Source organism: Molothrus aeneus, chromosome 8, assembly GCF_037042795.1.
Source record: "Molothrus aeneus isolate 106 chromosome 8, BPBGC_Maene_1.0, whole genome shotgun sequence".
Lineage (NCBI taxonomy): Eukaryota > Metazoa > Chordata > Aves > Passeriformes > Icteridae > Molothrus > Molothrus aeneus.
Genome location: NC_089653.1, coordinates 31,442,688 through 31,586,866, shown reverse-complemented (window position 1 = coordinate 31,586,866; position 144,179 = coordinate 31,442,688). Strand labels below are relative to the sequence as shown.

Sequence of the window (144,179 nt, the reverse complement as noted above, 5' to 3'; positions counted from 1 at the left end):
ACAGCACTTTACAATTTCTTTTTATGTACATAATGAGTGAAGTGAGGAGATGGGCAGGTTTTCTTCTTGGTGTGACAGAGCACTAAGGCTATTCCTGTAAACACCTAGAAAGCACAGCACAAACCCAAACTGCAGCTGAAAGTGCTGTGCCCCAGCCTGGTGAGAAGTGTTTGCTCCTCACCACTCACGTTTCCTGCACAACTCCCAACTCCTGGACAGGGATTTTCATAGTTTATGGACAAAGTAACCTGAAACTCAGGCCTGGGGAGGTGATGGAGAAGCTGCTCCTTGCCAAGCCACCCTGCTCTGTGCTGCACAAACAATGAAGCCATCCATGAGCTGCTCAAACGAGTTCCACAAGTGACATTCCCGGGAATCTCAACTGCCTTTGGCTCTCCAGGGGCTGCCACCAGGTCCCTGCTGCCAGCCCTCTGCAGCCACCAGCCTCTGAGGGCAGCTTGTTGCAAGAACTGAGCTCCATAAAAAGGCCATGAGCTTTTTCCATTCTGCTGCCTCAGTTCTGGGTCGAGCCGGGAAGAGGATCGACATAAAACTGCTTCCAAATTCTGCTTATGACAGGCATGACTGAAATAGTTTGCAAAGGAAAATACCTCACAGTTTAACAAGCAGTTGCTTACCAACAGCTGCAGCGAGCACACTGAATTCTGCCCCAAGACCACGGGGTTCAGTCTGTTATTAGTGTGTCACAAGAGAAAGACACTGCCCATCAAGTGTCCTCAGGCTCTTGAGTTTCACAATTTCACTTTTAAGGCCTCTACTTAGCCTTGAAAAGAGATTTTCCAAGTCACTGTTGGAAGGCAGGTATGCAAATAACAAGTTTCAGGCAAAGCTGGACCCGCAGTATTCATTACATATCAGTGAATGAATGAGAAATAACTTCATAAACCGGTTTAATTTCTTCTTAAACACAGCAGGTCTGACTCTATGTGAGAAGCCTTCGAGCCAAGGCAGAAATTTAAGATACACACAGGGACACAACTTGGCACACGTGGACACAGAGACAGTGAGTGCTGGGTGCTCTGCTGGGTCTGTTTGCTGCTCTCCTCCTGACATCCCTGAGATGCAAGCCTTAAACCCCCAATTTCACAGCAAAGTCATAAAACACTCTGATACTGGTGCTGGAGACAGAAGGCAGCTCCGGGTCTTGGCATTTACTCCCTGTCCATGTTTTTCCAATCAGGAGAGCTGGATGAGGCTCCCTTTGAACACTCAACAAGAGCTCCAAGTTTACTCCAAGGAAAACCAATAAGCATTTCATACTCTGCCATCTCCCAGCCCCAAACATTTGGCTGCTTTTAATGAGATAAGAGCAAGATTTGTGGATCCTGCTCTTACTCCAGAAATCTCTGGAAAATGGCACCAACAACCACAAGGCAGGACTGAGCTCTCAGTGCTCTGATCACCACCCACTGTTTTGTTTTCATCAGGACACAAGATGTTCTCACTGGGTACAGCAAGGCTGACAAACAAAATTCTTCATATTTCATACTTGGCTTTCTAATACTTTGGAGCAAAGAGTCAAATTTTTAAGCCTCAGTTTACCCATACATAAGAAAAAATATTAATCAATCCCAGAAAAATATTGAGAGAATTTGCTATTTCTGTTAAGCTCTTATACTGCAATTCTTTGGACAGGAAAAAGATCTAGCAGCACCTACATCAGTTACAAAATCATTCATTCAAACACATTGTATCTCCTTAATTTTGATCCATCTTATTAATTCCTTCATAATAATAATCTTCTCACAGTTCAGTTTGCAACTTAACTCTTACATTAACCATATTCACTGAAATAAACCCAGTGTCTAGAAAATCCAACAATAACCTGTTACAGTGACTCTGTGTCCCTTTGGTATTTCTGTTCTTTAAAAGTATTTCCATGATTACTGGGACTCCTGTCAATGATTCAGCAGAGAAGGAGGTAAGAAGTTATTTCTCATGTAAGAAATCAACATTACAGATATCACTAACTAAAACTAAACTTGTTTAGGGAACACCTCAGACCTGCTGCATAAGATACAAACAAAGCATTAAAAACAAACAAACCCCTCTTTTTTTTTCCCTCCTGCACTACTACTTATGAACTTATTTAAAACCCATTTAAATGTCAACAGTATTTCAGGAAAAATATGAGATTCTAAGATTAAAATGGAAATTGTGGCTTTATTTCCCAAGAAATTAAGGGAACATCCATCCTCACAGGACAAGTCCATGCACCAGCAGCAGCTTAAAAGCTCAGACACAGCAATGACTGAGGGTCACTTTTGCTAGTCACTGTGCTTAGATTTAGCCAAGGTTTTACTTTTTCCACCTAAAAACGCACTCACAATCAAAAGTTCAAGTTTTGGGCAATACACTGCCTTTTGTAAACCCAACAAAAGACCTACTTATGCATTTAAATATGAGATTTTGGAAAAATCTCTCAAATTCCATACTCTGAAGAAGAAATGCCTTAAGAGACTCAGACCAGCACTTTGTACTTAGGCTCAGCCTGGGCCAGGCTGAGCCCTGCTAAGCAGGAGCTGTGCAAACACAGTAATGAAGGTATCCAAGAAATGAACTGGCATGTGATAATTAAAAGCAAATAAAAACCCTGTCACACAGGGGGAACACGAGTTTGATGCCCAGTGCATGGCAGCAGAACTACACTTGTGGAAAAAAGGCACTGTCACCAAGAGACCAGAACTGGCTCCTGGGGGAATTATTCCATATTTCCATGCTGTTCCCCTGAGCAGGACTCGAGGAATCAGCAGAACAGGTCTGGGTGCTGGGTGCCTGGAGCACGCAGGGAGGGTGGGGCAGCCCCTGAGTCACAGCTGTCCCCAAGGGAGGGACATGCCACCACCCTGGCTGGCCACAGGACACGCGGCGGCCCAGCTGCGGGCACACGGCTGCGGTCCCAGAAACGGGAGAGTCCCTGCCCTTCCAGCACAACCCCAACAGCACCAGGAAGGCAAACAGGAGCTGGTTCTGGAGACATGAAGTGATTTTTCCAAGGCTCGCTGAAGGCAACCTCCACCTGTGGAAAGCAGCCCAGCTGTGCAGCAGCTGGCAGCGCCCGCAGGTAACTCCAGTGTTCTGCTGGAGCTGTCAGGGAGCCTGCACCGGCATTCCCAAAAAGTGCATTTTTCTGGCACTCCTTGTGGAAACCCTGACAAGATAGAGGAGTTATCTTGGCAGGGGATGGGGTTTAGTCACACATTACCTGAGGGTCTGCACTTCCTCTCTCACCCAGCCCTCCTTGCTTAAAAAAAAACCCCTAATTTCTGTAACATGTGCGCCCAGATTGATCACTGATTTGATTAGTTGCAGCAATAAAATAGAATTTTTTTTTCAGCGTTCTACATTACTGTGGTCGCATTAAAGCTCAGGGTGAGTTACTACATTAAACAAACACAACTATATTAGATCCCAGTACTTAAAGGCACTGAAACATGTGCTACAGCACTACTTCCTTCACAAACTAAGAGAGGGACAGCAGAAAGCCACATAAAAGTGTCAGAAGCATAAATCACGCCTGCACAGGATGAATAAGCATATTTGCTGTGATAACTGTCAACCATTAAAAAAAGCCCATCGCGTCACCACGAGCAGCTTTTAGAGCTCGGAAGGGCTCGGGAAGGGCTCTGGGTCACATCCTGATGTCACTGGAGCAGGATCGCAAAGTTCCCAAATCCCCAAAGTTCCCAGGCAGCAAACCTGAAGCAGAAGTTCCTCAGTGCAAACAACACACACAGTCTCCTCCTCACTCCAGCAGAAACCCCAAACCCAGCCAGAAACCAGGGCAGGAGTCACAAAACCACTGAGGTTTATTTTTTTTGGGGGGGGAGGGGGAAGGAGAGTTAATCCTGACCCAGAGCTGGAGGCAGCGCAGTGGGAGCGGGAGAAACAGCGTTCAAAAAAACTCAAAAAAAAAAAAAAAAAAAGAAAAAAAAGGGGGGGAAGTAACTTCAACTTTCCCACTCACAAGTGTCTACTTACCAACGCCAGGAAACAAGCAGCAGCGCTCCTGCCCGCGGTCATCCTCGCCGTGAGCGCAGCCCCGCGGCGCAGCCCCTCACACGGCCCCCGCCGCCCCGCGCTCCCCGCATCGCGGCCGGGCACTGCCGAGCCCCGCTGCCTCCGCTGCTCCGGGAGCCCACAAAGGCCGAGCAATGCGAGCCCGGAGCTGCTGCCGCTGCTGCTGCTGCTGCTGGCAGGCTCCTCCCATGAGGCTCCCCGAGGAAAGGCCGGAGCGGCCGCGCTGCCGCGCCCGGGTCCTCCCCCGCCGGGCCCGGGGCAGCGCAGCCCGCCCGGCCCGCGGGGCTCCGCGACAAAGCGGCAAAAACACCGAGCTAAACACCTCACACCGCGCTGGCTTCTTTTTTATGGAGGGGTTTTTTTCCCCCCCCCCTCTCCTCGGTTTTACGGTGGAATTTCGGAGTTTCCATCCGCTGGAGGGGAGGGGATGTGGGGAGATTAAATTACGGTGTTTGTAACGCTTAAAGCGCGCACACACAGCTCCCAAGGCTTTAAAAGTCGCTCAAGAAGAGCCTGGTGTAATTCATGGTGTTTGGCAACTTTTTTTTTTTTTTATTTTAAAGTTTCAGTTGTTTTGCCCAACTTAAGAACTTTTAAAAATGTTTTCAGGATGCAGACGTAAAACTTTTAACAACTTTCGCTGAAGCATTATGTGTTTATAGCTGAGCAGGTAACATTTTTAAAAATCCAAACCAAACCATTTTTAATCCTGGCTTAATTGTTGGGTTAGATTCCAGCCCCTAAAGTCACCCAGGTTTTCTCCTAGGTTTTTTTTTTTTTTACCTGCCTTCTTTATAGGTTAATCTCCTTTTTCTGTATCTTCTTTCTCATGGATTTCTTTTCCTGCCTTCTTATAACTTCCTTTACCTGCTTTCTTATGAATTTCTCTTTTTTTTCCATAGATTTTTACCTGTTTTCTTACAGGTTTCTTTACCCAGAAGAAAATTAAGCAGTTTAATTAGTTGCCTGCCCTTATTAATCTCTTGGTTTTCCTATGGGTTTATAACAACACAAAATAAGGGCTTTACAGGTAATTAAGTCTGCATGGGGATACACCAAATTGCATATACGAGCTGCCAGCACCCAAGGAATTAATTGTCTCTCCCCAGAGAGATTATTATCATGTTTATAACACATAAGCTTTATGATATCTCTCCCACAGCAAGAGAGTTGGTAGATTGGGCATTTGGTAAGCAATGGAGATATTCTGGATAAAATCTGGGGTTACAGAGACTCGGTTTAGCTGAGTTAGTTTCCCAGCTGACTCCATGTCTCCGAACTCCTCAGCTGTGGTGCCAGCCACATCTTGGGTGACAAAACTAACACTTCCTCCTCAGAGCTCAGTCCAGCCCCTAGCAGGACTCTGCATCTCTTTTTAATATTAAGGTACAGTAATGGTAAGTCCTCGTGGACTTCTCAAAGCACCAATTCAGACCTGGGCTGCAGGGGGGAAAATATTAGCCAATTTTTAATTTTTTAACTCTTTTAAAAGAATCCAATGGTTTCTACTTCTAGCCCTTGTCTGACCTTTTATAAGCAAAAAGAGGCAGCAGATTTTTGTTCAGGTGAGTTTTGTGTTAGAGGAGAACTTTCCATGTAGTCTGAAAGGAGAAGACAGAGATTTCCCCTCCACGTGTTTATTGCTGCTTTTAACAATTCAGGTACCTGAACAGGAAATAGAACACAATACCAAATGATCCCCAGACACCAAATCAGACACTGTAATGGGTTAAAATGCTGAAGGACATGTAGAGAGCCAGCACCATCTGGGCTGCAGGGCATGGCTTTTCATGGGGCAAACACTGTGCATGGTGTGGGGAGCCAGCAGCACCCACTCTGACAACAAGAATTAAGATGAGCCTCAGAGTTAAAACCTTCTGGAGAGAGCATCTCTATCATATCCTCCTTCCCAAACAGTAGGAAACCAGCCATGGAAAAATTTAGGGTGATTTTTGATACAGGTACAAGGATCCAGTCCCTCTCTCATTTTGGGGGAAATTAACCTTTTTTTTGCCATCTGGAAGCCATTTCACAAATAGCTTCTGCAGGTATAACTGCCCTGGTGAGGGGGGGGGGGAGGGAGGAAAACCCTGGAAAGAGGATGATTCATTAAAATAAATCTTTATTTTCTTTGCGAGCAGCAGTCTGGCACAAAGCCATGGCCACAGACAAGCCATGTTCCTGCTAACAGAACCAATCCCAGCATTTTTAGAATAAATGCTCATTTTTCACAAACAGCATGCCTCTACCTGTTTATTCCTTAGCCTCTGCTGTGCCAAAACCCTTTGACCTACAGTGAAGCAATTTCAAGGCGCCTTTGTCACAGAAACATTTGCAATTGTCTCCCAGTGCCCTCTGCTATTTAAAGGTGGGAGCCTGAAAGGCTGAAACTTCAGAACAGCGTGCTCAGGTGTGCCTGGGCTACCTGAACTTGGGGAGTACAGAGGGAACCAGCTGAAAAGCAGCAGGGAGATAAGAGATAAGCTCCCAGCAGACAAGGACAGGGCAGGGGTGGCTGGGGCAGACCAAAGAGCTGCCAAGGAAAGCCTTGCAAAGGTTTCTCTGGGGGTCAGAGCTGGACCAGAGCAGCTGGTGAGAGGGACTGGGAGCAGGAGAGATCTCATCTGTGCCAGAATCCAAACCCTTCCCTGGCTCACAGGGAACCACAAGGAAAAGTCCAGAAAGCATCAGGATGGGACATAGCAGGGGGGGACACTTACAAATGTAAATTGTGGAATCACAGAATGGGTTGGGCTGGAAGGGACATTTACAGGAACCACTCCCTGCCATGGCAGGGACACCTTCCATTATCCCAGGGAGCTCCAAGCCCTGTCCAGCCTGGCCTTGGGCACTTCCAGGGGTCCAGGGGCAGCCACAGCTGCTCTGGAAAATCTGTTCCAGGCTCTTACCACCCTTTCAGGGAAGAATTTCTTCCCTATATCCAATCTAGCCCTCTTTCATTTTAAAGCCATTCTCCCTTGGCCTATCACGACATGGCCTTGCAAAAAATGTATATGTGATTTTAAATTGCTCTTTATGAGAACTTGGTGCCCATTTTAACACCCTTCTGCAACAAATCCATATAAATGTACTTCAGTTTTAGAATAAAACAGGAGTTTCTTGTTTGCATTTCCTGCCCAGAGGTTCACAGCCATTCACTCTGCAAAACCACCGACCCAATTAACTGCAGAGAACCTGCCTGAGATACCAAGGTGTTTGTCTGTGACAAACACTTGAACTTTATATTTCCACTTCTTTCCACACACAAATTGCCCACAACCATCATTTGTGGTGGCTGAAAATTAGGTTGTGCATTTCCCAGCAATTTGTAGTGGACAGGCTTTAGGATGGCTGTCTCTTAAATTCCCAGATTTTCACATTAATCCAAAGGAGAGTTCAGTGTTAACCCATTACATCTTGGAGGATGAAAGTGATGGGAAGCTGCCATTTTGCACATTTCCAATTAAGTGAGGCTGGTTTTTAGAAAACCCCGGGCTAGACTCAAAGCCTCACAAATTCCAATGATAACTTCTCTGGCAAATCAAGTTTATTTGGAGTTTCTACCAGAAGATTTGGAGAATGGTAGATGTAATATAAGTTTCATGTACCATCACAACATTCAAAAAAAAAAAAAAAGAGAAGATGTGGAAAATTGTGGAGACTTTTAAATATACAGCAAAACTATCTTTTGAGTGTTTAATGACATTGTTAGGAAGGGGAAATGGAATTTTTAAGTGTCTATTTATTTTTTTCCATAGTTGTTAGTAACTGAGCAATGTATTCATGCTTTTGCTTCCATTCCAGGAAACAAATCCAATCTTCTCTGTCTGCTGCAGAGTTATTCTTAGCTGGCTTTGATATTTCTATCAGCTAGGAGAGCATAACAATGTTATCATGGTTACAAATTCCAAAGATTTTACATAAGCTCTTGAGTGCCTTAAAAAAAAAAATTTAAAAGGCTTTATTGATTATACTGTTTGTGTTTCAATAGGCCAAAGCAGCTAGGAAAAACAGTCTGGAGAAGAATTTTGAAAAGGCAGTTTGATGAGTTTCATGGAGCACATGCTCCATGTTTTTCAGAGCACCATGGACAAAGAGAAGCCAAGAGGGACAAGCTGGAGAGGGGCAAACACCAGGCCAATGAATCACTTAAATCCTACTTGCCTACACAGAGCCTGTCTTCCTAATTTGATTTTTTTATCTGTTGAAACAACTGGACACCCCTCTTATTGAAGCAGAGCAGGACAACTGTGGTTGTGTATATGTGTGTGTATATATATATATATATATTTATTTATATTCTATATATATTTATTTATATATATGTGTATATATATATATTATATATAATATATAAATACATAAATATATAAATATATATAAATATTATATATAAATATATAATATATATATATTATTTATATATATATATTTATATATATGTATATATACATATAGATATATACACACATATATATATATGGTTCTGTATGTGTATAGTGCTTGTAGGATGGTCTGGGTGGGAAAGGATGGCAGGGCAGAATTGAGAATTGTCCCTGGCTGAGCTGTGCCAGAGGCTCAGGGCCAAGTCCTGTGCTGGGATCACTCCAGTGGAGCAGAGATTTTGGGCCAGGATTTACCCCCTTGCAGGGCAGGCTGCAGCCTCTCCCACAGCTGTCTGGAAAGGAATGTACCAGGAGGGAAAGCAAGTCAATTAGTGAAATTAAATTGGAAACAACCCTGTGCAGTCCTGGGGCACTTTTGGACAGCTGGTTATTTCACTGAGGATGGTGGATACCAAACAGGGGAAGGGGAAGGGCTGAACAAAGAGCAGGTGCCAGCACATTTCAGCAAGGAGAAGGAGGTTGCCATCACATTCTGGGGCTGGTCCTTCCCCACAGCACAGAATGGTGGCAATCAGCATTTCCCAGGGACCTTAGAATCCAGAGCCATCACACCTTTGAATGCAGCAATCAACATTTCTGCACTTATTACTGCAATTTGAAAGGGAGAACAACTTCTAGGCCAAAGAGAATACAAGAATTAACCTGTGAGGTGAGTGTAGATGAACAGGCCCAAACAGATCCATACAACATTTTTTTTTTATTTTTCCAGGGTACCCAGATGTTGGAATTGGAACAACTAAAAAATCCCCTCTCGTTTTTAGCAATGCATCTGTGGATTTCCACACACCTGGACCAGTATAAGATAGGCTCCAAAAAATCAACATAAAAGACAGGAGGGGAAAAATAGAAAGAAAAGGGTAATGCAAAAACTATGGAGTTCTAGCTCTTCATCCCTGTGTCTGTAATTCTGTTTTCAGAGATGCCCTCCATGGGGTTCAAAGCTGGGTCTAATCCTATTTTGCATATTCTATTAGACAGAGGGACCATGGAAGAAGCTCCATGGTATATCCAATTTTCCAAGAAGCCAGAAGATATTGTGTTGGAACAGAGAGAACAGGGGATCTGTAAGATGCAGACATGATTTTGAGAAAACAGGCAGATTACTTGGAAGAAGCAAGGTTGAAAAATACATCTGGGGAAATCTAATTAGGAGGGGAAAAAAAGGTAATCAAAGTAATTTTTCACTTCCTAGAAATGGGAGATGTCTGTTGGTAAGAGCAAAGTTATCTTAATTTTTACTCTTCTGTGAATAGAAAAATACCAAACTTAAATATCTCAGACTTCACACGGATGAAATTCCCACAGAACTGCCCATCCTGTTAATTCAGTTCAGGACTGCAGGCATCTCCAAAGGCACAACTGTACTGACAGCTGCACCTACTAAGGATGACAATGACAGTAAGAAGGGAGGAAAATAAAGAGAAAGAATTCAGATACAAAGGAAGAAGGGCAGGGGAGATAAGTAATCTGATTAATTTTGTGCATTTCATTTATGTGTAAGTCACCTCCAGCTACTTTTCCCTTTGCTTTGTGAGCCTGAGATGCTACACACCTGAATCAATTTTGAAGTTAAAAATAAGGAAATAAAGAGCTGCATAATCAGTGTTTTGACAAGATTCCTTTTAACTCCAAACTCTTGTTTTCAGAGGCTAACAAAGCAAAGTCTTAGTGCTCTAAACCCACTTTCCTGATCTGAAAAGCAGTTCTACATTCCCCATCTCATCCAGCAAGACTGTTAAAATATTTAATAGTGTATTTGTCATGCAGACAAAAAAAAAGACCAAGTCATATTTACTAAGGAGTGAACATTCTTTTTGGAGTTCTTGAACCTGCCAATTTTTGATGGCAAGAACAAAGAATGAAGCAAATCCAAAAGTATGTCTGGACCAACTTTAGAGATCTTGTCTGACCTATGCAGAGGACATAAGGAATGTTTTTCAAGTAGTTTTGCTGACTCCAGCTGCTGCCATGTCCTTCCCAAAAAACCAAAATTGTTGTGATTGGTAAGTGATGGGAGTCAGTGCAGCAGAACTCTGCATTCCCTCAGAGCATGGGTGCCACTGCTTGCAGTGTGCCCACAGCTCCCTGTGCTCCTTCCTGACTGCACTCCCAGCCCAGCTGAGCCCCTGAGCATCTCTGGGAGCCTGGAGCACCAGAGGCTTGCGAACAAACCCAGAGCTCTGCCAAACCAGCACATCAGCCTCTGTGCTCTCTGCACCTGCACATCTGGGCATGGCTTCACAGCCTCCCCTCTAAAATCTCCCTCAGAGCTTTTTACAACAGACAGTGGCAGCCTCTATGTGCCAGCTACTTCAATTACATCAGCTTATCAAAAATCCATCCCACCTCTAAACACCCCTACAATTTTGCCATCGTTTCCAATTTTATTCCACGCTCTGCCCAACATCTGTCACAGTCCACGGTGCAAACAGGGGCATTTCAGGGACTTAAGGACTCAATCCATAAAAGAAAGATGCATGGGTTACATTACACAAATGTAGGTTACATTACACATATGTGGGTATCAATTGCAAAAGGAGAAAAAACAAACCAAGAAAACCAACTCAAGTCCTGATCTTCCTTTCCAAGTAATCCTCAGACAGAAAAGTGAAGCAAATGGATGCCCAGTAAGTAGGAATAGTGGCCTTTTGATGCCCAAATGTGGCCATTAGGAATACAGGTTTTCTGTTATTGACTTGGTAAAGAGAGTTAAAAACATCAGAACAAGTTGGTTGTTGGTTTTGTTTTTTTTTAAGTCTTTTTCAGTGCAGATAGGTTTGCCAAAATCCAACCCTTCCCTGCTTCTGCTACTGGCACAGCTGTAGTTCCACGAGGAAGTGTGGCTTCAGCCACAATCTCCTTTCCAAAAAATGACTGTCCTTTGTTGTGCAGATTTGCAGGGAAGTGATTGTGCTGTACTGCTGCCTGCAGACATAAGGGCTCCCCTCATCAGCTGCCCCCCTAAAGGTGGCGGGGACGGGAATCTCTGCAGGCTGTGCTTGAATTCACTGCTCACCTCAAGGCCAGCCTCCTCCCAGGGCATAGCCACAAAGGGAAGAAATTCCTCTCTTTCCTCTCCGGGAAGAAATCCCAACAAGAATCTAAGAGTCAGATCACACAACTTCACCCCCTTATGCACAATTCAGTGGGATTTCAATATGAGGGATCTTGTAAGAGAGGGATTATACAGAATTGGTGGAAGGGGAAGAAAACAAAGCTGAAATAATTCAGAACCCTCTCCTTCTCATTAAGAAGGTTCTAAATGGTTCTCAGAACCATTTCCTGCCCCTAAACACAATTTACTTCTTACTGATATTTATTTTGAGAGCTGGGGAGGAATCTTTTTCTCTGGAGTTCTTTATATCTGGTCCTTATCCTCACAGCCAGCTCTTAAGAAAGGTGCACCTCATTTGGCATGGCTGTAGTAGTTTATCCTCTGTAAGGATGACAGGGCAATAAACCACTGCAAAGCACTCAAGGCTTTGTGGCTGACATGCACAGCATATATGGAATACACCTTGAAATTTAATGATACAAACAAACCCAGTTTTAATCTCAGAGGAAAACTGGATTGGTCAGTGTATTGGACCTGATGAAGACAGACCTGCCAGCTCAGCTATTGCTGTCTGCTACTTTTTTTTTTTTTTTTTTTTTTTTTTTTGGTGATATAAACTCATATTGCTCTAAAAAAGAGCCTGACCAGAGCCAGAGCGGAGGCTCCTCTGGCCCCCTGAGAGTCCCCAGTGTTTCAGCCTTTTGGACAGCCACAGGCCAAAATGAGCAGCTGCCTGTTGATGCAAACCCTCCTCACGCTGGAAAAACAGGTGATAATGAATTCTTGAAGCATATGAAGCATTAAGCAACTACTCCATGAACTGTCAGCAGCTGTTTCAAGAGCCCTGCCCTGCCTGCCACAGGTATTTATTTAAAGTATGGTACCCACCCTGATATGAAACACATGCACAGACTTATGCTCTGCCCTGAGTCCCTTATGGCTCCTGAGCCAGCCCCTGCCAGCAGGGGAATCTGTTTGGGAATTTCAAAGCTACCCACTGTGAAGGGAAGCAAACAAAAAAAGGAAGGACCTCGGGAGAAATAACAGGGTCTAATTTCCTTGTCATTTTATAGACAGATCCTTCAAGAGAAAGTCATATGGCTGTCCTGGTTTCCAACACTTCTAATATTTTTCCAATATACATTCTGCTCACACAATTAGATGACATTCAGCCTCCATCCCAGCAGGCAGAACTCCCCCACATCCTCACCACAACTGAGCCACTTCAGGAATTTTCACTTACAATATGGTTCTATCACCTCAGCCTTGAAGGAATGTGGCACTGGGACATTTTCCCTCATTGGTCAGTGAGTGCCATCTATGTTTTTGGGATTACTTAGAAAGATTCCACCTCTGCAGACCATTCACTGGCATTGTCTGATATAGTTTAGCTTTTCCCTGTGCCCTGTGCTCTGCTGCTGTCTCAGCCATTGTTGCCTCCTCAGATACAGAAAAGAGAGGGACAGCGTGCAAGGAAGCTCTGAGGTTACAGAGGAAGCAGTGACATGACTAGATAAAGGGAAATCACCTGTTCTAAGATCCTAATTATCATGAATTAACTGCACATCAAACTAGGAATCCAAACAGCAAAGTAGAAGCTCATTAAAAAAGGAAAAAAAAAGCCTTAACTTTATTAAAGCAGTTACTGCTAGGTTTGGAAAATAAAAATAAATAAAACCAAAAAAGCAAGGCTCCATAAGTCCCAGCTCAGAAGAATTCACATCTGAAACCACTCCATGTCATTAGAAACACTGAATAACACGGTGATCAAAGGCACTGTCAGTGCAATTATTCTGTACAGGAGGATAAGAGGGAGGCCCAGACAACTAACTGTGAGTAATTGGGTTACTCCTTAGGCTTGTTTTTAAACACTGCACTACACCATGTGAATGCTGCAGGTCTCATTCAACTGGGTCACCAAAACTGAGGCAAAAGTCTTCTAACTTAAGGCTAGGAAGTGCAATTTGTATGCCTAACTTCAGGTGATGAGGTGAGAACACTGGGAAGCAAACCCACACAAGTAAGGACAGGAATTTGGCCCAGCAGATGGAACAGCTCAGAACTCTGCTCCTCAGCTTTCAGGACCTCTCTGTCCTTACAAATATGTTTTGGTTTTTTCCCCCCACATAATTCACATTTAGAAGCAACATATATTTAAGATAAAGTTAAGAACAGAGTAAGTGACATGCCCTCCCAAAGTGCCCAGACAACGGGCACCTGCCTGGAAAATTGCAGCCCTCTCCAGCCCTGGGCTCCTGCCAAGCATTTCACGTAGTAATTCAAAGTAAATACCTTTCAGTGGGTAATCCTGCCACAGCCATATCTTGAGGTTCACTGAGGTCAAGGCTCTTAGGCTCAGTTAATGCCAGTGGTGATAGCTTTCCTTTGGCATCCTCGAGGGAGATTTCATGTTCTGAATTCATCTTGCTTGGCTCATTTTCAGCAACAACAACACCTGCACATGCAGAATGCTCGCCCTGCTCCATCGCAGGGAGGGCTGGAGAGTGATTTCTGTACAGGTGTGCCTCCTGCTCCTCAGTGCTGGAGTTTATAGCTAGGTTTCCCTCAGCAGTGACTAACATCCTTGCAGTACCAGTTTCAGGGATGTCTCCACTTTTTTCATTACCTGTCCTTGCTGAGCTTAACACTGTGTCACTGCTCTCTTTCACCTCTCCCTCAGTCATGCTGCCAGACTCTAGTTTACAGGCAGTTTGCAAGCAATCATCCTGGCTTACTTCAGTTTTTAAGTAATCTATTAACCCATGCATGGTCACGTTCTTTTCTTGCTGTGCATCTTGAGAATCCCCCGATGTTTCCAAGCAGTTCCTATTTACTGCTTCGTCCTCTATCAACTGCACGTCACTCTGAGACCTAATGTCATGCACACAATTGCTGTGAATGTTTTCCTCCTGATTTTCCTCAGGTGACACCCTGAAACTGTCTGGCAGTTCTTCATGGCTGTAAGATCCTCCTGGGACGAGCGTTGGAGCTGCCATGTCAGAGCTGCTCTTGGCAACCTCTGCATCACCGTACTCACTTCTCCCCTGTTCATTTGGCTTAGGATCCTGGCACTGTGCAGCAGGAAGACTTACATCCTCTTCAGAGGGAGCTGGTTGTGCATTGCACTCTGTAATTAAGTTATTTCCCTCTGTGGCAGCAGCATCTTCTACGTCCCTGCCCTGCCCATTGCCTGCAGAGATAACAGCTCCGGTGGGTTGCTGCTGGCTCTCGGAACACGCAGGGAAGTTCTCAGCTGCTGCTGCTGCTGCCCCATCAAATGAAGCTGGTCCTTGCTTCTTTATCTCTAAGCTTATTAGTGATTCAGGATCAACGCCACCAGCACACACACCCTCCTCTCTTTCCATCTCACTGCTCTCAGTGGGTTTGCCTGGCTTTCGCAGATTTTCCCGGGCTTGTTCGGCAGATGGAGCGCCATCCAAGCCAGGGACCACTTCTGAACAGCCAGAGGGCTGCCTGCTTTCCTCAGGGTCCTGGAGACTTGCTGGTGGCAGCTCTGCCCCTGTGTTTTCTTGTTGCAGAGGTTTGCCCTGCACAGCTTTGCAGGAAATCTCAGTAGCTAAAGACAGCTCTTGCCCCTCTGCTTCTGAGGTGCCCTTGGGAGCTCCTTCGCCCACCTTGTTTGGTTCTGAAAAGTTCTCAGCACCACGGAGTTCTGCTGTGTCCTTGGCCACTGGGCTCTGCTTGAAGCCTGCATGGTTTTCAGTCAAAAGCTGGGGTAATTCAGCACTCAGTGTGCTGTGGACAGTTTTCTTAAAAATCTGGCTGATGTGCTCCCTGAAGTCTGGGATGCTGGAGCCAATGTCCAGAGCGCTGCAAGTCAGAGCCTCATGCTCCCTTCCAGAGTTCTCTGCAGACTGCTCAGAAACACTGATGTCTGCCCTGGTTATGTTATTATTCTCTTTTGAAAGCTCTTCCATTTTTTCTGAATTCCCAGGTTTCTTTAAGATCTTACCGTACTTGTCATCTACGCAGAGATTGGTTGCAATTTCCTCATTACAGCCTCCTCGTGATGATGAAAGGCTCAGCAGCTTCCCCTCTGTAGTAGGGAGTGCTAACAGAGACTCTGCTGAACTGTCACTTTGCTGTTCTTTGAAGTTTAGCTCACTTTTTGTTTTGTTGGATTTAATTGCAGAGATCTCTTTCTTCAGCTCCTCAGAATTGAAGTGTGATAAGTTTCCAGTTCTCTGCCCTACATTCAAAGTCTCTGACAGGGCAAACATTTTGTTTCCATCACCCTGAAAACTTTGGTCTGGACACTCTTTTTCCCTCACACACATATTCCCTCCAGAGCTGTTTTCTGAGTTTGCTGCTTTATCTGTGCTTACCCTGGGTGAGAGACCTAAGGGTGCTGACACCTGAGGACCTGGGGGACCCTGCAAATTAGAGTTGCCTTCTGAGCTGTTTTGGGATGTTGCAACTTCCAGCTCATTATTTAGTGATTCCCCCCTAGTACCCTTGTCCTCGTTGATTCCAGGCTGCTGGCTGGGATGGCTGAGTGCAGAAATTGCAAAATCTGCTTTACAATAACCAGGCTGCTCTGTTGCATTTTGAATGCAGCTGGATTTATGTGAGTTAGCAGTGGGAATGTCCTCCCTGTGTGCCTGTAGTGGTGAAGGAGATCCTTGTGCCCCTGGACTTGCATCAGGCTTTATATTGCTTGTTTCTGGGGCAGAAGCACTGTCCTCACAACTCATCTCCGTGTTTCCATCTTTCTGGACGATTCCATCAGCAGTCAGAATATTTTCTGAGTTTTTTGCCATTAATGGCATTTTCCTTTGCATTTCTGGATGAGATATTTGGGGATCATTTTTCTCAGAATTATCAGAACTATGTGCTATTTCTGTATCTCTTGGCAAAGCCTGTGATGTGTTAGTGGCACTTGCTGAATCCTGTGTCCCTGGAAGAGCATTTACAGCAGCAGCAGCAGCAGCAGCAGCAGCAGCAGCAGCAGCACAGCTTTCAGCAGCATTATCCTCTCTCCTGCACACGCTGCCTGGCTGCTCATTCTTTTCAAGTTCTTTACAAAACGTGTCTCTCTGACATGCTGCTTCATGCTGCCTCGCTGAGATCAAAGAATTATCACCCTGCTTGGGCTTGCTGGAGTTGTGCTTACTGCAGCACTTCTCTCCTGCCTGGAGATGGGTTTTGTTTTGCTCCTTGCAATCTTGCAAATTAAGCGCGGTCACACCAGGAGCGTTGTGCCCGTGTTTGCTCACGTCCTCAGCTCTGCTGTCATCCCTGTCCTGCTCCTTTGGCCTGTCAGAGCCACTCTGGGGCAGTGCTGGACCTGGCACAGGAGATTGCCTGTCAGGGCTGTTTGAAATGTCCGGAGGTATTACCAATATGTTGCTGTGACTGTCTTGGTCTGGCCGCTCGGGTTGTGGTGCCCTTCCCTTGTTCTGCTGATCATCTGCTCTGCTGGCAGCTGGCAGCCTGCCCTGGTGCTCCTGCTGTTCAGGTTCTGTGTTTGAGCTCCAGGCGCTGTCACCAGCAGCAGACAGTGACTGCTCTGCTTGGGGAGGAGCTGTTGGAGCACCCTCATTTTCCTGCCCCTCTGGGACACTGCCCTCCAGGACCCCTGGAGAGCTGCTCGTGTCCCTCTCAGAGGGGCAGCTGTTTGCAGTGACGTGGCTGTCACCCCTTTCCTCCATGTGAACTTGGGGATCAGTAAGTCCTGAAGTGCTGACTGCAGTTTTGGGGGGTTCTGAACCAGCCACCTGTGTATTTCTGTGACTTTCTGCAGCCACTTGCTCCAGCTGAGCTTGCACATCCAATTTACATCTACTTTTCTGAGCCAAATCTTCATCCCCCACAGAACTTTTCACTGCAGTTTGGAGCTTCCCTTGTTGAACACCCTCATTTTGGTTTCCATCCCCAGCACTGCTGTGTGCAGCTGCAGGTTCCTGCTCTGGATCTCTGTGAGGTGCCTTGCTGATGTGACTCTTCTGTTCTTTGGTTTCCTGTGAGGCCTCCTTGGTTTGTCCCATGGTCCCTGCCAACTCATTTAAGGCCTGGAGATTGAGTTTTAATTCAGGCATTTTTGCACTTTCTCCTGACTTGCTGGAGCTCTCAGGCTTTTCTTGACTCTCAGTTTTGTGTTCAGATTCCAGCACAGCTTCTCTAGCAAAAGCCTTTTCCCAGGACTCATCCTGCTTACTCTGCTTGATATGATTGTTCCCAGGGTGGAGGAGCAGTGAACTGTGTGCACCATCTAAACAAACCTTTTCAGTCCTGTCACAGCCTGACTGGTCCCAAGTTTTGCCTTCTGCCTCAGTGTTAAAGCAATCAAAACTCCCTGGGCATTCCTCCCTTGCCAACTGTGGGGAAGCCACGAGTTTGTCCTGCAGGCCATCTGGAGCAGCTGTTCTCTCTTTGCTCATTTCTTGTTCAGGTTCACAACCATGAGGCTTGGAATCCCCTTTGGGCAATTTAAAGTTACTGTCCAAATTCAGAGGCTTTTCCCCACCTTTTCCCCCCAGGTCACCTGTTGAAGTGTTTTCACAAAGACTGAATTTTTCAGGATCGTGTTCAAACTGTGTGTTTTCCATGTCCTGGTGGTGGCTACTAACAGAGCTCAAGAGTTGTTTTCCTGCCCCACTTGAGCCCTCAGGTAATTCACTTGTTTCTGACACTTGTGCATCCTCTGTTCTGTTTCCATTTTTTCTTCCTGTTACATCCACCCCTGTTTCTTTTTGATACAGCTCTGTGGATCTGCTCAAAGAAGTACTTAATGCATACTCTTCCAGTAATAATCTTCTATCTACCACTGAATTTTCCTTGGTGGGGCTGATAATGCTTTCTGTTTCAGAAAGTGTGGTGCTTTCTCTAGACACATCATCAGCTTTTATAATTTCATTGCTATTGGCTTTTTTTGGGCTTTCAGTTGTGACAGCTGATTTTTCTTCTTCCTCTCTCTCAAATGATAAAGGCACACTGAACTGCTCAGCACTAACAAGCTCATCCTCCTTTTGAAGCTCTCTTTGAAAAAGGGGTTTGTTTTTTTCAGAGGCTGTTTTCACTGCTTCACTCCTCACTGGATCTTGAGAGCCATTTCCAGGCACATATTCCCTCGAAGGCTCTTCAGGCTTTGGTACCAGGAAGAGATTTGGAGGGCTAGAAGGCAACTCTGACATTAAAGTACAAGGTTCTGATTGCTCCCTTTTGCTTCCAGATAGAGCTGGATTTGCCTCATTCCCTCTAGCTGTTGTTTCAGCCCCCATCTGTAGATTACAGATCTCACTGAAGCCCTGGGCATTCACAATTGCTCCAAATTTTTCACCGTCTGAGCTTCCTGTTGCTGGCTGATTTGGGATTAAGGTTTCCTTTTTCATTAGCAGCCCCTCTCCACCATCTGTGTTCTGTCTACCTTGCTGCATTACTGCCTGCAGCTGACCTACTTCCCAAACTCCTCGCTGCTGCTGCTGCTCGGCCTCCTGAGCAGTAAAATCATCTCCTGCTGCTTCACCCCAGGGAAACGTGCTGCCCTGTGGCTCCCTCCTGCCACCCAGCTGCTCATCCTGCTGGAGCGATCCCGATTCACCCAAACTCACTGCTGTGGCTCCTTGCACTGCTGCGAGTGCAGGGCTGGGCTCCTGTGGCATTCTGGGCTCGTTCTGGCTGCTTTGGGTGCAGGAGGCAGCAGTATTGTCCACATGTGCTGATGCCTCTTCTTTGTCCTGCCCTGCACCTGGTGATGGCTGTGCTCTGTGGCAGTCTGATGAGGTGTGTGGTTTGTCACTGCTGCCTGTGACAGGTCCTTTGGCACGGTCTGTGGCAGGCGGGATTCTCTCCCTTGCTTCAGCAGAGTGCTTTAAGAAATCAGAGTCTGTTTGTCCTCCTTGCTCTTGCAAGGCAGTGCTCTGTCCTGTCCCCTCTGGAGACCCCAGGCTGGAATTTAGGCTGGAATTTGGGCTGGAGAGCTCTTCAGCACTGTGGCTACTGATGCTGCCAACAATGGAAACATTTATTTGTTTCATATCAATAAAGAAGCAAAGAAATAAGAAGAAAAGAATAAAAACCAGTTTGTGGCACTGATGTTTCAAAGCCATGCAGTGCATGCACTGAGAAGCTGATAATCTGCTTTCAGCAGTTAAACCAGCAGATGAACAGTGATTTAAATGCTCATTACTCTGTGAAGAATGTTCCCAGGGTTACCTGAGAGCCACCATGCTCATGGCATGCATTTTAACCACTCCGAAATCTCAGATGAGTGTGGGGAGATGGGACACACATCTGACAGACTAAAGGAGCAACAGGGGAAAAACAGGAAAAAAATAACACTGGGAAAACCCACAGCACCTCAAAGAAAGGCTTTTTGTTTCTGCTTCTAAGAGACTGCTTTGGCAGAGCTACACAGTAAGTGCTGTTATCTGGCTGTACTCGAGTGTGTAGCAGAAGATTAAGAAGAGCCCATCTGCTGAATGTTTTCTCCAACTAATCAGCACAGTTGATTCTCACCAAAAGGTCAGAGGCTCACCCTGCCCAGTGTGGGATGCTGCTGTGCCACCATCCACACCCCAATGATGAGCTCATTTCATTGCAGTGTTTGATTTCAGTGCATCCAAGCTGTAACCCTTGGTGTGATCTCTCTCTCCACCCATTAAAGATATGATAGAAAGAACAGAACCAGAGATGACTAACTGCAAGAAGGAGAAGTTATTTTAAGTATTTTTCACTGTGTGGGCCTCAGTTTTTTCCACACTGAGGTTTGTAGGCCATGAAATGGGTTAACCTTGTTCTCTCACTCACCTTCCATGCCTGGGCAGGGGAATATGGAGAGAAACATCTGTTTCAGACTGGATGTAGGATTGCAAGGGCATTCCCAGAAGAGCAAGGGGCAGTGTTTACTTGACATGAAAGAATGAATCCCAAGCAAGGCAGGACACAGAAAACACACTGCCAGGCACTGGGTGGTCAGTGCAGAGCTGCACAAGGAGAAGTGGCTCAGAGCTTTGCCACAGCTTAGCAGTGACAGGTTACATTTCAGAAATTCCAAGTCCCCTTTAGATTGGAGCTAGAGAAGATGCTTAAAACACCTCCTGTACAGCCAGGCATGGATTGGATTTTAAGTAATCTCCAGAAATCTGAGAAGCCTCTCTCTGCTTCTCTGCCCAAGTTTAACACACAAAATACTTGATGGAGAAGTGACCAACTCTGGGGTCCCTGCAGATTACATTTGTGTTTATGCAAGCACAGCACCCTGGGCTATGCTGCCATGCACAAAATGCACTTCCAGCTGGGGCCAAGCCTCCTCCTTATTCTGAGAACTGCCCAGCAAACAATTTCTTTAGGGACAGCTAAAGCTGAATATCATCAGTCTGTCTTAGGTGCTAAAAACCTCCTTCAGAGTCATTGCAGTGGAAAACAAAGTGGTCTTTAAAGAGCCATTGAAATTTACCTGTATTAAGGCTAAGCCTCAAATCTAAGGTAAAATATAACTTAAAATTCATATAGAGTTCAAACAAGCTTCAGCAGTGCTGGGCATGGGTTTGAACATTTAATTCATAGCACCAATACATTTTATTTAAATGTTCAGAAAACAATTTGTTCAGAGGAATTCTTCTCTCCCTAGCACACTGAAGACACTTATCTATATGAAACTTACTGACACTGGGAATACCAGAGATGGCAACAGAATATTTGGTGTCTGCTGGATCACTGACAGCACAGGGCATGACAGGGCATGAGCAAACAGCAGGGAGATGCCAGGAGGTTTTCCCCAAGCAAGGAATACACTTTATTATTGACACTAATTTTGCACTCGGGGAAGCTTAATTAGAAGAGGAGGGACAGAAACCACAACACTGAACTGGGGAGGGGGTGGAGAAGTGGGAGTCAATTGTTATTGAGGATTTTTGCTGTGTTGCAGGTCTATCTTCTTACTGACTAAACTGCTCATTAGCAGTTTTGTGCCCAGGGCTCTTCACCCTGGAAGCCAGCTCCTGTCAGAGATATGGTGATCAGGAGGAGAACAAAACTGGGTGGGGGTTGAGGGGGGAAAGCCCCTTTACCCTCTGTGAAACTGAGCACTGGAAGAAGCAGAAAACACCATCCACAGTTATAATTGCTCCTTATCATTTATCTTTAATCTCCAGTTCTTTATTTATCATTAATGCCATCTGTCAACAGAGCTGGTAAATGCACAGTAATAAATCTGGGATGGAAATGTTGGTAATGTTCACTATATAGAGCATTCATCATCATATATTTGCATTTTTCAGATTTCATCTGACTCAATTTTCTCTTAAGACTTTTACACACGACTTCTTTGTTACATTAGACTTCTGTTTGCAGCTATTAAATATGAAACAGTTCCAGACATGTCTGGAGTGGTTAAATATTCTTGATGATAATATCCAAACCCATGAACTGTCTACTGCCATACTGGTGTCAACTTTGTTAAGAGCCATACTAACAAACTTGTGACTTAGCAAGTTCAAGGGAGATGGCAATCCTATCAACTAAGTTCAGCATTATGAATCAATCAAAACAATTTTTCTGCTATTCCAAAATGCTGAAAAGTTGTTCATTTTACTGAGGAGCAGATGAAGGAATTGGGACAAGTTTGTAATTAATGTATGCTGAAGAGAATTAAAATGAGAGTGCTGGCACAGGCTGTGACAGTGAGTTGAACTATCACTGTTAGAGTGGAGAAGCACAGATTCATCATCTTGCTGCTGCAGCTCGCCCAATGTTTTATTCAGAACACAACAGAACTGAAAAGTCTGAGTTTTCATTCAGCAGGATTGGCCCAGGCTGACCTGTCTGGGATATCTCTGTTTATATTTCTCCCTCTGATGGAGCTAACAAGGAAAATCATTCAGGGAACACATCCTTCCTACATCTTCCTTTTCATTATTTGCAATCTTGCTTTTCTGTCTGCAAGGCATGCTGGGGTTAGACAAACATCTGTTGGGAATGCCTTAAGCACAGTTGATCCTGCTTTAGGGCAGAAGGATGGACTGGATGACCCCTTAAGGTCACACCTAGTCCCATTATCTTCCACTCTTTTTAAAGGGAATAACACTACTGGGAAATTACACCACATGCTGAGGATAATTCCCCTGAGTAAAACCCAATCTACATTAAATCAATAATTGCTTTCAGGGAACGTGTATTTTTAGACAACCCATTTAATACAATCAGCATAAAGCTATGGCCCTTAAAGTTGGTGTTTTTAAACACAGGGAAATAAAGTATGGTCTCTTTTGTGGGTAATCTGACCTAGCTCAATATTATTAAGGGGAAAATTCATTCTTATTTGAAACAAAACATGCAAATGACAAAGCATGGAAGAACATTCAAGTTCCTCATAGTTCATGTAGAGTTTAGGGCAGAAAAAGTCATTTTGCTGTGAATAATTGCTGCATGTGATGGATGATGTTAAGAAAAGAGAAAATGCAGTCATGCAAAGACATAGGTGCATCTGTAGCTTGAAATATGGGTGTCCCACTGCACTCAAGAGTTACCAAAGGGAACTTTTCCCTCAGCTTAGAAGTTAAGAATTTTCAATTTCATGGCCCTAACATACTGAGCATATGAATATTTTGCCTAAAATGTTTGTTTTGCATAAACAATTCTTGACAATTCACTCGTTTGGAAGCACATTGCAAACTTAGCAATTAATTTTTAATAGCTGCAGTTAACCTCTTCCACCCCCAGAAGATTTTGTGGCAAGTCTGAGTTTTCCTGGAGAAATTTAGGAGTCCTGCCCAGTTACTAAGCTGTTTATTAGGAGAGCACTGCCTGCTCTGTGTTTAGGGGGTGAAGCTATAAAGGATGTTAAGAAATCAATGACTTTTGGTGCACATCCCATAAATACTTCCAGATTAAGAGCCTTACCCAGTCTATCAACCATTAACACTTGAAGTCACAACTCCCATTCTTCTGTTTTGTCATCCACAGCAAAGACAAAGGGGTCAGGAGATAAAACCAGCAGCAGCCAGACAAAATCTCTGGCATTTAGCATTTGCTGTCTGAGTGGGAGTGTGTGTGGAAAGGGGGTTTACAGATGCCCAAATATGATAAATGTATTGGAAAAACAACAAGAAATGAAGAAATGAAGATACCAAGAAATGAAGATGCCAGAAAATTGTGGAGTGTGTGTGGAAAGTGGGTTTACAGATGCCCAAATATGATAAATGTACTGGATAAACAACAGGAAATGAAGATATCAAGAAACGAAGATACCAGAAAATTCTAGATAATTCAGAATTTCCATTTCTAGTTCCTCTTCTCCCGTTCTAAAACATGCAGTAGTTACTGAAAGGACAGGCAGCCCTCCCAACCCAGCCACACTGGTGAGGGAAAAGCATCAAGAGCCAAAGGCTGTGGATCCCAGAGGTCACCCACGGCTGCCATCCACGCTGATGTCACTGTGAGCCGCAGTGATTGTACTCCCAGGAGCCTGAAACCCGAGCATGAATTTAGAAAGCACCCAGGGGAACAAATGCACAGCCAGCTCTGCAACCACAGCACATGCAGAGCTGCCTCCCAAATGGTTCTGTTCTCTTCCCACTGACACATGAGAGATCAGTGCCTACATTTTGAGTTTACACATTTGGACACGGCGCTTGAGTTAAGGAATCCTGCATTTTAATCTGTCCCTAAGAGGTACTGAAAGTTAGTGAGGTATATGGAATTCATTTCCATATTCCCGTTCAAAAACAAAACAAAACAAGGCAAGTGACAGTTTTAGAGACGGAACAATTCACTTTTTGAACTTTTCAGTGTGAACAAGCACATGAGAAACCCATCATTGCTGAAGGGCTGCTAACAGCAGCCAGGCTCCCCCACCCTCCCTGTGCATCTAAGCTTTCAGGAAAAAGTAGGAAGCAGGAATAATGATCTATACAGTCCTCTGGGGAGCCATCCTCCCCTTCTCCCCCACCCCCAGTCACTTTTCACCTCCTTGTTCCCTACACAGAAGAAAAGGCAGGCCCTGCAGTGTTTTAAGTATGACCAAATGAAATTATTCTAACATGAAAGAGGTAAGCTGCTGCAGCCAGCAGGGCCAGGCCTCCCATTCCATTCCAGGAGTGGCTCCTGGTCTCCATCTGAGATATGTGGAGCTCCAGCAGGAAGCAGGGCACTGACAGAGTGTCCCACAGGATGTGTGGCAGCTTTGTCACCCCACAGTGGCTCTGCGGGTCCCACAGGATCTGTGCTCTGCACTCCGGCTGGGAGAGCAGCCAGGGTCATCCACAAAGAGTGCCGCACCCCCTGAACTGTTTCTGGGTGTGTTATCCTTTAAATTGATGAGTTATCTTTTAAATTGATGCATCTGCTTCTTGCTGAGCCTGCTGGAAGAAGAAAGTGCCTCTGGGGTAGGGCTGTCCAGCTCCCAGGCTGTGCACCAGGAGAAGGGCAGGGTTACACCTCTCACGGACACCACTGCAAAGCCTGAGCCTTCCTAACTGCCCTGGCATTTTTATTCCACGTGGAAACTTCACAGATTAATTGTGTACTAATTACTGATTCTGCGTATTAATTGCTGACGAGCTTATTTCCAGCACAAAGCACCAGCGAGTAACAGGTAAGGAAAAAAATCGGGCTGAAACAGTGATAAAGTTTGAGCCAGAGACATTTTGAGCTCCAAAAGACAAGGGTTTAAAAGCAGCCTGTGAGAATTTGTGGAGGACAGAAGAAAGGCACCCAGAGGAAAAGGAAACGTGGTAATTTTCCACGCAGAGATGCTCCGGCCCAGGGTGGCAGGTCCCACGCCCTGCAGGCTCTCGGAGTTCACTTCAGGGTGGAAAAGATGCGCTCAGAGCAGCACAGGGGAGCGAGTTAAAAATAAACAGCTGGAATGTGGAACTTCAAAGATTTTCCGTTCATTGTCTTTGTTTCTATTTTGGCAGGATGTAACTTAAAAGACACCCAGAACAGGCATGTGCCAGCGCTTTCAGGAGTGAGGCTAAAGAACAAGTAATTGCCTGAGCTCCCGCCCATTTGGTAAATTTCCTGAAACAAGAATCCTGTGAATCCTTTCAAGCTGACTCATCCATGTAACATTCATCTCCCACGAGTCAGAATTTTGCATGCTGCAGTGCAAAGCTGTTTTAGCCAGCTTGAATATAAACCTAAGTGTTCTAGGTACTCACATTTTGGAAAGGAACCCCTACAGAACTGCCCTTCTGCCATTTGTGAACAATACATTTTTAAAAATGCAAATTAGTTGCAGAATAGGATAAAGTTACCATGCTAATGTTAAAAAAAAATAATAATAAAAAGCAAGACTGCACTTGCTGCAGGCAAGCCACAAATGTTCCAAGCCCAAGGTAAAAGTCTCCACTCTTACAGAATCCGTGTGGATTCTGGTACAAATGCTGTCTGATATTGTGAAATTCCACAAACAACTCCAGTTTGCAGCAATGTTAGTTATGATAAATCTATGGTAAATATCAGCACTTAGCAGCACTCATCATTTCCTCTCTTTTTCCCCCTCTCCATAATCTGCATACTGATTAGAATAGCAGAAAATTACTGCTTTGCTGTAACAAATCAGAATGCATCATTCTTCTAGGTAGCTTCCTAATTTATAAAATAATTCTGTTTTCTTCAGTAGGACAGCATGGTTACTCACAAACAATACAGTGGTTATGCACAATACCATCAAGAGGAACTAAAACTAGAGGATACATGTGGTATTTGTTAACTGAAATAACAAACAAGCAAAATGCACATTAAAAATCTCACCCTGTCCAATTTTACATCATTATTCCAATATTTGATTTTTTTCCTAGCTACTGGGATTGACATCTATGGCTTCCCTCATTAGAGGCACTCAAAGACAGGAGAAATTCATCCAAGAAAAAGGTGTTGCATGTGTGGACCTGGTGCTCAACAGTGGAGTGATTAAGCCATGCATCTCCAGGAAAGAAGTGCAACCTTTCATCACTTTAAACTTCATGCCTAAATACCTTTATCACTGTAAATTGACTTAGCAGTCTTAGTCTTGCTGAGACTCCATTATTTTCAGTAGATAATTAAGATGTGCAAGTGGCAGTCAGAAGAAATAGAATTAATAGCAAAAATCCTCCTGTGTAAGAGCTCCACAGCACAGCCAAACTGTCCCTTCCAGAAAACAAGCTGCTCTTTTTTCATAAATCCTCTTAGATTATGTCATGTGTCTGAATTTCCCTGAAATGTCCCCAATGTGGTTAATGATGATCTTATTTAATACCTAAATTTGGACTTCAACTGCCAGAAACTGTTGCAAATATCAATAATTTTAAAACAGACTGGACTACAATGGAGTAGAATAGACTAGAATGGAATAGAATAGAATGGAATAGAATAGAATAGAATAGAATAGAATAGAATAGAATAGAATAGAATAGAATAGAATAGGATATTGGAAGGGACCCACTATGGTCCAGCTGCCTGAGCACTTCAGGGCTCACCAAGGGTTAAAACAAAGACTCTTCACTGTTGCTCTGTCTCAGATGAGAGTTTATTAGTGCAAGCAAAAAGCATGGAAAGGTTGGGTCAAGGGTTACTACAACAGCTGGAGCTTGGTTTACAGCTCTGCAGAAGGGCAAGAAAATCAGTTTGGTGATCAGTGAGCAGTCTGGTGGTGTGAGGTTATTTTGAGGAGTGCATCATCATCATCATCACCACCATCATCCATCAGGATGACAGATCTCCCCCCAGTTATCAACAGCATCAGGGCTCCAGTGTTTTTCCCAGGAGGAAATTTCATGTCTTACCTTGCAGGTCCTGCAGTGGATGGGGGTGAGCTCTCCTCAGCCAGTGGCACAGCAGCAGCAAGAGCATCTGAGGGCCCCTGACCTCCAGACTTTGCTGTGCTCTTTTTCTCAGGGCTCCTTTTGAAATTGTGGCCATTACCAGGAGGTTGGCCCGATTCTGAGTCTTGTGGAGTGTTCTAGAATGAAAAGAGAGAACAAATGAAATAGCTGCTGCTGTTTTGGGGAATACATAAGCTTAAGGAGTTTTGTTCTGCCCACAGACAGGCAACCTCTGTGGTGGATTTCCCTACTTTGATGGAACTTGCAGGTTCTAAAGCCATTTTTTTTTTCTTAACAGCAGAAAAACAGAAGGAAGTGGTTGGGCCAAAATTAAGTACTAGGAAAAGAAGAGGGAGAGAAGAATGCAACAATTGTTCTGAAGCAGCCACAGCCTTTACTGACCCAAGGAGGGTATCATCTTCTCTTCCTCCAAGCCTGGCAAATGCTTCCTTGCTGAGCAAGTTTAAAATGAGAAAGGATGGAAACAGGCTATAAACTTGGGCACTCATAATATTAGCAGCATATTTTGGAGTTAAGTTAGAGATAAAGCCAATGGCACTTGAATCCAAGTCCAGATTCCTTCCCTCCCACTTCAACAAAAGCTCAGAATGCCTCTGAATTGAAACAGAGGGCTTGATTCTTCACCAGGCTGCCCTTCTCTGATAACAGTGACAGGAAATGCTGTAGTTTCTCTAGTGACAGCTAGAAATGCTATTCCACAACTGTGGCTGTGCTGCATCACCTCTTCTCAAAGGGAAATAATTACCAGGGATCTCCATCCATGGAGATATGCCTTACATGAGTGGATTTTTTTTTTTTGTTTTGTTTTTATTGCAAATTATTGGTTTTGCTGCAGGGAGGAAGAGAGTCCTGGGCAAGCAGATTGTTACATCAGGTAGTGAGTGGCACCTTCCAAATGAATTTTTTTTTGGAAGAAATATCTTTAGAACATGAAGAAGAACTAGAAAAAGCTGTCCGGAACAGTAGCTGAGGATGTTCTTTGAGCATAGCAAAAGAACTGGAGTAATGGAAAGAAACAACCAAGTGAAAAGAAAAAAGTCTGAATGAAGGCCTTTATCAAATCCTCTGGCACATCAAGCAATAGTTAAAAAGAAGGAAAGCTGCTTCACTAAACCACCCTTAACATAAAGTCACTGTGGTTTTAATTCTTAATTCTAGCTGTGAGAAGCCTCAGGCACGCTTAACCTAAAGACACATAAGTGTATTTACTAATGGCAGAGCCACTGCAGGGCAACACCAGAGACTGAAAGCACATCACACAATGCCAGCTCATCTCTTGGGGTTTCCTTCCCCCCTTTTAATGTTTATTTTGTTCTCTCAGTAGTCAGTAAGTTGCAGAGAGCTGTTGTTGAGAGGATTACCCTGCTCTGTGTGAACATGGTGTGCTCCCACACAGCCGAGAGCTGCTGGAGCTCAGAGCCAGCAATGAGACACCCAGTGGACAAGCAAAGTGCATTGAGCAACTGAAAAGGTCAGGGCACGCTGAAAATACAAAAATACTGCCTTTATACTTAAGATAAATTTGATTAACTCTCATATCCTCTGCCTTCCCCTGGAGGAGCCCCTTCACTGTAGCTTTGCTCTCCTTTATCTCTGCACGTTCCTCTGGGAGAGACCAAGGGCTCTTGGTTTCATGATCATGAAGCACTTAGCCAGCATGTGCTGACATCTGGCATTCAGAATATTTATCTAAGTATATATGTTGGCTGCAAACCCAGAGTATATGGCAAAAAAATAATAAAACATCAAAAATTATACAAGGAAATTTGTTTTCTTCAGCCAGAGTGGAAAAAAACAGAGCTGAGTGAGCTTACAGGGCTCTGTTTTGATTTTGGCTTTTGTTTGCATGAGAAATCTGCTTGGAGAGTTTACTTCAGTGTGCAGAGAGAAAGAGCTATGAAAAAATGTGTTATTAAATGAATTACCAGGAAAAAAACCCCAATCAGTGGGTGGGTAAATTCCCACCCAGGCAGGTGAGGCAGCCACAGTGCCATGCTCTTAGTCCCTGTATCATGTCTCATCTTGAGAGGTACAGGTGGGTCAGATGCAAAGCTGGGACACAGACAAATGCCTCACAGCAGCAGCCAAGTTAAAAAAACATTTTCAGGCCCCTTGCAGACAGAAATGACCTCCTTTACTTTCCCAGCAGGGCAGGCAGGGTTGGGAGAACCACACAGAGAACCTCAAGAAATTAGTCCAATTTATTAAATTGTCCAGATGCCTCCAGCAGTTGGCAAGAGCAGTGAGAACTAATTATTCATTTTTTCCTCCTTTCTACTACTGCCACCTCAAATTTTCTCCAGCTGCTCCGGGTGCCAGGCAGGAGGAACACCTCACATCTCTCCTGACATGAAGAGATGCATGTTTTGTCTCCTTCTCTAAATTTAACATTTAACATTTTCCATAGATTGTTTGAGGTCAGGGGACTGGTGATTTTTTTTGTTTGGTTGATTGGTTTTGACTTTTTTTTTTGGTTTTAAATAACTTTGTGCTTTCAGGGCACTAATGTTTAAGAAGTTATAGTTCATCTCCAAATGATCCCCTCAGTGACTGACTTTGGCCACAGAAAATTCTGACTCTTGTTCTTGCAGTTTATTACCAAATTTAACAAGTATTAAAACAATCTTAGCAGCACAGGCCCTGTTAAAGCAGAGGAGTCTGAACTGTGGACACTTCATTTCTTTCTTTCTGTTGGATGTTTGAATGATCAAAAAGCTGCTCTAATACCTAGTAAGATAAAAGCACATACATAGGTTCAAAAGAAGCTCAAAAGAGTATTTTAGCCATAATCTAAAATAAATCTTAATGGAGATATTTACATGCAAAATGAACTACTAATATGCCAAGATATTGAAAATCTTCATATATTGGTTTTCTGCACTTAATGTATTCATGTAATCATACAAAAGAACGTGCTTTGTGAATCTAAGCCAGAGAACAGAAAAACATAATTCGATTTTTCGATTAAATTTTTTAAATTTAAGCTAGTTATGCAAATCAGGTGGTGAACTAGCTTTGCAAAGCAAGCTTTTAAATTTTTTAATTAACATGTGTGAAAACAATTATAACAACTGTGTTTTGTTCACAAGTACCATCAGACAGCTGCAGTTAAATAAATTACTTTTGAGTTCCAATACATGCAGCCTCTGAAGTGATTGATTACAGAAGCTTGCAGCTAAATTTGTTCTATATTTGTTCCAAGTGTAAAAGGATTCTCATTATAAAGAGTTACTTAACTGGAAGACTTAAATAATTATTATAAAAACCAGAACACAGAGGTTCTCAGCATTTTTAAGTCTCGGCTAATTAAAAAAACCCAACAACAGACCAACCAGCTTTGTCACAGAGAGCATACAAACAACAGGAGGAAAACTAAACAGCTCATACTTTTCTCCCCTTTAAGGCAGCACAATATTTAAATGAATACAAGTGATTCTCCTGAAATATACAATGTAATTTCCATTAAACCCTTCCAGAAGCACTGGAGTCTGCAAGAACGCAAAGTAAATCTACAGGATCACTTTATTCTCCCAATGACTTTGAACAGGATGCTAAAAAATAAAAAAAAAATAAAAAAAAAAAAAAAATTGAAAAAAGGAAGAGAACTCCATTAACACTGCAGCCAAAAGGATTATGTGCACTGCTGCACTGGAGTTATCACAGCAGAAAGAAATGCCTTTAATGCTGCCTGGGAGCCTGTGCAGAGCCCAGCTCCCAAACCCCAGCTCCCAGCAGCACCAGGCACTTCCTCACGTTCACAGCCCGAGGCTGGGGCTCCCCAGCCCAGCAGCACCCCCAGAGCACAGCCCAGCTCTGCCCCCAGCCCCTGCATTCCCACCCAGCCCTCAGAAAGGTGAGCTTGGCCTGGCTCCCCTTCCTCTTCCTCCTGCCCCTGCCACATTCCCCCACAGAGCTCATCCTTTTCCAGCGCTGCTGGGACCTGCCAGAGCCCTGAGGAGCTCAGAGTGATCCTTGAGGGGTTACATTGAATTTCCATTCCCTCCAGCTCCCTCTGGTTCCGTGGAGGGGAAGCTGGAGCAAGCCTTTACAAATCTCAGGCAATAAACCAGAAATTGCCTTTCCTTGTTCTCCATGCCTTCCATTACAAGCTGGGGGAGGGAGTTGTTTGAACAGGTTTTCTTTAAAAAACAGTCTGTCTGTTAGAGGTTGTTCACATGGTTGGGAAATCAGGGTTTTTAAATGGTTCTTGAAACTTTTGAAGACAGAAAAGGTTTTTTTGAAACCACCCTTTCACTCTTCTGGCTTTTGTTGTTCTGCAGGAACAGTAGCCAAGCTGTAAGTTAGAGTTTTAAAACTTCATATCTTTGGAGAGTCATTGTCTCTCCCTTGTTTGCAGAAGTGGTACCAAAATAAATAAGTAGATAGTGAGGGGATGTTGCTTTAACAGCTGGAACTTTGCATTAAAATCAGTGAACACTGGTCAGCAGAAACAGTGAGCCATCACAGAAGAGTAACAAATCACTGCCTAATACATTGAGCCAAGCTTGAGCTCCATGTGACACTTCAGATCTGAAGAATTACACTAAAGCTCAGTTTTATCACCTTGAAAGGGAGCTAAATGTGACTTTAGCAAACAACTTGGTGCATTGCTGCCCCTTTGTGAGAGTGGCTGGGCTACAGCAGCTTGCAGGGGATGCCTGTCATGACCTCTTCTGGCTTTTCTTCCCAAACACTGTGACTGCTCAATCAGTTGGATGTAATTATGACATGATCAGATAGGAAGAGCAGACTCCATCCTTGAGGGAGTCTCTGTACAGAATTTTGCAATTACAGTAGATTTTTTCCTTTAATCAGTAATGGTGTAATTTGCTGTTGCTTCTGGCGTGGTTTATTTGTCTCTCACGGGAGGAGAATTTTAAGTTCATACCTATTCTAATTAAAACCCTCAAAGGGGCAGGAATGCAAAAATTGGCACTGGCTTCTCATTTAATTTAATTTGCTTCTCACAGATACAAGAAGCAAAGTAAATTGTGATATGGTAACAATGGCATTTGAAAAATTCTTACAGCTTTTGATTGTAAGCACCCATGACCTTCTCTTAGAGATAAAGGGCTGCTTTTCCTCCTGAGAAACACCTACTGAAATGACTCTGGCTGAGAACACAAAAATAAACACTGCTGTGTGTAGGGGTGTGTGTGTATACTTATATATTCCAAGTCACCCTCTTATCCTTGATTTAGCTTTTTTCCCCAGAACACACAGCCACAGCAGGAACAATTCAAACCTTCAGGCTTCAGTGCTTGTGTTTATGACTATTCCAGTCCACTGAGGGCACCAAATTGTATTCTTTAGATTCTTGTACTGTCACCATGGGTGTCTTCTCAACCACCCGAGAATCCTTGCTGTGTTTGAGGAATATGCACAGAGTTAATGGAGCCTGGCTGAGTAACTCCTCCATGGCTCTCCTTAACTTCACCTTCCCACCTGCCTACTGTGATCTGTGGTCAGCAAGCAAAGGAAAATTTGGAGTTAGCTTTGTATCTTCACAGTCTGGCTGCAATTGTTTTCCTTTGTCCCTTTCCTGGTGTTTGGGGAGTGCCTGGATTATTTTCTTCAGGATGGCAGGGGCATGAGATACAGCAAGAAAGAGAGAATAAAGTTGATGAATTTGGGAAGAAAATCTTCATCCCCTAACTCGCAATTTTCAGTCAGTATAGTTTTAGCTAAAGCAGCTTTCTGCTGAGTGGTCCTTAGCAGCCTGGCAATAAATGACTTGAGAAGATGCTGTTGGATTTAATAAAGCACTATAGGAAAATAATCTCCAGGCTGAGTCCCAAACTCTGTTGTTCTTCCCAGCCAACAGTGTTTGCCTGCCTAGTCATTTCAGAGCTGTGGAAAATGCAGGTCCAACATTTTCACACTATTTTTTAAATGGAGAAATGTAGTAAATAATTACAGAGGAACTTTATGAATATAATGTATTTTTCCTTTTAATCTCTACCCATAAATTCACGTCCCTTTGAGAAATGATGATGGCTTTACAGTTGTGAAGGAAGCTTTAACCATTAATTCAGAAGAGAAGGACCAGTCTCCCAACCTCCTTTTCACTATACTTTCAAATTAAGAACTCTGCCACAACTTTGAATCTTCTTCTTTCATCCCCTCTCCCTCACTCACAGGAAAGATGTAAATAATAATGTGAATAATAATTATTCATTGCAGTGAGAAGTGTCCCAGAATTTGCTGCATTTGCATGAAAGGACATGTAATTCTCTGGGAAAAAAAAATGTTCTTTTTGAGTAAACTCAAAGAAATACTTGACATTATTCACCACGGAATATTGGGCCAGCAGTAATTACCACTGGAAGTAAGAATTAATTAATTGAAGTGGTGGCTGGAGGTCTGTCAGGACTATGTAGGCATCAGGAACAGACTGCAGCCAACTGACAGCAACATCCTGATATGCACTGGATGAAAAGGAAGGAAAAATGAAAGGGAATCATAATTCAGGGATTAAAAATTGTGAATCCCAGTGGACACAACAAACCCAGAGAAGAGCCCCTGTAGAGTAACAGAGAATCACATTGAAATGCTCCAGGCAAAATTACTGCGCAGAAAACTGGGGATGAGTTTTTGTTCCCAGCTGACCATGAACAATGGAATGTATACAGAAGTTACTGCACTGTTCAAAAAGTGTGTGAACACCCAGTTTGAGCTCAGAGGGGTTTGCCCAGTTCCCATCTGTGGGACTGGAGGCTGGATGCTGGGACAGAGCTGCTGCTGAGCCCAGCATCCCTTGCTGATCCCTGCAGCACCAGGGTCTGCAGGGAGATTCATTACCACAGCAATTAACCAGAGCCACCAGTTCAGAGGGACTGAAATCAGCTGGAAGATGGGAAAAGTAATAATGCAGAATATTAGCTGCAGGATGCTCAGCAGTCAGATTTGCTCCTAAGAAATAAGTGGGGAAATCTGAGCAGGATCACAGCAGGACAACTCCAGACAGCTCCAGACTCCTGAGAAGTTGTGGCCCCTCTGGCAAGTGTTGCCTGTCTTCCACATTTCACAGCAGAAAACAGGAACAAAAAGATAACCACACGTTAAGATCTATGTTTAAAGAGAAATGAACAATAATAGAGATGTGGAATAACCAGCTTTGTTTGCTTTTTTGCTTATTTCAGAAAACCAAGAGGAAGAAAGGATAAAGCAAAATATGTAGAAATAACTTATGTCTAACTGACTTTGAAATTCCCCCTTCAACTCTGGGGCAGGAGATGCATTACTAGAACTTCCATTCACCTTCAAAGCACATTTAAATTACTTGGTGACTTTTACTTTTCTGTAGTTGTGAGAAAGGCTGTGGAATATGACAGTTCTCCTTTTCAGAACTCTGAGTGGCAAGAATTAAAACCCTGAGTTAAAAGTATTCCATATTAGAAAATCCAGCCTATTCAAGCTTTACAAAATTTTATCCTCATCTCTCTAGTTATAAAGAACTCTTTCTATTTTTAATATCCTCCACCCACCTCTTTAAAGTAAGAGCAAAACTGCCCTGATAATGGCATTATTCTAGTGAAAATAAAGATAAAATACAGTCAGGGAAGTCAATAATAATCCTGTAACATGCAGTCACTTTGGGAGCTGTCCCTGAGCTCTGTGCACAGCCTCTGGAGCAGCATGGATGAGGCTGGGACACATCTGGGATCACTCTGCATCCCACAGACCATGTGCCTGACTGTGTCTGACATTTTAGGGAGCAGATTTGTTGGTCCTGCTCAGCTTGGTCTCATTTCTAAGTGTGGCTTTATGAGCTGCACCTGAGTCCAGACTATCCAGAGGTGCAGGGTTGAGGAAATGCAGTTACATCAACCTCTGTCAAAGTGAGGGTTTTCCTTTTATTAATATTATGATTTATTAAATCATGTGGATGATTTTTGGACGTTTGGCTGTCCAGAAAAGTCAAGGAAAAGGAGACAATGTCATTCCTCCACAACACCCAGGTTTTTTTGGGGGATTAAGAAAGATCTTTTTGATGGGCAGCACAACAGCTGAGACCTTGTACAGTTCCCTAAACTTCAGCACTTCCCACAGCTTCCCATCAAAGAACACATCCATTACTTCACCTGCATTTGTCCTGCTAAGGGACAAGCATCAAACTGGGTCAAAGTATCTGTTAATCCAGAATGTTTATTTGTCAATTTGAAGACCTTTCTCTTCATGTGGAGTTTCACAGTTTTTTTCAAGGAAAATGCATCATAGGAACAGTTTATATTTAATTCAGCAGAAGCCCAACAAGCTGTGCCACTGCAATACAGCAGGGCACAATCCTAAAATCTCTCAGCAGTTTGGATTTTGTGTGCTTTACAGCAAAACAGAACATGGTTAGTATCAGTATATGTGAAATCACTTTGTTAGACACACTGTTGGCCCCACCCTTGTTTTACCCAAGCATTTTCTTTGTTCATTGCCACTAAATTTAGCTGATATTCTCCTCAGAGGCTGGTCTCTACAAGACAGATTGGGTATTTACTTTTTCTCCAAGTGGCTACTACAATCTTCCTAGTAGCACATTTATTCCACAGATCTTCCCACTCATTAAATGAGTTCTAAACTTAGCACAGGCCCTCCCAGCTTTAATGCAAACCATGTGTGAGGCTTCCAAATGACTCACTGAGAGCATGAGCCATGCAGGGGTGTTCTCTGATAAGCACATAAATAAAAACAACTCAGACCAACTGGTTCTGAGCATAAGAACCACCCCAACTGAGCTATTTCAGTGGTGTTAGGGTTGGAAGGAAAGGCAGCCAGCAAAGGGGGTCAAGCACAGGCTGCTTCTCTAAAGCATTGATTGCTACCAAAGAAAAAAAGTTAAAAGAAACCAGATTTTTTTTTTACAACTTGCTGAAAACTTAAATGTATCTGCCTTGCAAATGTGCAGTCAGTGTCACAAAACCCAAAAGCCAGAAGCAGATGCAGAAGAAAAGGAGCAGCCAACATTTTGAATGCAAACCATGCAAACCAGGTTCATCATCCACTACCTGCTGTGCTCCTTGGCTTGGTGGTATAAGGATGGCTTTATTGATATTGGGGAGTTTCTGACTGAAAATCAAAATATTTAAGTTTTGTTGCTGCTTCTTGTTATCTCTCTGTTAATAGTGGTTTTTAAAATAATTTGGATTCTTAGCATATTTTGCTTTGCTTTGGAGGGCGTTGGGTTGTCTTTTGTTTTGGTTTTTACAGTCTGAAAAGGAGACCAGAAGCTTCCTTTCCTTTTAGAAGAGGTTTTTTACTACATTTCTTGATAAATTCAGTCATTTTAAAATAAAGTCTTCTCAGCCTCAGGATGACTCCTGAACAAATATGTTTGATTTCCAAAAGCTTCCTGAGTGCAAGCTGCACACTATGGAGAAGAAATTCTCATTACTTAGTTATAGAAATTAAGGCATTCCCCTCTTCCCAAACCTTGAGAAAAGCTGGGACCAAATCTTGGGCTAACAATAAAATGTGGCAGGAATGATCATGAACTATGGAAGATTTTTCTTCCAAAAATTATTTATTAAAAGATCTGTAATAGTTGTAATACTGATTGCCTTGAGAGGCCTCACTTTGCAATGCAGAAGGTGCAGCAGATCTGCTGATACCTGAAGTGGAAGCAAAATGAATCCTAATGCATTTTAGCAGCTACCACAACATATGGAAAAGGAGAGGATAAATACATACCAGAGTTTTAATTGTTTTAACTGTTATTAAGCTTGTATCAACACAGTAACTTCTAATGTAACAGTACACCAGGAGCCAGAGCATTTCACTGCCTTCCTTTTGAAAATCTAAAAACAAACCCCCAAACTGCACCATGCATTAGCAGCACACCCTGGGAGCACGGGTGCAAAGTCCTGGATGGGAGCACAGACAGTGCAAGGTCATTTCTGAGCCAGGAGCAGCTGCTGTGTGCCAGGGCTCTGAGGGCACCACAGGCACTGCCCAGCCCCCAGGGCCTGCCCTGAAATGGGGTCCCAGGACCCCATCTCAGCCTCCCCAGGGGCGCCATCCCCTGTGATGCCATAGGGCTCTGGTGCTGGCCCTGGGCCCTTCCCTCTGCTCAGGGATGTGCCTGATGCCTGGGCTGCCCAGCCCTGCTGACAGAAATAGTGTTCCTTTATTAGCACCTACATCCCATAAAAACCCTACACTATGTCAATTTGCTGATAATCAGGTGGCAATTCAATCACAGAAGCAGAGAAGAGATGCAGTGGTCACTTGTGGGTTCATGACTCCAGCTGTGAATCCCAGTCCTGAATTTGATGTTATTTTTTGAGGGTAAAATCTTCCCTAAATGTAAAGTGGGGAGGCAATATAAGGAAATATTTGCTGTGATTTTTTTCCCAGTAGTAACTCCTAAATGTCAGTACAACTCTACTGCCCAAACCGTGCCCTGATGCTTTGGAGCACTGTCATTGCCAAAGGGAAAAAACCACACCAAGTTGCTTTCAATTACCATTAATGATACTTAAATATGAGTGTAATGGGGAGCAGAAGATAAATATGGGGTAAGTGGCCCGTGGAAGCAGTTTCTGAAAGGTTTGCTCTAGGCTAGGAGGGGAGGAAAAACAATTTCCCTGTCACACTCACCTCATTCTCTGCACTGCTGTTCTCGTTGCCCATCTCAACTCTGATGTCCAGGATCACACAGCAATTAAAGAAAGATCACTGGAAGAAAAGAAAAAGCTCTTAATGTGCTGTAAAAAAAAAACCCCAAACCAAAATAAAACAAAAAAAAAAACCCTGGAAATTCTGAAGGGCTGCCATCTCAGCCACACAGCCAGCTGCCCCTCCTGACATTCAGCCTTACAATGATTCTAAGTCACAAACTGGGGGAAAAGAACTCTTAATGCTTTTATTTCCTCATGTCTCTCTGCTGTCTTCTGGAAAGACAGTCCTTGAAATTCAGCTTTGTTACTCTGGATTATCCCATGACATTTGAACATGCCAAAGAAAGACATTTTCCTTGCCAAAGTCACTTTGGGTGGACAGCCCATGGAAAACCTTGCTGTTTTAACTGCATTCAAACCATTTTTATTACTTGAAATTCCTGGACCAAAATGTCTTCTCACACTGTCAGAACCGTGGTGTTAAACCTGAATATCACTGTAACAAAGAAGTTTCAATCAAAGCACTCAGAGAAAGAGTAAATGGATATTTTTTCCTGAACACTGGCATCATTCCCTGCTTTTCTTAGGCATTATTCTGTTACAATGTTGTGTTCTAAACACCTTTCTTTAACTTAAGAGGATCTGCCTACCATAATTACTATTGGTTTTATACTAGTTCAGTTCTAATTATTTAATTTCAAAAAAATCTATGAGCAGTTCTAGAGTTAAGCGTCTCTCCCAGGCATCGTTGATTTCTATATTTCTTTTTAAAAGGATACTCAATAGTAAAAGTCCACACCAGAGATTCACTTACAGACATTCTAGTCCTAGACATTTTATTTGGGGGCTCATGCATTGAAATTCATTGTATTTATTGTATTACTGAATATTGTATCAATATTATTATTGAATAAGTGAAAATTACACATTATTACAGTCTCTTCAGGTTTTTTTTCCCAAAGAATTTGGGATTTCTCTGCAATGTGTGTCAAGAAAAACTCAATTAAACTTAGGCTGTAAAAGGGAGATTTCACTTTAAATGCCAAGGAAACCAACCTTTTAAGGAATGTTGTTAGCTTATTACTACAGTGCATTTTTTAAAACTTGAAATATTATTTTTCTTCACAGGAGGCTTGTGGAGATGGAAGTTTGGTGCTGTGCTCTTTAGCTGTGCTCTGTTTAAACTTGATTGTCTTCAGGGGATACAGCAGTGCTTGAACTTGCTCCTGTGGAAACCACTGGGGCCAGGATTGCACTTCCAGTGATTAATTAGCAGCGTGAGGTTTTATCTGCTGAGATGGCTGCCAAATCCTCTCCTGTTTCAAACAGTTTTAGAACTGTTTTAAAACAGTTCTGAGCTATGCTGAAAACTGGACATAACATTTACAAAATCACTGCTCCCCAAGTACGAAGTACTCCATCGTGGAGTAATGTACACACACAAATCTTCCCAGGCCCAGCCCAGTGAAGTTCCAACACAGCACATTAAGATTATAATATTTTAAGTGTGTATTGATATAATAAAGCGTTCTCACACTGTGAGAGCTGCTGACTAAGGTTTAAATGCACAGGAGGGAAAGAATAACTCCACTATAGCCATGTGCTTCCCCCAACAGCCAGCACAATTCCTCAAGAGTGAATATTGTGGCATTTCTGCTCCCCTGACCTGCTGAGCTTTTCTCTTCCCAGATCTTTTTCTGTCCCTACAGACATCATGTGAAAACACCTGAAAATTCAGATTGTGCCCTCACAAGCACTTTCAGTAACAACATAAACTGGGGAATGGATGAAATCTCCCAAATCCCCATGGAGTTTTTAGTTAATTGGGGTGGGGTCTTGTATATCAATTGTGCAAAATGCAGATTTTGCTCTTCAAGTTCTTCAACAGATTAGCCAATGTATGTCATAATGTTGTCCTATTTATTTTAAAGTAAATTCACTCCAGTGCATAATGTACTGTCAATATTTCTGCACCAGCTCAGCCATACTGACTGTTAAGGACAGCAGCTGCTAATAGAGGCCAAAGTTCTAATATTGAGTTGAAAGATAACAATACTTTTTTTACAGTTTTAAAATTAAAATGCACAGGAATCAAAGTAGAAAATGACAAGAGCACAGCAGAAGTGCCAGCTGTCAAAAATCTCCACTAACATGTCTTATCATATTGTCTACCCACTCTTTTCTTTCCCTAGAGCATGAAATTTCACAATTTTCACCCAATTCTCACATTACCATCTGCTTAATAATGAAGATAAGTGTCATAAATAGGAAATAAAGACATTATAGATTCTCCAATAATGAAACAAGCAATAATAATAATAAAGTGTGAATTACATTGCAGAGTGCTAAGATAATTTTTTAGATTACAGTGTTACTGTAATCCTTTTTACAAACATTATTTCTAAATCATTCAATGCACAAGCATTACTTAGGTTGCAAACTAGAAGTGCTTTATCATATGTATAGACTTTCAAATAAACATTACAAACATGCTAAAAATCCATCCATTAAATAAACATAGCTTAACCAAAAGATAATATTCATCATCTTTCTACAGGATCTTTCACAATTTACATGTCATTATTGAAATGATTTGAACGCTACATATCTCAGAAACAGCTCAGTGGTACCAAGTTGGTCTGTGCAGCCTGCAGAGACTTTTGAGCTGCACAACTCCAAAGTCATTTTCTGGCATGGCTTTTTGAGCTGAACAAGAGGAAGCAAAGAAGAGGATGTTTAACGTTGCACTTACATTCCGGGATTCATCTGGCACCTTTGGCTTCACTGACACTTTTAGAGCCTGTCTTCAAACCATTCCTTCCATCTTCACCTCACCAGTTTTCACCTGATTTTCCTCCTACTTCTCCTCAGACTCATGAAATGTAGGCTTTCTCTCCGGGACCCACCTTCATAACCTGCTCAACAACCAACTTGCCTCCACCCCAGGCGAGAGGGAAAACAAGTTACACCTCCTGAGCCCGGCCTCCCCCTGCTCCTGCCAGGCTGCTGAGCCTCTCTGCCTGCCAGAAACCCAGGTTTCCACAAAAGCAACCCCAGGGAACATCAATTTTGGGTCAAACATCTTTCACTTCTACCGTTTCTTGGCATGTGGTATAAGCAGTGCTTCTTGCAAAAAGTGGTTCAGTGAAACTGTGTCAATGACACACTGGAGTTATGTGTTGTTTTCAAGGGAAAATTAGCAATTGGGGGAAAGAAAAAAAAATCTATTCTGCATTTTGTGTCCAGGTTTGTTTATGTGTTTAAGCTCATCTTTCATTTTCTCATATTACCCTTGAAAGCTGTCAGAAATACCTGCTAGCAAATGTTGATGTGCCTGTTCAGGTTATGGTGAAATCATTTCCCATTTAATCATCCTGAAGGGTGGAGACGTGACAAAAACCCTTTGAAATGTGATGTTGCAAGAAGTACTGGTTTATGGGCGAGCTAATTGTTATTATTAACCCTGATTGTCCATTCCAGCAATGCTTCCACAAAACAAGAAATGCTTCCACAAAGGGCTGCTCAGAAACACAGCTGGTAACCAAAGACAAGAGTATTTCTCATTAGTGGCAACTCCAAGGGATTAACGAGTTTCTGTGAACACCAGTGGTGCTTTTTGGGGCCACAAACCAAAGGAATGGTGCACTGTGGGTTTATTGCACCTCCAAGAGTGTGAGGCAGCATTGCTGAATGCAGCATGGAGAAGTCATACCTGACATGGCTAAAGGGCAGGATTTCATAGGGCAGCAATATGTTGTCTGCTGACTTTTGTTGCACAAAATCTTGGTCTATAAATTCCTGACTTGGAAACATAAAGCTTGTTGTGAGCTGGAATGCACAGTTGCAAGATCAAGGGCTGAATGAATAGCCCTGCCTTTTAAATCTTTCTTTTTTTTATGAAGTTGGTGATTCAACATTCTCTGGTCTCCCCAGCCCAGATCAGAATCCAGTAAATCTGAAGTTCATAAATTCAAAATTTTAGTGTGTTCTTTCTTAAAACCCAAGAGGGGGGCATTGCACAATTGATTGTCTTATAGACAACAAATTATGCAATGTTTTCTGTTTAGGCTCTCTGCCATGAATTTAAGAGCAGGGATCTTGTGGGAGCTCAGGAAAGTACAAGCCTGGTAATACATCCTCACTTCTGCTAGCTGCATTACTTCCTCATCAAAACAAACTGAACTCACATTTGGGGCTATTCCATGTCTAAGCTAGGGCCAGAAAATGCCACAAAGTGAAAGTGAAGAAGCTGCCTTGCAAAACAATTGTCTGGCAGAAACTTTGGGGAAAAACAACCTTCAGTAATCTGTAGATGATGATTTCTGATTGTGTGTTTTTATCAACATGCATGCAAAGCAGAATCCCTCTGTTTGGCTGAGTTGTGTAAAGTTTGCAAAGCCACACAGGCAACTCCTGCACTGGTGCCAGAACTGTGAGCCCGGGGAAATGAGGGCAGTGACACCAACACAGCCACCTGTGCTCTGGCCTGTGAGCCCACAACAACCCTGACTGACAGCACTGCCACTGTAGCTTTGGGTCAGTTCCCTGACCCATTCTCATGTCCAAATTAGGATTCACTAATTCACTTCTACCCCAGCTGTCCCAAGCAGCCCTTCTTGACTGCAAGCTGTTCCCACCTCTGCAGAGGCTGATCTCCTGCTCTGCTCCAGTCTGAAGTGTAAACCACCAGCTCTGAGAGAATTCCCCATACTCTGATGTCTCTCTTTATTCTCTTTGAGTTTATGATGGAACTGGTGGGGGAAGAAGTACTCACATTGGGCTGCTTTGCTCTTGTTGCTGGAATTTCCCCTGTGGTTCCTCATCCACTCTTCATGCTCATCCAGGGAGAGATTGTCTTTTCTTGGTCAAAACAGGATTTAACACAGGAGGACTGGAAGACTTAAACTAGGGGAAAATACAGCTCAGACTTAAAGGTAAGCTTTGTAGTGGGTTAATAAGTTATTATTTCAGTAATATCCAAATAATTTGTCATGAGTGATCAAATTTAATCCCAGTACATACAGTATTGGGTACATCTACCAACCACATTACATAGCTATGTTAGTTTCTTGTATATTGAAGATATGCTACCTTAGGTATTTGTAGAAGACAATTTGGGTTGAGGTCATTTTACTTTATGGTACAAATACTGCCAATTTAAGACAAAATGTTTTATGTTCCTTACTTTCACATGATTGATGCTACATATAAAACATTGCAAAGTTCTGCTGAAGCACTGAGCATACTATTACACACCAGCTGTTCCCACAGGCAAGAGAAGAAAGGGAAGGTGTTCAGAATTTTACTCTTCTCCAGCCTTGATGTAATAGTGCAAAACCATTCCCAATTTCTGCATATTCCAACAATATCACAGAGATCTGCAAGAGCAACCACCCTACGACAGTCCTTTGTCTTGTGCTTTCTCACAAACTCTAGAAGAGCAAATATCAAGATCTGGGGGGGGGGAAACCATAGCCCACCATGAGAATTAATAAACAAGTAATGATTTTCAAGTGCACAACTTGATGGGGGGAGGAGGTTGCTTGGTAACACCAGCAGCTGGAGCTGCTGTAAAGCTGTGATGTCGCTTGGCAACGCTTGGAAAGCTGAGCTGGATTTTTGGGAGAGTTGTGAAATTGTGTTTTCGTGCCCTTCCCCCCAAAAAACCAGAGACTGCCTATGGAGATCACATCACTGAGCCCATGTAGGACTCAGATTCAGAGGACAGCAGAGGATGCAGCCCAGCCTTGGCTGATGTGCCCCACTTCATGTACAAGTGTGAAAGAAAAGAAGCAGGGATGCTGAGTGCCTGCCACTAAGACATGAAAGTATGTTTTAAAAAACAGGTTATGAAAGCTAATAATTATTCTTCCCATTTCTGGCTTATTTTCAATCAGGATGATTGAAACCTGATTCAACCTGGCCTCAAAAAATCCAATTGATGACATACTTCCATTGCTTCTAATCATCCCCATGTGGCACTTCAGGGCACTCCTGCATCTTTCAGATGTTTAAGTTATGTTTTATGGCACAAAAGTGCAGAAGAGGACACATATTTCTTTGGAGATTAATGGATTTGCCCAAGGTTAAAAAGCTGGCCAAGTGGCAGAACTAGGATGTCAGCACTGGCTTCCTCAGCATGCTGCAGTTACCAGACTCTGCTGGAATTTGAGTTAATGTTATTGGAACCTCCATCAGGAGGTGCCTTTCCTAAGGAAACATGGGGGTGCTAAATAATTTTGGTTTACTTTCCATCTAGTAATATTTACCCAGCTGAAAAAAGAAAGTCTATCATTTCAGCTCTTAACAGAACTTTCCTAATACTATATAGTTTCAAGCAATAATAAATAAAAGTGATTATGGGAATCTTAAGTGTGATTCTGTTGTATTCTACTTATCCCCTAACTGCCTCTCTGGAAAACATGGGTCTCAGATAATTTTGTGTTTTATCTGCAAGTCCCATGAGGATGTCATGGCCACCTCAGGGTGCCTAAAATGGTGCTCAGTGCCTACATCTGTGGATCTCAATAATCTTTCCCTTGTGCATTGAGCATTAAATGCTTTCAGGTCACGTACATTCCCTTCTGCTGCTCTGGTTGCAGATGTCAAAAGTACTGCATAGGGCTTAGTCCTTAAAGTGATGCCAAAAGTGTTTCATAAAATATATATGATCCAAATAAGAATATCCAAGTATTGGAATGTTTCTCTTTCCAAACCACATTTATACCAGCAGTTTTTCAGCAGATTCCATATGCAGCACTTCAGTCAGTGGGGAGGCTGTGGATGCAGACAAAACACAGCTCTGTGCACTCTCTCTCCATGCCCACATGCACATTCCAGCCATGGAGAGCTGCACACAGATTCCTATTTAAGTTTTGAACACCACCAGCTGATAGGGCTTGGGAGCTTTAGAGGAGGCTGACCTACATAACTCACCTGGTCAGTCTGTGCCTATCATTGTGCAGGACTGCGAGATATTTCCTTATTATTGCTGCTGGGCTTTTATAAACAGCTAATTATGATTTATTAACAATATCTCCCCAACACTTGCATTATGAGACATATATGACTGTATAAATCAGGTCCATAGCCAACCTGACAAGTTTTACATGTGTTTTTACACTCTAAATGCAAACAAGTCATTCAAAGTGAGGAATTTCTGTTCCTAAATCTCCCAGCTGAGAAGAACATGTCCTGTGACTTGGGGCAAAATTCTGGAAGTAGTGGTGGGAGGTCTGATGTGAGGGGAGGATTTTTAGAACCTGCTCTCTGCTTCTCAAACTGGTCTGCCTGCTCTGGTGTCCAGTCTCAGCACTGGGAATGGTGGGACACGACTCAGAGAGATAAAAATTCACATTATGTGCTGCAGAGGAAGAAACGAGGTGGAGATCAGTTGGTTTAACATGTCTAGAGGCACAGGATGAATAATTTCTTTCACAGAATTCACAGAATCTCTGGGTTGGAAGAAACCTCCAAGATCATGGAGTCCAGCCCAGCCCCAACAGCTCAACTGAACCCTGGCACCCAGTGCCACATCCAGGCTTTGTTAAACACACCCAGGGATGGGGACTCCAGCACCTCCCTGGGCAGCCATTCCAGAGCTTTATCACCCTTTCTGTGAAAAACTTTTTCCTGCTATCCAACCTGTATTTCCCTTGAGGCTGAGTGCTCTGGTTGTGTCAGTGCTGCTGGAGAAAGAGCCCAGCCCCAGCTGAGCACAGGCACCTTTCAGGAGCTGTGAGAGCGATGAGGGCAGCCCTGAGTCTCCTTTCCTCCAGGCTGAGCACCCCCAGCTCCCTCAGGGGCTCCTCACAGGGTTTGTGTTCCCAGCCCCTTCTTGCCTCTTTTCAGGTCCTTCCTCCTTCAAATTATTTTTCTTGCTTTCCCTTCTGAGTTTACCTTCTGTTTCTTCTGTTCATGCATTCCCTTTTTTCCCCTCCCTTTCTCCACGAGACTGAGTGGAAAGACAAGGCAGAGCAGAGTTGCCACAGGCACTGGTTTTCTGAGAGCTGATGGGAAGGCAGGGAAGAGGCAGATCAGGGGCAGGGGCTCCTTCCTGCTTGTTCTGCTTTAGCTCTGGGGTCTGAACCAGCTGCCAGCACCTGTCTCTCCCTACTGTGGATGGCAGCAGTATTCAATCTCCCACTTTCCTGGCCTGAGGTGTGTGTCAGGCTTGGCAGGTTGCAGCTGCTTTCTGGGCTTTGTGCTCACACACCCTCCATGCCCACACAAATATCCCAGGAGAGGAGAACTCTTCTCGGGCTCCTGGAAAGCCTCCAGCACTCAGACACTCTCCTCAGGATGTTTATTGGTTTTCTTTCTGCTGACACAACACAGGTACATAGCCACCTACCACACAGTCACACATATATACACATGCATATATGAAATATTCCATATATATAAATGCAGATATTTTGTGCAGATTATATCCTTAATCGTCAGTTAGAGGCCATGGAGCCTGAGGCTGTTTTTAATAATTTCATGATAGCCGTTTGATCACTGAGTGAGAATAAATTAGATAAAAACTCAGCTATTTAATGTTTTGCAGTTGTCAATACTCTTACTCCAGAAATGCTGTGTTTTGTCAGTAGTGAGAGCAGGCTGTGAAAATAAACCTCTCTGGAGAGCTGCACACCAAGACAAGTTGTTAATGGCCAGACAGGGGTTAGATTTCATATTCTAGTCCAAGCAAGTGTATTAGGTTTTTGCAGGACTAACTCTGGGAACTGAGTCACTGACCTCTGAAATTGAAGTCAAGATAGTGCTCATGAGTTGTTTACAAAGACTCCCGAGTTTGGATGAAAAAATATTTACTTTGAAACTAAATTTGTTGAGTTTCTTCAGTCTTCTGCACCTTGAAAAAGTTAGATTAAGTAAACACAACACCTAGGTGTACTCTGAGCATTTAGTTGGATTACTGTGCAAGTTCCTCACCAATTCACAAAGCAGGAGAATGCTGCTGACATTTTAGAAAAGCAGAAATTGAGGCACAGGGGAGTTGAGTGATCAGGCTGTTAATATGTTGTGTAATCCTGAGCTAGGCAGGAAAGCACAGCTGGTGTTCAGCCCTCAGAATCATGATACAGAATGAAGATGATTATTGGTTTGATGTGGCGTGACTGTTCTAAAAGAAGAGATTTTATTTGACTTTTATTTGATTTTATTTTATGGAATATTCCCTGGATTATGGACTTTTTTAAGTATGATCTAACCCTACACAAAAAGACTCCATCAGATTTCAAGGCTAATCAGGACCAAAATGTTTCCTCAGGTTTATTTGTAAGGTCATGAGAACAGTTTTGTGCAGAGTAACATCATCCATAAATTAAAAAAAAAAAAACCAAAACAAAACAACAACCCAGCATTAAGGCTAAAATAAATTTATGTGCTTTTTTCCAAAGGATAATAATTGCATACTAATAAGAATTCTTCCTTACAGACATTACAATAGTTTCATACCTGTTAACATGTTAAAAGTAATGTAATGAATTAATGTTTATGCTATAAACATAATTATATATAAATTATAAATTATGAACCTATTTTCCTATAAACCTATAAATTATAAACCTACTTTCCCCCGATTCCTTTGATTCAACTAAGCAGAATTGCAAAACAAGATTGAGAGGAGTCAGTTACAGCCAGTCTTCCATGTATTTATAATGCCCTGGTGACAACAAATGGTGCCTGAGCTGCATTATCCCCCTCCAGACCAGGTTTGATGTTTGCCTTTGTGGCTGTGGCTTTTTTAGAAGATGATCTAATGCTGTGCTGGTGGGAAGTGGTCCTGGTGATCCCTGGTGGTTGGTGGAGATAAAGTTACCTAAGCTGCTCACTGTTGTTACAGATGGCACAACTCTTCATCCTCCTGACAGACCTAAACCTAATCAGCTTCACCTAATGACAGATTTAAACTCTTATAACTTATTGCCTTCCCCCAGCTGGGTCTCCACTATTTATATTCATGTTCTCATTTTCCAGTCATTTTCCACAATATCCAGTTTCAGAAGTTCACTCTTAATTTACAGGTGTATTTTTTCATTGGCATTTCATCATCATTAAGGACTATGCCAGTTGCAGGCTTCACAGTACCTCAACTCAATCTCAGGTTTGGTTTGGGGAGGGTTCCCCGGAGACCAGGCTCACAAAATAGTTGTTATACATAATTATGCACTACACTGGCACTTTTAAGCAGGGATTATAACCTTGAATATATAAAAATTCTACTTTAAAGAGGAATCCATGACAGCATGCAGGCAACTAAGTATACCAGTCACCAGTACCAAAACATGGATATTAAGCATATTTCAAGCCAGTGGAATGAGCACAAAATAAGGCCTACAATTGTTTGTCCAGTTTAAAGTTCATGTGAATACAGATTTAGGTTTCTTCTAGTACCCAAATGTGAGTCTTTTGCCCTTGTTTGAGAAAACTCTTCAAGATTACTTGGTGAACTCCTATGCATCTGGAAAGGAGTAATATTCTTCTCTGAAAAGTCTGATAGCCCACAGATTGACTCTTCAAAACTCTTCATACATAAGAACAGAACTTGCCACAAAATGATAACATGAGACTGTACAATATATTAGTGCAAAGGGATCAAGTATAATTTTTGAAACTCTTGAAATCTTTTTGCCAGCAGAAATGGTTTAATAGTGCCACAATTGAAATCTTTGTTTTGGGCTGGTGAGTCTTCATGCAGGAACTAAATATTGCATATAAGGACAATTAAGAAATGTTAAGCCTTGTTTATTAGAATTCAAGAATATTTCCATGATCAATGCTCCTGACACATTTCACCCCTTGGTGTGAGCATTGTGTGATTTAAGAGTCTACCAAAGAAACTGCAAAAAAAGCCCCCACTTTATGTAGGCCGTGAATTTAAACCTCCTGCCCCTTGCATCATGCGGAGATTTTCATATGGGTTCAATAAAACTGTGCAATGCTCCAAAAGTGTGGCTAAAATCAGGTCTTTCTCATCAAGAAAGTGGTTAAGTGTAATTTTCAGTTTACAGTTGCAAGTTGCATGGAAACTGTGAGTAACAGCAAAAAGTAAAAAGTAGGCATGCAGCTGGGCACAAGAGATTCTAATAATGACTGTATTTTCAATAGTGTCAATATGCTGCAGATATAAAACACAGACACAGAAAAACAGACAACAGATCCCACTGCTGTTAGAACTGACAGCTTTGCATAATGGAACACACACATCCCCCTGAAGTGCTGGAGAATAAAAACACACATTAAAATATGGGCAGATGAGGTCAAAACCTGCAGATTTATGAAGCTGTGCTGTGAAAACTGGGATTTTGATACTCATGAACAGCTTCTTTGTCCCCCCCTTCCCTTACTGCAGCAGTCGTGTTTCTGCCTTCAACAAGGAGTTGCTTATGATGTCAGTTTGTCAACATCAAAAATCGTTGGTGCTTCAAAAGATCTAGGAGGATCCTCTCTGCCTTTTTTGGAGAGTTTGTGAAAATCTGACAGTGAACCCTCAGTGCACAGAAATGGTGCTGTTTGGCTGACACTTCACAGAATCACAGAAAACAGAGCTGAGGAACAAATCCTTCCCTATTTTACATCTCCCCAAAAGAGGTATTTTTTACACATTTTGGGAATGGGACAAAATGTTCTGAAATAATATTTACCAAAGAATTCCTTTGTCTCAGTTTGTCAGTTCCTCAGATCTATTCTGCAGAAACATCTATAGTGTTGGTTCACTGATAAAGTTTTCTGGTTTATTTCATTGTTTCTAGGGAGATTATCTCATCATCCTGCTTTCTTACTCACAATTCTGCTGCTCATGTTCCCTTCTAAAATATTCCTGTAGAAAATATGACAGCTGTTCATATCAAAACAAAAATATTAGCACTATATTAATCACAGTATGTTTTGGTAGCAGGAAAAAACTGTTTTCATCCAGTCAGGTTGCCATGAACCAGCAAATCTTTTCTGATTACTTATACTCAGAAAAGCAGATTTCATCTAGGTAATAAAATAAATCATTCTTACCTTATATTTATGCACAGACCCATTAAAGTCCTACCAAGTTCCCTGCAGCACACTACTGTTTACACATGAAGCAAATAAATAAATATCTGAATCCATTTGCAGGGACTCAGAGCTGGCTGAAGCTTGGGTTTGACCAAGAATAAAGAGGGCTGGTTGGATCTTATGCTTGCTGGGAAAGCAGGGAAGTAAATGACTCTGTCAAGTCCTAACTAGCATTTAATGACAAATTTAATTTGGCAAGAAGATATAGTTCAGTATTTTGTCAAGCTTGCTGAGGCTTGTATATTCTGTATATGGATCTTGACCAACTGCTGTATTTTCATAGGATCCTGCATTAAAGAACTTCTAATGAAAACATACAAAACTACAATCAAACTGCGTTTCACCATGCGATTTTTAGTACTTAGAAAAGGATTATGTCAAGAAAAAGAGAAACTATAATCTCTGATGGCTCAGCTCTTATCCTGGCTGTCAGAAGTGCAGCTCTTCAAACCATTAGTTTCTGCAATTAAATGTGGAATCAATTAACTGCACTTAAGCCATCCATTTAGCATTAAGCCTAGATCATAGAAGTAGGGTAAAATGTTACTCTTTTCAGACTTGTTATGGACTTTACTGATAAAACTCCAACTATAATGTAACTCAGGTCAGCTCAGATTGGCTTTTCCCCAGACTGGGTTGCTTCCCACAGCAATGCTGTCACAATGTTACAATGCTGGATGAAAACACTCACTAGGAAATTCATGCATGTGCAAAGTGCCCTCTGATCTCCTTAGGCCAGGACACCCAAGCCTGTCATTGTCACAGGACTCTGCCTTAGAGATGGGAAAATGACTGGATGTGATGCAGATGCAGATGGAGATGTCATGTTACTTAGAACTAAGCCTAAGATCATCCACCTATAGGACCATCTGCCTTTTCTGGTCAACTACCATCATTTTTCCTGTCCAAAATCCTTATAAAATAAGATTTATACGTTCTAAGTATTAGCATTGAATTAAAATTTGAATCTACAAGGAAAACATTTTGACATGAAGGGATGCATTTTTTTAACTCCTACATGTATATTGGAGGATTCTAATCCATCTTTTGGGCTGTGTAAAGGGAAAAAAGTCTGCTCCTAAGTTATTAGCAGCTTGATCTTGAATAGTTGAATCACGAGGACAAAATTCAAGCTATAAACACTCTATTTTTAAGGTAAGATCAGATTTTGTGGAAAATACCTGCTTTATAATACAGACAGAAGCATGCCTGCCATTGTCATCCTTTGCCTGTCAATAAGATTGTTAGTTTTGCCTGAAGATAAACCCATTTTTTAAAGCTTGGAAAACAGTTTCCAAAACATTATGATAATATAAACCCTGCTCAGTAATAAAATTCTGAAATAACTGAAGTGGCCACAGACTTACCCATTGACAACAGATTTCAATGTCATGTCATCAACGTTAAAAACAGTAACAATTAAATTTTTGCTCATCTTATTTTGATTTAATTGGTTCTCCTTAGTGGGTAAGACTGAAACTGACTTCAACTACCTGAAGATCTATAAGTTTTGGGTCACCAGAGGCAATATTGTACCTACAGCTGCTCAGTGTTGTGTTTTACAGCCTGAAACAAACTCTGCTATGCATGAAAGACAAAACATCGTAGACAGTTCCCACTTAAGAACATCATCAAACATCTGCATAATCTGTCTAGTGAGCAGCCAGCTCATTTCATCCTTGAAATTCTGCATGAGAAACACACATTCTTGTTGTTACATGGCAACTTCAAAACAACAAGCAATCCTTTTTGACACAAACCCTCAGAACTGTTTCTGCAAAAAAGAAGAACAAGTGGAAGAGAGCCACATTTAACAAATCCAGCATTTGCAAATAGTTATGACAGTCTGTAATGTTGTAACTTGTTTTTAAAACAGCTATTTTAGGACATGCACATTTAATGATCAGTCTCTTGGTCTTAGAGAGATACTGACTAAACAAGACATCATCCTGTAGACACACTATATAGGGTATGGGATTGTAAAACGAGTTATACAAGAGATCATGAAACTATAGAACCTCAAAGGAGACACTCTTTTTTTCTGGTACAGAGAAAAAAAAATTCTTTTACTTGTCAGACACTCCCTTTGCCTTTTTGTAATGTCTAAAACATAATTAGTAAACTGTTTTGAGTCTAGACATTTTTAAATTTAAAGAACTAATAAAAAATTACTTACCCAATTTTCCTCTAGACTAAAAATGAAAATGCACAGCTCTGTCCCTGATTTTTATAACCTTCTGCACTCCTTCCCTCCTGGCTGGTGTGTGGATCCCCTTTCTCCCTGGATCACATGAAAGTGTTCTATTAATGTGAATTGGCTGATGTTTGAGAACACTATGCTGGAGAGCTATGAGTGTAAGGAATCTGACCCAGGGAGCTGTGGGGCTATGACACATCAGTTCTGCACAGGAATTCTCAGTTGCTGGATGGGAATGACAAGGGACAGGTCCTGTTCACTGGGTGCAGCACGTTGGCACCGTGTTGTTGTTGTTGTTGTTGTTGGGATATGGATTTTTTTTAATGCAGGGAGACAAGTTCCATGTTAAACCAATGTAACTGGGATTCTACCAGTTCTATCTGGCTTTTTACTCCAGCACTGTAACTTCCAAGTATCAGGCTGTCCCTTTCACCCGACCTCACAAGCAAAGGTTGGGAAAAGTGATCAATTTAGCACGTGATAAATGTAAATAACAACAGCACTGCTGAAAGTGACAGCTGCCCGAAGGAAACCACTGCAAGGCAGCACTGCTCTGCATATTTCCTAAGGAATGCCTTGCTGGAGCTCAGGATAAACACTGAAAGCCTAGGAATGCTAGCAGATTACCTGGCAGGATGGAGAGAAGGAAAAAGAAATCTTCTGCCCCCGTTGCATTCTTCATCCCTGTGCCTGAGTTCAGTTTTCCCTTGCCCACATGGGCAGGAGAGAGGGAATGCAGCTTTGTCTGTTCCCTTGTGGGATGAGATGGAGCTTTCAGCACTGCTTTGCACGGGGTGGTTGGAGTTGGAGTGTGAGATGTGTGAGCTTTCCAGGGAACCAGCCCCTGCCACCTCAGCACAGAGCTGCCTCAAGCATAAACCCCCAAAGCACATGGCACTGCAATGGGAAACCCACACCAATCACAGAAATGTCCTTTAAGCAGAGCATGTTTTCACTTACATGGTACTTTTATAAATCCTCCCTTGGAATACACTGCTCCAAAAAGGAAAAAAAATCCGTTGTTTTTCTAATAGGCTGTGAGTTACAGGCTTTTAAACTCATAAATATAAACATATCCACATCAGCACAAGATATGATATGCTGGGATAGGATTAAACCTATCCCAGAAGTGCTTAGGCTTAAGTCAGTTGTTTGCATGGTATTGGCAAGGTCTAAGAGGTGATAATTTCTACAGATTGCTATAAGAAATAGTGAATTTATGAATTTTCTGTGAATACAGAAATGATTAGCACATTAAAATTTTTATGTCCAAAAAATTGCCGTGCAGTTATGCAAAATATGTGCACAAATCTTTATAACACTTATTGGCTTTCTGCTTTTGCAAAAATCTGACATTGTTCCACATTTGCTTTTAATTTGTTTATTCCTCCATTCAAGATGTTCTGAATGGACCACCAAGGCTGCAGCAGTCTGGCTGTTCTCCACTCTGAGGTACCACTGATATATGTATATATTTCCTACTCCTTCTTGCAAAGATTATTTTATTTTATTTTATTTTATTTTATTTTATTTTATTTTATTTTATTTTATTTTATTTTATTTTATTTTATTTTATTTTATATTTCTACACTGCTGTTTGATTGTAGGGAAAAAGTGGAAGGTTTTCAGCATTTTGGCCTCCAGCAGCATTACTTCCACATGTTGTTATAGTAGCAACCTGGTGTCAGTTTTTCACTTAATGAAACCTTCCAAGTCCATAAAAAGAAAGGGTTCCTAGTGCCAATGAGGGATTGATCCTAACAGGATTTTTTCCTTGACATCTCAGCAAACTGGGACCTTTTTTTTTTTCACAGTTCTATTAATAATTGTTCTTTTGTATGTCTCTGAAAATACCTCTTTAGACTGGCACAATGTCTATGGTGATGTGATGGGCTGTAACCTAATCCACACTGCTGAGGGAATATCTGGTGCCAGATTTTCACCTCCCACAGAATTATCTGTAAATACAGCAATAAAAGCTGCTGCAAGAATCAAGTATACTAATTCACACTTCTGCATTACTAAAACAATTTTTTTTATTAGCTACACTCATTAAAAGAGTTTTCCCTCATCTGTGTTTGCTTGCAGAGCTGGCAGCTGAATGCCAAATATTTCAGATGTTTTATTTCTGATGTTTTCAATCCTGTGCTGCCATGTTTTTAGACAACTAATTTCTTGCTTTATCTCTTCATCCTGAACAGGAGCACTTATTTTGGTGTATTCAAGGGAAATGAAAAAAGGTTTATGCTTTAAAATCATAAGCAACACTCCTGGGCAGTGACTAAAAAGTCTTATTTAAAGACAAATCTTTTTCCATTAATGGCTGGGAACATCTGCTAGCAAATCAGGGATGCTCACATCAGGAGGCCAATTTCCAGAACTGGACAAGTGAATACATTTGACAGTAAATGAAATAGTGCTAGATCCACATTTTAGGGGCTCTAGATAAGGGCACCATTGTGCTGGGCAGTTGCCAAGCTGAAGTGCACTGGGAATCCCTCTTGTAATTCACTGCTCAGCCCCATAAAATATCACATTATTGCTCTGTATGTGGTGACAATGGAAACTGACCTTTCCTTGCTGAAATACAGTATCTGTATGATCATGGTATATACAAATTGTACAATTTTACATAGAATTCGGTTGGAGATTTGCTGCTAAATGCCAGAAACTCTACATTCATTTCTGCTCCCTGAGAGGAGCAAAAGAGGGAATGATGAAAACTGCACACAATGAAACTCTCCTGCTAGATCTGAAATGTTTATTTTAGGATTCCTCTATGTGTCTCTTCTCACTTCAATGAGAACAAGGTTTTATGTATATGCATGAATGAGAACTGAATGAACATCAGACAAAAAATAGTCTGGGTGTGTGAAGACAACTGGAAAATCTTGCAGTTAGCTGCATGTAGGACACTTTTTTCACTTACTATTTTCACTGTTGACAGTAACAATTGACATATATACACAGTAATAGCTAGGAAAGCACAGATCTGATCATCTGGACAAGCAAAACAAAAACTCAGGGCAATATATTGCAGTATTTTGGAATGTTGAGTTTTTATTAAGCATAGTGAGATGACAGTAAGAAAGCGTAATTCACATTTGCTAAGCATGTATATGCATCCTGAGTATTTTTTACCATGTGTTTATGTACTGCAGTGTACAATGGGCCCTGGTCTTGTTTGGATCCTCTCTTTAGCCTTTCTGTGTCAGCATCTGAAAGCAAATTACTCATATTGAATTTGCAATGCAAATTTGACAGCACTCTACAAGTCACACAAAGAATAGAAAATAGTTCAAGAGCTCAAATATGATTTATTAATATTAAACTGAAGTATTACATATTTTAAACATATATTTTGAAAAGTAGCTTGTGCATAGTTGCAGTCTGTAGTCCAGCTGAAGTACTGGTTTGGGTAAACTGAAATAGATCCATGTCTACATACTGAGTCAAGCTGATCTATGAAGATATTAAAGAAAATACTTCCAAAATACTTTCAAACCTCTACCACAACAATTAGAACAACATAATAGTATTAATCAACAATGAAGGGCTAAGTGTTATGATTTCCATTTTGCAGGGACCAGCAGGACCAGGAAATTGATGATCCCTCTGTTCTCAGCCTTGTACCTCAAGTGGTACATTCAGAGTTGGGCCCTTCACTATAGGAAGGACATGGAGGTGCTGGAGAGTTTCCAGAGAGCTCTTCTGAGGAATGAATGGCTGAGGGAGCTGGGAGTTTTTAAGCTCAAGAAAAGGATGCTCAGGGGGCCTTCATCGCTGTCCTCATTGGTGATCTGGAGGACGGTGCGGCGAGGTGGGACCGGTCTCTGCTGGGCCTGCAGTGAGACAACCAGAGGAAATGGCTTTAAACTGAGACAGGGGACATTCAGATTAGATATCAGAAAATTTGTTTTCACGGTTTAGGTACTTAGGCATTAGGAATAGGCTCCCAGGGAGGTGGTGGAGTCACCATCCCTGCGGGTGTTCAGGAGGAGCTGGGTGACGTGCTTAAGGGGTTATAGTGCAGTGCTGGGTGGGCAGCTGGACTGGATGATCTCGAAGGTCACTTCCAACCCTGATAATTCCACGATTCTAACTAGATGGTCCTTAAAGTCCCTTCCGACCCAAACCATTCTACGGCCCAGTAATTTATTTCATCTGCCAGAGCACAGATCCCTGCTCAGGGACGAGCGCAAGCGTTTCCACGGACTCATCCCTGTATGAGAGGCGCTGGAACAAGCGCAGCGCTCCTTTCCCTGTCGCTTCCCCTCGCTCCCCTCAGAAGTTGCTTCCTTTCCCTCTCTCTTCCCCTCGCTCCCCTCAGAGTTGGCTGTCCCCGCCTGCTCCTCACGGCCCGCGGCTCTCCGCGCCCGTAGCGCCCTCCCGAGGCGGCGGCGGAGCCGCGCCCGCAGCGGAGCGGCCTCTGCGGCCCCGCCCGCGCCCGGCTTCATGCACCGCCAGCCGCCGCTCACAGCGCCCGGCCCCGGGCAGCGCCCGGAACTCCGGGGAAGGAAGTAGATTGCAAAGGAGCGCTGAGGGATCGGTAACCGCCCCTGCGGCCAGGCAGAAAGGCCCAACCCTGTTTGCTGGGGAAGAGGCCGCGCAGAACCGGGGCGGCAAACAGCGCCAAGATGGAAGATCGCGATCTGAGCGGAGCGGCTCAGCGATCACCGGCGGCGCCCGCAGACCCTTCCACCAAGACCCTCTGAGGCGAACTGCGCAGGCTCGACTCGGTACGTGCATCCCGGGAAGCACGGCAGGCACGCGGGCCGGCGTCATCCCGGTGGCATCCCGCGGTTCCCGGTGACAGCTCCGCGGCCGCCATGTCGCACACCGGCAGCAGCGGCGACTCCTCGCCGGACTCGCGCCGCCGCCGCTCGCGCCGGCCACACGCGCAGGAGGAGGACACGGCCGAGGCGGAGGCGGCGGGCGAGAGGCTCCGGCAGCTCAACATCGGCGAGGGCGACGACAGGGAGCACAACAGGATGATCCGCAGCCAGTATCGGGAGCTCATCTCCACCGTGCAGCGTAAGGAGGCGGCGGGGGCAGCGCCGGGGCGGTCCGGGCTGGCGGCCGGGGGGGCTTCCGTGGCTGGCGGCCGCTCCCGCGCGTGTGGGGAAACGCCTGGGCGAGGGAGCGTTCCTGGCAACTCCGGTCCCTCGGGCTAACGATGCTCTGGGTTTGGACTTAGATCGAAATTTGACTCCCAAGGAAGCAGGGAATCGCAAATCATGGATTGGCTGGAAGGGACCTTACGGGTATTCTCGTTCCAGCCGTAGCAACGACATCTTCCACTGCCCCAGAGGCTGCTCCAAGCCCTGTCCAACCTGGCCTTGGGCACTTCCAAGGATGCAAGGGCAGCCACAGCTGCCCTGGGCACCCTGTGGATACACTTCCTGTATCTAAAGGTTCTCCAGTGTGAGGCCATTCCCCCGGTCCTGTGCCAAGTCCCTCTCCTGCATCCCCTGGGATAGGTTACGAGGGATTCAGCTGCACTAACACACATGCGGTGCCTGCGCTGGTGCAGGAGAACTTTAGAGGTGCGGTGAAATCCCTTAACTTCACTTTTGTGATGTCTGAGCTTTAGTTTGAAACTGTAGGTATCATTATGTGCCTGGACCAGAAAGTTATTCCTGGGACTCCCAAAAAATGCTATGTAGTTTTTAGCATTTCTCCAGACAGGTGTGTGAGTCCTTCTCCTATGTGCATTTGAGTGAGCTGTGCTGTTTTCCTTACAAAAATGTGGCCATGGTTGTGTCAGTAGCGCTGCCAAGTTCAGGCAACACGTGGGATTAGTTGTTTAGTAAATTCCTGATAAATTTGTTCAGTTGTTTTACAGGAGGCTACAGTGCAGTTTATGGGTGATCAGCCTGTTTATAGAAGTGACCTTTATGCATACAGTTTTAGGGACTGGTTAGCTTCTTTCTTGGAAATTCCACTAATTTCCCCAAGTCAAGCCTGTTTTGCCAGTGAGGTAACTGTTGAGTGATCTCTCCCTTATCTAGACCCATGAGCTTTTTGTTCTCTTTTCTCTCCTTGGCCCAATTAAGGAGTGAGGAAGCTTTGGTGGGCACCTGGCCTCCAGTCAGCATCAAACAAGCGCAGTGTTTCTCAGTGCTTCTATGTTTAAGTAATTCAGGGTTTCCTTTGTGTCTTTTCCCACAGAAAATCGAGAATCCATGCTAAATTCAAAAAGCAACAGGCTGACAGAAGCTTTGGAAGAAGCCAATAGACTTTTTGATGGAGGTAAAACAAATTCTGTGGTCTTTCATTGATGTGTTTGGCCAAGTGTGAGGCAATGATGCCTTACAAACAAAAGAGGGCAAGAGTGAGGTCCAAGTACTCAATCAGAATTTTTATATAAGTTAAAATAGATATGTTAAGTTGAAGATTGGTTGAGTAAGTTGATGTGAGAAAATAAATGTCATTATAGTTTATTTGCTCTTAGAAATAACTCCTTGCTTTATTTTGATTCGCTGGAACAGTGTATATGAGTAATGCACATAAAAGATAGCAGTGTAGAGGGGTTCATTTCACTTGGAATGGTGGAAAACATGTCAGTGAAAAATGGATTTGTTGTTCAAGATCATCTGTTACTTTTCCATGGTTTGTCATTCTTTCCCTTTTTTAAATATAAATATTGTTATGAGGATTATGTGTATTAGAGGTCATTGCAATAAAAGGATTTCCAAAGCACTAAAGCCCAGATAGTCCCTGTGCTGAATCTGATAATTCTATTTGTGACAATTTCATATTAATCACCATAAAATCCTTTCTGTAACAGTTTGCCGGGCACGAGAAGCTGCACTGGATGCCCAGTTCCTTGTCATAGCATCCAATATAGGAAAGGAGAAGGCCAATGAGTTACACTCAGAGATGTCAGCATTTGATTCAACAGCATTTGCAGAAGACTTGGTAAGTTCCAGGCTCTGAATTGGCCAACATTTCTGCTGGAGGTTTGTCCTGTACCATAAAGCCTCAGATTGTCGGGCAGTACTTGGCAGTTCTGGTGGAATTTAATGCTCTTCCTATCAATTTTTTTGATAAACTCTCTGGTGACTGTTGTTAATTGTCTTAAACTACCTATTAAGCACTTGCAATAGGGGAAAATCTGACTTTAAATGCAAACACCGCCCCCATTATTGCACTGCTGCTGCTTTATCGTGGTTCTGTCAGTTTGTGCTCTTAAAGTCTTCTGCTGTTTTTTCAGTCATTCTTCTGTAGTTTCTCAGTAACTAAGTAGTTTCTTTATCATGTCCACTGGTTTCTATGTTTTTGGATAGAGTTCTTGAGGCCCTGTGTCACTGACATGAAATGGGACTTTGGGAGACTTGAATGCTGTCAGACTGTTTGTCTCTTTGTACTGAGGGGAAGAGTTGGATTAGAACAGCTTTTAACCAGGCTGTTGGCTTCTTTGCTCATTGAAAATGCTTCCTTATGTTACAGCAGATCAACAAGGAATCATGAGTGCTTGCTTAAGTCTATAAAAAACATAAAGTTCAATTAAAAATTTTTCCTGGGTTAGTGTGCAGTGGTGGATGCAGGGATAGGCCAGATAAGGTCTGTGATATTTGAGGGGCTGGGCTTCCTGCAAGTGTGTGGTGTTCAAAAACTGTGAGACATCTGAGCTCTGAAATGCAATATGAGTAATGTTCTGCTACTTCACACATCACTGAAAATGTGTTGGAATCTAAGCAGTTTTGTTTACCTATGGCTTTCATTGGTTGCTGAGCACAAGGGTGAATTTGAGTGTTTATCTGTTTTCATGGTATCCTCAGGAAAGTCACAGTTCCTAGGCAGTGGTATTAAATGCTAATTTATCAGGCAAACACCACCATTGTATCACCATGAATGTACCTACTGCTGTACCTCTAAGTAATTTCTTATTGCAGCGTTTTTTCTCTTGCAGCTGACCTTCATGGGTATAAATCGCACAGAAGTGGAAGAAACTGATGACTCTGAGGATGTTCCAGATGATTTTTTACCCAGTCATGCCTGGCAGAAAATGGGGGAAGAAGCACCCAAGTACTTCAGGAGAGCACCTACTTTTCACTACATGTAAGTTTCTTCAAGGAAATAGTGTGTACTGCAGCTCAAGGTAATGGCCTTGGCTGATTCTTGTCTTTGGTGCCCTGGCTTGAATTGAGTTAAACTGAAGTCACAGCAGAGTGTTGACAAGGCATGAGGCTGTCAACATACTGGAACAACTTTTGGGGCTGGTTCTTTGCAGAAATCTCTAAATGTGATGAAGCTTTAGGTATCAGTCATCACTTTGCCCTTTCTTGAGGAGATCCACTGCTTGGTATAAAGATTCCCAAGCATACAGTGTAAACCAGACTTGCATGTGTGTGTTCTTTGTGTTTTGGTTAGGATGGGATCTTTCAAGTCTGAGCCTCCTGTACAAAAGCAGCGGATTGAGAGGCAGAAGAAAGCTAGCAGAGGGAAAGCAGAACGGGCAATGCCTGCTCAGGTTTGTTAAGTGTTATCTTTATTAACCATTTGTTTGGCATAGTTATTAAAAATTACTTTTAAATCTTTGTTTGTTTGTTTTGGGTTTTGCAATTATAAACTGCGTAGTATTTGTGACATCCCACCCTTAAGGGGAGGGGAGCATCCAAGTTCCTCAGTGCTGTGCTGTGCTCTGCTTATCTCCAGGAGCCAGAACAAGGACGTTTGTCCCAGAAAAGTGCTGCCTTACCTTCCTATGGCTCCTTCTCCAGCTATACCCTGTTGTTTCTCACAGTGTGTGATTACCAGCACTCCTTGGTGGTTATTGCTAACAATCCTTCGTTGGCTCCACAGCCATCCAGCTGGAGTTGGAGACACACACACCAGCCCCTTTCCTTCTGAGCTTCTACTAAAGGATTCACACTCCATTATTAGGCTTCCTGATTTGTTTTGTGTGGACTGCAGTATTTCACTGAGTGGAAGGAAGTAAGATTTACAGACCAATTTCATGTTCAGAAGTAGGGTTTACAAACTGATTTTCAAGTTATAAGCTTACTTGTTCTATTGCCTGTTGCTTTGAAGGAAAGAAAAAAGAAACTTCTTTACATTAGTGTGGTGCCCATTTTTCTTTAAAAAGTGTCTAACAGGATGTGGCATTTGCACTAAAATGTGGTTAATAGCAGCAAGCTAATTAGCTCACATAACCACTTCTTTGTGTTTTCTGTTTTCTTATTCTTTGTGTCATTCACTAGCAGAAAAGCAAAAGTCTGGGAATATTGAAAGAGGCTTACATCTGAAACTGCAAATATAATCCATGTTGTTACAGGGAAGCCTCAGCTGTGATAATGTGATAAAGATATAGAGGCAAATGGCTGATTGCTGCCTTTTAAAAGGCAGCCTGCTCAATCCAAATAGTGATAGAAAGGATTTGTTACAGTTTGTACTGGGAAGAAGAGGAGCTGGAGGGTTTGTGGGTTGCTCTAAATGCTCATCTTCATTAAACTCACAGACTGTAGCACTGTGTAACCCAGCTCCTCAGAGCTATTGAAAAGTAAGTGTACACCTGTACACAGGCTCAAACCATGCAAGCCATGGCCTTTCAGATTGACATTGTAAGATGGGAATTAAACCTAAAGCTCTTCAAAGTTATCTCATGTTTGCATAAGTGTGTTTGTTATGTTTGCATGTAGGGAGAAAAATTCAGCTTTTATGTTACACGTTCAAAAGAAGCCCTTTGCATATTCTGGTAATTCAACAACAGTTATTTGAGGTGAATCTCTGTTTCTTTTTCCCAGTTAAAAGAAATGGAGCAGTCTCATCAAGAAGCTACAGAAAAAGAAGTAGAGAGGATCTTGAGAATATTGCAAACTCATTTTGAAAATGATCGTAAGTATGATTAAATTAAGCATTCACTAGGGAAAATGAATATTCTCTGTCTCCTACAATGTGGAGTGGTAAAACTACAGAGACAAAAGGAGATGAAGTCTGCAAGTAGATATCTTTGGTGAAGCACATACACCAACTATGTATTTTTTTATGAACACTAATCAGCTCTTGTTTGACTGCAAAGTAAATGTAAATCCTCTCCCCTGATTAAATTCTGCCACTTTTAGATGGCAGTTAAATAGTCAAATGTATGGGTTTGTGTGGGGGAAATGATGGAAGAAGATAATCTACTATACAATATACTCTGTAGAACATCTGTTACTGCAGGCAGCTGGGAATTCTGGATTATAACTAAATTGCAAAACATCCCTTTAGCTTTTGAAAGGTGCACTGGCTCTCTTAAGTTTGTATTTACATCTGTCCGCTCTGTGTATACCACCTGTTTGTTTGAACAAAGGTATTTTTGCATCCCCAGCTAATACACCCATCTCCTTCTTTGATTTTGTGATTGATCCGAACTCGTTTGCACGCACGGTGGAAAATGTGTTTCATGTGTCCTTCCTTAGCAGGGTAAGGCATGACATCTTTTTAAAACATCCCTTTAGATACTAGAATTTCCTAGAAGTACTGACCTGTGTTTTTTCCTGGCTTTGATATTGAAGAATTAGGATTTAAATAGGAGGAATACGAATTTATTTTCTGCAAGCAGTCTGTGATATTTTGGTAATCGAATTAAAAAGGAAACAGAGTTGACTGACTTTATTTTTTTGCACTGCAGTCAATTTACCAACAAAACAGCAGTGATATTTTTGCAGTCAATATGTTTATCAAAAAAGATTCTGGCTCACATTTTCTGCACATGTAGAAAAATTCTCACAGAGTATGGAAGAGTGACTGAGGCTGTAGAAAACTATATTAGTGCAAGGTTTTATATTCTTTTTGAATCCATGGATTTACACTTCAAAACTGTGCTTACTTTGTCTAATAAATTAATTATAGAAAAGACAAAAACTGCCAAGGATATTTTGACTAATTCAGGTTTTGTATTCAATAGAAATGTTATTATAAAGGGTTAGCTCAAGTATATTTAGAGAATAACAACAATTTTAATAAAGCATAACTTTTATAATCCAGCAGTTACACACTGTTGCTATATGGGCTGCCTTCTTTATGCATAAGTGCTGTGTTAAACTAGTTTTTTCTTATGTGGTATGCCAGTGAAGATTCTTTATCAGTATATGTACCTGTTCATGATTATGTAATAAGTAAAAATATGAAATTTCTGTGCATTATCCTAACTGGAAAACTCTTAAGTTATGAAACTTTAAATCCCACTGTTGTTTAGGATGGTCTTGCAAAAATAAAGCTGGATGAAGATGAATTGCCAATAATAGGTAAAATACAGCTTTAAAATACTCTAATTGTAACAACATTACATGTTACATGTTCACAAAGTTTTAGGTATATTTTTAACTGGGGATATGCAGTGAATGTAATTGAAGGCATGAAGAGATTTATGAGCAGCTGAAAGGATTGAATCTTTTCAAATATTAATATATGAAAAAGACCATACAAATGAATTCTATTAATAGAAATCAAAGGTTATTACCTTTCAAGATATATTTTTGCTAATAAGTAAATGAACATTATTGCACTTGGCCAAATAAAGATATCTTTGGGTGTAAGAACTCTCTTGTCTCAGAGTTGCTGCAGCTTCAGAACAGTTGGAAGGGAAATTCTTCATTCAAGGTTGAATGAAGAATTCATTCTCCATTCTTCAGACAAGATTGGCTTTCATTCCCACAGGATATCAGTGGGGTTAAGGCTTTGGTGGGATATTGTAAGGAATGAAATATTTAGGTCCTTCTGAAAAAAGTTAGTTCCTAAGTTTTTAAGACTGAGACTAAGGAAGTATCTCAAGCAGTACATGGTACAGGCTCCTGATAGAGACTAACTGGGTGGAATGTGTAGGATTGACCTGATTTTTGTGAAGCTTTTGTGGGGAAACTGTTATACTTTACAAGTATAAATCCTGAAAGTGCTGTGTTTTGATCAGAGCCTATAAAACCCAGCGAGGGAGGGGAGGAGGACAGCAGAGCTGCAGCACGCAACCAGGTGGTCATAAGTCTGGACCAGAAAGAATGGAAGGTACCATGGAGAGCACTTCATACTTTGGATCTGTTCTTTTTTATTTAAGCCTCTGAGAGCTGTGCTGGGGAGGGCAGGTGTTCTGTGTACAGAAACACTGTACACAGTGTTGACCTTATGGATGCCAGAACAGTCACAGATCTAAGGGATATTTGTAGCTGCAAGAAAACGGAGAATTTGGGCTGTCATTCCATCTTTGATTCCTGAAGCCTGGTCAGTTTAAGTGCTTTGAAGCTGTGCACTGGCTTCACTGTTTTATACAAGGCCTGGGTAAATATGGAATCTGTTTCTTCCCTGATGTACAATACTTGTCTCTGGAGGCAGAGTTATCCATGCAATTTCCTCACTGTTTGTAATAAATCTTAGACAAAAAGTAGTTTTGAGCACACATACTCCTCCTTTGTCCCTCACTCAGAATGTGAAGGAGAAATGTAGTAATTTGAAATAGTGCTTTAGCATCTGTTGTAGTGTGTTTTTATATTTTGTAATACTTTGAAGTAGTTTTGTTTTGTATTCCCATATTTTTCCCAAATGGTTTATCCCAAACTGTGTCCCCCTCCCTTTACCTGTGTTATCCCTCTCTGGGATGAGATCATCCTCTAACCCCCACCCTGGCTCTCTGTCAATCACTCAGCATCCCATCCCTCCATCCAGAAGTTTCTGTCCAGGTCATTGAGTGATTAGCCAGAGGCCAGGGGTCAGCCCCCCAAGCCTTGCCCCACACGCTGTACTAAATGTCCATCCCCCAGTACCCATCCCTTAGGGTCATTCATTGGTTGCTAAAATGTTACCTGCTTTGGGTTTCCACCTCCCTTTAAATGTAACCTTGGCACATCTCCCTGGGGCTCTGGGCAGGAGGCCCCCTGAGGTGCAGGAGCTCCTTCGGGACTCCTAGAATAAAACCTTGGATTAACCCCTGCTAAGAGTCGGCCCTTTATCTTCTACCGATGTCTCTGGTGTCTCTTGTGCTGCAAAGGCGCCCAGCCCAGGTGCCCTCAGCACCCTCGGGGCACACACAGAGAGTGTCTCCCTGCCAGCCCAGGTGCCTCAGTACCCTTGGGGCACACACAGAGAGTGTCTCCCCCCAGCCCAGGTGCCTCAGTACCCTCGGGGCACACACAGAGAGTGTCTCCCTGCCAGCCCAGGTGCCCTCAGTACCTCGGGGCACAGAGAGTGTCTCCCCTCTGTCAGCCCAGGTGCCTCAGTACCCTCAGGGCACAGAGAGTGTCTCCCTGCCAGCCCAGGTGCCTCAGTACCCTCGGGGCACACACAGAGAGTGTCTCCCTGCCAGCCCAGGTGCCCTCAGTACCCTCGGGGCACACACAGAGAGTGTCTCCCTCCAGCCCAGGTGCCCTCAGTACCCTCGGGGCACACACAGAGAGTGTCTCCCTGCCAGCCCAGGTGCCCTCAGTACCCTCGGGGCACACACAGAGAGTGTCCCCCTGCCAGCCCAGGTGCCCTCAGTACCCTCGGGGCACACACAGAGAGTGTCTCCTGCCAGCCCAGGTGCCCTCAGCACCCTCGGGGCACACACAGAGAGTGTCTCCTGCCAGCCCAGGTGCCCTCAGTACCCTCGGGGCACACACAGAGAGTGTCTCCCTGCTGTGTCGGGGCTGCCCCCCGGTGTCTGCCCACTCGGGACTGGCCCAGGGTTCCTGAGAGGCTCCCAGAGGGACAGAGACAAGTATCAGAAACTTTATTACTCTCGGTGGTAATTAAATTGAAATAATTCATCATTGCTGACTGACACACTGCTGTCTTCTTTAACCAGGAGATCATAGAAACATTTCAGATAAGAGAAGCTATGATTACCCCTCTTTATCAGAGCACTGAAGAAGAAATGGAAACAGAGTAACTACTCAAGTAAGTTCTTTTAGCAAAACTCAGAGAGGCCCTTATGCACGTGGGAGAACTTCAGGGAATGTGTGTGTGACTTACAAATGCAAAAGAACTGTAGGCAGGGTGACTGTAACACCTGGAATTGCTGTGTTGTTGCCCTATTCATGAAACAAAATGTAATCTAGCCTTGTATGCAATGATTAACTGGGAAAAAAACCCTTTATTTTTGAGTTTGATGGTCAGTTAAGTGATGAGTTAATTTTTGGAACTTTGTACTCAGGATGCAGTGTTGGAAAGAATCATAGCTTAGTTTTTCTGTTTGGGTTCTTAACTTACTGACAGCTGATGTTGTTAATAAAGTAGTGTGAAGAAGGACTTAGAGGGAACCAGGCTGTCTTCCCTTCTGCTTCCATAAAATTCTTCCAGTGATTGGACTGAAGTCCTGTCACAGTTGTTTGGTCAATTCCAGATCCTAACGCATGTTGTCTTACTGCCTTCTCTTTTTTGTTTTTCTTTCCCCTTAGGTGCCTTAAAGAAAATACATCAGGACATTTGCTCAAACAATTGTTTTATATGTATATGTTGTAAAATTAAATATATTTTTTCTGGAACATCTCAATGCTTTATACAAGCTGCTTTGTTTCGAACCATGGAATGGGTTGGGTCAGAAGGGACCTTAAATCCCATTTAGTGTCACCCCTGCCACGGCAGGGACACCTTCCACTATCCCAGGTTGCTCCAAGCCCTGTCCAACCTGGCCTTAGACACTTTGAGGGACCCAGGGGCAGTCACAGCTGCTCTGGGCAACCTGAGAAAGTTTAGACTTGTCACAGAGTTCTTTATGTATTCTGGCTCAGTTTGCTACTTCATATGAAGTTTACTGTCACTCATGAAAAAGGTAAAAAGGAAACACTGTCCCTTCTTTCCTCTCTTGTCCCACCCCAGCAGCAGCAAGTGGAATTCACATGGTTAAACATCCCTGCTGGGATAATCTTGTTATCCTGTATGATTTTGGGTGCTGCAGGAGAATTGATACAGCCCTGCTGTTCTTGCTACTCTGGAAATAAAGGCTTGAGTTTGGAAATTCAGTCTCAATTACAAATTCCTTTATTCCAAACTCCTGTATTTGTTTGGTACTTTGGGCATTGAGCAGGCCGGCTCTATAGAGCCAGAACATTATTTTATTAAAAGTACTTGTATGAGAGTCTTGTTCCGTTCTCAGAAAACGCTCTGTGGAAGAGCTCAGGATCTCTCCCACCCTTTTATCCTGCTGTAGCAGCTGAGGGAGGTACACAGGGATCCATGCCCACGGAAGGGCTGTTGGAGCGCGTTTGTGGGGCCAGAAGCTGCTCAGGCCGTGAGGGTGAGGGGGGACACGGCCGAGGAGCGCCAGAGCCGCAGCGATCTCCGCTCTCCGATCCGGCAGCGATCTTCGCTCTCTGATCCGCCCGCGGAGGAGGCCGGGCCGGGCCGGGCCGGGCCGGGCGCAGCGGCAGCGGCCGGGTAGGGGCGCTGCGGAGCTGCGGGGCCGCCGGCGCCATGCCCGCCGCCGTGGTGGAGTACAAGGGATGGAAGGAGGGCTACGGCTGCGGCTACTGCGGCGCGGCGCGGGGCAAGGTGTCCGCGGGTGAGCGGGGCCGGGGGTTGGTGGCGTGGCCCAGCCGGGGCTCGGGGCTCCTCCGGCCCCGCCGCTCTGCCCGCGCGAATCATGGCGGCGGCGCCGCTTCCTGTGCGCGCCGCCCGCGCGCCGCCCGCAGCAAAGATGGCGGCGGGCGCCGCTTCCGGGCGGCCCGGGGCTCTGACCTGAGGCGGGCGGGGATGGCGGCGGGCGGCGGCTCCCCGAGCATCGTCGAGTTCTTCGGCGGGGAGGATGGCTACCGCTGCGGCTACTGCAGGAGCGACACCGGCAACATCTCGCACGGTGCGGGCGGGGCGGGCTGGGAGCGGGGCCGCCCCGGGCTGGCCGAGAAGCGGCGGCTGCGGGCGCGGGGCCGGGGAGGGCGGCCGGGACAGGCAGCTGCCCCCGGCCGCCCAGCCGGAGCTCGGAACGGCTCATACCGCCCGGTGCTCCCCAATGAGTGTGACAGAACTGAGCAGCGATTCTGTGCTGTTTTCCTTGTGTATTTCTGGGGAGTGAGAGGTGCACAGGGGAACTTAGCGCTGGTGCGGTCAGAGAAATAGGGTTAATTGCATCCCGGGATTTGTGTTGGGCTTAGGGTTTTTACATTTAATGTGGTTATTGAAATCAGTAATTACCATATTTAAGAATATGTCAGATCCCTATGCATAAGTGGCCATTAGCTACTCAGATTTGCAGTAACCGCAGAATCACAGGATGGTTTGGGTTGGGAGGGACCTTAAATCCCACCCAGTGCCACCCCTGCCATGGCAGGGACACCTTCCACTGTCCCAGGCTGCTCCAAGCCCTGTCCAGCCTGGCCTTGGGCACTGCCAGGGATCCAGGGGCAGCCACAGCTGCTCTGGGCACCTGTGCCAGGGCGTTTCCGCCCTCACAGCCAGGAATTTCTTCGTATTATCTCGTCTAACCCTGCCCTCTGGCAGTGAGAAGCCATTCCCTGTGTCCTGTCCCTCTATCCCTTGTCCCAGTCCCTCTCTGGAGCCCCTTCAGACCCTGGAAGGGCTCTGAGCTCTCCCTGGAGCCTTCTCCTCTCCAGGTGAGCTCTCCCAGCCTGTCCCAGAGCAGAGGGGCTCCAGGCAGTTCTGCAGAGTTTGTTGTATTTTACAGCCAAACCACGGTCAGTCAAGTGTGCTGCTGTTGTTTATTTCAGGTATGTGGGCACATTCGATGACAGTTCAAGATTACCAGGATCTCATAGACAGAGGATGGCGAAGGTACGTTGAAAAAGAAAACACAAAGCCATGTTGTCAGTTGATATAACAGTTAGAATCTCCATTTAAATTTAGAATCCACATTTAAATTTAGATCTATAAATACACTTATATATCCATGAGTAATTGAACTATTTGTCCAGTGCTCTGTTTTACCTATTGTAACATGACTTTCAAACAGGGAAATATTCAGTGATTTTAGAAGGATAATACAGTCAGCAAAGAACTGAAGAACTCTTTGATAATTCATCATGAAAAGTTTTGGTGTGATTTTTATTAAAAAACATCTTCATTTATTTTGTAGTATAAGCAACAACAACAACAAAAAAATCAATGCATATTTGTTACTCTTTTCAGAAGTGGAAAATATGTCTACAAACCTATCATGAATCAAACATGTTGTCCTCAATACACAATAAGGTAAGAAACTCAAAGTACACTTTTGTAAGGGATTTGACCACTTCAAATATGTTCCACCATTTGTGTTTGCTTCTTGAAATACATCATACTTTAGAAGTTGACCTACTATTAACGATACTTTGAACAGTAAATATCAGCTCTTGGGTTTGTGCATAGGGACATCAGCAGCTCTGGGATATTTTCCTGTAGAGAAATAACCTTGTCTGTAACCCACAAACACTGCTTTAGCAGCCCACTTGTATTTTAGTAATTCTAGAGATGAGCATAAAAACATGCTGTAAGGACTGATAGTGTTCAGTAGAAGACAATGTAATTTCATTATCTCAAAAGTGTTGATAAAACATTTGACCACTCAATATAGGGAAACTTAAGAAATAAATAGAGATTACAATGTAATTTTTGTAAGTGGTTCCTTAACCTTTTTTTTTTCCTGAAACAGTCTTTCACAAAAGAAATGTCTTTTTGGTCTTTTTTAGGTGCCGGGCTTTGCATTTTCAGGCTTCCAAGTCCCACAAGAAGGTTCTGAAGAAAATGTTGAAATTTATTTCCAAAGGAGATGTCTCGAAAGTAGCGAGCGAAGGTAAGAAACACTGAGTGTTTGAAAACCGATACTGATGTGTGGAAGGAGGATTTAAATACCTGCTTGAGTGGTCAGATGGCAAATGGGCTCTGAATTCTGTGTGTAGACCCCTGGTTGGGCTGTGTCTTGAGCACTTCAGTAACCCAGGAGCCAAATTGTTCAGGTGGCTTGGGTTATTGAAGAAAATATTTCCTTACGTTTTCCATAGACCAGATTATTTTTCCTGGGCATGCCCAGGAAAATGAGCTTTCTTGCTTTCTAGCTGGGTGCTGTAGAGAGTTAGATGCTGTTTTTACTTCTATCATGAAACTGATAATCTGGAGATGACTAACTAGAGCAGCTGGTGACACAGAAAAGGAAGAGCATAGAGGGTTTTTCCAGTCACTCTCCATTTATCCAGCACCAAACTCAGCAATTCTTCATGTTGGTGAAACTTACATTGGTTCTGAATCATTATAATCTGCCTCTTTTGTATGTGTGGGATGATAGGTTTGTTTGTTGTTATTCGTTTAAAATATTTGACTGTCCAGTTCTAATGGAGAAGATAAAACTGTTCTCATAAATGAATTGATGTTCATAGTTTGGGATCATAAAGGAAACTCTGTGTTCAGACTGTTGCAATACTGTGGGAAAACACTTGTAAAATTGGAAACTAGTTAATTTAGCATTAATTTTAGTTGTGGAAAGTGTGAACTGTGGTTGTACAGAGAGAAATTCACTCATGCAGGTTTTGATTCTTGACAGAAGAGCCAATGGATTCCCATATAGAGGATGTGGCCACGTGTGATTTTCTGTACAAAAGCGAGTCTCAGGTCAGTCAGTCTGACCTGACTCCCTTGGCTGTGGATCAGGCTGAGAGGGTGGAGAATGAAGATAAGGACTCAGGAGAAACAAAAGAAGAGGGCAATGTGCAGAAGGTGGAATCGGATTCTGTTCAGATCTGTGCAGACAAAGACACCCCAGTCCCTGCAGAGCCATCACATTCAGCCAAAGCTGTTCATGCACCACCCAAGCCAGGTAATTTCTGGTAGTAATTGGAGCATGCTCTCATCATTTCACATCTTCTTGCAATCCCTTCTTTTTATCTTGCTTAGTAAATTAATAATTGTTTGGTTTTATTCCCTGTGCTCCTTCCAGTTTATGGAATTACAGCGTAAAAATTTAGAGATGCTGGATGTTATTTGTAATACTGTAATTTATATTTTGTTACATGAAAAAGTTATATTTATCTTCTTTTCCTCACCTTCAGTAAGACTGAATCTCTAAGACCTGAAACTAAAGATGGGAGATTCAGATTAGAAGCTTTTTATGATGAGGTTGGGGTTGCCCAGAGCATCTGGGGCTGCCCCATCCCTGAAGTGTCCAAGGCCAGGCTGGATGGGGTTTGGGGCAGCCTGGGACAGTGGAAAGTGTCCTTTTAAAAGTCTCTTCCAGCCCAAACCATTCTGTGATTCTGCCTCCTCTTGGGACATGGGTGGTTTCTGGCAGGAAGATGGTGAAGGGTGGGTGGATTATTGCCAGAATAATTTATTTGAGGTAGAATTGCTGATAGACACTTTGTGGCCCAGAGGCTACAGGTAAGGCAGCCTTGTCTTACAGATCTTGTTTCCCATTTTGTGTAGCCTGTCCTGGCAAATAAAGGGAATTTCCATCATTGTGGTTTACTGGTACATGGTAGGGAAAATCCTACTGGAAACCTGCAGCTTTAGAGTTTCTGCCTGTGTTGGGACATCCTAATAATTCCTGGTTTCACTCACCTGTTGCATGTTGTGCCAGTATTTAGGGGAAGGAAGTACTTTTGTCTCTTTCTATTACATTGCTGATTTCAAGTGAAAAAATGTTTTTTTCCTTAATAACCACTCATGCCTATTGGATCTGATTTTCACCAGCTTTATAAGCAATTTTTGCATCTAAATAAAAGGAAAGTTTTTAGAAGTGCTTGATCAGAGAATCAGTAGTGCTGCATAGAAATATTACAGAATTTTTAAAACTGTATTTTATATTTTGATCTTATACAAGTCTTTACAACCCTTATATAGTTTATTGTTTATATGACTTTCATTGTGCAAATTTTCAAAGCTCTCTTGTTTTAAATAATAAATTAAAAACTTTGGCCTATGTAAACTTAGTATTGGAAAGAAATGAAGTGGCTGTTGACAGCAGATGGCAGACTTGGGTAAAGAATAGGAGTGTAAAAACCTGCCAGTGCTTTGGAAAAGGTGAGGTAAGGTCTTCAGTTAGGTTAAGAATAGCTTTGAGTCAAACTTTTAAGGACTGGAAATGCAGATAAGTAAAGTTGTAGTGTATTTCAGAAAAAAAGGTTTAATTTTACAGAGCAGAAATATTCATTATTGTGCTTCTTTCTGGTGTTTTTAAAGGAAGTGAATAATAAGTGCATCAGAAGCTTATTCAATTTTTTTTTTTAATGCTAGCTGGTGTCACAGGTCAAATTTAGTTTAAAATTTTCCAGATAGAAAAATGTTTAGTTTTTATCTTGGAAAATGTAGACTTAGTCAGTAATAAGATTGTTTAATTGCATTTTTATTCCTTTATAAACAAAACAGGTCATTGTCCTCTAGGAATAATGGTCTGTTTCTGCACAGTTTCAGATAGAAAAGAAGGTTTGCTTATATCTGTGTAGGCACAGTCACTGCTTGAAGAAGTTTTTCTTGCTAATTTACAGCTTACAGAAGATCCAAGACATGAAACAGATCCCGATACAGATGAAGTAATCATTCTTCAAATATATCATAAGAGTTTTAAATAAACTCTTCCTCTGACTTGTTTGCCTGAGGACAGGTCACACAGTGTCTGTAATTCCCTCATGTCTTTGGATCTGTGTTGCTTTACAACTCACAGTTCTCGTATTAGTAAGGAACACATGGATCGAGGTGGGAAATAGTGCATGGGTTTGACTTCTCCTTTTAGCAAATACCACTTGACAAATAGAATTCTATAAATGACTCATCTGTTAAACTGCAAAAAGTTAATTCATTGATTAAAACAGACAATCTGACGATAGTTTTAAGCAAATATGCAAATTTCTGTGGCCTTTTCCATTACATGACCATAATAGCATTGGCAGCATTTCTACATCCTGCCTATGGATTCCAGGTGAGGAAAAAAATTAATGCTTTATTTTGGGGTGTGTGTCTTTACAGGAGTCTGTGGTGTAGCTACACACACACATACACACACACACACACACACAGAGGCTTTGAATGCAGAAGAACAATTCTCAGTGATTTTGTGATTGTATTTCAAGTTTTTAAGCACAGCCTTGGCTTTGGGGTGAAATGGTCAAGGTGACTCCAGATTAGTGCTGCAGTAAGAAGCTGTGGAAGAATCACTGCATCAGTGCAGCATCAGGTGTTGGTGGTTGTAAATGTGAAAGGTCATGCTGAGTTCAGAGCCCATGCTGCAGTAAATGGTGATTTTAGCCATTTCCATCCAGTGAGGAGGTGAGAGCTGTTTGCTGTCAGGTGTGGTGTTTAACTCTCTGCCTGTGCCCTTGCAGGGAAAGGAGCTGATCTGAGCAAGCCCCCGTGTCGGAAAGCAAAGGACATCAGGAAAGAGAGAAAACTCCAGAAGCTCCTGCAGAACCAGATGGGCACAGCAGAAGGCTCTCAACTTCAAGGAGATCAAGCTTTCCTCTTGCAAAACTCTAAATCTAAAACAAACCAGCCTAAAAACATTGAAGACTTTGTGTTTGTCCCTCTACCTGAAGATGCACGACACAAATTGGAGGTAATCTCTTGTTCAGTGTTGTTGGGGTCAGATGAAGGAAAGGTCCAGTTAAGGAGTTTTTGAAAAGCTTAAGTCTGTATTTATGGCTTTATGGAGTAGTTGTGGCTTAAATCTTGAAATACATGTGGTACTGAATTATGTATATTTATATATATATATATATATATATTTATATATAGAGATATAGATATATATATAGAAATAGTTATATAGATATGTAGATATATATATATAGATATGCATCATAGGAGTGTGTATATATACATATATATATATATATGTATATGTATATATATGTATTTATATAAATTACACACTCATGGTGCAGCTGCACTCTTTTTAACCACAGGAGGGTACTCTTGTACTGCAATGTCCTAGCAGTTCAGTTACCAAAATAACTTGCAAATTAATTTCATACAGAGTGACTTGAAAATGAAAAATTTTGAATTAGCCAAGTGTTGAATGATGAGAGAAATTCACTCTCTAGGTCTGCAATATATAAATACTTAAACTACCTAAGCTAATGGAACTTGACATGCAGAAACTTCATGAAATTAATCAGATAACAAGGTAGTTGCTCTTTACACACATCATTAGTGTGTGTTGATGTCTTTGAAAGCTGTAAAAATGTGAATAAAAAAGTTTGCTTAATACACTGGTTGCCACTACATCTATGAGACAGTAACTTGGAAGACTTTTGGACTTTATAACATTTGTTAATCATAAAAAGATTTTTCCTGCTATTTTTTCCATAAGCTGGAAAGCTAACTAAATGTTTTCTTGATCATTTTCAATGATGCTGCTGGAAATGAAAATATTTGCTGACTAGAAGCCACAAAATTGATTTGTCTCCCTAACTCCTTCACATTTCCTGAGGAGCTCTTTAACAGAAGAATAATGGCTTTGTCTGAGCATCTTTTTAGAAGATTAGAAATATTAAAAAACATTTGCTCTTTGTGAAAGTACAACCATTCTGAAAATTGCATAGTTTTTGAAATGAATATGACCTTAAATATTTTTGAAAAGACATGCACTGCTGCCTCTGGAGTAGCATGCTTTTTGCTTAGGGAGCAATAATTTTTACTAAGGAGAATGTTTAATTTATAGATTACTTTTTTAAATTATTTTTGTGTGTTTAATGGTGATGGTGTGAGGACTGGTAACTCCTTGTTATGGTTAACTCATAATTGAGTATGGAAACATTGCTTCATCTTCCTTTTTCAATTTCAAAAGTACCTGGAAATCCCCTTGGGATTATTGCCATAAAAATGGGTTTTGGGTGAAGAGCAGAGAGTTGAGTCTTCCAAGCCTTTCAAGTATTTTTCAGTGTAGTGTGAGACTATGAGAGAATATTTTAAGTAGCACAGAAAATCTCTTTAAAATGTTGATCTGCATACCATTTGTTGGTATTATTTCCTGAAAATTGTGTAGTTCCTCTCTAAGCATTTTAGTTAATTTGCAGTTTGAAAACCTTCTGTGTTATTCAGTGTCAATTTAAAAACCTTCAGTAGCACAAATTGAACTGGAGAATTAAAAGATTCTTGGTTTAATTTGTGATGGCCCTTATGCAGGAGGAGGGTAAAATTTCTCTCTGTTGTGATGTTTATATTATGTATAAATGTATAGTCATTGCATGATTTTTTAATAATAAATGTGTTTAACTTCTTCTGAAGGTGAGGGTGGTGAGATCATCTCCACCAAGTTCACAGTTCAAAGCCACATTTCAGGAGTCTTACCAGGTCTATAAACGTTACCAGATGGTCATTCACAAGGACCCACCTGATAAACCAACCATAAATCAGGTCAGAAGGCCAAATTTAATTTTATGCAAAGCTTCCCCTCCATTTCACATGTCCTGTTTCTAGGAGAAACAAATGTGGATTTTATATCCATTGTATATTCAGGAGCTTGTAAAATACTGTATCCAATAAAATCAACATCCTGAAAGTGCAAACTCTTGATACCTCTTTGTGAGTGCCACACATATTTGGTTTTAGTTGCAGGCAGAAAAGTTATGGATGCTGTTGGGTAAGAAATGGAGAGGGTGAGGCTCTTGGAGATAGAGATGGGCCTTAAAAATACAAATCCCATAAGAGCTAAATCCAGCTGGACACTCAGCCTGGTAACTGTTCTCCTTGGCTTTGGTTTGAGTGTTTCCATAAAAAGGATACAATGATCAGGGCCAACATGTGAGCAAAAGTTTGTCACACACACAAATTGTTAATTTAAGGTTCACCAGAGTGAAATAATTCTCTTCAGTTTCAGTTTAAGCCTTTAAAAAGTAACCTGTGCACTCCATCTGAATTTATAATTTGTTGCTGCTTCCTGCAATGAATAGGTGGAGTGTAAAAGTGAACTCTCAGATGTGTTACATCTCTATAAGGGAAAAAATGTATCATGAGTTTGGAGAAACAGTATGAGTAGGAAGAACAAGTAATTGTTGAACCAGGGCAATCAATGAGTGATGTGCCATTAAAAATAAAACATTTTAAGAAGTCCTTGAGACTGTGCAATAAAACTAAAATTTGTTAGATATCAGTAAAAATAGGAAGCTATTTTATTATTATGTTTAAGGTAGAAAACTGACTTCAGAGGCTTTGAAGTGCATAGGAGGAGATCTTTCACTAGCCTGACCTTCAGAAGCAGATTATGTGATGACATGCACTCAAAACAGAATGCTTCTATTTCCCTTGCTCTGAAGGTGAGGTTAGTACCTGTCTCCTTTGAGGACCCCCAGTTCAAATCATCCTTCAACCAATCTGCCACTTTATTTGCCAAGTATCAGATGTCTGTACACAAGGACACACCTTCTGACTGTGGGGAGAACGAGGTACAGTTCACTGCATGCACCTTTCTGCCAACAGCTTCTTCAAATGCACACCCAGATGCTGGGAAATGCTAATCTAAATATTAAATCATTGAAATTGCCATTCCCGAGGTTTTTTTGATGGCAAAATCATCTCCTGCTTTCAAGTTCTTTCGTGTCTTTTTTATATTTCTCCCTAATTTTTTTGTGTTCTTGCTTAATTTAACAGGTGAAGGTTTAAAATTCTCAGTTTTGCTCCCATTCCATTGCTGAGCACACTGCTCACCTGGAACTCCCCTTTACAGTAGGAATAGTGCAGAAGTCTCTCACCAGCTGATCATCTGAGGCTTGATGAGAATAGGTTGCATATGGATGAACCCTGCTCCTAAAAGGCTGTTTACAGAGGATGATCCTAATCTAATACATGAAAAATAATTAAAAATACTCGTGGGGTTCTGAACAAGCAGCAGTTCTCCATTTTTCTGGCAGGTGGCACAACCTCCTCATTGGCAGAATTAATGAAAATGCTACCTCAGATCTCTCACTCTGTCTGCTGCAGATGTGCAACTTTATTATTGTGAGGATTTTCTGTTCCTGAGAGTGAACTATCTGCAGAAGTGAAACCTTGTAAACTGGGGCTGCTTTCCAGGTAGAATTGTAAAACCACATCATAATTTTTGGCTTTAGTTCAAGAGTGTAAGGAGAGCTGGGTTCTTATTTTTTTTGTGAGATGTCTGTAATGCTACTCTGGAAAGCCATAAAATCCATTTCACTTTGTTTAGTAAAATAATAGGTCTCATAACAGTAAGTAGTAGTCTCTACCCTTTTTATAATTGCTGGCCTAAGTGGGTTTAATTATAAAAATGTAAAAGTTGGAGGCATGCCAAGAGAGACTGAGCTATTTACTAGATTTGTACCCAGCATTACCTGGGCAGATTAGAGACTTGGTCCTTCTGCCATGATGGAAGCATTTCAGCCTGGAAAGATGTGTTAGGGACAGTCAGGTTTCCACCACCTGGAGGTGTAAAGGCTGTCCTGGGAATTGTTGTTGGAAGGAGATGGATTTCTGTTCACTGCTAATAGTGTAACAGATTTTTATCCTCTTTTTCCTTATTACTTGCCATAGGGGTTTCCCTGCTTTGCCTTTCTCTCCTCTCTTTGGCCTCATGTTTTGTGCAGGCTTAGATAATTCCAGGGGAAACATAAAAACCTTCTCTGAAGCATCTACTGAATGTAAAAACTTGGTCTGATGCTGGTGGGTTTGAATTTAGGTTCTTTTTCAGCCTTGGTAAATTATATTTAGTGTCCATGAGACACTAAATGGACAAGAAGGTTTTTTTATTCACAATTAGGAAGTAACACTCTCCCTTCAATCAACATTTTGTATTTGATCTCTGCAGGAAGTAAACTGAAGCATGTTTTGCACAAAAATGTGTTCTCATGTAGTTTAGAATCCTTTTTTTTAATATTGAATTTGTGTGGGAAGAGTTATCTGAGTCACTTCTAAGGTACCAAGTAGGGTAAAACTGATCCAAGTTATTGAGAGGAAGGGTAGAAAATGCTGCTTGTAAGACCTCAAAACTTTTTCTGCTTCCTCTTTTTCAGACTTTTTAATATATCCTACAGACATTATGGAACCAAGGAGTTTTTTAAGCAAAGGGAATAAAATTCTCTGCTATACACAGGACCTTTTATCAGGATAGGAAGAAGTCTGCTTTGTGCTTTAAACTGGCAAATATCCAGGATTTTTTCACTTTTAATTTGTGCAAACTACTCTGTGAGATTCTTGGGGTTTTTTCAGGGAGAGTCCTCCACACTTTTGTGTTTGGAAAGTTTCTAGTTTAGGAAGAGTTTATAGCTTTATATTTGGCTGAACACTTCATATTTAGAAACCTGCCTATATTTAAATTCAGAATCATACAAAGATTGTTATGGGACATATTAACAACTTCTTTTGGGAATATATTCTTAGGTTGTTGGCATTACAATACACTATCTGTTGCTAGGCTAGTTTAATATTAACCTTATTATATTAAAAAGCAATTCTGAAAATCAATTTAGAATTTTGGTGGTTATTTGAGAATAACACTAATGGGAAAAACTATTAAAACGTTCCCAGTATTAACAAAAGATATGTGAACAGTGAAGCTGGTTATTGCACAGTGAGTGTGGAGAAGGCCTTTCTGCCCCTCAGTAATGTAAATACAGCTTTCCATCAGGAGTTTATGTGAGGATTGTCAGGGCAGGGAATTGTGGAATTGAACTTGTTGGCACTCTCTGGTTAATGCCAGTTTGAGCCCAGTGAAAATTGGTGTTTTGGTGCCCTTCATGATGCTGAGTCTCTCTAAATTTTGCCTTTTCCTCCTTTCCTTCTGTTTCCCTGCTGAAGACTGCACAGCACCAATTGCAGTGTGTTCATTAAAATAATTGGAGATTTTGCTGGGGAGAATCCTGCAGCACATTTTGGTGATGCAGTACTGATTCCTGAGTGAGGCAGTGACTTCTGTTTGTTCTAATAAGAAGCAAGGTGGAAACATGTGAAATCAACTTTTCCCAAGTTCCAGACTTGTGATGAAACTTTGCTTTCTATGGAAGCATCACCAGAATCTTCTGTTCCTCTTCCATTGGCAAGGAGAGGACTGGCTAAGGTAAAAATATATTGTCTCTCTGCCAAATAGGTTAATATTCTAGGAACAGTTGAAAGTATTCCCTTGCTCCTGGAATTAAAACCAATTTAGCTTGCAAGAGAAAAAAAAATTCAAATTGTTTTTTATCTTGGCATGAAAGCCACAACTATTTTCTGCATAGTCTTTTAAAATATTCATTATGCCATTTTTTTTTTCTTAGTTGGTCTGGTAGAAGTTGAATTTACCCTGGAAATCCTCTCACCCCTCTCAAGAACTTTTGATCACTTACTGCAGGAATTCAGCTTCAAAACTGACCTGGTTGTGTCTGTGCTTTGGAGTGGAGTCAATTCCTGATGTTACACAAACTTGTTGGCACTGAAGAATGTTTATGTCAGCATGTTTGTATTGTATGGAATTGGTGTCATGAGGAAAAACATAGCAGGCAATTTTCATGCTGAAGGTTTCTTTATAGTACTTGCTCTTAAATATGGCTGAGGAAAAATTGATTTTTCAGTTTTCCTCTGTGGGAGCTCAAAACTTTATTAAGCTACTGTGTAAATGCATGGGCATCCACTGTTTGAGGAATATATGTATTTTTATTATAGTTGTTGGAGAAAATTAGATGAATTAGGGGGAACCTGAACAGATTGTGAAGTTAAAAGTATAAATAGCAATGAAGGAGTTCAGGTAAAATAATGGAAATTAGGAATATAGGTGTATCCCTGCCTATTGGAGAAGTTTATCTATGGCTGCTCTTGAATTAGCCAGGTTCTGAGCTGCTGATTTTTGGAAGCTATTGAAACAATCTGGATTAGTCTTTGCCCCATTCTTTGCAGTTCTTCTGACCCTTTATGAAAATGCTTGATGTGGCTCTTTATCTCAGGTTCAAAATGATCTCCCATTCCCAGGATAACAGAGCTGTCTTTTTCTTTTTTATTTTCAGTGGCTTTGTTTTGCTTTGTTGCTTTCTTGTTTGTTGGGTTGTTTTTAAAGCAGTGGAAGATGTAATTATGCTTAGTATGAGGAGCTGTGTCTGTAGCATACAAAACCCCCACAAATGTAATGAATTGCAAGGGTTTATTTGTTTGGGTTATTTCCTGGCTTAGTGGTGGTTATATTTATTTTGTGAAATGGGTCAAGCTATAAGAAAAAGAAATTGAAATCATGAAAGCTTAGAAAAACTGAGAAATGGAGACCTCTAATGAGCAGAGAGATGAGAGTAGGCTGAGCATCCTTCTATTGAAATAACCTTGGTACCCTGTGGCATCAGTGAAAGCTAAGCTGGAGCATAAATTATTGAGCTGAGCAGCATATCAAGAGTAAAATAATTATGCAAAAAAATCATGTGGGTGAGGGCTTGTCCACCTTTTTTTTCATTTCACGTAAGAAAAATAATAAATGCTATTACAGCTTTGTTGTAATAGTTCATGCACAGAGAAAGATATAAATATGGATTTGGGATCTATTTTAAAAATTGAGTAACTTTTAATAGCCTTTGGTTATACTTCTGGGAGAAAATGTGTAGATTAATATATGGAAGGATGATCTGAGAATAAGAAGAATGGACTTGTGTCTTGTATAATCCCAAGATTTGGCTCTTTGGGTGATCCAGTTCCACTGGATTTATGGAAGCTGTGTAATGGCTTGTCTGTGCTTTGCTAAGAGCAATCCTTATCTGCAAATGCTTTAACTCTTGCTCAGCACCAAAAATCCTTGTTTCTGGGTAAGAAATGCAGGGAGGATCTTGCAGAATACAAATCACCTGGAAAATGCTGTGATCCACCTCTACCCCAGCTTCAGGATGATTTATAAAATACCTGGAGATAGGTATTTCAGAACATTTAGATCATTTCAGATAGGTATTTCAGAACATTTAGATCATTTCAGATAGGTATTTCAGAACATTTTGCCACCTGAATCTCTTGTGTTTTAGATGAAGCAATGTGATAGATGAAATGATAGGTACAGGTGTGGAGCTGTGGAGATCTGGATCAAAGATTTTACATGAAACAAATACAGTCAAAACATTTTTTTGCCTTTTCATTCAGAGGAGGAAATTTTTGATTCTAATGAAATAATCAGTGGCTAATTTGGATAGAACAGAGGGTGTCTTTAGCAGTTCTTAATGAAGTGTCATCTCATCAGAGGCATCACATTTCTGACCTCAAGTCTTTTTACAGCAGTCTTTGTCTTCAGCAAACCCAGCTGAAGTGTAACTGAAACAAGCTTATGTGGCAGCTACACAAGCTAGAAAACATTTCCATAAAAGATCATAAAAATTCTACAGTAGTTTCCAGAGAGAGCAGGAGTGAACAGTTTATTGCTATTGCTCCTGAAGCAAACGTTTTATTATTTAACTTTTCACAAGGGTTTCATAATGACAAACTTGTAGAAAAACAGTATCTGTCTGTTCCCTCTGTGAAAGTAGCTGGACTCTCTCTTTGCTTTGTGCTTAGCTAAATATTTGTCTTGGGAGAAAAGAATTTCAGGACACACAAAAGATACACTGTTTGAAAAGGTGCAAAAAATTACTGAAATACGTAGAATGGGGTTTTTCTTTCACCCTCCCCCTTTATTTTTTTTTCTAAATTGCTTCCCAGGAATCCACTTGAACCAATAGAAAAAACTGAGTGAGTAGTCTGAGAAATGCCAAGGAGCACGTTTTGATCAGCTCCAAACTGGTATCAGCAGCCAGTTGCAAACTTTTAGGTCTCCCTAACCTACTTTCTTCTCTTCTATTCCAGTGAGAGAATTGCCTAAAAATCAATAGCCTTTGTGGTTATTTTTAGCCTTCTGTACATTTTTATTCAGCTCCTGGAAGCCATGGCAGAACATCTGACTGCAGTGCACTTGGATTTCACATCCTGGTAGCTCTGACTTTAGGACTTTGAGTATTTCTAGATCAGCCCAATGTCTTCTTTTTATTTGTGTGGCCCTTGTGACTGCAGTGCTGTGGATTCATGGATTCTATCATGAAATCTAAAAGCAAAAGAATTTAGGCATCCAGACAATTAAATAACTTGTCCACAGTCTAATTATTTCAGTTCAGATTCTTTTTGCATCTCAGTTTATATTCTTGATTTTGCCACTGTGTTTTCTAGGTAAATCCATATAAAATTAAATAATCTTTACTGTAATACTGATAAGCCTCCAGCATACTGAGAGGAGGTTTCTTCTGAGCCACAGTGACATTTGTCACTCCATAAAGGAATTGTAACTGAAATAAATGTACAATATTTCATTAGTCTCATCCTTGCACTGAAAACTACATTTGAGACATGCATTTAAACTTTAAATCCCTCTTTCCATTGTAAACTTTAAATCCTTCTTCCTAGTTTTGAAGGCACTTTCTTCACCTGTAGGTCTGTGGATATCTCTGAAACTCTGTTTTTGCATGTCTGTATTTTTGTAAGCAGTTGTAGTGAAGGCTAAATAGAGCCAGCTCTGGGATAAGTCTTTGATTCCTCTGCTGAACTCTAATTTATTGTCTGGTTCAAGGGTGGTTTGCACTGTCTTTTCCTGTAAAAATGCTACATTTTGTCCTATTTTCCTGATTTCTACAGAAAGCTTAAAAATTTACTTCATTTTTCATCTCAATTTGAATGTATTTTCCTAGTGAGTTTGTTTTTATTGTTTGGTTTGTTGTTTTCTTTTCTGTGGGACAGTGTTGTTAGCAACTTACTGAAACACTGACTTATTTTTACTTTTTCACTGCACAACTTTATGGTTAAGAGTGATTATAATCTGTTTTGGGTAAGGAAGATTATTTCAATTAAAATATGGCAGCACAGAAGTGGTGCACTGGATTTGCAGGTTTTATGACTTGCCATCTTTATTTTTTAGTTTCTTATGCACCTTGCACCTCTGTGCAAAACAAAGAAAAAAACCATGCGACCAAAATCCTTGGTTTATTTTAATCCCATTCAGAGATTGGATTTTAAAAAACAAAAAGAAGGAAGGCCCACGTCCCATATTCATTGCTTATCCTTCTGTATCCCAAAAAAAAGGGCAAATACTCAGCCTTCCTTGGCAGTGAATTGCAAATATGAGCAAACCCTTAATACTGTCAAAGGGGGAATGATAAATGAGTGCTTTTTGTGGAATATCTCAGATAATTGTGCAGCCCCTGCTGCTGGCACCTGGAAGGTTCCTGAGAAGGACGTGGTGTCCTCCTGTGACATCAGGAGCATTTCCCTGCAGAAATCCCTGGGCTGCCAGGTGAAACCCATTCCAGTTTAGCTCCTGAATCTCTTCCCCCTGTGTAAAATGGAGCAGGTGTTAACACTCTGCTTTATTACCTCTTTTTAAAGCTGTGCACATGCTCTTACTCCAGCAAGGAGCTTTGGGTTGAACCCGACCTGCTTTTTATTTTTCTGCCTTCTTTTCTCGCTTTGATTTCATTCTCAGTGATGTGTTTCTTCTTAGTTTTAATAATTATGTTTAAACTTGCTCCCTGTTGTTGAGTTGACTCCTTCTGGCAGCTGTAATTAGCTTGCACCAAAGTAAAAATGATGTGGATTTCTTATATATTATAAAGCTTTTAAAAGCTTATGTAAATCAGTTGGAAATTAAAATTAGAAAGGCATGGCTTTGTGAAAGGAATTTGAATTGTGTTTGTGTGACATATTGAGTTATTTTACATACAACATCAGCTTTTGGCTGTGTTTCTTTCAAGCTTTATTGAATAATTTTTAATTGTGTTCATAATAATCTTGCAGGGTTAGATGAGTTTGTTAATTTAGAAGCTGAATCTAATGTTGGTTTTTTTAATATAAATGTATAAATTAGTTTAAGAAAATTATCTAACCTCTGAACTTCACCAGGTATCATCAGGTGAAATAATTTATAACAAGACTTGGGTTTTTTTCCCTTAAGATTGTGATACAAATTCAGGTGCAGTTAAGAATTTTTTTCTAGCAGCTGTAACAGCAGAAGTTATTAAACTTCAAAAGTTCCCCTTCACCCTCAGAGCCAAGGGACTGGGCAGCAGGGCCTGGAGAATTGATAAAACTGTTTGAAAAGTGTCGTGGGCTCAGATTTCTCACCATAGGGCTTAGTTTGCACTCCACAGCTAAAGTTACAGGTTAAGAACTGTTGGGGGTCTTCTGACATGAAAATTAATTACACGTGGTTTATTTTTTCTGAAACCTGCACTTTCTACAACCACTGGCTGTAGGGATGGATGCACTCATAGTGTAGGAATTGTAACTCTGTATTTTTACTTCAGGAAAATAACTCAGTAATTCAAAATTTTAATTATCTTGTTTTTTCTTTAAATATTATTGGTGGGTTTTTTCCCTTATCCACCAAACCAAAATAATGCTACAATTTAATTAAGATACCACAGTCATTTGTTCTTCCAAACTCTGAGTAATTTAGAGTGATAGTGACTAGATCTGAAATGGTAAATTATAGGAAATGTACAATCCCCTGCCTTCACCATTACAGTATAGAAATTCAGTGTTCTTCCATAATTTCTGTATCCAAAGGTTTCCCATCAATCCATAGATCAGCAGGACAAGATCAGCAAGATGAGGCAGCAATAATCTCAGAACTTAATGGAATTCTTGACAACAAAATCTTAACAACAGTCAGGTTTTTGTAGGTGTCCATATGTATTCTTTTAATCTAAATTTTAATTAGAAATTCCTATTTACTATTACTTTGCAGTGTGGGAACTGCTGACTTATTAAATCACCCAGCCATTACAAAAGGGGGGATTAAACTGTGTATTAAAGTAGTTATTTAACAAGGGAATGTGTAGGGTTAAATACATACCAGAACTCTGCAATGTGTTTATTGTGGACTCCACCAATAAGGAAGTATTTGTATGAAATAAGTAAATGATAGTAAGTGAATAAGTATTGTATTTTATTACTCTAAGAATCTTGGACAAGCTCCAGATCATTAAAACATTGCCTTTTTGGATAATTAGCAGCAGCACATCATTTTGTATTGAGGCAAAAATCCAGGTTTGAAATGCTTGCACTTTCAGGAGGTTGATTTTCTTTCTTTTCTTCGCCCTTCCTCTTCTTTAAAATTAAAATGAACTTGCTTTTAATTTTGAATGTAAATGAATTAATTTCTGTTAAGAGGTATGAGGGCCCCATGCTTTGGTGATAGGGGAGGTATCAATGGAACAGTGGGGAAAGACTCCCTGTTGCAATGAGTCCCAGAGGAGGTTAATGTGTAATTTAAAGTAAAGGACACAGAAACAGACCTGTACTACAGGGGGGCAATTCTCTCACATCACATTTTTAAAAACCATCTCCTGTTTTATAGAAAATAAAGTACTTTGCATAGTTAATTATTATATCTCTTTGTACTTCTAAAGTGAATGTGAGAGTTTAAGGGTTTAAATGAAATTTCCATAAACAAAGCCTGATGATGCTTTTCAAATATATGTATTTGAAAGAGTATATTTAAATATTAATGTATCCTCATGCACTGGTGATGGTTTTCTTTCTTTTTCTGCTTTGCATGTTCTTGGACCCTGCTGAACCCACCTTGGTGCAGTTCACACGATTCCTCTGTGATTCCCCTCTGGAGGTATGTATTCACTCAGGATGGGAGTTTGGAAATGAATGCATTTCATTTCTTTTGTTTCATGAATCTATGAGTATCCTCTTTGCTCTCTGTAGACAGCCAGCCATGGTTAGAGGTGGTGGAGGTGGCTGGCACAGAATTCCTGTCTCCACCAACTGGTAAAGAAGGTTCTGCTGTGTTTCCACACAGCCTGAGGACTCCTTTGCTGGGCAATAAGTTCCCACTGAATTTCACAGCACTGCATTTAAAAATAGAGGCACAAAAGGCCATATCGTTCATGGTTTTCAATTTATTTCTATGCAAAGAAAAGAATGGATTACTAAATAACTTGTTAAACTTGTATTTGACTACAGTTTGAGGTAGAAGTTGAGGAGAGATGCTGTTGCTTCATTTCAAGTGAGCAAACTGCCATGGAATCCTTGCAGTGTCTTTCTTGTTAGTCTCAAAGAGCTCAGGACGGCGTGACTGTAATGAAATTGTCAGGTTATAGTAATTACACTGGTAATTTGATCTGTCGCACTTTGAGTGAATCCATGTGTGCAGAGTTTGTTGCTTTTCTCTGCTGAGTCCACTGGCCCTTACATTCCTGAAAGCTGAAGAGTAATAGAGCTCATTAGACTTTATAGGAAAAGGGCTTTTATCACCTCGTCAACTCGTGCAGCAGACTGCCATTATATTCTTAATTTTGTATGGCTACGTAGATGTTGATGCACACTACCCTGCCAGCTTTATACCCATATTGTTTCTTACAGACACTTTTTATTGACATTTCCAAGCTTGAATTAAATTTTGTGTGGCACCACTACAGATGTCTTCAATTAGATGAAGTTAAATAAAAGGGGTTATGTATCAGAGGCCAAGGGATTCTTGAAATTCTTTATTCTGAAACAGTTGCCACAAGCAAATCTAGCAGTGTGTAGTCTGTTTACTCTTTTGAACAAAAATAATTTAAAATAAAATTTAAACCTTACATGTTTTCAGTTTGTAATTTTTGGAGTTTTTAATGTTATCATTAGCTGCAAATAGTATGAACACCCAAACTCTTCCTGTCTTTTTTACTTCCTCATTTTATTATCCAGTTTAGTTTCTGTTTTGGCTATGGGCTCTGGCAGAAAAAAATGAATGCTTTAAAGAAAAGATACAGTATGAAGTAGCAGAAAATGATGTAGTTTTCTAGCAGTAAACAGCATAATGTAAAGTGAATTGTTTGAGGTGTTTTTTTATTTATCCTTTGATTTTAGAGGCTGCATTTAACATTTGCCATTTTAGCAGGTCCCACAGGCAGATGTGGAACTGTGGTCATGGTTCAGCACAGGGCAACAGCCTGCAAGACTCTGTGGGCTGGGACCCTGCTCTTGCCAGGGGGGGGATTCCTGGGAGAAAGTTCCAGGGGAAATCCCAGACTGTTCAGGGTGATCCACCTTATTTTTGATGCTCAGTGAGTGAGGAAGATGTCAGGGACCAGTTGTGTCAGCATCACTGATGGTCATCTCAGTGTTTGTCCTGCCCAATTGCTCCATCTTGTCCTGAAATAGCAGCTGGAAGGAGCCTCAGCACTCAGATGGACCATGGTGTTAGGCAGTTCAGGGATAATTTTGTTTTATTCTCAAAATATTCTCTAATTGCTGCTTGGATTTTTTTTTTCATCTTGACCAATGTTAAGCATTAAACTGACAATTTTCTAAAACTGTTGTCAAAATCATCTCTCTGAGAGAGCTGCTGATTTATGTCCATTGTTTTGGGTGTGCTATAGCAATATGTTTTCCAGCATGCATTTATGCTCCATGGATTTATGAACATTTGGTGTCTCCTCTGCCTTTTGGATCACTCAGTATTACAGGATCTCTCTGGAGCTATTTACATTCAGTTCTTTTTTAACCATCCTGAATACTTCAAAATCATCATCTTGGTTTGCTGCAGCATTATTCAGTCTTCACTGGAGAATGTGATAGATCCAGCAGGATGGAAGGTGATCTGTTTTCTGTTATGCAAGTGATCATTTGTTCTCATTAACCATGCTGAGATGCTTTTGGATTCTAAAGAACTGAATTGTTGTGAATCTCAGTCTCTGCTCTTCAAAAAGCACATCAGCCTCTGTTTTGCATTGTTTTGTTTATTGATAGGTTTTAATTTTCAAGAGAACTAGTAAGTGAGACCCTTACAAGCCTGTAATTCCCAGGATCATCTTCTTATAAAGTGATATTTGACTGACATTTGATGCAGTGTAGCTCAAATTCTAGACTTTTCCAGTCAGGCACAGAATGTATGTGTAAAGAATGTCCTACCAATCTCTAATGGAAGTAGGATAATGTGTTGCTAACCAAGGCATAGAAATCTACCATATGGCAAGTTTGTGTGTGTGCCATTGGGAAAGGAACTGCTGGAATTAATCACTTTGCTTATTTGGCAAATAATTTCCACTGGAGCAGAGAACTCAAGGCTTTCCTGGTTTTTTTTTTTCCTTTGATAGCATAAATTTAATATCGTCCCTCCATGCACAGCAGAAGGTAAAATGGAAAAGTAGAAAATAAGAAATTTCATGAAGCCTCCCAGAGAAAAATAATCATGCACTGTACAGGCAGGACACATTTTTGGTATTTAATAATACAAAAAATAATTATAATTAAATAATAATAATAATACCAATAATAATAGCCATATAACAATACCCATAATAATTATAATACAGACATTTTTATAATTATTATAATAAGCAAAATACCTGTTAATATTAAAGTAAAAGAATTACCAATGTGCTTTGAGGAAATTCTAGTGCTCTCACCATCACTGAAGTTCAATTATGAGCAGTTAGTACACTAAGGCACTAATTGGGCTATATATAATGCCAGTTCTGTTAAATATTTAAATTTTAATAATGGATTATAAAATGTGAGCATTCAAATGTGCTCATGGAATCATTAGCTAGCAGGATATGAAGACAGGTAGAATGAACATGGAATATGTTGTATTTTTCTCTTCATGACAGTGTAAACATTGGAGAGAAAATTGTGGTTTCCATTTTGTCCTGGATTTTTTCAATATCATCAGATTATAATAATTCGTTGTATTGAAATAGGACTATAAACTGTTAATTTTAAATACTTTGGTCCTTCTGGATTGATTCCAGGGCTAGTGTATAATTTTGGGTAGATAAGATAAGCCCTTTCTGGTGGGGCTTGCTCCCCTGATGTCACTGGTGTATTTTCCATCACCCTTGACAGACACAGTCCCAATGGAGATGTCAGTGGTGTGAAATGGTGTAGCCTGCTTCAGGAAAATGTTTCCTATTCTAGACCTGTTGCAGGTCAAATTGCCTGGATAGTGCACAGGAAATCGAGTTAAGGAGCCAAGTATTCATTGAGGAATGGGAGAAAATGAAATACTGACAAGCATTACAAAGGATTACATTGTATGAGAATTTCTGAAGGTGGAGGGAAACCTTACTCTTTTTAAAATGTTATTTGCTTAATGTAACAGAGATCCCTGTCTGTTTTGCCTGAAATCAGTGCTCATTATGTTTGTTCCAGAACATAGACCCTCTTATGTTCATGACATTTCACTGTAATTGCATTAGTGAAATAACTGCAGATTGTGCTTTACCAAAAGTTTTAACTGATGTTAATGCTCAGTGTGCAGAGGTCCAGTGACCAAATCCATGTGCTGCTCTTCGGAGGTTTGGGGTCACACACAGACATTTATTTAAGTTCAGAAGAGTTTGCTTTGAGTGAAAATCTTTTCCATGGTGGCTTAGACTATCTTCTTTAACATTCATTAAATCCTATATGATGAATTTTTGACTAAGAAAGAAAAAATGTGTTTTAACTGCAGCTTATTTAAGCAAATCTGTGTTCCATTACCAGCCACATCTCCCCATGGCTTTGAGATGTTTCATTTTTCTGTCACTGACTGCACTCTGAGAAAGGAACTTAACCTGTGCTGAGAAATCCTTAGAGAACATCTTTTGCTTGACTGTGTCCCTGCTTTAAAATCACTGACCATGTGATTTCATTTGGCTCTGCTGAAAAGTTGATGCTGCTGAATGAAACCATAACTGTTGGATAAGTGGGCTTTACCTGAGCAAGAAAAGCTGAGTTTAATATGCTTTATCTGGGTTTAATGTTCTCACATACTGCAGATGGAGCTCTCAGATGTTTTCATCATTTCACTTTTAGAGTATTTGTAGCTCCACACTTAGTTTTATGGTATATAACTGTGTAAAAATTCAAACATATTGTTATGTGGCCTTTATTTTGGGACTTGCTGGTTGGGTAAGCCAGTTGAAATGATTTTTGCTCACGTGATTGATTCCTTTTGACACATGTGGTACCAATTAGAGTAACTTCTCCTGCCTATCATCTCTTCAATCAGGGCTACTGTATCAAGATACTTGATTAAACCCACCTTTGCTGATGTAATGCAAAACAGTTGGTAATAGCAGGCAATATTGTCAGATTTATTGAGTGAGAAGCAGCTTTCTGAAGACCTGGCAATGCAGTGAAAAACATGACTAGATGGATAATTAAGTTGAGCACAGTGGAATTCAGGATTAAAGTAAACTTGACGTGGGAGAAAATGGCATAGCAGAGTTGGTTGTGTAATACAGTTTAAATTAGGGATATCATTTTCTTCTTAATTTCAAGCATCAGTTTCTGGCTCGAGGTGCTTTACCCCATCCAGAGTCAAACTTCAGTGCACATCCAAAACCACAACACACAACAATAGCAGTCCCTTGGTGTTCTTGCAGGGTTTATTCTGATGTGAGCTGATAAAGAAGAGGTTCCACAGATTTTGTTGCCACACAGTTTCAGGTTCTTGGATAAAAGGTGTTTTGTTAGTTATAGAGAGTAAACATCACACAAAGAATGAGCTGCTCAGGTTTTTTTATAAATGGTCATCTGAAATAAACTTAATTGCCACTTTGAGGAAATCAATGGAAATCAATTTCTATGGCAAAAGTGCTTCCAGTGCTTGGGGATGTGGAGGAGAGAACCTGGAGGTCCTTGCTGTGACAGGGAGTGTTGGAAGCACCAGGCTGGCATGTAATAATTCATTAATAATTTGAAGAAGCACATTGGTTTGTCCTGTCAGTACCATAAGTGCTGGATGGCAGAGGCTATTTCAGATTCACGTTTGGGATGTGTGATATGTGGGTTATACCCATTGTGAGAACAGCAAAGGGCACAAAAGATCCAGTAATAACATTGCTTTCCCTGCCTTTCAAATGTCTTTTTTCCTTTTTTCTAAATGCAGGTGGCCAGCAAAAAATTTTACAGTATTTACTTAGGTGTTGAAATTCTCTTGAAAATTATTTTCATACTGAAAGTCTGTCAGGGAGTTAATCCTTCTCTTGTTCTTACTTAGGCAGAGCATGCCCCAAATGGACCAGAATGTGGCTATGGCTCCTTCCACCAGCAGTACTGGCTGGATGGGAAGATAATTGCTGTTGGTGTAATTGATATCCTGCCCTACTGTGTGTCCTCAGTCTATCTGTACTACGACCCAGACTTCTCTTTCTTATCTTTGGGAGTCTACTCTGCATTACGGTAAGAGAACGTTTTCCTTATCTGCATGGAATTAATACTTGTTTCTAAACTTGGAGTTTTATTTTTAGTCTAAATATATATTAGTAACACTACCTTTAGCAAAATAGTTGTGGGGTTGGTTGCCTTCCAGGTAAAGTTTTAATTGTCATCCTTGACTAGAGATGTAACTTTCTGGTTAGCTAAATACTTTTACAGGTTAAGAAAACACACAGAAACAAAATGCCTCGTTTTTATTGCCGCTGAAAATAATTTAATATTGCTTGGTTTCAGCAGGAAAAGCCCCTTTTTTTTGTCTGAACAGAAATAATTTTTCCTTTGACCTTTTTCTAAGCCCAGTTACCAAATGAAATTAATCACTTTTATAGTTTTATGCACATTGAGATCATAAATAACAGATACCTAAAAAGCGTTGTCTGCTGAATTAGTGCTCTCCTGCTGTACTAGCACGAAGTATATTTTTCAGGTATGTTAATCTCATTATCTTTCTCTTCAGAAAGCCTGATGGAGAGAGTAATCCTATGAATTTTGAAGCCTTAAATTAACTATCCAACATGGCCTTGCAAAACAGTAGGAATTGTGGGTCTTGCTTTTTGCTGTGAACAAAACTTGTGTGTGAAATTGCAAGTTACTGCTTTTCTTCCACAGGCAATTTTATGATTCCATTGTTCCTATAAGTGAAAAATACCCACCCTAAATGAGTGGAAATACTTGTGTAACTCTATTTTTTCCTTACCTTTTTTGCTTCTGTGTTTATATGAAAGAAGCTGGCCACAGACAAATGTGGTGTTCTCATGAAGCAGCTGGGTTTGAGCCTCGTGCCAGACATGTCTATGTTCAAGGCTGAGTGTGAGAAGCTGTAGCATGAATATTTTCACCTGTGGGGATTTGCACTGCACGATGTCAGGTGCAAAAGGAGCCCTGGAATTGGGAGATCCAGGTTTCACCTTTCTCCAAGGGCTCCTGCTGAGAGGCACCTTCTCAGCTCTTGTTCAGTGTCACCCTCCAGGGTGGGTAAATGGCACGTTTGAGCTATGTGAAGCACAAACAGCACTTTAAGGAAACTTCTTACCACAATTTGTTCATAAACCTTTTCTATAATTAATAAACCACATGCAATTTAATATCTCAAAGGTCTAATCTGAATTTGATTGGATTTTGATTAGGATCTGATAATTTTATAGAATTAATCAGATTTAACAAATCTGGAAAAACGTTGGAACTCCTAAAAAATTGATATTTTTTACTCCTAATGGTTTAGATTTTTACAACTAGTCCATTACAAATGTTAGATACTTGAAATTAGACTAATATTTTCCTTGCAAGATGAACATACAAAATACTAAGTCCTCCTAAGAATTATTTTTTAATATTTGTAATATCACATTACTTTATGTAATAATAGACTGACATAATCCATGCTTACGAATTCTTTAAATGATTTAAAATTTTCTACATAATAAATTTAAAGCTTTTTAGCTGCACCATGAGTGCATGGCTCAGCTTGTGAAAAAGCAGCTTGTAAATTCTGCAGCATTTAAGGCAATAAAAAAGAGTTCCCAAAAGTCCTGGAGGGAGCCTACCTCGTTCTTCTTTCAAAGAGGGAAAGAAAAAAGTTGAGTTAGGGAGGACTTAGGAAGTTGCAAAGGAATCTGATACCTCCAAAGCTGTTGCCAATTTTACTCCAAGGAGGTTGGACTGCATTGCTGTCACTTCCATTTCATGCCACTCTGAGAATTGTTGCTGTTGAGTTGTAGAAAGGATGGGATTTGAGCATCATTTGAAATATGTAGGCATGTAAGTAGAGAGCAAGGGGAGAAGAAACTGCTTAGAAATGCCAGTCTTGCCACAGGAAAAAAAAAAAAAGAAATACTGAGTAATGCTAATTTAATTTTAAGGGATAAATTGCCTCCAGTGTTTGTAGATGCTTCCTATATGAATGTACTCATGTCTTGGATCAGAGAATAGTTTGTGTTGGAAGAGACCTTTTAAAGATCATCTATTCCAGCTCCCCTGCAGTGAGCAGGGACATATTCTTATCCCTTTGACACAGAAAGTAAAACCAGCATCCATTTTTTATCCAGTTTGTTATAGGAGTGATCTGCACAGATAGAAATTCTGCAAAAATGATCATTTATAGAGGAAGCACTGGCTGAGTCTTTGTAGTAACAGTGCTTTCCTTGTGCCAGTAAAATAAAAACCAAACTTTTTTTTTTTTAATACATTGACCTTTTTTTTTCCAGGATAAATGAGAAAATCATACTAACAAGCATGGGATGGGTAAAAATACCTTTTGTTGCATAAAGATGGATGTTTTTACATGCAGATTGCTGGAGCATTAATGATAGAATAAACAAGAGACTTACCCTTGAAGTTTATTTTTCAAAAATACTCTGATGTTTTCCTGAGCCTTGTTAACCAGTAGAATTCCAGAATACCAGTAGGTTTCTGTAGAATTCAAATGTACACAAATATAGATAAGAAACATTAAACAGAGGATCTTAGTCATTTGTATTTAGATATCAAATCAGACAGCTAGCAGACCAAAACACAAAAATGAAAGTATTTTTAAGCCTGACATGGTGTTGTGCATTTTGATGATTTGTTTGTTAGATTTCCAAGTAATAATTTTCAGTTTATTATGTTTGGGATTTTTAAAAACATTAGTTTGGAGTTTATGATGCTAATTTTTATTTTATAGACGTCTAGTCCTTTTATAAGTCCTAGATTAAGAGCCAGATAGCTGTAAAATATTTCAATATGAAGAAGTAAAATGGCTTTAAGAATTGTATTCAAATGTAATTAGTCTTTTCTTTCCCCTCACAGGGAAATTGCTTTTACCAGACAGCTTTGTGTAAAAGCTCCTGATCTCTGTTTTTATTATATGGGTTTCTACATTCATTCATGCCCCAAAATGAGATACAAGGTAAAGTGTGTTTTCACTTATTTCCTTAGTGTGCTGTTATTCAAAGCCTTTGACAGTGTTCATAGTAATACAATATTTTGTAATTGTCATTTTGCATTTTAATGTAGACTTCATATAGTTAAATTTGAATGCTGGTTACTATTTAACTTGGCTTAGGGATTTTTTTTTTCCAGTTCAGTTGCATGTGCTATTTATTACATCTTGGCTTAAGAGAGGTTTTCAAGGCTGTCAGATAATGTTTGTCATTTGCTTACCTGGCTATCTCATGTTTACAGTGTCTCTTTCAGTACACTAAAATTCTCCCTTTTTGAGGCTGGCATATTTGTACCTGTTGCTTAGTGACTCCAGGCAGTGATAAGATGTCTTCTTGGGCTTGGCTGGGTTTTACTCTTTATTTTTTGTTAGAGGCTCTGCCCATGAAACCAGTGAGAAGTTTGGTGAGCAGAGATTTTGAGGCAGAGCAGATCTTGAGGAGACGATCAGGAAAACCCGCAGAACATTTACAGAAACCACTCTGGCTGCCTTGTAACCCCTGTTGGTTTCACCTTTGTTCAGACCTCAGTGCCTAAGAGTATCTCTCTTGTGGTTTTAGATCTTGTGAGATGTTGTATCTTTTCTCTTTAAATGCATCATTGCTTTTGGATATTAATATGATACAACTTCAGAGTACTGAACATTGATAGCAATTTGCTGAACACTTACACATAACCATTTTTATTGGTTAATAATGTGGAAAGATAAAAAGTTGACAAAATCTAGAGAAAGAGGCAAAGTGTTTTCATTTCCTTTTTTCCCTTCTCAAACTGTGCTAAAAATCTGCAGTGTTTTCAAATGGCCAAAAATTGTGAGGCTCACTAAAGTGATGGCTGTGAAGGAGTTTCAGCTTGATTATGGCCTGCACTACAGGTGACCATGAGGATTGTCTTCTGAAAATAACAAATCCCTCTTGTTTTGGTAGATGATGTGTCTGTCTGTGTGTGTGTGTGTCCCCTTTGCCAATTTGAATTTTTATGTCCATCTGCTGGCCAAAGAGAATATTAAGTTTGATGGAAGAAGATAGGTGAGTTGGAAAAATCTGCCCTCTCTCATCTGAAAGGCTGTCACATCACCAGCTTGAACCAAAGGTTTTGATTGCTTCCTTTACTCTTTGGAGATATTTAGAAGTTTGGGGTGATTTGTTTATATTGAGACACTGCAATTTAACATCCCTTGTCTCTTCTACAACCTGCATAGTGCAAGACTTACAAAATGAGTGGATGTCATTTACCAGGGCACTGAAAAAACAAATCTGGCAATAATAGCAAAAAAAACCCAAAAATCCCATTTCTGAAAGGTATCATGGTTAAGAGACTTTTGGATTCAGCTGCTTATAGTGCTTTACTAAAAAATGAACTTTATGTACTTGGATTAAATGAAGCTCATACATGAGGCACTGCATTAAAGGACCCACTCCACATTTTTATTATTTATTACAATGTTTTGTTGAGCCTGTGCTGCAATTTGAAAATGATTGCATCAAGAATAGAACACTCCCACAATGCTTCTAGATTTCATTCTTAAATAATGGAAATTAATTAAATTGTAGTGGGAGTATTTTACTTTTTGTTTCCTTCACAAAAGCTCTTTTTCTTCCCTTGCTTAGAATTAATGACTATTTGATATGACTGTGATTTGGTAGAATATACATTTTAGTCTTCCAGAAATCTACACAAGTCAATGGGTTGGGTAATTAAAGCTGGAGCGGGGACTGGGGAGGATAAGAAGAAAAGCCTGTACCTGTGTGATTAGAACACATCTAATGCTCTCTGCTGGGACAGCAGTAATCCAATAAATGAATTGCAAGGGCCTTTGTTCTATTTTATATTTCCTTTCCTGGATGCATTTGTTTGAGAAGTAGACCAAAGTAATGAAATTGAAAATCAGGTTGACATTAATTCTGTAGTTCCACTTTTCCCTCACTGAAACAGAACACCAGAACCAAATTATCAAGCTAAGCCCTGAAATGCATCTTGATAATGCTGCTGCTCCTGTAAGTGATTGGGAGTGGTGAGGTAGGGTGGGGAAGTACTGACTTTGCAGATTAAGTAATTTCAGTAATGCCTGGTTGACTTGAAGGCATTTCATGTTAAAGACTTTGCCTTATTGCAATTTAATAGAGAATTTAGAGGCTCCCTTCCCTTAATGATACTGCTGTGGAGCAGTGACAGGCTGTGGGTGACTGATGTTAAACTGGTGTCAGGTAAAGAAAGAAAGAGAAGGAGCTGGAAAGCCATTCACTGGGTTTCTAGCCCTTTTCTTGTGATTTTATTTGCAAATTACTCATTTTGGGACCTTCAGAAAGGGAGGCTGAGCACAGGAGCAATTCTCTGTATGAGAAGTGTCTTATGAGAACACAGCATTTATTTACAGTGAAGGCACAGAATTTGAGGGATAGTTATTGGGATCAGTGTGTGACCATCTCATCTGCCATGTTCTCTTCCCACAACTGGTACAATTTGCTGTTTGAATGGAGGGTAATCCACTGGAAGATTGGAGGCCTGAAAGTCCTGGAAGCAGATCCCAGAGCTGGGATTCCTGTGGCACAATAAGAGTTGGAGAGTTCTGGATTCTCAGGCAGGAAGATGAATGGTTAGAGTATCAACTAACTCATGGATCAGACATAATTACAGAGGTTTTTAAAATAAAGCTCCCTTTTCACTCAGTGTTCCCATTCCTTTTGTTCCCCAGCAGCCAACATTGATTGCAATGTGATTTTAGGACAGTGGAGTCCCAGTGAAATTTCTTTTAAGATGGGGGAAGGGACTCCACTGCAAAATTAGGATATCTTTTAGTTCCCAGCCCCTCTCTGATTTTTTCCCATGTATGGGTTAATATTTACAAACTGGTAAAATAAAATCTACATTAAATTGAGACAAAAGGATTCCTGTAGTCCTATTATGTTCATATGGAAAAATCCAGTGAAAAACCTTAAGCAATGGCTTTGTTCCATTTTTTTCTGTGTAGGTTAGGGTAATACAAGATTTAAATGGTGCTCTGAAGAAATTCACGACCTTGTGGGAAACCTTCTCAGGCTCTGTTAGATATGGTAGTTCTCACATTGGAAAATAGGCTCCTGGAAAATTTTCCAACAGTCATAAGATGCAAAGTCTTTTTCTCTAATGCATTTTGGAGTGTGTGATAAAGTTTTAAGCATAGTATTTTACTTGAAAATGAAGTTGGTCTCAGGGTTGCTTCTCATGTGTTTAAGTGCTGTCTGTGTACTTGTTAATGTTTTCAGTTAAATGCAGTAATTTGCAAGCATATTTATGGACTTACAGAAATAAAAGTAGCCCCTTTAGCAAACAGCCATATCAGAGAAATGCTTGAGAGGACCTTGGATTTTCTTCCTGGATTGATAGTCTGTTTTATCCTGCATCCTTCAAGTAAAAAATGTCACTCTGTGGCTCTGTTTCTAAATTCACATTTTCCAATCACTTCTGAACTCTTTAAGGTCCTTTCTGTTCTTTCCATTGCAGTCCTTTCACACTGATTTTGAGTCTTGTGGTGGGTGATGTTCAGTGGATTTTGAGATTGTGTTTCTGGTATAAAAAGTGTATTTGCTGCCTTGCATTAGCCATTTGGCCTCAGTTGACCTTAAATCCCTTTCTCCTCTAAGTTCTTGTGCTGGGAAGGATTTGGTGACATTTTCTATGTGAGTTTCCTTATTTCTGGTTTTGGGAGGCTTTTTCGGTGTTGGTACTTGCATAGATCTTGTGAATGCAGTGCCCTTTCTCTTTAAAGGTATCATGGCTTTTGGATGATACAATTTCAGAGTACTGAACATTGATAGCAATTTGCTGAACACTTACACCTGATCATATTTATCTGTTAATAATGTAGAAAGATAGAAAGTTGGAGCATGGATCATTCCTTGTTTGGGTCAAGGATGTGCTTCCCCTGGAGGCCACCCCTCTGGTGCTGGTAAATAACTCTCAGAGCACTTGGAAGTGCACAGCAGATTTAATGTCTTTGTGCTCTGTTATCTCTGTGTGCCATTTTAAGGCCATTCTATGATGTGAAGAGGTGTTTTGACTGAAACCTTTATCCAGACTTGTATGCAGGCCAAAGTAAATGGAATTATTTCAAACAGTCTCCTTTGGTATCAAGTCATGGCCAGACTTCAGATAGATGGAATACTAGAAAGGGCTCTGAAATGTCAGAAAAGAAACAAAAGGCTGATTCAACTGTGATTAATCATTCTTAAACTAAATACCTCAGACTGATTGTGGTTGTGAGTGGTGCCCCTGGAATTTTATGGCACTTGAGAGCCAATTTCTTTGGCTGCTTTCAGGAATTTCAGCATCACTCCTCGTGCAGCAGTGAAATGCATCCAGTGGTAGCCTGCATGTCCATGTCCACAAGATCCACAGGAGCCTGGCTCATCTTCCCCTGTCCAGACTCTTTCACCATGTCTCACTATGGAATTTAATTAATGTTTTCAGTAAGCTCAGATTTGCTGTGTAAAGTGGAATTTGTGAGGGAAGGAGATTTAATGTGATCCTCTGGGATTTTGGGGGGTGTAAGCACATGCTTGTTATGGTTCTGCCACTGACCAGCAAAAAGCTTTGCTAAATGTGTCATTAGTTCCACACAAAAAGAGCTGGTGCTTTCATACCTTCATGTGTCATCTTTTTATTCTTATTATCACCTTTATTATTCTTTTTTATTCTTTATTATTTTATTCTTTTTAGTCTCCTTTTCTCATTGGTCTTACTGTTTACCTTAAAATGGGAAAAATATTTTTAGCTGGGAGTAGTTCGGAGGACCAGAGTTGCCCTGAAACTACTGGCTTTTCCAGGATTAATTTTGTAAGTTTATAGGAATAAATCTGCATTGCAATTAGCACAAAACAACTTTTTATGTAAACAGATCATAAAGAGTCAACTAAATATCCTGAAAAGTCAGTGCTTGTTATAGAGTGCCAAGTTGTTGCTTGCAGCACCATTTGATAATAAAGAAGTGAAGTATCTGCATTGTAAAACCATTATTTAAGAAAGCAGTAAAAGTTTTGACAACACAGTGGTTTTGCTTTTTTTGGCAGGACCATTAAAAACAAACAGCAAATAATAAAGACAAAAACATACAGTAGTGAAGTCCTGAGAATGATAAGCTGCACAAGCGAGGAGCTAATTCCTGCTTTTGTGTGTGTCTTATTAACATCATTTTTATCCTCCTTCTGCCTTCCTTCCTTCTGTTTTCTCCCTGGACTTCCCTGGATCCTCCCCTACATCAGCAGCTAAAATTGAACATTGATTTCTTCAGAGCTCTGGCCTTACCCAGCTGCTCCTGCTGATGGGCTGGGTTAGTGCCTGAAGAGAGACTCCTCTGAATGCTGCTGGAGTTTGGGCATTAAAACCCAAAGGGATTTTGAGAAGGATTTTGCATGATTGACTTGATGTACACATGTTAAATGTGAAAATCAAGCTGCTTTAATGTTCCTTCAAGGTTTATCTGGTGCAAAAAGGCCTTATCTCTCTACATGTATTTTATCACATGTGTTTGACTGGGAGGGATGTCTGGTTTTTGGATGTCAGAAGACAGGTGCTCTTTTCAGGATTGCAGAGTCCCTTAAAATCTTTTTTCCTTTTGTTTCTTCCTTCCATAAAAGCTTTTTCCTTTCACCTTTCCTTGTCTGAAAGCCTGCACCAAATAAATGGAACTTAACATGTTGGAATAAACAACTATGAGAATGTGGGACAGAATAAAAGCAGCATGGGTGAAAAATTATTAGTTCTTTAGTTCTTGATGCCATGCTAGTGATGAATATTTAAAATCTTTTCTCCTTTACTTTTAACAGCTTCTTACAAAGTGTTTGAGGTTTGTTTTGTTCTTCAAGACACTTGTAGAGAGGTTGTGAAAACCACATTATTATGAGCATCAGCAAGCAGGAATAAAGAGATTCTCCATTCTGGATAGCAACAGCCATAAGTGAATGCTGACAGGGGATTTCTACTGAAAATGTAATTATGTAAAGCAGGATATCAGTGTCTGTGTATATTTCCATGTTTTCATAGCAGGTAAAGATAATGAATGCAATTACTCAATTGCTTCTTTATTTTTTTTGTAAGCTGTTGTTTTTTACTGAGTATAATTGGTAAATTATTACAGTTGTTCCTCAGTACAGGTGTTGAGGCTGTGCTGAATTTTACACAGCATTTTTCTGCAATCCCATTTTTCTTCTAGAAACAGATACAGACCCCAGCTGTGTTTTTTTGCTTAACTTTATTTCTTTTTTTGTCAGTCAGAGCTCCCTTGGGACAGAAATGACCATATCCCTGGGGATTTATTTTTCTAATGTTGGAAATGTTTATATTCCTAATGTTAAAAATCTGTGTTTCTTTTTATTTGTTTCTGGAGTTTAAGATGAAGTTTGTAGCAGAAATGAAGTAATATGGATATTTATGTTTGACTATTATTTCTAGGCCTTTATCAGGGGAGATGATGTTTGTTCTGTAGGTCTCAGCTGACCTCTGACATCAACAAGTCTCTTTCTCATTATTGCACCTTGAGAAAATAAACTTGGCTTGGATCAAGTTATTTTCATGTGGTCCCTAAAAAACCCAACCATATTCTGTATGTTCAGGATTCCCAGTTCAAATGTTGTGAAGAATAAACATAGAAATGTGATTAATGTGGCATTAACTACCTACATTTGCACATCAGCAGGGATGTGCTCTACACCTTTTACTTGTTACAGGAATCTTGTTAATTTGGGACAACTTCACTATGATTTTTTTTCTTAATAAATATGATTTTGCTAATTTGTGTAAGGTTTAAGTGAGCTAAAATCCTACCTTAAAAACCCAAGAGTAAGAGGCACAGTTAAATTGTTGGTCAGTTCTGTGCTGGTGGATGTTTTCAGATTTACTAGAGGTAACTTCCCTGTCTCTGTCAAAGGGAGCTGCTAAAAAGATTTATTCAGGATCATGTTAATAAACCTGAGACAAACCATCCTCTGAATGATGGTAGCTGGTGGAAATTTATCATGTCTGATTCATGACTCAGCACAGTCATAAATTCCCTGCTCATTTCTGACTTACACTAAATCTTACTTGAAGGCTCATTTGGGGACTCCATAGCAACCACTGGCAGTTAAAAGTGAGAACTGTAAATTGTGAAATGCTGAGACAAAAGAGCTGGGGATTTTGTTTGGGTGGCTTTCTTGTGCTTTTGGGTTTTGGTTTTTTTTTTTTTTTTTTTTTTTTTTTTTTTTGTTTTTTGGTGTTTCATTTATTTTTTTTTAAGGGAGAATAATATATTTTACAATTTATATGTCTTCAGTTTTTTCCTTCATGTGAGAAATTAGGTCAAAATTCCCATTTCAGAATTTGCCAATTATAGTTCTACAAACCCATTAGTCCTTGCTAGTAACTGTAAGAATGCAGGGAATTAAGAGTATTTTTAAGGTTTCTATCAAGCAAATGAATTGATGTAGTGCTGCTTCATCAGCTTCAGTTTTGTTGATTTAATCATTTTGGATGGTCCTCAAACACTACTTAACACCCTGTATTCGGAATTTTGTCTTTGTAACTGTCTCTTGGTGAGAATTCTCAAAAGTGAGTTAAAATTTGAGTATTCAGAGATGGTCACTGAACAGTGCTGTGATGGAAAAGGTGAAAACAGATTTATGGAGATAATGCTCTTCACTTTTCCTGACACAGTCCCTGTGTAAAGCTGTTCACAGCCAGGCCAGCTCAGATGTTGGACAAAATATTAAAGTTCTTGTGCTCTACAGAAAAGTCAAATCTGTCACCAAAGTATGAGTCCTTAAAACTGATTCATTTTATCTGGGCACCACATTTATTGAAGATGGCAACACTTGGAGTGTTGGATCTCTCATTTAACTCCAAATCCAGCTGCTCTTATTTTTGCTATTTTGCTGATTATGTTAGCTCTAATTAGGCAATATTGTCAAGTGGAATTTATTTGGTCTGAAAGCCTGGAGCTCCTGCTTTTCCTGGCTCTGCCATATTTCACTTGTGGCCTTTACAGTAGGAGCTAGCTGACAAGCCAGTTAATCTACACAAGAGATGTTTTCTCTCCAATTTTCCAGGAAAGGTTTAATGGGAGATACTTTAATGAGGCCTGGTTTAACTGAGACCTTATTAATTTTACAGAGGTAAACTTTTACACGGTACACTCCTCTGAAGTGTTGCATGTAGTCTAGATGAGAATTCATTATTGTGAATGATTATTTTCTTTCTCTGAGTTTGTTTAGCTGCTGACTGTACAGTCTACAAGCAAGAGTATAATTAATGAACAGGGTATATTAATGAGGTTCTATTATTTATCCTCAACCCTGATGTTAAACACAGTCTAGTCTGTAAAAAGTACAACATCAGTACTTGGATGGGAATTTAAGTCCCAGAATCCTATAGAGGTGAATGATTTGGAGCCAGGAGGGAAAAGTGGAATAATGGATTGTGTAGTCCATCCCTTTGCTGCAGTACAGGTTCAGTTATATTTGTGTTAACTTTTAAAAGCTGTAGGATGTGAGCCGAGGGCCTCCCTTGACACACTCTTGCACATCTCTGCCTTGGTGTGAGTATATAACAATATATAACATAAATAATATGTGTAACATATATAATATATAACATGTTCTTATCTTTTCTTGTTCTTTAGTGGTCATCCCACTGAAATTCTTTTTCTTAATGTCTCACCTAAGCTTTTTCTTCCTAAAGAAGATTATTATTTCTTTGTTGTTGTTGTGTTTAATTTTATAGGTTTTTTGCAACACCTTTCTTTTTAAACCTGACTACCAACATGTCTCTTCATGGCTTCTCTAAAAACCCCAATCAACCATCCCCCAAAAATACCCCTCAATTCCTTCTCCAGCTCTCCTTTTCTAAGCTTTTTGTAATTTTTTAATGCAGCCTAGAGATTTTCATCAACCAATGTATTTTTGTCCTAGAGAATGGTGGCTAAAATTAGGTCCTGAGCTGCTGAGGTCAGCTCCTAGCATTTGTTTATATAATATGAGTTACTGCCTTCATTGTGCTGAAGATGGTAGCAACCTCTGGAGGCAAGGAGAAAGGGTGGAAAAGAGGAGAAGAAAAGGGAATTGTGCAACTACAAAGTTTTTAGAATGGGCTAAATTTGGATGTGGGCTGAGTTATTTTTATTGTCAAGGTTCGTGACTACGTGACTGTGAAAGAAAATGTGTTTATGCTGTTGAATTTCTCTGCTGTCCATTCTGCTTTAGCTAAGTCTGGGTTAAAACTTGCATTTTTCTTCTTTCAGGAGAGAATATTGCATTAAATGAGTTGACAGGGCATATAGGGTTTTATGGTTTTTCCTTCCAGTGCTTATGGAGATCTGCTGGATGAATTTTATCTTCCTTATAGTAGTAAATTATTATTTATAGTATTACAGTAAATACCTGAAGAGACGGCTCAAAGTAAAAAATGAAGAATTAAAACCTAGAGCAAGGCTATGATAGTACTGGGTTGCAGATGATGGTAATTAATTGTGTTTTCACACCACCAGCATATCCCTGGTAGGGGACCAGATTATTTCATGTCATCCTGTGGTAGCCACCACTGTTACTTAGATGCAAGTAATTTAAAAGCAAACTTGTATTTTCTTTAATTGGTATTAGAGACATTAGTTGAAGTTTGTGGAGTTTAGCAGGCTCTTGGGTGGTGCTGAGTTTTCCCAAAGTTCCTTGAGGGCTCTGGGAGGCTGCACAGAGCATGGCCCCAAGCAGGAGGGTCAGAGGAGAAGTGAAATATTTTTGTTACAGCTTCTTTAAAGTTTTTTCTCAGTCTAGTAAAATCAGTTCCCAAAGGCTTTAAAATGTTGCCTTATTGTGGAGACCTGGGAGCTTGATGAGTTGTTGCCTTTTCCAGTGCAAATTAAAAAAAAAAAAAACAAACCAACAAATAAACAAAAATAACAACCTCAAAGTCCCCCTTGGTGTTTTCAGACACTGCCCCGAGGTTTCTGCTTGTCCTGTGGGAATTAACCACTGCCAAAAACTTTATTTTGTTTAGTTGTTCTCAGCTGAAGAATGGAACTGTTCTAAAAGGAATGGCTGAAACTGTTCAGAGTAGTTATTTGCTGTGTTAGATGTGTTGGACAATTTGGGGATTCTTACTAGAAAGGTTTCAGGGGAGTAGATCATCCTTTTTAACAGATACTGTTTGCTTCTTCCCCTTCTCTTGTTCAGAATGAAAACGTTTTCACAAATAACACTGAGATGGGATGACAAAACAGGGTGTGAAAATGACTCCGTTGTTCATTAATTGAAGAAGAATGGATCTGTGGAGCAAAAGTACATAGCACCCAAAATCTATCTTTGTCCCAACACAAATGCCCTGTTGTTCTGTGAATGGACAGAAGACAAGATGAGCTTTTTGTTCCACTGATGATTGATTTTATTTATTTATTTAAGCTATTAGGGCTAGTGTTCTCAAGGGGTGCTTAGTGATAGTATGGGTAGTGTATCCATGATTCATGTAATTATTTTTTTTCTTAGGTTCTTTCCATTTTAGTCTTTATCAGTTGGCATTGTGTGGCTTGTTAATTGCTTTTAACTATCTTCCATTCAGGAAAAAGGGAGGAAGGTGGAGAGATGTTACAGTATATTTTGAGGCAGAAGTATTTAGGAACGTTTTTGGCTGCTGTCCTTTAGATGTGCAGATCTCCATTCAACTTACTTGACTCAAACTGATGAAAGTTTTTGTAATTTAAACTTATATTATGCCAATATATATTGGCCTAATGTATGCTAAGCATACCAGTGTTTACAGCACTTTGCTGTCTATTTTAGAAGTGTGTTAGAAGTGCAGGGAAGTGCATGAAGCTGCTTTCTTGTTTCCAGATATGCATGCACGTGAGTACAGGGTGCAGCTTACTGATTTTAAAATAAAGCTGGGTGATTGCCTGGGCAATTTTGAGTTGTTTTTAACTCTGAAAAGCAGGGATTGTCAACTGTTAGAATGGCAACAAAGTGCTTAACCTCTGTAAGTGCAGTTCTAATTTAATACTCCCCTAATCCTATATTTGGGTGGATGTTTAATACACTCTTGAATTACCAGGTTTTGGAATGATCAGGACTTACACAGCCTATAGTATAGTTACTAATTCCAGCCCATTTGCCTCCAAACTTGTTTTTTAATGTGAAGGTGTTTATAAAGCAAAGTTTTCAGGTGTTTATAAAGCAAAGTTTTCAAACATCTGGCATTAAAACTGAAGTGTTGATGTTTCAGCTCAAAGACTTTGGGGATGCATAATGTTAAACAGTCTGTTTTCCTAAACATGCAAGTAGACATTTGTGTACTTTAAATGGCAGTAATTCAGATGGAGGCATAATGGGGAACGTGTTCTGCCCAGCTGAGAGAAGTGTTGGTCAGTTTTACAGGGCCACAACCTTAATGGATGCAAAGCTGCACAAGAAGTGACTGCTGCAAAACCTCCCATGTCATTGCATTTTGTTCAGCTTGTGTGATAAAAATGAACTTACTTGACAAGAATTCTAGGATTACAAGTTTTATGTTTTGTTTATAATTATGGAGACAGAGTTTAATAACATAAGGAGGAGTTTGAAAACAAGTCAACGTCAAAAAGAACATGTTGAAAGGATACAATTATTTTTACTGTATTGTGTCCTCAGGCAGTTATTATTTCCTGCAAAACAGCTTAACAAAAATTCAGTACATCTCTATCTAGCCATGTTTTATGTTTTATTCCTCCCTTTGTTTAGTGTCCCTGTTCTTGGATTCTTTCATCAGTTTCTTACATCTAGCATGGTCTCAGAGGGAATGCATTGAAGCCCTGGAGCTCTCTCATTTCAGTATTTTTTCTGACAGCTAATGTATCTACAGCCTGGTTTTCAGTTTGGAGTGGAAGAGGAGAGAAGAGGGGAGGAGGAGAGGAGAGGCAAGGCAAATATGTCCAGGGCTCTGGGGACACCTCAGAGCCTCTTCCAGTGCCTGAAGAGGCTCCAGGAGAGCTGGAGAGGGACTTGGGACAAGGGATGGAGGGACAGCCCCAGGGAAAAGGGCTTTCCACTGCCAGAGGGCAGGGTTAGAGGGGATATTGGGAAGAAATTCTTTACTCTGAGATTGCCCAGAGAAGCTGTGGCTGCCCCATCTCTGGGAGTTCCAGGCCAAGTTGGACAAGATTTTGGGATAGTGGAAGGTGTCCCTGCCCATGGCTGGGGAGTGGAATGAGCTGAGCTTTGAGGTCCCTTCCAACCCAAGCCATCCCATGGCTCTGTGATCTCTGTGATTGCAGGATGATGGGAGCTGGTAGGGGCTGTGGTGGCAGTTTGGATTCTGGGGCTGCTGCCTCTCACAGCTGGTTGGGCTGGAGGTGGCCCCACTTCACTCCCCACTTTTCCAGGCTGGGACACCAACCAGCCATCCCTTCTGGGGTGGCAAAACTGTCTTGGTGTTGCACCCACCCCAGGATTTTGTCTGTTGTGACCTGGTGCAGGGTCAGATGGCTTCAGCTCAGCCCTGTGGCTGGAGCTCCACGTGCCAGGATGGTCCCAAGGTGGTCGGATGCTCTCCTGCTGAGCAGGGACGCCTGGGAGAACACAGAGGCTTTGTTTACAAATTCCCCTCTCCCAGCAAACAAAGCAGGCTTGTTTAACAAACCCTCCACAAACAAAATGGACCTAAAATTAGAGTGCTTGGTTCATGAATGAAAGCTTACTATGAAAATAAACATTTTTAGGGACAATAGGAGAAACTTCTTTTAAAGCACACGTGTTTTGATGGTCTGGAATTTTTGTGCAGATACTCATTGATCTTTTGTGCAGATAGCTGTTGCTTTGGTTGCTGTTAAGGTTTAAGTTCTAACACATGCTTGGAACACTGGTAAAGTGAGCCTCTGTATTTATTTATTCAGTTTTTAATCTGCAGATGTAAGGGAGACAAGTGGGTTTAGATTTTTTGGCAGAGATGCAGTACTCTATCTTTGTAATACAAACTGTAGACACCGAAAGACTGAGATTTATCATTGCCCATTTTCCTCCTTCAGCTTTTTAGTCTGAATAACATGTTTGTGTGTGCATTGGGGATACATTACCATGAATTTCACAATATTCTTTAGTCGGGATCCTGCAAAAATATAGGTTTCACTAATGAACTTTTCTGTGCTGCTGTCTCTCTTTGTCCTACAACTTCACTCTTTTTCTCCTATCCTAAAGTTACTGTTAATATCTATTTGCCTGTATATGCCAGTGGTTTTGAGGTTGTTTCTTCAGTGCTGGGCTATGTGCATTTCAGTGTTGAATGACTAAAGATAAATTACTTGGCTTTTACTCAATTTTTCATTGCTGGGCTTAAAAAACTTGTCTGGTGTACCATGTATAGGTAGAAAGCCTTGAAGTTAAAAATCTCATACTGTTCTGAATTACTGGCTTCAGAATATTATTTCTTGTTCTTAGATGTATGAAAGCAGCTAGAAAAGAAAAAAGCTGGACTGACAAATTTTAAAGTGACCTTGTTTTTCAACATGATCTAATTGTGAAAAGTTTGAAAACCCCACATAGCATATCTTAATCTAAATCTGAATTCTTAATTAGGAGTATATTTCAACTTGTGAATATCAGTGTTTCACAATTTGCAAAGCTGTCAATTAGTCTGTTATTTATTATGTCTTGAAATACTCCACGGGCTGAGTCGGTAGCTGGGCATGAGAAGCATGAAATTATTTATTCAGTATAAGGCTACCCTCACCCAGACTTCCTTGGGAAGGTCTTATTTTCTTGCCCTCAGAGTCTGGATGGATTTTTGGCAAGTTCTCTTTTGGCTAGGTGTTTTTTAAATCCTGTTGGAGCAGGACTTTGGGAAGTCCAGGACAGGAGTGGTGTTCCAGTGGCGTGGATGGTGTGGGCAGTCACACAGGGACAGCTGAGCTGGAAAAGGGGGCTCTGAGTGGCATGAAGGGTTGGGTTGAGTTTTGGAAGGTTTGGGGCTCCAGGCAAAACTCCCTGCAGAGTCATTGGAGAGACACTGGGAAAGATGGAGAAAGCTTGGACACTGATGGACACTGAGGGAAAAGGGCTTGGAAGTAAGCACAGAACGCAACATCTCTGGAGGCAGACATGCTGGCAAAGAAGAGTCAAAAAGGTCAAAAATCCAGAGAAACTGGGTAGGAAGAGCAGGTTTCCATGTGCCCTGTTGGTGCACAGTCCTGGACAGTTTTATCCAGGAGCAGGGAATGTGCAGTTGGATGGAATTGTGAGAGCAATGCAGGAGTTGTGCATGAGTAAAGTGAGTAAAAAGAGACTTCATAGATACCTGAAAAATAATAGATAGATATTATAGATATAATAGAATATGCAGATATAATAGATATAATAGACCTGATAATAATAATTATATATATATAATATACCTATATTCTATAATAGAATATACCTGCTTTCCTCTTGTATAGTCCTTTAGAATTGTTGATAAAAGGGTGAGGAGAGTCAGGTTGGAGTTGAAGTGAGTCTCATGTCACAAAATAATTTCTTGTCATTTTCACAGAAGAATAAAAAACTAATTTACCTTGGTTCACTGTTTGGCACCTCATAACCACAGCCAAAGTTTCTATAAAATGAAAATAAAAGATTGTGCACCCCTCACACCCATTTCTATCATGCTGGTACTCTAATTCTGTTGAATTTCAATTTTCTGCTTCCCACTGCGTAGTCGTATAGTAAAAAAAAATTAAAACATGCTCACTTTCATTGAAATTCTCTAAATTTAATTTTGTTTATCTATTTTTTCTATTAAGTAAACGTGATGTGTGGTGTTGATAACTTTGATAACTACATAACAGAAGCCACTTTGACAGGGAATTAATTTAGTTTGCCTGTGGCAAATGTCCATAAGCTACAGATGAAAGCTGTTCTTGTAGATGTGACTCCAGCTAGTGAGGTATTAATGATGAATGTTTAATGAATTAATGAATGTTTAAAGCTATTTGATATCAGCGTGACAATTCTGTGCCTCTAAGGGTAAAGCACGGGTATGATCTATTAGGTTGTGCATATTTTTCCTGTGAATATTTCACCTTATATTAAATATAAGAAAACAAACTTTAACACTTAATTTCATACATTTAATTTAATGAATTCAAGAAATACTGTCAGTTTATGGCAGCCCTTCAAGAGAAGGATATGGGATCCACATGATTGAAGCACTCATTGCTTTTTCTGGTTATTTTTTTGTTGTTTTTTTTTTTTTATTCTTTTGCTTCTTCCAGCTGCCAAAATAAACTCCTTTTGAGATAGACCTAAGTCAACAGAGTTGGTGTGTCTCTAATGAAGCATTCTTCTTGAGGCCCCCACTTGGATTTTATCTTTTTGTCATAGTTCTTGTTAATCTCCCTTTCCAAGTTTAATGCTAGGGTCTCCTTAAGAATGTCTGCTGCAGATTCAAAGTAAACAAGGTCCATTTCAGTAATCATATGATTTTTATTCCCTCAAACACTTTGATTTTTTTGTAATAAAATGGCAATTAATATTACTTTTTTTTTCCCCTGTAATATACTTTAAAAATATCAAGTTGTTGAAAAAGTTGGCTAAAATTCAAGGAAGCTAATAGCCTTCAAATGTACAGGCTTAACTCTTCTTTATTACTGTTTTTCACTGAAGTTTCTCAAACTGTGCTGCTTTTTTTAGCATTCTTGAGTAGCCTCTCTACAGATAAGACAGATTCTGGCTTCCAGCTCCAGAACAATCTGTGTGGTACTGTCTTTAATTAGCTCATTCCCAACTGAATTTTAGATTGCAATTTCCAGTAAATGTTAGCTGCTTTTATATATTTTATTTACAGTCACAAAGTCACTTTTCCTGTGAAGTGTTTTGAACACACAACCTTTTGAGTTCATAGGGAATCTCAGTCTCTAAATGTGCACAAATCCACCTTGAATTAGAAACATTCCTTGGAATCTCAGTCTCATGTGGATGTTGCTGTTCTGCCAGTTTAGTGTCACTGTACTAAATATTAGTGCATGGGAGAGATAAAATGGCAATATTTGAAGCTATGGAAACTTTTCATATTCTGAACAATATTCTTAATATTCTAATGTTCTTAATATTCTGGTGGCAGAATTCCATCCAGTTGAGTTTTCCTGTAAGTACCATCTCATATCAGCCTTTTTTTTTGTGTACATCAAACACAAAGCTTATGCAACAATATTGAAAGTTAAACTTTGTTTCAATAGTCTGTTTTAATAAAATACCATTGTGTATAGCACAGATTAGGAGATAAAAACAGGGGGAAAAAAGAAAGGAACTTTGGGAAATGTTAAGAGTGCAAAAATAGACACATCATAGTTTGGTGATGTAAAATTATTTAGGAAATAGGCTTTAAAAGTGGCCCTAACTTTGTGTAAGCTCCATACTTGTAGTATTTATCTTTGTTTCTCATTTTCAAGAGTTGTAATCAAACTTATCTGTGATTTGGATATTATTATTTCAGTTTTGGATAAACAGTAATCCTAGGGCAGCTCAGAATCCACAAATTTGCTGTTGCTCTCATCAAAGGTCTGGTACCCTTGGTAAATAATGCACTTTATTGATCTTGAAGGGACCATTTTGTAATGTTTGTACTGTTGGCTCTGCAGTGTGAAACACCATCTCCAGGGCAAATTCAGCCTGATGGGTTTCATCTGAATTGTGACTGCTACTGAAATCTTAAGAATCACAAATGTAAAATTTGTGGGAATATATCTATCCATCTTTCTTACTGAGAGTAAGAGGAATGGAGTGGGAGGAGGCACAGATATTTCATGTCTTGTGTCTGAATTAAGAAATCTCACTGTACCTGGACACCCAGTGGTTTGAGTAAATCCCTAAGCGCAAAGAACAGGAATATAAAAGATTGACAATTACAAATCTTTAAATTAAATTTTCATAAGTATTCATGTAAACATGTGTGTGTCTATCTAGTCATCAAATTTTTATGATGTAATTCCTGAACATAAAGATATTTTTTTTCTCTTTTCTGCAAGCCTTATCACTAGATTTATTCCAGACCCAGTGGCTTTGATGCTGTGACTTTTAAGAGAGTGGCTTTAGTTGCTTAGAACAAAGACAAAACTCTCACTTTACTGCTCTTTATAAATGACAAAGGACAAACTCTTAGCAAGAAGTCTTGGAAGAGAGAGCAGGGCTGGAAAGTGGCTGTGAGAGGATGCCCAGAGCTGTGTCTTATCTCCAGCTGCATTCCAGGCTGATAAGGCAGAGATGATGCAGCAGCCCTCTCTAAGGCTCTCGACCATGCTAATTACTGCTCACTTTACAGCTTGAAACCAGAATTATCTCATTGATGAATACAGTGGTGTGAGAGAGGAGACCTGTTGGAGTGTGGGCATGGATGTGGTTTATCTCCAGCAGCACTTTGTTGGTTTCTTGGATGCTGTGGATGGAGTGTTTGAATATTAATGTGCCGCAGGTTGTAGCTTGGAGCTCAGCATAAACACCCAGAGCCTCCCTTGGCCTGTTCTACTCAGTGACTGGAGGGAAAGATAATATTGGCATAAAAAAGGAGGAAGAAGAGCTGCACAGACTTGGAGACTAAAGGGGAAAAGGAAAAAACCATCAAAACCTGTCCCAAATGTTCCCTTTTTGCCTCAGTGGAAAGCAGTTTTTTCTCTGGCAGCCCATGAGCCTTTTCAGACACCTGTTGGCTGTTTCCCAGTATCAAAAACAAGCTTGAAAGTGTTCAATATTTCAGATCATTTCTAGGAAAGAGGACAAGGGGAAAGCAGCTATTTGGAGTGTACACTAAGCTATGGAGATAGCAAAATCCAAACAATTCAGGAGTAGCACGTGTTGGGAAAACAAAGAAACAGTAAAAGTTTCTGAAGGTGTTTTGAGGGGAGGAGAAGCATTTCTTTAAAAGTACTTCTTTGCAGAGCACCTTAGGCAAATAAAGTGGTGAGATTTACCTTCAATCTCAATGAAATTTAAAATAAACTTAATTTAATTCCACTTTTGTGGTGGGTTAAGAACATGTAGGTAGTTAATAGCCAGATAATTACATGATAATTGTAGGATAGTGAATGTGAAACTTGGCTGCCTTCCTTTTTGACTTTCAGTCATTATTTTAATCTGCTTTACACTCACCTGAAATATTCTGTGTACCTGGGGGACACTATGAAAACCTTGTGAAATGCTTTTTTTTTTTTTATATTTAGTGAAGTACAGCCAAGTATAGTCAATAATTGTAGGAAGTTATTTTGTTTGACGTGTAGAAACAAATGTCAGAACTATTTTCACTTTGGGTTTATCATCAGTTATTACTCTTAATACATTACATGGACTTGGGAAATAAATAAAAAAGAGGTGCAAGTTAGCAAATTATTTAGAAATTTGCTTTGAACAGTCAGTTTAAACATCACTGAGGAACATTTAAAAAGACAATTCAAAGTAATAGTGATGTAATTAATGGATCTAGATAAATGTTTGCTGTAGATGGCCTTACAGGTCCTTTCCAGCCCAAACCATTCTGTGATTCCATATTTCTGTTGGAAATACAACATCAAATTATATTTACATTTCACTTACAGGAATTTGGAGATTTACTTTGGAATTTCATATTCCAAAAAATTTGTGAGAAGGTGGGTGTTTGCTCTGAGTTTCCATGTTTGAGGTGCTTTGGGAAGCACCTTATAGCTCCCTGGCTGCCTGTAAAATTCCCATTACACAGATTTTGTGATGATGTAACTAAATGAGAATGAACACCTCTTTCAGAAGAGCAAGGACTGGCACTTCATGTACTCGAGTTCTGTGAGCTGCAAAATAAATTCTGGCTATTATTTGTAACATCTTTTAAGGATTACAACACATTATTCTTTAATGAAACAGAAAGGTGGCTAAGCTCTCAGGAATGCAGCTCTGGGATCCTAAAAATGTGGAGTCCATAATTATTTCAAAGTTTGCAGCTTGGACAAACTCAGCTTGTTTGATGCTGGCACTGCAGTTTCAGGCAGCCTGGTGAGATCCAACTTGTTAATTCAGTTACCCAGTGATGTAACCCCTGTTTGGTGTAGATTTTCTTGTAAGCTGAAGACTTTTTGATGATAAAGGTGAAGTCTCCAGCCATGTCTCCTGGATACACAGAGCTGCTTGCCTCATTCTGTGCCTATTGCTTACAGGTTTTTTGTTTGTTTAAAAAGATGTTCAAAACAGTGACTACGAGGTGGGAGTGAATTTGTGGGGGCAGTTTTGGGGCAAGGAGGGGTGGGATTTTGTTGTTTTTGTGAAGTCCTTTAGGCCTCACACAGCTGGATGCCATGTGAGAGAGAGGCTGGAAGCACAGAGGGGTTGGGATGTGCAGCTCTTGTCCGGGCTGGCACTGCCCAGCCGGGAGAGCACAGCAGGTCAGGTTACCAGCCAAGGGCTCTCCTGGGCATCCACAAACTCCAGTTCTGTTTGTGGAATGAAATCAGGGAGCAGGGGGCTGTGCAGCACTCTGCTGGGGCTGCCAGGCCTTGGCTTTCAGGGGAAAAGCTGAATGCCATAACCTGTGGTGGGCAGTGCTGCCCAGCTCTAAGGGGTCACTGTTGATCATTTGGGGTTGATTTGTTTGTGTAGCCAGAGCTGTTCTTAGGCAGCTGGCTGGAAATGGAGTCTTAATTCACTTTTAATAAAAGATCAATAGCTTTATTGTGAAAAAATAGAATACAGATGTAAACTGTACCTGGTAAAAGAATTAAATGTGAGTTTAACCTTCCTGTTTGGTTTTTTTCAGTGCTACTGGTGCTTGACCTTCATTTTTGAGACTATTGTCTTTCTTGGTAGTTTTACATTTTAAGTTTTACTTAGACTACAAAAACAAACTCTGCTGGTGTTTTTCATCTCAAGTGCTTACCAAATCCCTCAGATTTTGCAAAATATTTTAAAAGTAATCTCCAGACTAAAGTCTCATTAAAACCTTTGCCCTTCCTGTAGAACAAAAGTTCAGGGAAGTTCTGGCTGATTGTAATTTGAAAACTGTAAAACAAAAACCATCATGGTGTGAAGTATTAATTTAGGCTTGGCAGTCTCTCTGTAAAATTTATTTCCAGAAGCTTCCAATTAAAATGCAGCATGTCTAATTGTATAAGGGAAAGCACCTTGAAGGTTCTCTCTTTTTTATTATGTAGGAAGAAAAATGCCACACATACTAGTGACAATAAAACATCTTGCAGGTATTTTTTACTAAAAACCAGTCACATTTATGTTGCAATGTGTTGACTTGGTAGAAGGAGCCATATGCTCAGGAATTTCTTAGCCATACTAATTTTCAGAATTGTTTTTTAGCCAAGCCATTTGATAGATTAGTCAGATATTTATCTTTTTGTATGTTTATCTAATCTTTTTGTTCCTTTAATCTAATTTGTACCTTTAATCTAATTTGTACCTTTGTTACACATTGGGTTGTTATGCTCCTTGAACAATGCAATTTAAAAGGTTTTCCCCTGTGGCTCTTTGCCCTGTTTCAAAGGAAAAAAGCAAAATTGGGAAAAGGACAGGTTAACCAGGATGGTTAAAGGTATGGAATACCTCACCTCATAGTGCTGTAAAGAATTTAATTCCCTTCAGTCTGGTGGAGATAGCACAGAATGGTTTGGATTGGAAAGGACCTTGGAGATCGTCCACTCCCATCACTTTCCACTAGACATGGAGTTTTTAAATTCCAAAAACATTTCAAAAAAGCAAATTTTGTGTCTTGGATATTTCTTGGCAAAATGTAGATGCAGAGAGAGAAATATGTGCAGTTGTTTTGTATCGACAGAGTTCATTTCATCTGCAGGTGGTATTGGGTTTGAGAAGCTGAAATCTGAGACAAGTGCTTGGGGATGGTCTGTATGATGATACTTTTTGTTGAAAGTCTTGTAGTTAAATATTCCCTGCATGGTCTGGACAACTTAAACAGTTCTACTATGTTAGAGCTTGTGTATAATGAGATAAAAGAAAGCAAAATGTTTTCAGTTGTGAACTCTTAGCATAGACAGAATCACTTCTGAAATGGATGCTGACTTAATCTGAAGCCAAAGAGAAATGATTTTCAAAATCAGTTTTGCAAATCTGATTAAGTTCTTCTGTGATAAATCCCTTTGCAGCACTTCCTTTTAGGAGATCCCCTTTCTATTTTGGATTTATGTTGGGTGTATGCTGCAAATCAATATTAAGAATAAGAAGGAATATAAATAGTATGCTCAGAGGCAATTTATTTAGATGATGTAAGTACTTTAGAATGAGTAATGAAATTGGAACATTTTTCTTGAGGTACAGATGCTCATGTACATGAGGCAGAATCTGTGTGGGTTCTCACGTTTAGGTGGTTTTGCAGTCCAGGAATAAAGGGAGAGAGGAAAAGGGTAGGAGGTGGATTTGTTTGTAGTGGTTTATTTTCAAATACATAAATATATTGATTTTAAATATAAGCAAATCTGAGGTTTTAAGTATTCTGAAGGAAGTAAGTAAATTGAGAGTAAGTGCTTATGGAAAGGGTGGGGGGAGGCAAAAGCCCTCAGAAATATTTTCATTTGATGTAATGAAGTCCTGTGGGTTCCCTTTTTAATTCCCTCAATATAGACACAGTGCAAACACTGTTCACACTCACCTGGGCACGTCCTGGGTTCCCCTTCCTCTCTGGGGTGACTCATGGGATGTGGGTTTGAGCAGCAGAGTAAATAAAACATCTCTACAGGAGAACTTTCTTCTTCTGGTGGGTTTGGAAACACTTCTGGGGAGGGAGGATATCAAAGAGAACCAAGGGCTTCTTTCATTTTTGCCTCTGGTTCCACTGAGTGTCCTGGGTCACTGATGTGTCACCCCCACAGCCTCCTGTGCATCCAGGGAAGTTCATTAACAAGCTCCTAAATTTTGGGGTAAGAAAACATCTAAAGGAAGTCATCTCAGAACTATTTTTTCCCTTTCCTCTCCAAATTATGGTGTTTTGATGCCCAAAATAAATATTGAATTTTGAATATTTGAATATTGAATATTTATTTTTAAAATTATAACCAAACTAGTAATGCTGCAATGCAGTTAATTTTAGAATTCTGTAATATTACAGAAGGAAGTGGGAAATTTGGAATAGGGCTGCATAGTGACTTTCATGTGTGGGATTCACAAATGTGATAAATTTCAAGATGTGGGAGCAGGATCTCAGAAACTGAGTTCCTGGGCTGTCTTTTCTTAGAGCCATGAGTTAAATTCATGCTACTAGGAAAGATTAATTTGCCACTTGTATTTTCTGTGTTCAAGCAACAGCTCTGAAAGACAGTTCCTTGGCTATTTCTGCCTTCTTGGCCAGTTGAGAAAATGTCTTTAAATCAACAAGTAATTATGTTCAAATTTTTTAAAAATATGACTGAAAAGGCATATTTTTTCCCCAAGTCCTTAAACTGTTTCATCTGGGTAATGATGATTAAAAGTTCTTTAAGCACTACCTTCACACAGCTTTCAACTATTTCTGTTTAGAGAGCATAACATTTCAAAGTGGTTTATTTTAAAATGTCACTTCTATTCTCTGGCTTTAGAGGATTTTCTAGGGCCTTGAGGTTTAAGTTTCTGAATGGAATTGGAGGAATATTGTTTTAATTTAATATAAAAATTTGCCTTTAATTAAAAAAAACTCCAACAAAACAACAGTAGTAGTTACAAGTCAGTCCTGGATATTTTGCAAATGAGATAATCAGTCAGACAGACCTTTTCAGAAATCTACCTCAGGTATTTGACAAGGCTCAGCATGAAACTTGGTTATTTTTATCTTTTTTGCACAGACAATGGTGACTTTTTATCACAGACAATTCTTGTATTTCCTTCTCAGCTGTTTACTCTTGGTGGGGAATATTTTTAAAAGTGAATTTTTCTTTAAATATCATGAAGAGTTGAACAGTAAGAGCATGAAAAGAACTGAAAATTTTTGGTGGCTCTGATTCTCCAGAACTGGGTGTTAGTGCCTAAAGGTGTCCCTAAAGAAATGTCTTCACCTCCAGGCCACAGGAACTTTGTGTTGTCCCTTCCAAAACCTTGCTCAGCTTCATGGAAAGCTTTCTTTTAAATCAACTTCATCTTAAGATGATAATCTTAATTTTTTTTAATTACCCATTTAATGTCATTGACGTGAAGAACTCTTAATGGCATCACCTGGAAGGTGACTTCAGATAATGCCCAGTCTTTTAATTTTTAATTTGTATATTTAAACCTTTTCATTCTCTTTACTGTATGACTGTTTTTCAAGCTGAGATGTGTAATGAGTTTGCAAGTGAAAAATTAATTTGCTATTGCCACCATATGGTTGTGAATGTTGAGAGTGTTTGGATTGCATGAGTAATGCCTCAAAGATAGAATTTTGACTTAAGTTATAGGCTGCTGAATAATCTTATTTTAAATCAGATGAAGATCTGATTAGGGGAGGTTATTATTGCTGAGGTGGTGATTTTCTGTGTAGCTGGAGGGAAAATAATTAAGGCTGTTTAGTTTCTGGGAATGTCTGTAAGAATATCTTCTTAATAAATCAACTAAAAATAGTAGAATTTCACTAATCATTACCTGTAAGCTAATCCAGGAAAAGCTCCATGAATTAAAGTGTTATTATTTAAGCAGCAATGAAATAAATGCTCCATCACTAATGTAATAAAAACAGCATCCTGCTTACTGTTCAGTGGGGTTTTTCTGTTAGATTTTTTTTCTTTTTGGTCTCCATTATTTGGTAGAATTACCAACACTTGAGATGAGCTGCTTTTGGAGGTGCTGAGTTTTTTAGTGCTGGCCCCAGCTCAGCAGAACTCCAGAGAATAACTTAAATACAGAGTTCCAGTAAGCAAAGCCAAAACTTTCCGAGTTCATCTTGGATATCATGGAAGTGTGTTATGTTAATTTTACATTTTCATCACGTGCCAAGGTTGAGTTTGTGCTCCTGAGATGGTGCTGAAATGACTAAAGCCTGTGATTTCACTGAACACTCATTTGGTGTAGATTAGATTAAAAACTATTCTTGCTCTTTGGAAAATCGCGTTGTAGCCAAAGTTCTCGTGCAACTGATATGACTGCTGTCTTTTTGGTGTCTTTTTTTCCATTTTTTTTCCATTTTCTCCCCTTGGCAGGGTCAGTACAGGCCCTCTGACCTGCTGTGCCCTGAGACCTACGTGTGGACACCCATTGAGCAATGCCTGCCCCTGCTCGAGCGCTCCAAGTACTCGCGCTTCAACCAGGATGGAAAAGCAGGTGAGGCTGCACAAATGAAATAGCTCTGATTTGCCTGTCTGCTTCTAATAAATCAGAATCATCTGCTGCTGAAGCAGCATGGAAATCTTACCTGTAAAGGATAAAAAGTGTGCAATTCACATCTCCTGCAGCAAACGTTTATCTTTTAAGCAATGCACATTTTAAGTATATTCTGTCCTATAGGCTGTAAGTAGTTCAAAATTAATACATATTGCTGCCTTTCAGATTATTTTCAAATTGTATTTGCTATTCTGGGCATGAACAAAACCAATAAAATAATTGTTCCTCGCTTGCATTCCTGTTGGATGAATGCATAAAGGAATTAAATTGGAATCAATACAGGGGAGTGGAAAGAGTGGAAAGGCTTAAAGGCATCAGGTGCTTTTGTTAAGAAACAGAGTGGCAGATTCAGCTTCAAAATCAATTAAACATTCAGTTTAATTGGTGTGGGTATGAAGAACACAGTAAACAGCAGAAGCACCTTAAACATCTTGACATAATGTGATATAGTTTTACACATTGTGTAAAACAGGTACTTAGTGATTTACCAGTACTGACTGGTTGAAGTTGTTACTGACCAGAGCACAGTGCAGTGATGCTACTGGAAAACAAGGCAATCACATGAAAAAAATCATTAATTTGCTTTAGTTACTCACTCTGTGGGCCAATGGCAGGCCCCAAGGGAGCTGTGTTAGACCATGCTCAGTGTGGTGCTTGGGGGAAAAGGAATAACTTAACTTTTGCTATTAATTGCAATTTGTTGAACATCCTCTTTTTGAAGGTTTTTTCTCCTGTGAGTAACATTTGAGTGTGGCTGTGATATTATTCAGAGATGTGTGGCACTATTCAGGTTAAAAGGACTGTGGTTTGTTTCTAGACACCTAACACAGATTCACCAGAGTCTCAGCATTCTTCAGCAGCTACTTCTTTCTTTTTGCATGTTTTTCTTTTTACTATTTTTACTTTTTTTTTCTGTTTGATCTTTTTACTTTTTACTGCAGTTTAGTAGGATTCCCATGGCAGTTAACTGCTCAAAGGGCAGGATGCAGATAAATTAAAGGAATTAAGCTTAAGCAGGACTGTGAAGTTCTAGAAATGCTGTTGAGTTCCTTGCATTTCCTCACCCTCTGCCTGTTACTTGGTTGCTCAATAGAAACCCTAAGAAGAAGAAGAAGAACTACAATAGCAAGGTTCAAATAAATCCATCATTGTTAGATTGGTGAGGAGAAATTGGAAAAAAATTACAAAATCAGGAGGAATAAAGGAATGATTTTGGAGGCCAGTGATGTTTGGGAAACTTTTGGTGTTCAGAAAGGAGAGAGTGCTGAACTGGTGCCTGTGAAGGTGTTAATAACCCTGTGCCAGCAGAGGGGCAGCATCTTGTGGATGGTGTGAAATCCCTGTGGCATAGCAGGCGTTTGGAAACCACAGGAAACAAAGCTCTGCATCATTATCAGCCCAGAATATCTCACTCCAGACACTACTGGAGCTGGGGCTTGTGTCCTGTGGTTTAAGGAAATTAAAACATAGCTGCACGTTGAGATGCTCTGGGCCTGCTGGGAGCTCGTGGGCTTTGGGGGTTTGGGTTGCTGCTCAGAGGAAGCCATTTCTCACCAGTGAAATCCTCATTCTTTACTCTCTCCAACAGTCACTAATACCAGTTTAATGAAGTTACAGTGAATTTTAAAAAGAGCAATACAAATGATGGTGTGCTTTATTCCCCTTGAATCAGCTTTCTGTGGCACTGTCTGTAATGGTGTTTGTTAAGTGGGGCATGATTTATCAGGAGTGGGACTTCCAGCACTGAAACCCAGGGCAATAACCAGAGCCAGTAAACAACTGGGAGAAATGGTGTGGCTTTCATTGCTGCCTGGGGCAGTGAAGCAGTCACTGGCAATGGCCATCTTCTATTGCTGTCTGGAATGGCAGAAAATTTGGGAAATACTGTCTCATAATAATTTGTTCATAATTAGTATGAGACACAATTCATGTTTTCAGCATTTTCTGAATTTTTGAATGTGCTTTCCTTTAAAAAAAATCATAAAAATTTACATAATAAATTTACCAATTGCAGGTTCAGTAGAGTATGTTATGTGTTTTGATCTTTCAAGCCTCTGTAGTATGAAAAGGATTTTTGAGTATCCATAGGCATTACATTGCAGAGCTCCTTCTTAAATAAAATCTACTTTTACTTTTCTGGAATAAAAATAAAAAGATACTCATAAAAAGTGGCTTTTTATTTTAAAGCATAAGAAAGTATCAATTTACATAATTCATGCCGTGGAACATATTCTTCATTTTTGTTCTGTTCGCTTTGAAAAATTAAGAAGACCTGGCATCATCTTATAAATGAGAGAGATTAATGAAGATTCTGATATTAATAACCAGTAGCCAGGCATTTATTTAGAACTGAGTAGTTTGTGAGGTGGTGCACTAATGGAGGGTTTGGATACTGATGCAATCTGGAAATTGAGATAGTGCTGAACTTTATTTAATGGCCATCAGCTGTAAGTGCAGATGGAGATAGGCTCAAAAAAGAAGAATTAATTAAAAGGTTGCTCTGCAGGTCAGTGACTTTGATAACACATCAAAGTGATGAGCAGAAGTCAGTCACATGATAGCATTTGCTGAAAATACTCCTGGCCATGGTCTGCCTGCCACACCCATTGACTCCCTCCCAAAACTGCTCCTCAGGGTTTGACTTCATTGGAGTCTTCCCTAACAGCTTTACCCATGAAATAAGAGCTCTGTGGAAAGATCTATAAATCATTTATTTGGTATCCTGGCAATATTTTTGTCCTTCCACTTTCCATTTTCTAGACTAACTCAGTGTCGTGTTTTCTCTCTTTCTAATATCTGTTGAGATTTTCAGTTTGTTGCTCCTGGGAGAAGTCTGGGAAAAATATCTTCATGGAGCAAAATATCTACTTTTGGGATGGTTATTAAATTAGTGGGAAACTTCAAGTCTTTCTTCCCATCAGTGCTGGACTGTCAAGATGTTTAAAAAGCAACTTCAGATGAGGGCAGATACAATCCCAGTCTGAGAGTGGTGGCTTCAAAGCCTTCATAGTTACATGACTGTGTCACAGAATGTGGGGTGTACTTGGTGAAGCCAGGGTGAACATGGGGCTGTTACCCAGGTGAAAAAGCTTTATCCAAATTTTTAGGCATGGCCCACAGCAATCTCAGTGATGGAAGCTGCTTCCCACCTTCCTGTGTCTGCAGAAATTGTGTGAGCAGAGCTTTGAGAGCTGTACTTCAAAAGGACTTCAGTGCTTTTTCTGTCTTAACCATTTTGTTTGCTGAAGTTGATAAATTGGCTAAGCTAATACACATCTGTTCAACTTCCTGCAGATCTAATAATAGAGTGAAATCAAAATGGCACCGAATGGAATACATTAATTAAAATGAAAGTATTTTCTTCAGCACATTAAAAAAAAAAAAATTGCACATAACAAATGCATAACACAGGCTTCTCTGCCCTTGTGTGTTCTTGGAGACAAGACACTCTTTGCTCCAGAGGGTATGGTTAACACAAACCATGATGGATGCAAAAGGGTGGGATAAAGGCAGAGAGAGGCACTTCTGGGTTTCCTGGTCAATTATGATAGTAGACTAAATTATAGTCTATTAATAGACTAAATAGTATTAGACTGAACTGACCTTTTTGTAAACATTGCCGTGAAGGAGAGTTTCAAAGAGAGGGATCTAAGCAAGTTTCTTCATTGTCTTTCAGAGTTTATAGAGAAATCTTTTGCAGTGTGAGAGTTGTAGGAGAAATTAAGAATATGGAGAGACACATAGCAGTTTCCTTGAAAGCATAAATTTGTCTGGGATAAGATGCTGTAGTCAGAGGTGGAACTGCAGGCAGATTGCTGCCTGCAGGTGCTAGGGGTGAAGATGGACTGAAGCAGAGTGAGGGAAGCTTTACAAGTGAGGATCTCTGATGTGATCAGGGTGTGGGAGCTGGCAGAGACATGGATAGAGGATGGGAGGAATTTTGCAGTAGTTCATGCAGGTAGCACAATGAGAAGAAGGGCTTGACAAGAGCAAGAAATGAGTGGTGGTAGGATTCAAACTTGAGCATCTTACTAGGTATTTGTGGAGGTGTGAAGGGAGGCTGCTATTTGGATACACCACCTAAAGAGACTACAAAGCCAAATGATTCAGCAACCACCTTCCACTCCTTGCTGCAGACCAGGCTTTGCATCTGCCACCTCTGCACAGCACTGTGGACCTTTTTTCTTCCAGCAGAGTGGAAGAAGTGAAGTCCTTAGCAGAGCTCAGGCTCTAAGCTGTGTCCAGCTGGTGTGAGCCAAAGTGACGATAGGCAGTGGGATCCAGAGGAGAGGATTTGTCTGTTCTGTGCTTTCCAGTGCTCAGACTGCTGCACAAAGGACAGATGTTGACATCCAAAAAGCTTTTGAAATTGCCCTGTGTTCACATGCAAGCCTTAGCCATGAGAATAAAACAAAAGTTAAACCCAAGCCAACACTAAGTCCTGGAACACCACACAAGGCTATGGAGAGGTCAGAAAACCCTCACTTCACACTCACAAGAATCACTATAAAAAGCCCATTCCATGTAATTCCTCCTGAGTTCATAGGAGATCATTCATTTCTGAGTTACTGAACTAAAGAGAATTACTTCAGGTTTCCAGTCCTTCTCTGTATTAATCTCATAACATTTATTATATGTTTTTACCAGATTTTTAAAGCTTTTAGCTGAAAAAACTGGTTTTTTAGAAATACATCTTTATATGTATATTTATCTATCCTGCTCGTAGTAAAATGCAAAATAGTGAAATGCAAAGTAAAATACTAGAGTAGCAAAATGCAAATAAAAATCCCAGTATTTAACAACTTCTGGATCCTCTTAGTAGTGATTGCATTATCTTAATGCTTCTTTCAAGCAACTGAGTGTTATTAGTTCTAGTAAATAAAACTTAAATAAAACCAGAAATCTACAGGCATGTGCAGTTATACAAAACTGTTTATTTTAAATGTATGTTTTTGTGCATAATGCTTCCACTAGGAAAACAGTTTGTCACAACTATTTCAATAACTATAATTTCTAGTGTTATGTTTTTAAAACATTTAACGTACAATTCTTTAGTGCACTATGATACCAAAGAGTATTTCAAACAGGTTTTATACTTATTGTGTATTTGAACACAAGTATTTTACTGACTTTTTTTTCCCATCCAGTACAGAGACTGTTTAATTTTACAATATATTTTAAAAAATCTAGTATGTTGGTGTGATAGTGGTGTTGTTCCCCTCCTCCTTTGAACAGAAGAGCCACGATCACATATTTATGTCCTGTGAGTGAACTGTGGTTGCCATTTGGTCACGTCTCAGAGTTCAGGTCCCTGGCAAAGGGCTCTGTCTCTGTGGGATGGATGCAGGCAGAGGGATTTGGGTGTAGGCAGAGGGATTAATGCAAAGGCCAGGATGTGTTAATGTTTATAAGGGTGGTGTGATGCAGATTAATGGTTACAAGGATAAATGCACTGAACTTCTCGAGAGGATGAAAATGTGGTCGCAAAACTGTCACAGATGGAAAACATTAAACCAATTGTTCAGAACTCTGCAATCATCTGATTTGGGAGAAATTGCTGCTTTGCTCTGCAACAACTGCTGCTTATAATTTATTTTTTTTTAAAGATAGTGTTGTGTACTTCAGAGAGTTGGGAAACAGTTTAAATAAACTCTGATGGATCACGAACTAAAGTCTTCTAAAGAAGTAACTTTCCACTATTATCACAGCTATAGGTAATAAATTTGAATTCTGTAAGAAAAAGAAATTGAATTCTGCAAGAAACAAGACAGACATCCCAGTTCTTTCTAGCAGCTTCTCTAGAACAGACACATCTTACAAGTTTCTCTGTTTCTAATTAAGTTCATGAACACTTTGAGCCATCAGACTGCATCTTTCTAAATCCAGTGTGATCTTTGAGTGTACAAGATGTTTAAACAATGAAGATAATGCCAATAAGGTGTAGCCAGGCACATTTTTCCCTCACTTTTTACTGTGTTTGGATTAAATTGAAATGATTGGCATGGGGTTTTAGCCTCATATGCAATGCTTCTGTAATACAAAGGAAATGTTATTCTCTTAATTTGTGGGTCCAAAGCAACTGCCACAACGTGAATTGGTATCGGGGTTAGAAAATGCAAACTTTAATAAATATTTGTGATTTAAAAGTTTGGATTGCTTTTAACATATATGTAGCAGACTAAACCAGTGCCCCTCGAGCAGCATAATTGTCTGACTTCTGGTGTGGTTTGTGAAACCTTTGGCTTGGACTGCAAAATTCTCAAAAATGTGTTAATCCACGATGACCATCATAGAGATTGTGAAACAAATGGATGTATTTTGGAATTCCTTTTTTTTTTGGTGTACATTCCTTGAAAAATTAAGATATCTTGGCATACTTCCCTTCTCTTTGTGTTGAAGAGATGATTCTTAGATGGGTTTATGCTCAAGATACTCTTGAACCTTTTGAATGTTGTGATATTTGATTTTCCAGCAGAATAATTCTGCTTTAACTTTTTTTTTTTTTGGTAAAGTTTCAGAAGAATGTGGGGAAAGGCAAGGCCTGCCAAATCCTGTAGAAACCATTTTCCATATGCAGAAGGTGTTAGAAGCACAAGAGCAGAAATTAAAAGTTCAATAACGTGGGACAAGTAGAGCAATCGTGCAGATTTATTTCGTGCTGAGGACAATGAGTGTGTGGGACTGGTTTCCAAATGTGATAAAAGTTAACAGCTGTAATTAGGCCCAGGCACAGAGCAGCCATGGAAGGGACACCACAGGCATGTGCTGAGCCACACTCCAGCATCCACCAGGGAAACCTGTGCCAGGGTCAGACCTTCTGGAATGATCCTCGTGCACTCCCGGCTCTGGTGACATCATCCCAGCTCCTCACATGGAACCTAATTGATTCCATGTTTTAATTAATTTAGCCAGCAAATTGATTGCTGTAATTTGATTTATTTAGCTGATAAGCTACTGCCAATTCCTTCAATTTTTCCTATTTCATGGTAATATTTGCATTTGTAATTCTCAGCTTGACTCTTGTCTCTGGTTTTTTCCTCCTCGCATGTCAGTCTTAATGAGGACTTTGCCCTTCTTTTTGAAAAATCCTCTGGCTGCTTTCTGCCATGTTCACTTCTATGCAGTTCAGATATTTTAATAAATAGTATATAAGTCTCTTGCTCCTTCAGATTTTTTTCCCTATTTTCTCACCATTGTTTTGGAACTGTAACTCCTTAAAGCATTATCTCTAACTTTTGTCTTTTATACTGGCTTTTCATAGAAGAATGGTGTCATGGAATTAAATCCCATCCAATCCCCCGGCCATGGCAGGGACACCTTCCACTGTCCCAGGCTGCTCCAAGCCCTGTCCAGCCTGGCCTTGGGCACTGCCAGGGATCCAGGGGCAGCCTCAGCTGCTCTGGGCACCTGTGCCAGGGCCTGCCCACCCTCACAGGGAACAATTCCTTCCCAATATCCCATCTACATCCAACCCTCCTGCAGCTTTAAGCCATTCCCCCTTGTTCTGTCATCTCCACTATCATCAACATCCCTAATCTTTCCCATTTAAGATGCATTACAATTCTCAACCATTAATTCACAGATTTAATAATGTGTTTGATATGTCTCTCCCACCAGTAACAGAGTCATTTTGATTGTGTTCCTGAGATGACAGGTCCCGTGCCAAAGTCTCTGCAAAGATATCTGTGCAGTTTCATTCCCTGCTAGCCAGTGATTTAGAGTTGCTTTCATGTGCTCTTTCCAAGTGCTTGTTGGATTTTAACTGTGATTTTCCCTTCTCTGTGATTTAACTGTGATTTCCCTGTCTCTGAAGAGAAATTAATAACTCAAAATGCAGAACATTTCTGTGTTCTTTTAAATAGCTTGGATGCTTCAAGGAACAGAAAAGCTCAGCTAACAAAGGTTCTGAGAAGTGTGGAGGACACACATCTGATGCAGCAGAAAGCTTGGTCAGGTTCCTCAGTGCTGACTCAGAGTAAATAAAACTCCCCAGAATCAGAGCTGCGCATTAGAAATGCCCGTGGGGTCCATCAGAAATGGGTCAGGCCATGAATGAGCCTGTAAAGCTTTGACTTTGCCAGTTCTGATCTGCAAAAATGCCTTGTGCAGGTTGCTGAGGGCCTGGAGCTGCAGTCAGGAAAGCTGGGTTAGGGAGAGCATGCACAGGAAGGTGAGAATCAGAGATGTGAGAACATCTCACAGTGCCCCTGCCTTCAAAACAGAGTTAAACCTGTGCTGTGGTCCTGCTTTGGGCCCTTGTCAGCACAGTGCACTTAAACTGAAGGCAGTTGATTAGATAACCAAAAAGTGTAATTAAAATAGAAAAAAAATCCCAAACCCAAAGTGCCCTGGGTGTGCAGTTAATATTCTTAATTAGCAGTTCACATTCTCATTTCTCGTATTTGAAGTCATCAAGAACAATATTAAAGATTCAACTTCTTTTGAAGTGACTACTTCATTTTGTCCTCTGGAAGAACATCTAAAAGTAAAAGAAGTTATCTTTGTCAACTTGCCATTTACTAGATCATATTTTTTGCACTGCTTTTTTTTCCTAAAAAGCAAGTCCTTGGAGGAATATCAGTACCAGTCCTTGGTAGGACAAGAGGAAACAGCACTAAGTTGTACCAGGGGAGATTTTGGTTGGATATTAGAAGTTTCATCATGGAAAGGGTTGTCCAGCCCTGGAGCAGCTGCCCAGGGCAGTGTTGGAGTCACAGTCCCTGGAGGGTTTTAAAAGCTTTGTGGATTTGGCACCTGGGGACGTGGCTTGGTGGGTTTGACAGCGATGGGTTAATGGATGGACTTGATGGCCTTCGAGGGCTTTTCCAACCAGAATGATTCTGTGCTTCCATGATTTAAATCTTGTCCTTCAGCAGACATTTTCTAGTCACCTTTTAGTAGGTTAGAATAAATGTATTATATGAGAGCTTCTCAACTAAACCGGGAATTTCATGCACGTTGTTTTATGTGCGCCGCTCTTCGCCGCGGAGCTCCACAGCGTAAACCACTCGTAGGAATTCAGGCGCAAAGCCCAAAAGTTTGGGTTGGAAGATGCTTTTAGGATTTCTCCTCGTTGCAACTTCCTGTCTTTGCCCATTTGAAGGATCCCTATACCTTTAAAACTGTAATTCCCCTGCTTTAAGGATCATCCACAGTGTTTTGATACTTTACAAATGTGTTCTTTTTGATCAGTGCTTTCAAAAGTTCCTATTTTTTGTTAGAGTAACTGCAAAGATTTGGCTGATTGAGAATATCCTGAGCATTTTACTGTACTTCCTTTGTGACTTGTGCTTTCTGGTTTTAATTAAGAATTCTTTTCATTGGAATTTTTTTTTTGTGTTGTTGTTTATGCTTCATTTTAACTGTACTCTTATTTTGGTTTGAGTTAGTATTTTTGTACCCCAAGGCATAGGGGTCTTTAATATTCCTTAATGTATGAGTCTAGTTTGAAAGAAGCAATATGAGAAAAAGCACATTTTAGCTCGCTGTTTTATATAAATATGACTATTAATGGGTATTGCTGATTGGCCCTTTTGTTTTTGAGGATGACATCCTATACTTTGCTGGTGAACAAAAGAAATTATGCTTTAAATTGGGTAAGAAATGAGCTTAAATTCAAAGGTCAGAAAGATTTGGCTTCTGATTGCGGTGAAATAATTTTTGATTTCCAGTAATTAATATCTCCTATATTTCAGTCATAAAATTTGAAAAGTTAATGTGTTTCTTCCTTTTGCAGTTTCTTTGTTTTAAAATCATTGATCATTAACTGTGACAAGGTCATGTAAACCAGATGTAGCTTTTCTTTAAAAAAATATTCAACAAGGCTGTAGTGTTTCTCATAAAAATTAACATCACCATAGTGTAACCAGCAAGGGATGGTGCTTCTTTTTGCCATTTTTACACCTAGTTTGAAAGCTTGAGTATCATGGAACTTTTAATCTCCCTATAAATTGAATTTTAATTTTTTTTCTTCAATTGTAAAAACGGGAACATTCTGTTCATCTTTTTAAAACCATGCAAATCCTAAGTGCTTCAAAATTGAAAACTAAAAACTGCAAACAACATGAAACAAAATCTAAACCCCAGCACATCCATGGGCTGGAAATGCAGCAGTTGTCAAGTGTTTATCTTCAGAATTTTGTTCTGTGGATTTAATGCTTAGAGGTAAAATAATTCTTTTGAGATTCCATTTTTAAGCAAAATGGAAATTTAATTTGTAGTGTGAGTTTTGTTCATTGTCTACTTTTAAAGTGAATCACAGGTTTCAGCTAATGACACAGATGTAAATATTTTAATTTTTGAATTACTTGGTTCTTTGCCTTTTCCTTTCTTTCTTTCACTGTTTTATCCTGCTGTGATGGGGGAAAAAATCCAGGTTCTCTGTGTAGTATGGATGCAGAATAACAAAGTGATGATGGCCAAATAGTTTAATGATTCCAGGGAGTTGAAGGAATATTTAAAGAAAATTAAACTTATGATCAGAAACAGAATCATTTCAGAGTTTAGCAGGAGTACCACATTTCTTTTTGTGAGTTAGAAATGCCAGTCCTCAGTTAGGTTTCTTGCTAATTCTGAGTCCATTCTCTACAGAAAATATAGGAAATATTTTTCTGTGACTAATGTGGGTTGTTTTGGAAATTGGCAGTTGTCCTTTCTCCTATTTAGAAAATGGGAAAGTCAATACATTTGTCCCTTTACTTTTAATTATTTTTTCACTTGTTTTCCTATAAGTGGAAAAAAAGCACTTTAAAGGAAAGTTAGATTGCTTCCATCTCTAGATTATACCCCTGAGAAATGAAACAACGTCATTTTTGTGAGGAGTCTGTCCAAGGGGAGGAAGGCTCAAAAGAGGAGCAGCACAGGATGCTGCAGCTCAGGCTGCCCTTCCACATCACTGTTGATCAAAACCCCCTTGGCCCAGCTCAGCCTCCACCAAAAAGCTGGTTTAGTAATATTTTCTACAGAAACTTTGAGCCATCGCCCTTTTTCCAGCGTGGTGTTGGCTCTCAGGCTCCTGCAGAGCTCACTCTGCACTCCAAGTCTCACTTGCCCAGCTTTGTGCATGCTTACCCAGCTCTCTGAGCAGATGGAGCTGGTTTGCACTCCAGCTTATATTAGGGAGTAATAATAAAGCTTAATGCATGTGAAGAATAAAAATATTTGGATGTGAGCTTCCCCAAATAACGTTAGGAAAATGCTAATCCACCCCTGAGCTGTAAGGAGAAGACCATGAAATTCTGGATTTCTTTAAAGAGCACATTGCTGTCCAGCTTTCTATTGCTGTGAATAAAAAAAGGTGAAATCACTCCTCCTTATTTCATGCTGGTGTTTCAGCAGGAATGCTTATCAGCATTTGAAAATTGTGTTTTGGCTTGGCAGGGAGCTTGTAGTTTTAGGGGGAAGTTGATTTCTGTTGTGCAGAGAAATAAGGACTGGACTGTACAAGAGTTTGTTTGGCTTCCTGCTGCTCATGTTCCTCCTCTTCCCTGGCGTGTGGGAGCTTTTTTTGCGTGAGTGCAGGCTGAGGCTGCCCTTTAGAATAGAAAGCAAATTCCCTTCTTGAATAGAAAGCAAATTTTTACCATTTCACCTTTAGGTGAGGGTGGATGAGTGAGCTGGGTCAGGAACTCAGAGCAGAGCCTGCCCAGACACCCCATTGCATGAGAGGCTCTGGGTCACTCCTGCTCCCTGCCTTGTTTTCTGCTGGCATTTAGAAACGTGCCTGATACCCTTTGTGTTCTCAGAGAGGAAATCCTCCATGTGTGGATTCCATTTAGCAGGGTTTTGGGGCTGGGAACAGAACATTTTAACACCTCTGTGCAGTCTTTATGTGGGGTCACAGAGGCAAGGTTGAATTAGAAGTGAAATCTCTCCTATATTCAAATTTCAATAGGCAACTACAGCATAAATAATTCGCTGCTTTAGGAGTATAGGGGAGAAGAAAAAGAAGTGACAGGTAATTTATTCAGTAAGAATTCACCTGTATTTTTAGCTCAGAGACTTACAGGATAATATTTCTATTTTCAGTTGGCAGCTGCAGTTGCCCAGTTTTCTAAAATTACAGGAACTTTCAATCTACATAATTGATTGCTCTATATTTTGTGTATCTACCATCCAGACTATACTGATAGATGTAACTGAATTAAGGGATGAAACCTTGTATATTTTTTGTGTTAAATGACAGTGTCTCTTCTGTAGACTTTAATAAATCAACAGCTCAGGAGGTGAAAAATGAGAAAGTGTGAGGAGAAAAAATAAGCACTTTAAAAAAACTTTTTAGTGATAACAGTACTGTATTCAGTAATTACAGAAATGACTAAAATTGCTCTAATACACTGTTCCACTATGTGATCAGTCAGGGTCTTTCCAGAAATGGAAGTCACTAAATAAAGTTTCTTCACTAAAGCTTCAAAGGATGGGGTTTTTTTCTTATTTTCAGCAAGGAGCTTTTTTTAATAAAGCATTTGGTCTCATTCTGAATTGTGATTGCTGCTGTATTCCAGCATCAGCCACACAGGGAAGGCCTGCTTGAGTTCAATTGGCATCATCTTGAATAGAGAGCAGATTTTACCATGTGCCACTCAGCAGGAGCAGATATTTAATTTTTCTTATTGGGAGAATAATTTCTTTGTTAAAGTGTGCCAGAGCCCAATCTGCTTTTATTTTCCATTAAATTATTTTACATTTATTCTGCTTATATTTAAATTGTGTTTAAAGGGAATAGTTTCCTGAATTCCCATGATGTTGCCTCCAGACCAGCAGCAACTGAAAGGTGGCTGAGTTCTGACTTTCAGATTTGTTATGATGGTGACACAAGTTCCTATTTGCCATCTCTAAAAGCTTAACTGGTACTTGAGATTATTTTACTTAACATCTCAGTAAAAGGTTTCTTTTACAGATGGAGTTTAAGTTACATACATTTAAGTACTTTTACAGAAGGTTTTGTTATTAAAGCTTTGATTTTGAGGGGAATCAGTGGAAGAACAGGTAATCATTGTAGAAATTTGGGATGTTATTTTTCTTTGCAAGGAGTAAAAGTGGAGGAAGGGCACAAATGCTGAACGAGAACAGAGTTCAGCTGAGCCAGGAGGGCTGCAGTGAAACCAAGGTACAGTAGCTTTAGTCTCTCAAAGAAATCAAATCTGGGGCCAGCAGCACTGCAAGCCAGGACATGAACTCACCCACAGTATCAGGCTTTGGGAGTATTTGAAATCAGTGAGTATCAGTGAGCAGGGACCAACTCTAAAATGCTTTTGGCACAGAGCTGTGAGGGCTCAGCTTGGCCTAAATCCATCCCAGGGCACAGACTGGGAGTCAGTCTAGAGGTTCAGTAAATAGAAACTTTCCAATTTGAGAAGTTAAAATAACTTTACGCTTGTGTCACCTCCAGAAGCTAAACTTGCAGGTTTTTTCCTTGGTGAACTCTCAGCAAGGAGGAGGATGTAACAGAAGAGGCAGAAGGGCTGGTGGTAAAACCAACCAACCCATTGGGATATCAGGGAGGTGTTGGCCACACATCAAAAACCTGATGGATTTCACAGAGGGAGAGAACGCCATAAAGTGTTTTTGACTTGGTGTTTATCTAAAGCAATTGCCAACAATAATTAGTGGGGAGCACAATCTTAGCAAGTACTGCTCAGATTTTCTTCCTTCAAACCATGTTTTCCCAGTTAAGTCTTAAGAAACACATTGTGCTTTCATGTCTGGAATCAAAACACAGATAAAAGTAATGAAGTCATTCCAAACTTGGTAAAGCAGCCTTCATTAAGTTTCACATACTAAATTCAGGCAATCAGCAGGAAAAAAGTTTCTGGACCATAGAAATTTCTATGGATGAACAGGGGCAGGTTCTTCAGTGTGTCTTGCACAGAAAAGAGTTTCATGGCCTCCTTTAAAACATAAAGAAGCATTAATTAAAAGCAGAAAGAAGGTCCAAAATGAAGTCTTTGCATAGTTGGTGTCCCAAAATACTGACATTCCAGGAAGCATCTCTGTTATTACTGGAGATGCTTAAACAGATTCTCAAACTGATGTTTCAGATTCTAGGTTGACTCTTCTTGGTGACTTTTTGAACCTAAAGTTCAGAAAAGTCCAAGATTTCTTTTCCTATTATTTTGTAATAATTTTACTAATTTATCCTGCAGTGGCCTTCAGATGTGTGGCACATTCTGTGAGTTTCTTTAAAGAGTTTTCTAGCACTGTAGTGCAAATTTTTCTGACACACAGCAGCTATATAGTATTATTGTTCAGCAGTAGGAGCATCAATGGGATTCATAAAAATAAGGAAATTTTAACTTGTTCAGTCACACTCTTATATGTATGATTCTGGATAAATTAAGGCACAAGGGGCCTGGATGTGAAGGAAATAAGTTTTAATCGTGGTGTGTGTATTTTTGAAGAGGAATTGTGTTGTACCCACCCAGGGAGTGCTTGCACTGCTCACCCTGTTGATTTACAGAGCTCAGGGATCAGACTTAGGTAAGGACATGTAACCCCTAGAATGACACTCAGAACCAGTATAACTGAGGGAAAAGCAGACCGGGGCTGGAGGGCCAGGGAGTTTCACCTGGGAAGGTGGTTTATTGCCTGATGCTTACCTGAGGAAGCAGCCTGGAGGCTTCCTTTGTCCCAGCTGGTGTGGTGGGTTTTGCAAGGGGTTTTGTAAAGGCAAGTCTCTCCTGGTCAGTTCTGTTTGAGTTTTTCCCAGCTAGAGTTTGCCTTCTGGCTCCAGCAGCACTAAATGAATGTGAATTTTTAAATGCAGCAGTAGAGGTGTTTTCAGGAATGCCATCCATCACCTTGAGAAACATGTGATGCAGGATTTACCTCTCCACACCCTGCAGCCACAGTTCCTTTGCAGGCTGGGTTTGGTGCCAGCCACAATCCAGGAACGCTCTGCAGCCCAGCTTCCATCTGCAGATGACATTTCTCACTTCATGCAGCTCTCATTATGCATATTGAAGTTAGGGGCATAAGTTAAGGTACTGTGGACACTGTAAATAACATTTTTTTGTGTTCTGGTTGCCTCTGCAGTTGATGAAGGTCGCCTGAAGGAGCTGGGCAGGGTGAGAGTGCTGCACAAGAGAACCGTGATGCCTTACAGCGTGTACAAGAAGAGGAGGAAGGGGCCCAGTGATGAAGCCAGTGTCCAGCAATATGCAAGCCTGGTGGGACAGACCTGCTCAGAGAGAATGCTGCTGTTCAGGAGCTGAAACCCCCTGAGATGGCATTTCAATGGCTCCACATTTCATTGCACTGCCCCTGGGTGATGTGTACCATAGTCGTGTGCTGGTGTGCCCACTCAGACAGGCTGAAGCACAGGCATATAGCCAGGCTTGTGTCAATACATGGTGCTGTGTGTAAAGGCCAGCTCCAATAAATCTTACAGTACAGCAAGGCTTTAGCAATATAAGTTTAGAAAAACACGCTTGCAGTATATTTTAATTAAGTAGTTCTAGCCTTTCTATGCATTATGAATCATTCTAAGTATCTAAGCAAAATGAAAAACAGGTTTTGGGTTTTTTTTTCTTTTGTAGAGATGAAGGTTGACTAAATCTAGATTAAGAATCATTAAGTTACAGATGTTTTCAAATAGCACCTTGGGTATCTGTTGTTAAAAATTGCTGTGAAATTTGTGCTTGCATTTGTATGCTCCTAAAATCTTGCAAGAGGACTGAAACGTGCTATTACTTTCCAGCATGATACCATTTTATTTCAGCAGTATGTTTAAAAAACAGGAAGGAATTATTTTCACTGCACATTCTTCATTTGTTTAAAGCAGTAAGTCAGTGTCAGAGGTCCCAGTGAGTGTAGGAGTTCGTGGTAGGTTCTCAGTGGCAGGGGATGCAGTGCTTTGGAAAACTTTTCCCTTCAGAGAAGAAGCAGAACAGTTGCACTATAAATATACCAAAGATATGCAGCCAAGTGGCACAGTGGTTTTTGGTATAAGCCTTATCCTTTGTCTAACAAGAGTGGGTATTTCAATGCACATGGCTGATGTGAAATAGAGCTCAGGAGGTTTATCCTGCAGCTCTCAGTGCACATTTCAGAACTATGCTAACAAAAACAAGACAAAAGGTACCACTGCTGGGTTTTGTTGCAGGTGCTTTTTTTCTGTAGAATTGTACAGGAAGACTTAACTACCATATTCCAGCTTTTTTTACTGACTGTTTTGTTTCTGGTGCAGCAGCTCATGGGTTAACACCTTTAATAACATTTTAGTAAATACTTCTGTTGGAAACACAGGAAGTTGTGATCCTTTATGAAAGCACTTTATTATCTCATATATATGAGCATTGTCTGTGTCCCCATTAAGTCACATAAGTTGGAGGAATTTGGGGAAATAACACTGTTGTATAATTCAGTAATGTATTACAACATTGTAACATTACCAATGCATTTGTGCTTCTTATCTTCTTGGATAACAGGGGCTGGTATTTACCTTGAATCCACTTGGAGTTTCCTGTTAGCCTTTGAACAAAGATTCTTATTCAAGGATATGTGGGTGGTTTTCCCCCAGAAAGGAAACAAGTTCAGTTTTACCCTCTGAGGGTTACATCTCCTGTCATTCATACATTCATTAATTTAATTTTAAACACTTGGCCACTGTTATTAATCATTAATTTTTATGTGGAGCAGACGTAAGAACTGGGGGAATCAAGTGCAATGCAGGTTTAACTTTGTTTTTCATATCTGTTTGATATGAAATTAGTGTATATTGCAATATTATTGATAGTACAGCTTCAATAGCAACTTTAAAAAGTCATTTTATGTTTTATTAATTGGGCTGTACAGTATTGATCTGCTCCCAGAATGGTCATTCACGTCAGCATCATATCTGGTGTGTGTTTATCTGTGGCCTGGTACTGAGAGGTTTCTTTGCACTGTAGCTTCTGGTTTGTCCATGCCTTACCTCAGCCTCCTGCCATGTGGAGAAGCACTGAATAATCCTCATGAAGATTATTATGAAGAATTCCTTTCTGTGGAGAAAATACTTTTACCACTCTGTTAAACAGTGTAACATTTCCTGCCTACACAATGTGCTGAAAAGTGGTGATGCCCATATGGCTTGCAACCAAAATAAATGAGAAAACCTTTTTATGTGATACAAAATCAGTTAACAAGCACTGAGGAATTTCACTATGAATTGCAAAATCTTCAAGGTTATTGAAGCCATTTAATGATGAGCTCCTGGAGAAGTTACAATTTCTGTTCAGTTTCAAGGGAGCAGACTTAGTGTCCCCACTGAGAGTTCCATCTCTTTGTGCCCCTATTTGTCACTGATATGCCTTGGATTAGACTTTTATCTGATGCTATTTCTCTTGGGGAGCTTTTAAGGACTGCAGTTAAAGGAAAGGGAGAGAAGTATCAACCTAAAAACTGAGCACAGCTTGAGGTTGTCCTTGGTGTGGGCACTCACTGGAGGCAAATGAGCATTTCCTGTGAGTCTGAAATGGTGCTTTCACCCTCTGACCACCCCTGGGACTGCAGCACCACAGCACACTGGGCTCCTGCTCAACTCAAATATGGATTTATATTAAAAAGCAAAACCAGGCAACACCGAGATTAAGTCCAAACTGAGTTCATCTCCTGTGGTTTGCTGAGATCTGACTCACTTTAGTGTTATTTTAGAAGGAAACTGGGGCAGTATTTTTGAGGACTGATGCCTCCATCCCTGTTTTTGGAAGGGAGACAGAGGCTGAGGATGAAGTTCTGTAAATCTTGCCTGTGACTTCAGTGGAGCTGAAAATTCACTACTATTACAATATTATTTAATATATTGTAATTGACAATTACTGAATTTAGAGATATTTAACTTAGCACAAACTATTTTATAAAAGTTTTTTTGTGTGTGTAGCTGGTTTGGGAGAGTCCATCTCCAATGTAAGGTTGCCTTGTCCTGTCATCTGTTGATAAATGAGCATAAAATGGTGGTAAGAAAATGAAGAGTTGTGACCATTGCTGAAAAATGCCATTTTTTGTTTTAGTTGGAAAGAAGTGGGAAGCTTACACATGTCCAGCATCAACACGTGTCAGTAAATTCAAGAACCTGCATGTTGAGTTTGTAAGTGCTTTTTAGCAGGCCTGTTTGACTTACAAGTGTAGAAAATAAAGTTATTTCCAGTCTCTGTGAATTATTATAAGAAATAATAGCTCTGAATGTGATTTCTGCTTAGTTTGTAGGAATTTCATAATCCTGGAGATTGACCAAGTGTCCAGTGAACAGCAAAATCAAAGAATCCATCAAAGGGTAGCAGCCTTTAGAAGACAGAACTTGCAAGTTTAAAATCATGTCCAAAACTCATGACCTGTTTTGGAATGAAGTTTTAGTTCCAGCCAGGCAGATTAATGAAGAGATTGCATGAAATATAATTGATGCTTCTTTTCTGAGTAGGATAAAATAAAATAAAGAGACTTTTCACAAATGGAGCCTAGACAGGACCAGCTATTTATTTGAGTTCAGCTCGGTTGAACAAAAACCTGTCTCTGAATTAAGGAGCCAAAGCAGCCAAACACAAAAATTTGGGTTGTGTGCATAAAGATAACCCAACATTGCATCATTTTCTGACTGAATAAGGCAGAATTCCAGCTAATTCTGCATTCCTGAAGGAGACTTTTCTCACAGCCCAGCACCAGCATGGCTTGAAATGTTGGTGGGACTTTTTCTGTTCCATTGCTCCTGTGGAGTCCACATCCATCAATCTTTTTGAGATTCTGTGAATTTCCTTGCCAGGTGATCACTCTGGAGTTCCAGCCTGTGTTGTTGTTATTAGATTTCTAAAGTCCATACCTCTTGGGTGTATTCTCATGGCTGCAGATCTTCGCTGCATGGACTCTTTCTTCTGCACGCTGTTCTCTCTTGGATCAGGGCTCCTCCAAGGCTCTCCCTCACTGGCTTGCCTGCCCCCTTTTATCCCAGTCATCTTCATTGGTTACAGCTGCAGCCCAATTAAGGACATGGCAGCTGCAGCCCATCAAGGGCAACCAGGACCTCTGGGGCAAAGCCTCTATACAGATATTCAAATACATTTCCTCTACTATATTTCCCCCTTTGCTTTTACTTAAGTTAACAGTTGTACAGATGTTTAAATACAATACATTTTCTCATGACTCACAGGCCATGTTCAACACCCACATTTCTCCATGACTCACAGGCCATGTTCAACACACATAGCTCCTTGCTCAAAGGCCATACTCTTTCACAGCCTCCTGACCCAAAGGCTATGTTCCATCACAGCTCTTGGCCTCCACAGCCCTCGGCTGTCTTATCTGCTGTTAACTATCACATCGGGATCACCACTTGTTGTTCTTCTATTATTTCTAGAGTCCCATATTGTTATTAGATTTCTAGAGTCCATACCTCTCTGGTGTATTCTCATGGCTGTAGATCTTCACAGACTCCTTCTGCTGCACGCTGCTCTCTCTCAGGCCAGGGCTCCTCCAAGGCTCTCCCTGACTGGCTTACCCCTCCCCACCCCTTTTTATCCCGGTCATCTTCATCGGTTACAGCTGCAGCCCAATTAAGGACATCACAGCTGCAGCCCATTGAGGGCAACTGGGACCTCTGGGGCAAAGCCTCTATACAGATATTCAAATACATTTCCTCTACTATAAGCCTGATCAGCCAATGTTTCTGAGTTCCTTCTCATCATGGTTGTCCCAGATAATCACCCAGAAATGATTTTGTGCTGTCCTGATCAGACTCTCTACCCAAGCCTTAAGGTCTTTCTGCATTTGGAAGGGTGAAGGCAATTTTCAGGGCAGAAATCATCACTTTTCTGGGAATCACCAACATTTCCCAAAACATTGTAGCCCCATCTTATACCAATATATTTATAGAGCTGCACCTTCAGTCACACTGAGTGTAAAATGCTGAATTACTTTTGCATTTTCCAAATTATTTGGGGTGGAAGGGTGAAGGCAATTTTCAGGGCAGAAATCATCACTTTTCTGGGAATCACCAACATTTCCCAAAACATTGTAGCCCCATCTTATACCAATATATTTATAGAGCTGCACCTTCAGTTACACTGAGTGTAAAATGCTGAATTACTTTTGCATTTTCCAAATTATTTGGGGTTTTTTAAGTTAGTCAAAATGAAGGATGGTAGGAGCAGATGTACAATAGTAACTCATCCTAAATGTAGCTAATTGTGGTGAGTGGGTTTCTAAAAGTGTTTTAGAAAATAATCTACTATATGCATTTTGTAGTACATTTAAAGCTCATCTCGTGAGAGCTTTGTTTCCTAACAGCATTAAAATAAGAATGGGAATTAATTAAATTAACATGTAAGCCTGAGTTCAGCATATATTAATGCTCTCTGCATTAATACAGAGCAATCTTAACTCTGAAAATGCCCTTACTGCTGATCTCTGACAAGTAGCAGCTCAGAAGCTTTCTGGCTAGATTCTTTCTGGTTATGTTTTACTGTTTTGATGTTTATTCATTTCCTTATTAGAACTATTCCCATCAGATTTTTGTACTTCCCATCAGTTATTTCCACTTCAGTTTTGACACATAATACATGTGTCTGCCAAAAGTCCTGCTGAGAGATTGCTATCAGGACAAAAGAAAGTGTTGGAAAGTCTGTTAAGCAGTGAGAAGAGAGCAGAGTCCACAGGGACAGTCAGTCTGCAACCTTTGTGCTGCAGAAAAAGCAGGATTTATTTATAATTTAGTCCACTGCAGGCTTAAATAAATGTGTCAGATTTCATTCATTTCCCTTTGTCTGTGACATCTGATTGTCATTGTCCAGGGAGAATCAATGGGGCATTGTGGAACAGGAAAATAAATTAATAAATGCACTGCGTTTGTGGCAGCAAGCTTGAGTTAAGGGATGAAATCACATGGATTCCCTTGGAATTCTCACTCCATGTCTGCACAGGAGCAGGGAATGGGGGCTGGATGGGGCTTCCAAGAAGGATTTGTTGCTTCTCCCCTGTCTCCTGCAGGCTGGAGCAGAGCAAGGACACATCCACCACCCCGAGAGGATTCCTCACTGTGTGCATTCATCTCTAACAAAGCTCCTGGGACTGATTCTGTGCAGTAAATACTGAAATATTGCCAGTTTTAATGTCCTCTCTCCAATTTTGATCCTTTGGTTGGTGCTGCCCGTGCAGAGCCACCCCTGAGGTTCCTCTTTGCAGCAGCTCCAGCCCTTCCTGGAGACTGGTGCCAGCTCAACCTGCTGTGTTTTCTCTAAACAAATCCCAATTACCTTTCCAAAATTTGTGGTTTTAAGATAATTTATTGAGCTTTCTTAAATATTGTCCCGCTGATCCACTTTTTTTGCCCTCATGCCAGCTGCCCCAGTAATTGAAGCAATAATTATTTCAGTGTTTTACATTGGCAAATAAATGTTAAAATTTTTCACAATTATGATCACTATTCTGTCTGATTTTTCTGTTTAACACAGATCCCTCTTTGCTGTTTATTTACCACACCTCAGTAAAAGGTGGTGGAGATCCAACCCTCGCTGTCCCAGCAAACAGAATTTTTTTTTCCTCAACTGCTCTGAACCTGCAACCACCAGATGGCATTTCCAGCCTGTGCAGGTCATTGCAGCATTAAAGTCACTTCTTGTCTGAGTATCCAAATTTTCTGAGTCTCTTCTATTAACGTCTCACTCTGAGTTTAATTTTTTACTCTGCTTTTAATTTGGGTCTATGAGGAAAAAAAATTAAAATTGTCAGGTGGAGTTGATGAAGTGGTGTTTTAGTTGAATGAAGCACAAATTTATTTAAAAATCAGGATTAAAAGATGTTTCAAGAAAAATAATCTCGATTTTTTTTAATGCTGAATTTATTAGATATTTTCTAGTACCAGTAAATTACTGAAATCAAGATCCATAGGACAATTACAGAGGGGTCAGTTGGCAGATTTACCTGTCCCCAAGTGCTCTTGGTGCTGTTTATTTCCATGTTCCACCCAAACCACGTGCAGCTGGAGCATTCACAGTGTCTAATGTGCATTATTCTTGTGCTCCATCCATATTCCGCTTTCATTCTTAACCTTATTTTGATACCAGGATTTCCTTCTCACCTCCGCAGAGAGTTAACTGATGTCAAAATAAGGTTTCTAATAGTGAAATCAGAGGTCAGGAGACTGCAGCACTTCATTGCATGAAGGGCACTGCAACCCATTTGTTTTGTGACTGCATTTGTCTCTGTTGCTCAAGGTGAAAGCAAGGACACATCAGCTGAAAAAGCAAGGCTCCCAATTTTAAATAAATTATTATTTTTCATACAAATACATTATTGTATCACCCAGAAACCTGGAGGAGGCCTGGCTGCAGCAGCTGCTCTTTGTGTCCTCAAATTGAGATTGTCCTCATCCCTGACATTTTTGCAGTCCATGAAATCCCAGATGTGCTGAACATTCTCCTTCCTGAGCTGGCTGTCCTAAAGGGAGTGAAAAACTGCTTTTCCTGGGCAGGGACATCTGCCATGGGACCAGGCTGCTCAAACCCCATCCAGCCTGGCCTTGGATCATTCCTGACACCCCTCACCTCAAACCCACCCAGGTGATCCCTTCAAACCTCCTGTGTCCAGGAAGTTTTCATCCTGTGTTCATCCAGTTTAATGGGATGGAGATATTCCAGGAATCCAGTGCAGTAGGATGAAGTTGGAGGTTCTGCATCTTCTTTTGGTCAGATTTTAATACATTAAATCTATATTTTTCTTTTATTGCCTTGTATTGTAAATAAAAATCGTTAGTATTTACACTGTGGAGGAAAAGCAGAACAATTAAATAGAACAATCAAATAGAAAAATTAGAACAATAGAACAATAAAATAGAAAAATGATATTTGCTAAAATTAAAAATGGACATTCCTGAAAAGACAGAACTCTCTTTAAAAATCCCAATCAGTCCAAAGGAGTGGAGTTGTCAAAATACACCTCCCATATGCAGAGAGGAATGCGCTTTGTATGCCTGAAGATTCTGATGCTTTCAAACAGCTGCTTCTCCATCCCACCCCCTTTGTGTTTCCTTTTTGCTGTTGTGCCCTCAGTTTTTCTTGTGCACATCTTCCAGTTCTTCAGACCTCTTAGGAAGGGAGACATTGATCAGTGACAGGAGCTCAGGAGCACGTTTAGCCAAGGGCTCTGTGCTGTTCAGAGTGACCTGGGAGAGAGCAGGAGCACGGTGACATTTGCAGTGGATAATGGATAAATAATCTATTGACTGTGGGGCAAAGCAAAGGCAATCAGCAGGAGGGCTGTGATGGTTTCATTGAGCCCCATGAGCAGCACTCTGTACATTGATCCAAAAACGCCTCGGAGCTGCAGCTTCTCAGTGTCGTGGCACTCCCCATGGGCACCTTATTTTGTAATTTGCTGGTTCTTCAAAGTGTTCTGAACTTTCCAACATCACTGAATCCCTCACTGAGTGTCACCCTGTGCCAGGTAAGAAATTAAAATCCAGGCTGCTGAGTGGGAGTGGTTTCCTCCCCTTCTCTCTTTGTTGAGGGCTTTAGAAGTGACTCCGCTTTTCCTAAAAGTGAGGTCAGGGAAGCCAAATTCACCCATATCTGGCCTTCACCAGGCTCCTCATGAATGGGCTCCACTGAGCATGTTCATTTTTTATTACTCTGCATCATGCACAAGTGACATTGTGGCTTTAAAAGCCAGCAGTTCATCCTCATTTGGAAGCCCTGCGATCACTGGTGATGTGTAGAAATAGCTGGGTATTTAATAAAAAGTTCAATTCTGACATTAATAGTTGGATATTTAATAAGAAATTTGACATAAGAAGAAAGTGGTTTCCCAGTTCCTCTTCCAGCCAACATCTGGGATTCTTCCCAAACCTCTCTGTACCAATGTTCATTATTGTATTTTATAGTAAGTAAAATCAGGTTTACAATCTCCTGAACCTTCTGGTGGTACTAAAAATACAGCTAATAATTGTCTATACATCTTGTTTTTACTGGAAATAAAAATCCTCTGGATCGAGACGTAGCCACGTACTATAGCCAAGCTGTAAACACTTGTCCTCCAAAAAAAATGTTGAAATAGAGTGGAACATGAATTTATAAGCTCAATGGTTTGTCTTAATTGTGTTACCTCTGACATCACAGGCTTGGTAGAATAACCACATCTCTCATGATTTCACCCTTTTCTAAGGGTTTTCACCTGTGGCTTTGTCCCTTTTCCTGCTGCACACCTGCCCTGCTCCCTTTGGCGTGTCAGGTCCATCAGGATCCCATGCTTGGCACGCTGCTCAGCAATTCCACCTATGGAATGTGTGTGCAGAGATGGTATCTGGCCACTGGATACATTACCTGAGATTTCACAATGCTCTCACCGAGTTAATCCTCCTGTTTTTCAAGGATTGTAGAGGTAAGGAGGGCCATAAATTACCTGCACTATTGTTTTTGTTGTTGAATTGAACTAAGAAAAATGGAGGGCTTTTTATGTGCCAACTATTTACTTAGCTGCCTGCAGTTCTGTGCAAGTTTTGGGTGAGGAGGTTTTTCACAGTTGAGTGTGGTTGTGTTTGAAACAGAAAATGGTAAAATCTGAAGCTGTTAGAGTTGGTGCAAGCCTTCACCAAGTTTCTGATGATTCTGATGCTTGCAGCTTGGAATATTTTGCACACATGTTCTGACTTTGCATCCACAACATTTCTTAAAGCAACAAGTCTGCAGCAGACACGAGAGCTACCATCAGGAAACTTGTTTGACAGTTTAAACAGGCAGCATCTGGGTTTCCTACATTTCATAGTACACAAAAAAGAACCGGGATTGCCCATAGCTCAATTAATTCAAGATGTTGTCGCATGGTGGAACTCTGTTTTGGAGATGTTAAAAAAAAATCTAATTGAAAAAAGGGGTTTTGCCCTCATGTTTGGCTGAGTTTCATCAATATCACCTCCTCAGTGGAATAATACTGAGAGCAGTTGGCTTGAATTTGGAGAATTAAGATAAATTGGTGGCCATCAGGGCTGTCCTCCTGTGCTTCCAGCTACCTCTCTGTTAGAAGTGAATTTGGGATTTTCAAATTTCAAAGCAGTCTAAGAGATTTGAATTGGGGGCCACTTAAGTGTCTTTTTAAAAAGCACTGAAACTGTCACCATTATCAAGAAAAGGAGCAGTTGCCTTGCAGGGCTTGGGCTCAGCAGAACACATAAACAGATGCTTAAGGCAAAACCCACAAGGAATGTTTTGATGAGGTGGACTCCAGGAGAGCCAGGACACCACAGTGAGGTCCAGCCTTGCAGCAGAGGACATAAAACATCTCAACAATTTGGTTATAATTAAAAGGACTCTGTTCTGGGACCTGCTTCCAGATTTTTGTATCTACAAAGGACTAATATAAAATAAAACTAATATGAAATCTGCTCTTCTGTGACAGAGTGCCCCCAGCTGCCTGGAAGTTGGCTGGGTGGGAGAAGTGGGAACGCTTTCCCAGAAGCTGCAGTCACGGCTCAGGTTGCGATAGCGGCATTGAATACCTGAGCCCGTGGTTTCATCTGTTGGCTGCACTGGGGCTCTTTGCAGGGCAGGAGATTATTCCAAGAGTTGTGTCTCAGCCTCTGGCTCCTGCCTCTGGTGACACGAGGTGCTCCTGCCACAGGAGCAGGTTTCACACGGGCTGGGCCGGGCCATGGCCAGAGCTGCTGCTATGGCTGGTGAATTGCTGGGGTCTCTCGCTGCTCACAGGGACCCTGAGATAAGTAAGAAAGTCTCTTTTCCCAGCCTGGTGATTGAAGAAGGAGTCAGAGCTCTTCAGTTCTCAGTCTCAAGGTTGTTTATTGTGTCTTATCTATAAAACTCTGTCTCCTGTCCAGCCAAGGTCTGCCCAGCAGGACAGACAGAGGCACTCTGCCTGCCCCAGGGCAGGATTATGTCTTTATACTAAAAACTGCATGTACAATGTTTAC

At 40.7% G+C, this 144,179-nt stretch overlaps 2 protein-coding genes across 5 annotated transcripts; both read left to right on the top strand.

Moving 5' to 3' along the window:
* Positions 1-56,606: 56,606 nt before the first annotated feature.
* On the top strand, positions 56,607-66,603 carry NSMCE4A (NSE4 homolog A, SMC5-SMC6 complex component). Its single transcript, XM_066554749.1, has 11 exons — positions 56,607-57,191; positions 58,329-58,409; positions 58,948-59,078; positions 60,073-60,221; positions 60,534-60,633; positions 61,907-61,997; positions 62,473-62,567; positions 63,343-63,391; positions 64,054-64,145; positions 65,917-66,008; positions 66,509-66,603. The coding sequence occupies exons 1-10, from the start codon at positions 56,987-56,989 to the stop codon at positions 65,998-66,000; spliced, it is 1,077 nt and encodes a 358-aa protein (XP_066410846.1). The 5' UTR covers positions 56,607-56,986; the 3' UTR covers positions 66,001-66,008; positions 66,509-66,603.
* Positions 66,604-67,527: 924 nt separating this feature from the next.
* ATE1 (arginyltransferase 1) lies at positions 67,528-136,726 on the top strand. 4 transcript variants are annotated; one of them, XM_066554793.1, is made up of 12 exons: positions 67,528-67,611; positions 68,774-68,837; positions 69,192-69,254; positions 69,731-69,834; positions 70,579-70,851; positions 73,352-73,581; positions 76,283-76,411; positions 85,531-85,563; positions 90,922-91,103; positions 93,927-94,026; positions 118,117-118,237; positions 133,331-136,726. In XM_066554793.1, exons 2-12 carry the CDS (start codon positions 68,776-68,778, stop codon positions 133,507-133,509), a joined length of 1,476 nt encoding a protein of 491 aa, XP_066410890.1. In that variant the 5' UTR covers positions 67,528-67,611; positions 68,774-68,775; the 3' UTR covers positions 133,510-136,726. The 4 variants fall into 4 exon arrangements, with proteins under 4 accessions (XP_066410890.1, XP_066410889.1, XP_066410888.1 ...); XM_066554792.1 differs by lacking the exon at positions 76,283-76,411 and adding an exon at positions 75,255-75,383; XM_066554791.1 differs by lacking the exon at positions 67,528-67,611 and adding an exon at positions 67,762-67,905.
* Positions 136,727-144,179: the final 7,453 nt, after the last annotated feature.

What these genes read in the sequence shown, in the direction of transcription:
- ATE1 (XM_066554791.1), top strand. Translation starts at nt 67,803, where the DNA reads ATGGCGGCGGGCGGCGGCTCCCCGAGCATCGTCGAGTTCTTCGGCGGG. An exon ending in ATAGACAGAGGATGGCGAAG is followed by an intron (nt 68,838 to 69,191) that starts GTACGTTGAAAA and finishes TACTCTTTTCAG; the next exon opens with AAGTGGAAAATATGTCTACA. An exon ending in CTCGAAAGTAGCGAGCGAAG is followed by an intron (nt 69,835 to 70,578) that starts GTAAGAAACACT and finishes GATTCTTGACAG; the next exon opens with AAGAGCCAATGGATTCCCAT.
- NSMCE4A (XM_066554749.1), top strand. Translation starts at nt 56,987, where the DNA reads ATGTCGCACACCGGCAGCAGCGGCGACTCCTCGCCGGACTCGCGCCGC. An exon ending in AACTCATTTTGAAAATGATC is followed by an intron (nt 61,998 to 62,472) that starts GTAAGTATGATT and finishes TTGCATCCCCAG; the next exon opens with CTAATACACCCATCTCCTTC. An exon ending in ATGTGTCCTTCCTTAGCAGG is followed by an intron (nt 62,568 to 63,342) that starts GTAAGGCATGAC and finishes ACTGTTGTTTAG; the next exon opens with GATGGTCTTGCAAAAATAAA.